This window comes from Dermacentor albipictus, chromosome 8 (assembly GCF_038994185.2).
Source record: "Dermacentor albipictus isolate Rhodes 1998 colony chromosome 8, USDA_Dalb.pri_finalv2, whole genome shotgun sequence".
In the NCBI taxonomy this organism is placed as follows: Eukaryota; Metazoa; Arthropoda; class Arachnida; order Ixodida; family Ixodidae; genus Dermacentor; species Dermacentor albipictus.
The window spans coordinates 128,105,489-128,207,844 of NC_091828.1; the positions used below are offsets into that span (position 1 = coordinate 128,105,489).

The 102,356-nt window shown below is 43.9% G+C and overlaps 4 protein-coding genes across 5 annotated transcripts; 2 read left to right on the top strand and 2 right to left on the bottom strand.

Annotated features, from left to right (window-relative positions):
* Window positions 1-8,295: 8,295 nt before the first annotated feature.
* LOC135918967 (uncharacterized) lies at window positions 8,296-14,567 on the bottom strand. Of its 2 annotated transcripts, XM_065452683.1 has the most exons (4): window positions 14,433-14,567; window positions 14,102-14,255; window positions 10,714-11,008; window positions 8,296-9,736 (listed from the first exon to the last, which is right to left on the bottom strand). In XM_065452683.1, the coding sequence occupies exons 1-4, from the start codon at window positions 14,502-14,504 to the stop codon at window positions 9,433-9,435; spliced, it is 825 nt and encodes a 274-aa protein (XP_065308755.1). In that variant the 5' UTR covers window positions 14,505-14,567; the 3' UTR covers window positions 8,296-9,432. The 2 variants fall into 2 exon arrangements, with proteins under 2 accessions (XP_065308755.1, XP_065308756.1); XM_065452684.1 differs by lacking the exon at window positions 14,433-14,567 and having other exon boundaries at window positions 14,102-14,389.
* Window positions 14,568-14,929: 362 nt separating this feature from the next.
* Dph1 (diphthamide biosynthesis 1) lies at window positions 14,930-17,333 on the top strand. Its single transcript, XM_065452682.1, has 2 exons — window positions 14,930-15,672; window positions 16,361-17,333. The coding sequence occupies exons 1-2, from the start codon at window positions 14,930-14,932 to the stop codon at window positions 16,851-16,853; spliced, it is 1,236 nt and encodes a 411-aa protein (XP_065308754.1). The 3' UTR covers window positions 16,854-17,333.
* A 3,046-nt stretch (window positions 17,334-20,379) lies between these two features.
* On the bottom strand, window positions 20,380-62,104 carry retm (real-time). Its single transcript, XM_065452685.1, has 12 exons — window positions 61,582-62,104; window positions 46,921-47,070; window positions 44,442-44,573; window positions 41,545-41,673; window positions 40,686-40,884; window positions 39,421-39,539; window positions 38,647-38,871; window positions 36,579-37,010; window positions 34,085-34,228; window positions 33,233-33,541; window positions 31,152-31,300; window positions 20,380-28,880 (listed from the first exon to the last, which is right to left on the bottom strand). The coding sequence occupies exons 1-12, from the start codon at window positions 61,642-61,644 to the stop codon at window positions 28,784-28,786; spliced, it is 2,148 nt and encodes a 715-aa protein (XP_065308757.1). The 5' UTR covers window positions 61,645-62,104; the 3' UTR covers window positions 20,380-28,783.
* Window positions 62,105-62,298: 194 nt separating this feature from the next.
* Trm1 (tRNA methyltransferase 1) lies at window positions 62,299-92,947 on the top strand. The gene is made up of 15 exons (XM_065452686.1): window positions 62,299-62,609; window positions 66,233-66,323; window positions 69,813-69,994; window positions 72,405-72,514; window positions 73,916-74,028; window positions 76,320-76,468; window positions 76,544-76,627; window positions 77,737-77,809; window positions 79,211-79,345; window positions 81,077-81,159; window positions 81,224-81,332; window positions 82,111-82,184; window positions 84,899-85,018; window positions 90,500-90,605; window positions 92,312-92,947. Exons 1-15 carry the CDS (start codon window positions 62,311-62,313, stop codon window positions 92,408-92,410), a joined length of 1,827 nt encoding a protein of 608 aa, XP_065308758.1. The 5' UTR covers window positions 62,299-62,310; the 3' UTR covers window positions 92,411-92,947.
* The last annotated feature ends 9,409 nt before the right edge of the window (window positions 92,948-102,356 follow it).

The following is a 102,356-nucleotide window of genomic DNA, read 5'->3' on the forward strand; positions in this document are numbered from 1 at the left end:
TTAAATCAACTTCTAAAATTTAATTACATGGAAAGTGTCGATGAGAAAATTGTAGAGCAACATGAAAAACTCCAGATACAGCTCTCTGCTTCTCGATACGTGTACGTAAAAGTCTTTTTTTTCGAGCGTGAAAGAAGCCCGCGAATACCCGCGAAGTGCCTCGAGCGGCCAGCATCGCGGTACACACAGCGTGTCTTCGTTTGCTAGACCACCTCCGCGAGCGTCTGTAGATGCCATGGACCTCTCTTTCACCGTGGAAGAACTTTCAGCGGCTATAGCTGGTACCAACAAAGAGTCTCCTCCCGGCCTCAACGAAGTCAGCTACCAAGCTGTAGCGCACCTTTCCCGCCACTGCCGTCTCCGACTGCTGGAAATGTGGACAAGTGGTACAGTGCCTGCAGAATGGAAACTCGCTAAAATAGTACCTGTTATCAAGTCTGGGAAACAGCCGACCAGCTACGCAACTTTCCAACCTATCGCCCCGCTCAGCTGTGTTGGGAAACTAACGGAAAAAAATTATTCGTAAGCGAATGACATGGTTCTTTGAAACGGGAGGAATCTATCCCAACGAAATGAATGGCTTTCGGCAGAATAGATCAGCTCTGAACAATATAATATCCCCGATTTCCTCCGTAGAAGAGCATCTAACTACTGGACATATTCCAATCGTCATCTTCCTTGACATCAAAGCCGCCTTTGATTCTGTTTTAGATCATTTAGTTCTTGAAGTCCTTGAAGCTGTACGCCTTGGAGGATGACTTTATACATGGCTATCCAACTATCTCGAAGGACGGCAGGTTTGTACGGTAACTCCAGAAGGTCTGACATCTTGCTATGCTGTTGAAAAAAGAGTTCCACAAGGGGCGCAGTCTTTAGTCCTTTACTATTCAACATAATTCTCGTTCACTTGAAAAAGAGTCTACCAACTGGGGTACAAATCATGCTGTGTGCTGATGACATCTGTATAAGGAGTGCGTCAAGATCTCGTCGAGCTACTCAGCAGCGACTACAGCGAGCGCTTTTCAACATGTCATCGTATCTTACATCGCGGGGGCTACGTCTATCACCAGAGGAGAGCGTTGCTATGGCCTTCACTCGCAAGCGCATGGTTTGCTACCCACTGATACTCGGTGGTCGAGCCCTTCCCTATACACCGACACATGGCTTTCTCAGTGTCTTGATCGATCGTAACCTCTCCTGGACACTGGAAGTGAAAATCTCCGGCGCATCCTAAATTATTAGTGTTCTTGCTGGACCTCAGTGGGGTAGCGACAGCCGGGCGATGGTGATGCTTCAGAATGCTTATATTGATGTCCTCCTGCGCTATGGCCTTCCTATCCTGCAGATTGTCCCCAACTGATAATAAAAGCTTGGAAGCGACACGTAACAATAGCCCGCGTGTTTGTCTCGTCTGGTGAAGGGGTCGATCTTGCATAGAGATAGCAGCCGAGGCCCACTGTTGACCTGCTACGAATTCGGGAAACCACCCGCACACATATAAGGCACGTGGTCCAAAACAGAAATCATTTCTTGAGTAATGTCAAAATACAAAACAATTCCGGATTCGAGCAAGCTGTTAACGAAATTCGACTCACTATCTCTAAACAGGCACCACAATTAGATCATGCCACTACAGTTCCCCCGTAGATGCTGTCTCCTCTACACATTCAATCGAAAGTACATCCTTGAAATAGAGTCCAAGAAGAACATGCCTCAAGCCACTATCTTACAGACAACACTGGCCTTATTAGATTCGTCGGACGATCCTACCGCTGTCAACCAGATGTAGGAGTCGTCGGACTATCTCGCCGCTGCCACCATTTGAAGGAATTGAAAGTCGTAGAGAGGAACTCGGTGAACAGGATTCATTTACATATTTTACATTTTAAGCAAGATACATTGGCAGTCTAGCGCGACTCCCATATGGAGCCCGCAAGACTAACATACAGCAAATAGCTTACGAGCACACAGCTCACGAGTACATTTCGAGCATGACAACGAGCACTCAGCTCCCGACGACGAGCACACTCTAGCAGCCGGCAACCGCTGCTTATAAGCTCTTGATTCCAAGCGAACGGAAACGTTCGTCCAGTCATCGTTCGACGTCACCGAAGATGACCCGCCCTTTTTGGAGGAGGCGGGCTCACATATTCGTGTTGCGCACACACACAGGTGTCAAGGTCCGGAGCCGACGTCAGAGGGCTTCGTAGAACTCTGCCCGGGTGGTGCGGCCGATTACCACGGTCCTGAGCTGACACCGCGCCACGTGGCTGCCGGTCATCCGCAGTTCTCTGAAGTGCGCCCCGTCTGGTGGGATTGGAACACGTGCAGCGGGCTGAAAGCTGGCACGTTGCCACCCCGTACGGCCATTCCTAACAGCCTACATGAGCGAGAAGCACTCCTCTACGAAGCACATATTTACTGACGGTTCCTCTAGGCAACATAGTTCTTCCTATGTATTTTCGTTCCTTCCACAGACCAGACATTTTCATGGCGTTTAGAGCGATGAAACAAGCAGTAAAGTACGTACCACACTCTTAAGCAAAATTACACCCTTTGGGTCATATCCTGCCGCACAACGATAATCGTCATCTGTCTTGTCCGCATTTCCTTTCCTTAACGCTGAGAGCCCGGTACTTCCAAGTCACTAACGACATGCACGTTAAAAGCATGACAGTGCATTCTCGACCGGAAAGTAGCGAGCGCAGCGTTTTCAAGAAAGGAAATGCAAGCAAGACAGATGACGATTATCGTTGTGTGACAAGATACGACCCAAAGGGTGTACATTTGTTTAAGAGTGTACGGCAAGTTCAACAACAATGGACAATATTCACGGACTCGAAAACACCATTACAATGCCTTTGCAGGAAAAGCACTAAATCGAGCAATTACATTTTGGTCCAGGACATTGCATACCTACACCACTTGGCATCTAACGCTGGACATGCGATAGCGTTAGATGGACATGATCGCATTAAATTTATAAACGTGTTTTTCACTAAAAGTGAAGCTGCAGCTTTGGTGAAGCGATATGTACTCAGTGAACGGCGTAGAAGATGGTCTTCACCTTCAGGCAATTAGAAGTTTTTATTTAATATCGACCCAGAACTCCAACCAAGGCTACCACAATGTCTACCACGGCATCTGGAGACCCTCTATCACCAGCTTCGACTAAACGTTGCATACACGAACAATCTTTTCCGCAGTGACCAGACCCCAGATCCATGTTGTGACAACTGTGGCGCGGTAAAATCTCTATAGGGCACATCTTGCTCGAGTGCCCAGATTACAGAGACAAGCGACGTCAACATAAGATGAACATGGAAAAGCTCAACGAAGTCCTATTGACATTGACACGAATGCTGGGTCTTTGGCCTTGCCCATCAAAACAGCGCAAAGCCCTGGACTCTCATATACTGAGTCAATTGGTTTGCTTTAAAATCACGCACGTCGTCTCTTCAAGACTGTGATTTTATCTTATTTTGCATTTACACGCGTCGCACTGGACACTCGTCCTATACTACTGATAACATTACCCGACCTGCATTTTTTTTTCATTTTTTCTTCTGCCCACCTTCTCCCGGTCTTTTTTTCTCCTTCGTAGTAGCATGTAGGCGAAAATACGCTGGCTAAAGACTCTGCATTTTCAATAAAGATCTTTCTCTCTCTCTGAAGTTACGTAGGACAGCCTGCATACAGGCGATGTGTTGAACTTAAAATTACAAGTGAATGGATAACAGTGCGTTTTAAGTGTAATCAATTGAATCACACGCCGTCTGTTCCCCCGCGCCTCTGCTTTGTCATTGGCTGTTCGCGGCCATCCTGTGGCCAAACAGAAGGCCGCTCATGCCAACGCGAGCCCACGTTATACAATATACAAGGACGTACTTATTTCGCTAAAAATGTTCTAAAAACGATATTGCGCTTACTGATGCACTGTCCTTCCTCAAATTTCGCAAGAAGATTAGAAACGTTCTTAAGAGCCCGTTCCTAATTACGCCTCTACTCCCTCAAAACTGGTAAAGAGAGCGATTGTTTTGTCCGCCATTAGCGCCCCGTTAACAAAATATTGTTTACACATGCTGGAGAACAGCGTAAAAGTACAGGTAGACAGGCTACTTTCAGTGACGATTCCCGAGGTTTGCATGCATTTCGTCCAGTTTTCGAAAAATTTATTGCAAGAAAGTAAAAAATAAGCGGGACCAGGAAATACCAGAAGGTCAAAGAAAAAAGAAACGAGCACCAGTTATCCCGTATGTGCACAAAGTTTCTCATGGGCTTTTTTTTAAAGAATAGGGTCGCGATATGGTGTCGAGGCAGTCCATATCAGCCCCTCCGATAGAATGGACGTATTTGCAGGACGCACGCTTTAGTGGAAAAAATACAGATGGTCGTGGGCGGTAAAACCCGAAAAAAAAAAATTGTGAATTGTATCGTTGGGGTCGTCTATCGAATACCCTTATCATGCGGCCGCAGTTATATTGGGCAAACTGCGCGTACCACGAACCAAACACTAGGGGAACATGAAAATGACTTAAAGGAATAACTTTTAACCTACAGTGCTGGACTGCAATAGCTACGGAAGTACGCCTCAGTTTAAAGATGAATGTGTGGTGGATTGCCACCACGATAAGGGAAAGCGAGAAATATCAGAGGCGCATTCCATTAAGAAATTTGTAAACATAGTCAATCAGTGGTTTTACACGATAAGGAGTCTGCGCTTTTGTGCCTATGCCAACCCTAATCTTGTCTTGCTTTACTGCTGGTTGACCTTGCGATGCGACTAGCGCCTCTGACGCTATGTTTGATAACTATATAATATAATCTTGTGTATATATGTGTGCGTTTTGTGATCAATAAATTCAGTTGGTAGTCAGCGTTCACGTTGTCTGTTTGCAATCCTCCTTCCTTCGTCCGCTTTTGTTCTTTTTTTCGCACTTCAGTGCTTCGCGCTGCAGAAAGTTTACAACATGTATTTTTCCTCAACTGCGAGGCATTTTTTCTGAGGAACCCGTGCCGCTCTCCTTGCAGATTTGTGCTACATTCGGGCTGATGACAATTTTGCCTTTCATGAACCTTCCTCTACTTTGCGGAATTCCGAGAAAAATTTTCCATGACAAGTTCTGATATATATATATATGTGGTGTTTAACGTAACTTGAACTAATGATTTTAAGAAAATGGTTAACCGCAGCTGAATGAAACCGACGACATATGGTTTGCCGTCATGCTGTACTCTTGCAAGTGCTTTTTTATATTCTGCCTAATTAATTAAGATCAATTATGAAAAAAAATTACATTCACTTTAAGGCCAAATACGTTTCGTTGCGTTGTGGGGGAAGTTCAGAAACGACCGATACAATTTTCTTGTGGCAGCGTGCGTGCCGCGTGGCGGTATCTTTCAGCGTTTAAGGAAAGAGCGCGAAATACGAAATAAAACCACGTGACCGCGCTCACGCGCTATGAAAAATGCGCCATCGTATCGCATCGCCCTAAAACGTGCGTCGCGCCTCAGGGGCGACGGCGGTTCCTTTCCGTGTGCCACCACCATAAATGCTGACGCACTGTTGAGCTGACCCCTATACGAGCCGCGGCCACTTCACCACGGTCCGCGCACACGGTTCTTTCGAGCGAAGCACGGTTGGAAACGCTGCATTACCATAGCGCATGAGCGAAGTCACGTGGTTGTATTTCATATTTCGCACCCGCCGTGGTTGCTCAGTGGCTGTGGTGTTGGGCTACTGAGCACGAGGTCGCGGGATCGAATCCCAGCCATGGCGGCGGCATTTCGATGGGGGCTAAATGCGAAAACACCCGTGTACTTAGATTTAGGTGCACGTTAAAGAACCCCAGGTGGTCTAAATTTCCGGAGTCTCCCACTACGGAGTGCCTCATAATCAGAAAGTGGTTTTGGCACGTAAAGCCCCATAATTTAATTTTTTTATTTCATATTTCGCGGTCTTTCTTTAAACGCGAAAAAAAAAAATCACCACGCAGCATGTACGTTGCCCCAAAATAATTGGATCGGTTCTGAACTCCCTCTACAACGGAACGCACTTAGCCCTAAAGTGAGTATTAAAAATCTTGCATAATTGATCTTCGTTAATTAACTAATTAGGCGGAATATAAAAGAACGCTCTAAGGGGCGCCACATGACGGCAAACGACATGTCGTTAGTCTCATTCAGCTGCGGCTAACCACCACTTTTTTTTTATCATTGGTTCAAGTTACGTGAATCCGGTCAAACAGGCCGATGCATCAATCTAAGAACAAAGGGTACGGGCGCTCGTATGTGTCGTTTGCGTCTCACCTCGTCCGCTTCGAGCGGAACCTCTTCACGAACCAACCGGCTGAGCGACAAGTTTTGGCTATATCAATGATCACCTGCGAGAACACGCAAACAACTTCGAAGCTAAAGTCGCGCAACTGTGGCCTTGCACTGTCCCACGTGTGGGACAGTGCCTCTTCAATACCAGACTGCTATAATCAACAGGAGTTGCATGGATCGGAGCGACCGATAAATTTTTGAAACCTCATGTATTGAACCGTGCGACTCTAGTTGCGTCAGCGCTCCTTCCGTGTCGCGCTCGCGGAAAGAGCTAGATTATCTGCAACACAGTGATGACGGTGCACAAATTTTTCCGATTATTGTTTTATGCTGCGTTTACCATGCTTCAACCTTTAATTCACCGAGGAAGCGTTCCACGCGCGGGATTCTTTTTATACCATTTTTACATGGTGAAATAGTTATATATCTATATTTTATCGTTTCTAGCGATCTCCTTTTTTCGAGCTATAATCTTTTTTTGTTTTATACTTTGTTAAGGCGCGTTTTCCATGAGGGCGCGTTCTTTATCGGCGAGTGTTGCGGCTCGGGCGTCGCCTCTCGATCGGCAATGGTGCATTGGTCAGTAATCCAGATATTAATGCGATAGCATTATATGGCTCATGAGGTGGAAACGCCGGCGTAGTTGCCGGCGTGACCACCGACGGTGCAAAAAAGAATAAAACCCTCGCCCTTTGGTGTTAACTAAGGCAGAGTTAAGGCACAGTGAATTATGCCAGAGTCAACACACTCCAGCCCACAACATTGCATTGTGGCATAATGCCCTGGCATTGTACGGTGGTTGCAATGCTTTCGCATTCATCCACATAGGGATAATTAATTGCCCCTCGAGTTTAGAATGTTTCCTGACGCATGCGCTGTCTGTGCTACGAATGGTGAATGCGTATATATATATATATATATATATATATATATATATATATATATATATATATATATTGTGTAATAAATTTAGTTGCAAGTAGTGCTCTGTGTTGGCTCATCCTTTCGTTTCCTCTGACAGCACCCCCCTCCCTTCAATGCAGGCACTTGGCCTGCAGAAATTTTCTGCAAGTTCAATGTGTGTCCCATGTGGCAAACTTCTGCCATCTGGCTGTTTCCACCAAAAATATGATTGCCTAAAAAAGCCTTGCTTATCTGATGTCATCCAGAGATAGTGTGCACAAGCCACCATCTCCAAAATGCAATCCCATGTTGGTTTCAGAGAGCACAGAGAGACACCAGCAAGACACTGCCATCTCCATGCAGTAGTACACTTTATTTGTTCAGAACACTGCCATGGCATTTGTAATGTACAATAGCATAGACAACAAGTAGGTTAAACCAGGCAAAATTGTGTGACCTTATACATTTGTATACACAGACTAGCACTATAAAATGATCGTAAAAAAATTGCAATTGGTCTCCATCATGGAAACAGGCAAGAGTATTGATGCAGCACCACAACTGCACATATGACCCTGACTCCATCTAAAATGTATTGTGGTCCTGTTAAAAGTGGAAGACTCGTCAACACCATTGAACTGAAACAAGCAGTAGCAAGTTATGTCAACACAAGCACGAAGTAATGTCCATCACATGCACATCTTTGAGCAAGTCTTTAACGCTCAAGAGAGCAGTAGCAATAGTCAGTTTCAAGGCACCATAATCGCCACAACTAACTGCATATGCTCCGTCATATTTATAATTTTCAATGGCCTGACTATGACTGGTCAACATACCAATAGCACAGGTCACTGCCACGTGCACGCACAATGCTGTCAACCTCCATTGTTAAAGAAGCACTGACATATTTTCCAAGTTTTAGATACTCTGCCACAAGTTTCTCACATGTAGAACTTAGCATACACAGCCAATATGAAGATTGTAAAATGCTTATAAAATAGTATTTTATCATCATCATTAGCCTATTTTATGTCCACTGCAGGACAAAGGCCTCTCCCTGCGATCTCCAGTTACCCCTGTCCTGTGCCAGCTGATTTCAGCTTTTATATTTATATTTCTATTTTATGTTTGATACTAAAGCTGCCCTCAAAATGCCACGCCTGCGGTGACGTCATGATAAAGAAAAATTTGCACACTTCATAGGCAATCAATCAATCAGCCAAAACTTTTTATAAGGCTTACAGCATTTGCTCCTTCACATAACACACACACACACACACACACACAAACCAAGTTGAATATGCAATGTCAGTGCTTCTTTAATAACAGTCAATGCTGTTAAAATGGAGATACCTAACCACCACCAACACTTGGTTTAATACAAGTAATCACATCTGTCAAGGAAACGGTTGCAAACTTCCTTGGCCAATGGTGTTGAATAAGTAAATACTATAACATTAAATATGTTTTCTAACCATTTACTAATGAGCTAAATTTGCTGATTTCAAAAAGCACAATTTATAATGCAGTGGCTACAAGGATAAAAATAGGTAGCATAAGCATAAACTCAAATACAACAATTCCTAAGCTACCCCAATGTGTTGTTTTGTTTTCGGGTTCACCTGCATTTGTAACAGGGACCTAATTCAGACTGCACAATGTGCATTTGGGACTACTCCATGCATAGAAAGCCAGATATGGAGCATGTACACATGTGATCAGCAATTTCATGTTGGAATTTCAATGGGTGCTGATGATACAAATACAAGATGTTTGTGAACCATCTGATCTCATGCTTTAGCAACAGCACTAAAGGTTTGAGGCACTGACATTGCTCAAGTAATGTCAATGGCGCAATTGTTTCACCGCAATGTCACGCACAGTAAGGTAACCCTACAGTCGAACTCCTATATTCCTGCAAATATGCGCACACTTCAAACTGTGCTGTAACATTTTTCACAAATGAATGGCTTGGACAGCGAACATGGACACTAATTGCATGTGAAGGATAAAAAATTGACAGAGAAATTAAAACTGAGCACACACAATTCAATCTCATAATCAGCTGCATTACCTGCACAGACTACCTTGTCAGGCATTTTTTTTTTTTTTCGCAATCAAGGAGACAGTTGCAAGCTGAAAGCAGGCGCAGAACAACAGTCCGGCATGATGTCCATCGTCCTGCCACTTATGTGTTATCACCTACAAGGGTTCCTTGTCAAGGGTCTTTTGGATAGAGGCGCGAAGGTTTTCTTGGAGGAACTTTTTCAGATTTTTGCGGTTGATCATTGTGCCCAAGTTTCCTATTTGCGAAGCCACCCAGCTCACCACGGGGACACTGGGAACCTTGACCCAGATCTGACTGAGTTCAGTGACCTTGAGCGACTTGATGGAAGCCTTTGCATTAGGAGAGTCAAGGGGCGCCTGAAGAAAGATGTCTACAGTGGCACGATCAGCATGTGCAATGAACTGCCCAGTGACGCCAGGAATCGGTGTGAAGTTCCACCTGAATGTATATGAAAAGAAGTGCTTCACCAGAAAGCCCAGCATACATAGATATCTAAATGACAAGCACTTTAACTGCATGCAGCAATGGCAACTGCCCAACTTTGTGTCCTTTTTATAGACAGTATCTATTTCCTGTGAATGGTTAGAAAGAGACAAGCTGCACTTGCGTGACAATTTGTATTTGCTGCTGCTGCTGAAAATGAATAATTGTAAGCATTTTCTCATTATTTCACATCGACGAATAATTTGTGTGGGAATCCACCATAATGGAAGAAGTTGCTGCACATATCAAAGTAGCACAGAGCTACAATGGAATCCCACACAGGTGCCATCGATTTTATGATTTATTAGCTCACTTGGTAAACCTAATAGAAAAGCAAAGGCGGTGTTGTCGGGCTGTGCGCACTTTAACAATGCAAGCTCACACTAGTTTTCCTGTTGAAAGAGCTGTGAACACTGTTCTTTGACATCAGATGTTGGACAGTGTGCTTTGACATCACGCACAACACATGCACAAAGCTGTCAGCACCTGTTAAAGGAATAAACAGAAATGACTTTCTGACACTTGCAGAACACTACACTTGAGCTTACCCCAATATATTTAAACACAAGTTACACACACACATAAGTTATGCACACACAAGTTATACACTCCCACAGTTATAGATAACTATGCAGACTGCAAAATAAACCGCTGAAAGACCAGCATCACACCCAAAGCCATAGGCATGCGCACATGACAGTACCCACAAGGTGGAGTACTTAAACGGTGCAGAAAAACCCAAAGTCTAGCAATTGCTGTCTAATGTGCTGTGCACTGTTATGATATGGGTTAATGTGCTCAGAGCCACAATGCATCAGAGAGCCGTGAAGACACTGGGTTTTCCTGGGGCATTCAAGTGCTCAAGCTTAGATGACTTGGATTCCTTGGAAGGAATCTGCAGGATATTAACAGTCGCTGACACTAGACCTCACCTGTATCGGACATGTGGTTGCACCAAACCAATGAGCATGGTGAGGTTGGCATAGCCATTTCCACAAACCAACTGTGGTGGATGCCGCAGTTCAAAGTTGCTCAGCCCCCACAGCACGCCGTCATGCAGCCGAAGGGGAGCAATGTCAGCGGGCAATGCGAATGGCTCCTCGTCCCGCAGCCTGCTACGAATCCGGTCCACAAGCCGATCAAGTCGAGCATGCTGGTCAATGTTGTTGTCGCAGAGGGGGGCAATTTCATGCTTCACGCGGTGGCGAGTTGCAAGGGCTGTCACACCTGACCAAGAGAGGACCACCAGCACAGGCAGAAGTAAGTGCAACTGACTTTACACAACACATTGGCTCAAAAGAAAAACCACACGCATGAACCACATTCAAAAAGTTCAATGGTCTAATGATTGTCATAGTAAAGTGTTTTCAGTGGTAAACCATTTTAGCTAGGAGGAGGAAATGCACCTCAAGTAAGGCAACTGCAGCATATTTCATTGCAGTTTGCCTTTAATGTGCAAGAAGCTGAGCCAAGGCTGGTCGCAGTGGTGGGATAAACAAGACTGCTCAGTCAATGTGCTGTATGGGCCATTTATGAAATCCCATTGTTCTAGGAGTGCGTGTATGTAGGGAAAATAGGATGCTGTTGCCTCAGTGACCACCTCTGTAATGATGATTAATGGGGTTTTATGGCACAAGGACCAGGGAAGGCCAATGAGCACCAAGATATGGTGTGGTGTAGTTGGAGTGGTCAATGACAAAGGGTACAAGTGACGCGACTGTATAGTGGCCTGAAAACATTCCCTGTAAAGTGCGTAAAATACATACCTAAATAATATTGTGGTAATGATGCATAGAGTGCACAATGATATTTCGGATGTAAAATAAAAGATATGCTACGAAGAGGTGGTATACTAAAATGTGTGAACAGTCAGTAGCACTAATGCCTCATCAGAGCCCTTCAAAAATAAGGGCCTGAAAGCATGTGCTGTACAAAATGCCACCATCACAACAGTGGCCTCAGAAGAGAAGTCGCAGCACCACAACTCAGAGGTTCATCACCTGACAACAAGTAGTTGTTTCCTGCATCTTCCTGCGATTTCGTGATCACCTATGTAAATGTGCCTGCCCACTCGCACCAATTCAAGGAAGTAACCTAGAATTGCATCACTGACCTTGCCAGGGGCGCTGGGGGGAGGCGGTTCTGTGTGTTTATGCACATGGAAGGAGCCACAGAGAAGAAAATTAGCGATGTTGCGGTTGCGCTCGAACGTAAAATCAGCACTTCTGCCCAGCTTCACATATTTTCATGGCGTTTATTTTTCAGAAATCTGTACTTAAGATTACCGAGCAACCCCCCCCCCCCCCCCCATTGTATAGTAGTAGGGTTTGCTTGCCTTCTGACAGCATCCCCCCACCCCTGCCTCCTATGGTAACTGTCTCTGCTCTCTACAGATCTCCCTCCCCTCTGGACTCCCACCTTAGCAGAAAGGGAAGCGCTGCAGCTTCTGCAATGCTTCTGAGGGGAGTCACGGATAATTACAGCTGTCCAGAGGATAATATGGCGACGGCCGGGGAGCTCCAGAAGGCATTGTGCACATTCGACGGGGTGCGGTGAAAACGAGTTTCTAGAGGCACCTGTAACTCGCTCCTGTCACGTATGCACCGGCTGTGACCCCCCCCCCCCCCGTCTCCCCCTACACTTCCCCGACGCGGTGTGCCTGACAGCAGCAGCCACAGCAGCAGTGGGAAAGTCCAAGGAAAAGGCCAAGAAAGCTTAGCTTTAAAAGATACGGCTGGAACTCGTTTGGACCGCACCGCTTCGACTGTGCACAATGCCCTCTAGTGCTCCCGGGTCGTAGCCACGTTAGTCTCCCGACAGCTCCGTGACCCCGCAAGCGCTTACCTTTCTACCAACGTGCAAGTTCAGAGGGAAGATAGGTAGAATAGAAGAGAGGAGGGCAGAGGGGGCAGGGAATGGGTAGCGCAGTCGCGAAATGGGTGCGTTGCCGCTGTTCGCTGGAAGTTCCCATACAAATATAGGCGGGGAAAAAGGGGGGGGGGGGGGGGGGAGTGACGTGAGAAGGCAAAGAAACGCTGGATAAACTTAGGTTCAAGGTACGGTACGGTGCGTTTCTGCTATTTCTGAAAAATAAAAATATGCAAATATGTCTAGTGGACAAGGGACGGGGTCGCACGTCAAATAAACATTTCTGTGCCCGCGCGATAGCTTTGCTCGAGGTCGCGGATTTGACTGCGGCTGCCGCATTTTGACGGGGGCGAAATAGAAAATGCATGTGCACTTAGATTCTGGGACATGTTAAAGAGCATCACGGCGTCAAAATTAATCCGGAGTCCGAAAGCAGGCCTCATAATCCGATTGTAGTTTTGGCACGCACAGCCCCATAATCAAATTTTAAGTTTAATACTTCTGCCATTATGCGATGTGCCATGTGAGGCAGTGACTATAGACTATAGTGCTCAAATCTCTCAGAGGTTATGAAATATGGCGCACTATAACGCCTTAGGCAAACACCTCTCCCTTTGTGTTTTGTGTACTTACGCAGACAAACAGGCAAGGTAACGTTTAACATCAACTCACCACTCTTATGTTGGACAAAACGTTGAAGAAATTAAACACTCGTCGTCAACAGTCACAGCAAACAGCACAGAAAGCTTCGCTCACATCGATTCCCACCGTGCGTGGGATCTGCATAATTTTTCTGACATGCGAAAAATATGATGCTCATACTGCCCATAAGAGGGGCATCACAGCTGTCAGTACTCCTAATCTGATCAATACGAAACAGCCTACTTTGCTCAATATACATACATTCAATTTTTACTCTGTTAAACCTCAGCTGCTATTTGGCTGCTGCTGACCACTTGAAGACGCTGGTGTTCAACCGATTTCCTATTGCATAATCCTCGATATGAATCAATAATTCCGGCGCGTCATGTCAGGTCTGTCATCAAGTGGTTTGGCCAAGAAACAAACGCCTGGCTTTACTATAAGGTAAATTTAAAGTGTGCCTTCTTGAATGTCAAGTACTGCCTAAAAAAAAAAGGGGGAAAGTTTTTGCTGCCGCTGCTGCTGCTGGAGCAGCAGCGGCGCGCTGGCAGTTACGTAGTATGTATGGATATAAATGCAATGTGCTAAACGCGCGGTCCTGCGCATAGTTGTGAATTCGTACAACGGTACCGTCTAGCTGAAGCTGTGTCAATTGGAAAATTTCACGACATTCCTTTATAGTAAGCACAACAATTTCTCAAACACAACAAAGTACAAAAGAGCCTTCAAGGTAAACTGGGTAACGTTTTGGCTAGCACTCCGACAGCCCTCGCTCGAGTACCCACAAGAAATAACAGAAAAAGGGCCTACCGGCAACAGCACAAGTCGCCAGGAGAAGGGCCGCCAGGACTCGCATGGCTGTTTTGAGAGCGCTGTGTCGACCACGATGGCCCTGCAACCTGTCGCTGTCGGCAAGAGGCGAAGGTCTCCAGGCGTCAAGTGTTGACCGAGTTAGCTGCCGCAGCTGGCTCGTCCGGTCACGCGAGCGGGAAAAAACGCATGATTAAATCTCATACAGGCAGCGAAAAAGAGAAGAGGGCACGGAGAGAGGGACTGTCCGTTTAGTCAAGGAAGGCAAGGAAACACGATGCCTGTCAGCGGAAAGAATTTTAAAAAGAGAGAGAGAGAGCGTGGGTCAAACCTGATTACGGACGTTGTCAGCGACTCCGTGCAATCCGTCGCTTTTGGTGGCGCAAACCTCGTCGAATGTCATAGGCGACAACTTCCGCCTCGCATGGCGTGTACAAAGTGACCGCGCTTCTTCACCCTTCGGTCTTCGTCCCACGACGGACTTGAGAGAAAAGCCAAAACAGCTGTTGCAAACAAAACTTTACGCTGACGGTTATTTTGCCGGTTACCCGCAGAACGAGTTTGAAGAGTAGCAACGCATGCAAACCATTGGATCCTCTTGTCACGTGAAATAAATACGTCACTGGCTATTTCGACGTCCACCGTCGTCTCGCAGGCAGGAAGCACGCTGGAATTTTAAGGTGGAAAACGTGGAAACACTCCCAGTAATTCTTACCAGTATGTGTTGTTACGATGTCGCCAGAAGCTCCCTGGAAACTCACTGAGCACATTATTGCGGATCGTGCATGCATCGTAGTGCATTGGACCGATTGAACTGGTACATGCGCGATGGGGGAGAGCGACGCTGTAGCCGTCTTTGCCAACCCGGCCCGCAAAGTCTTTTCAGCTCGCAGGACAGCGCCAAGAATCACAAGCCAGTTACCGGCTGAAATCGCTGAAGACCCAGAAATCGCGGATGCCCTCCGCTGTCTACCGCCAAACTACAACTTTGAAATTCCGAAAACGATCTGGAGGATCCGGCAGCTAGGAGCTCGGACAGTCGCGCTGCAGTTTCCCGAGGGATTGTTAATATTCGCGCTTCCAATCGCAGACATACTGGAGAGATTCACCGGTTGCGAAGTCGTGATTCTCGGTGATGTGACATATGGTGCCTGCTGCGTCGACGATTACGCTGCTCGCGCCTTGGGCTGCGAGCTCATGGTCCACTACGGCCACAGCTGTCTCGTGCCCGTGGACCAAATGAGCGGTTTGAAGATGCTGTACGTGTTTGTCGACATCAAGATCGACGTGTTGCATCTCGTAGAGAGCATCAAGCGTAACTGGAGCGCCGACATTCGTCTGGCGTTCGTCAGCACGATTCAGTTTGTATCCACCATACAGTCTGTCGCCGCCGAACTGAGGAATGACGGCTACAACGCCAGGACGCCGCAGGTTCGACCACTGAGTCCCGGCGAGATCCTGGGCTGCACCGCACCAAGTGTCGGCGACGCTCAAGTGGCCATCTACGTCGGCGATGGCAGGTTCCACATGGAGGCTCTGATGATCGCCAACCCTGGCATCAAGATGTACAGGCAAGCCTCCTTTTCGTCGTTAGCTTTCAGAGGAAAAAGCAGGCTAAACCTCTTTATAACGAAGTACCCAGAGCAAGCTGAACCGTACTCGGGGTCAGTGTAAACATAACGGCAACACTGCGACCGCTATCCTTTCATCGACCGCTGTTCCTGCCCGATGTTTGGCTTTTGCGTCGATCAAAGTCGTGTAGGTGCGTGCTTGAGTCATGCTAAAGAAACGACACGAATGTACTGTTTCCTAAAGGATCTGAAGTCGACAAGAGCCTGTTATTGTAGAGCTGCACACAGTAGGAACGTTGCAGATTTCAGCCTCATTAATAGTTTTTCCAGTCCCCTCAGTCTCTTTTGGTTTATGAAAAGCGGCCGACAGTGCCTGTGTTACATTCTTATTGTTTGTTAATTTTTTAATCCTCTGTACAGTACACCTAATTTTTTCTGTACTATCATGTTTGGCCTTGTTGGCATCATTTTGTGTCATTATTCCTCTAGTAACCATGTTATTTTGTATTGCTTACCATTTCACATACAAGTGTCTTTTATTTTTTGTTAAATTTCTGCATAGTAATGTTAGTTTGCATATTTTGAGAGATGAGACAATCATAGTGGTATATGTGAGAAAAAAAGAAAGAAAGAAATGCTAATTTAAAAATAAATTAATGAAATCCAAGTGATTTTACTCAAAATGCAGGTACAATGCTTATGACAAGACGCTGACAGAGGAAGGGTACGACCACTCCACCATGCTGAAGGTCCGTCAACAAGCCATAGAGAAGGCAGCCTTGGCCGGTACCTTTGGTGTTATTGTGGGCACCCTCGGCCGTCAGGGCAACCCAAAGGTTGTTGATGGCTTGAAGAAGACCCTGCTGTCTGCGGGATATCCACCAAGGAATGTTGTCTTTGTCTTGCTCTCCGAGATATTTCCCAAAAAGTTGGAACTCTTCAGCGGTGTGGATGCTTGGGTCCAGACGTCATGCCCCCGCTTGTCAATCGACTGGGGTCTCGCATTTGCCAAGCCTGTGCTGACACCGTATGAGGCCAATGTGGCTGTGAGGACTGTAGCTTGGAAGGACTGTTATCCCATGGACTTTTATGCCAGAGATAGTCTGGGACCTTGGACACCAAATCACAAGCCACCTGTGTCAAAGACTGATGAGAAATGCCAGTGCAAACCTGCTACTTGATGGCAGCACTAGTGGAAACCTGCAAACCGATCCCTCCACTCACACTGTGTGGTGTGGTCATGCCAAAGCTTGATGATAAATATAATGTGCTTTTCATATCTCAGCACGCGATAAGAGCATAGCAACTGCTGTTGCTGCTGTCTGTAAATTGTGTGCTATAGTAGGAGCAAATGCAATTTGTGGGAACTGCTCTTAAAATTATTTTTGTATCAGTATTTGAGGCGAGACCTTTTTTTCCTACAGGTTCAAGATCAAGTCATGGCAGGACTTGCTTAACCTGTTAAATGACATGGAAGCTGAGGAGAGTCGCTAGAAACAGCTACACTACATAAACAACTGAAAAGCAAGAGACTGTCAGTGTTACTTTTGTGTCAGTGAAGTTGAAAGCTGTACAATGAGCAGAGCCAGCAGTGTGCTGTGGAGGAATGCTTAAGATTGGTACTAACAATGAAAGAGAACTCACTGCTTTGTGGCCTTTGAGTCTTTGTCTTTCCTGATCATGAAGCACCAGAGGGTGCTGAAATACTACAGTACTGCTTTCTTTTTGTTACTGTGTTTTCAAATTTTCACTACAGCACCAAAAGCTCAGTGTGTGTCTGTCATCACATCACTTCCCTTTTCTGTTGTTCGCATTCCGAGTGATTACATGAGCCTCGCTGCCATCCTGTGCATGTGGCGGCATAGTCACATATCATTATTTGCATTTTTCTGGCTTTCTCGGTGCTAGAAAAAAATACTATATGTGCACCTTGCTGGAAGCAGCTCATTTTGATGGCTCTTGCAGTTCTCTACAAATCCCTTATTGACATATTCACAATCAAAAAACAATTATAGATCTAGATGATTAACATAAGTTAACTAATTGGATGTCAGATACTAAGATATTACTCACAGTTTCTCAACAAGGCTTCAAGCAACATGCACTTGGTTTTATTCGTGTAGACTCGGGTACAATCTCGAGTGCTCCCATCTGAATACATGTAAAAGGAGAATTCGTTTTTCTCGGCAACCACTGCACCAAATTTGATGAGGTCTGTTGCATTTAAACGAAAAACTTAAAATCTAGTGACTGTTCATTTTGAATTTTTGATTTAGGCAGTAAATTTTTTATAAGAGTGGCGAAAATCGAAAACGTTCAGAAAGCGAAACTATGAAGTTTAAAGCTCTGTAACTCGGCAATGAAGAATGATATCACAATTTTGTGAATTGCATCTGATAGTACATCTAAAGCAGACAAAATTGTATGTTACACATGAATCTAAACAAATTCAGTAATATGGACATACAGCTTTTGCAGAACCTTTGTACATAACGTAACAAATTCATGCAAGATATAAATTGACATATCGAATTTGTCTGCTTTGAATGATATAATAGATGCCGTTTACAGAGCCGTAATATCTGTTCTTGATACAGAGCTATTAATTTGTAAACTTTGTGCTTCTGAAGCATAACTGCGAGTCGGCCTAGTTTGAACAGATTCATTCTTTAAAAACTTTTTGTCCGCAAACAAACAGGGACAAAGAGGAGCAACACAAGGATTACATTTTTTTTTTCGAACTTTTGAATTCTTAAAAAATTATTTTCGCCCTAAAATCCCGCTTCCAACAGTCACTAGAATTTAACTTTCTCTCTCAAATCTAACAAATTTCAATAAAATCGGTCCAGGAGTCATCTCAGAAAAGCGTTTCTGCGTCTTTTATGTGTTTAAATATGCCACATCGGAGCTGGGCTTGAGCTAAAGCTTCCTCTTGAAGCTTCATGCACAATAGCTGGAACACCCTGTATATAACTGAAATGTGTCTGACAACAATGCCAAAGAAGTGAGATATTTTTGTTTTGTTTTCTCAACCGTACTAATACATTCACTGCCGCACGCACTTAATGTGACTCAAGTTACAAACCTTGATATGATGAACATGGATTTAACGAAGTAAATAAAAGCTTAAAAATTTATTGATTTTATTTAACCATGAAGCTTGCAGATTGCAGTGTGAAGCTGAATTAATCGAAAAACTTGAACACAGGCACAGTAAATATAGCAAATTAGCTCTGATGGTGGAGCATCTGCCCAGAAAGACGTTGGTCCCAGGTCTAGTGCAGGTCTAACGTAGGACAAGGCCGAATTTTTTCTTCAACTGCAAGGCTCTCTTTCCGAGAAAATTGTACGGGTCGCTTTTGTACTTTTGTGTTACTGTCGACTGGATGACAAATTTTTTTTATGCTTTGAAGAGCTGAATTGTAAATGTCTTAGCTGTATGTCCAAATTCAAGGTGTTCCGGTTCCATTATCACATCCCTGTGCTGTCTACAACATTTGGCCTGTAATCTCCCAGAAGAAAATTCCCTAAATGGTGTAGAAAACATTGTAAATATCACATCACTGTGTGAACTGTGAGGTGTACCACCACTTGGCCTTATTTCGCACCACATATGCACACATACAGCTTTTGTCAAAGATACACAGGCTACTCGATGCCTTCACCATGTATGTCATTAGGCTATGTGGTACAGTTCCTGTGGTGGTCTCGACACTCGAGACCATTGCACTCCGAGTACGAAAACTATTTTCAATCCCTAGGGTGTTGGATCATATGGTATGTCCTAAAAACTCACATAAATAGCCTGTCGTTAGCCTGGTGGCAGCAGGCAGCATAACCTGGATATATTCGACAAAGTCTGTACATTCGCTGCACTAGATTGGCCAACTAGCATCAAGAAACTGCAAACCTTTTGGCTCAGAGGAGTAGTGTCTGAAAAAAAAAAAGAGGACGTTGCTGGCAGCAAGTTATACTAGAACTAAGCCTATTGCTGTTTCTAAACATGCACGTTTTATATATAAAGGCACCTTCTGCTGGTCACTTCAAAGTACTCCTGCAGTGCACGGAGGCCGTGTAAGGCAGCAGCTCCCGTTATTTCGACCCTGATGGGATCAACGAAACTGATTTATTTATCCAGAAACAAATTTTTAAAAAATGCGGAGAAAACGTCAAAATTGCCGATTCATTTGACAACATTTGACCAAGTAGAAAATTAATGTAGAGATAACATTAAAACTCTTAAACAACATAGGAGTCTAACGCTTATCAGATATTTTAAGCAAGAAAAATGGGCAAGGGTCAAATCTGTGTTGCACAGTGGTGGCTGATTTCCTAAAGTCAGCTTTTCCGCGTGGTGTTTTAAAATCCACTTAGCCATGTTGTGCAGTAAAGCACACAAACGCTGCGAACATAGTGTTGTGGCATGCAAAACATGCAAATTCTGTTGTTACTGTAAGTGTTTACTGTGGTAAACGTTTTTCAGAGGTCACTGAATCAGAGTTCAGTTGTATAATGTATTCATGCACTCGTTTTCTTCATTTTAATATAGACTATTCTTGTTGTGCTTATGTATATCACTAACAGCATGTGACAAATGACCAACCAGCATGTTGAAAGCAAAGCCTGTGAGTTTTACCAAACATTACTTGTACTGGTTATTATGGCATGCAACCAGATCAGATCAACACAAATAAGCGCAACACAAACTGCTTTTAAAAATACGCTGAATACTTTATTTTGGGTGTACTTCACTTATAACACATCTGGAAAACGCACCCCACTTCCAACAAAAATGATGCACTCAGTTCACAACTTTTTCGCACTCTGATCATGCTGTTTTTCTTTCTTTTTTTTTTTATACACAACAAGAAGCAAATGACTTGTTAGAGAAAGCTTTTTAAGTACACAGGTAAAAATAAACACTACTTCTTTAGAGTAAGCAAAGACTGAATCTGCAATAAGCAGACACAAGCAAGAAGACCTTACATCAAACTGGCCAAGTTCAGCAGTTACAGCAGAGATGAGCTATAAAAGGAAGTCCGAAAGCTAAACGCAGGCTAATGTCGGAAGCATATCTGAGCCACCTGTAACAGAGCAATACCAACATCACAATTGGCTGTGTGTCGTTAGCGCTGCTTTAGGGTGTGCAGCAACATGTTAGTCGCCTTCTGTGTTCACATTCACAGTAACACTGTCCAAAACATGTACTACATAAGTGTTACATGTTCAGCAGCTCAACAGGCAACAACAGGAGAGCTAAATTGGCATTGCCACAGTTGCTGCTCAAAGACCAGACAAATAGCTAAATATGTTAGCACTGAATGACGCAAACAATAAAGGAAGCAATAATGACAGCAAATCTTCAATCACCATGATACAAGTACTGTGCAACATTTTACTACTCTCAGATGATATCTATCAGCTGAAAAGTAGTGAGCACCTTTCTGCACCATACCTTTTTTTGCTAGGCTGCTTTCTATGCCTTGCAGTTCAATCTAACATGTGCCTGCCTGCATGCACAAATCGAAAAAGTTCTTACGTAGTTCCACTGGGGGAACAGACACCCTCTTCTGTTAATGTGATTGCCTAATACACTACCATCAGACGCATGACACGCCCTCGAGAAAATGTGGAGGAAGCACCAAGAACACACCACAATTTTCAGTGCTGTAGATGCTACGGGCAGGAATCTATGGACAACAAGAGATATGTACTGCACAATGCTACTCTCAAAGGCTTTCTAATGTAACATGCATGGACGTAGCTTAAGATGCCTGGAACCTTGTGACTTTCTGGCTGGTCTCAACAATAGCACCAGTGGAAGACTTACATAATGAAGCACACCAAAGTCACAAACGAGGGGCAACAATTCGTGTTTGGAAGCATCTGGTAAGCACAAGCCTAACGGGGGTCGTATTTCGCAAGAGCGAGTTGTCAAAGCAGCCACATCTACTCATTTGGCATACAGCGGGATGAGAGAGATAAAGGGAGGCTCTATCACAAGGGGTACAGTTTAAGCTACGGCAGGAGTGGGCTAGCTAGAAGACACAAAGCTTTGCAGGGCACAGAAATGCTTCACCATTCCATTGCACAGTATAGTGACACTGCACGGCAATGGCCAAACAAGGTGCACGCCATGCTTCACCCAAACAATCGGACAGTGCCATCGTTCCATTCCTGTAAATTTTGTTTTCTGTCTGCCATCACCACAGCTGAAGCAAACTCGGGACACATTCTGGAGGCGAAACAGGCAAGTAATGCACCCAAATGTTGTATTAAACTGCATCACCTCCCTGTGAAATTTCGAGTGCGACAGAGCCAGTGGTTTATCCGAGAAAATACCCAATGGGGCACTCGTAGCATTCGTTCCGTGGGATAAGCTGCTCAGGAATAAGTGAGCAGGAACGAAAGTTTGGTATGAGACATTCCAGCAAGTGCGGAGCACAGCATCACGCCCTAAAACACACACACACACACACACAAAGAAAGAAAGAAAGATCTTTTAAAGGTTAAATGTGACAGAAAGTAGCATGCAGCCACTCAGTGCACCTCATGGAGAAAGCCTGTATTTGTGGCATCGTTCCTGGATCTGAAGAATTACCCCTTCCTACAATTGCCAGATCTCTTGTGGCAATCCTTTTGTGGCCCTAGCCTAGCGTCTTTTCTTCCACTGTTCATAAAGAAGGACAAGCAAAATGGAAAACAGAAGGGATATCTTTAAAAGAAATAGGAAGCACAATTACGTATCTTGAAATTAAAGAGGTTTTGTTCGCTTCTCGAAATGGGAGCGCAACGGACTGTGAGGACTTGTACGCTTGCAGAATCACTTTTCCTGTTAGGCTACAATGTGCAAAACACAATTCTTTAACTACTTTTGGTTGTTTGTTTACACTAGCGCAAACTACTTTGTCCATTGAATCACTCCATACCCAGTAGTAATACGCTGGGGCAAAACAGGCAGACTTTCACGGCCCTAAACTAACGACGAATAAAATCCTCATCAATGCTATGGTCATTTACAGTTCAAGTAAAACAACAATTAGGCATATCTCCAAGTATATTTAGTGCTTTACTGGGTAGCATATGTCAAATTTTGGGCTTTGTCACGAACTTTGGCTTTAGTGCCAAGCTACAGGCTGCCACTCGCAGCGTCTACAATTTCACACATTTTAGTGTTTACACAGATGCATTCATGCTCAAGATTTTTTCAGCAATGACAATGTCTTATTGCTTCACTACCAGGCAATAAAATCTACATAAGGGGACATGCTGCACGGAGAGCTCCGTACTTCCCTATACACATGAATTCTAGCAGCGTTGTGATCATCTCATCATTCGCCATGCTGGACTGCTGTCGTGCCACCTATGAGCAACTAGCGCTGGAACTCTGCGTGCCAACAGCACCACAGTAACAAACAGCCTTGTGGGCAAAGGGACAGTATTTAGTAGGACATGCCATGATATTGAGTCAGCAAATTCGTCGCTCATCTTGAGGCACATGTGCTAGAACATGTGCTCGTATTGAGGCCAGTGTGCTACAACATAGGAGTGCATGCACTCACGGAATGCATATGCATATGAACAGAGCTTGGCTTGATGCCTCAGGCATTAGCAAATGTTGATACAGGTGTGTTTGTTATCACTGGAAACATCTGTTCTTTCTGTGGTGCACCTGCCGGATGGTGTCAGCATATTTAAGTTGCACACTCCAACCACCGTAGTGCATCCTGGCCAATACTGGTTCCCCTATAGGCTGTGAAATGGCACGCAAAATTGTACGCGCTCCAAATAACGATTGCACATGCTGCAGACAACTACTTCTCTTTGTGGGCACTAGCTTTGACCATCCAGTCTGTCTTGGTGGCGGTGCAAGTGTAATGACTACGCGAAATACAAAGCCTGTCACTTGCTTGACAAGGTGCTGCTCAGAGTACAGAGACATGTGCTTTGGCACTCATTACATCGCTGTAGAATTGCATGGCAGCTCATCAAAGGTATGCACTTACTAGAAATTCAGCACATTAGCTAGCTTTCTCATTCTACAGGGCTATGCCACTACCGTAACTTCCAACATTATACAAATGGCTTTAGCATGCCACTGCCAACCACCAGATGGGAGTGCAGAGAATTTCGTATCTGCAATTGCAACCATGTGCTATCAACATAAGGTGAGACGCAAATGGCAGCACAGTGTGTGGCCAAAGGTACAGTCTGCGTTATCTGACAGTCGTCATCGAAGACAGCCGCACATTTCTGGTTTGGCTGCCGGAAGCTCAACAGGGAATGTTGATGCTGCTTGTCCTCTCGCTTTGCCGCCAAAATGCCACATCATGCAACGTTTTCATCGGTCGCTACTGATATCACCGGGTGCCAACTATGTTTAACCTAAACATGGCAACCCTATGTTTATAACCTAAACATGACAGAGTAACTTACCTTCTAGTAAAGCATGTGCATACACACTGCCTTTTGCTACTGATCTGGCACTGAAAATGTGCAAGTTCTAGCTGTTTTTCTTTTTGAATGCTGCAGATGTACTACATACTGAAATTAGAGCCAGATAACAGTTATTACAAGTGTCACTTAGATCAGCAAGTGCCAGCATGCGCATATTACTTGCAAGAGGTGCTAGCAGATGACAGGAAGCTTGACCTCAGACGTAGACTTCATGACAAGGCAGAAATGGTCTGCTCAATGAAGGAAGTACACACTTTCAGGCTCTTGGACTCCTCTATGGCCAAATGGCATAGATATTAATATTTTCTAGTGACAATTTCTGATAGACAAACAGCGAATAAATCTTGACCGTCAAAATTACCTGTGTAATGAACCTCACAACACGGGGAAGGCCAAGTCATGGTATCCTCTTTAAATTTAATATGTTCGTGATAAACGGAGTGATAAAAACCAGTCTGGTTCGTCCCTGTCTGCTGCCATGAAAGGAAGCAGACACCACAGAGATTCAACTGCAGTTGTGCTGCCTGCTTCGAGTCAGTGGACCAAGCAAGGGGTGCCCACAGAACAATGGTTAGAGATATCCATCACAAACACCATATATGTTCATGATGCAAACAATGGTTGGCTACTATTTATACCGTTTATGAACGGGTCCTCAGGAGTCTCACACTAATAGTTGTGTCTGCTGCGAATGCTTTGCTCTCAGTATTACAGGTGATAACATTTTCAAGCAATAATTTATCACTTGAAAGATATACAAATACAAATTTTATCTCACTTCAACTTTATAGTAGAATTCTGTTAATTTGACTTTAGCTAATTTATTTTTCATTTAATCCTTTATTGACGAGTGTTCCCGAAAGGTAACATACCAGAACATTTTTTTTGTTGCCGAATTACGGTACTGAGTACAAACTTTCTGGCTGAATGCCTTCAGCCAACACTGAATGATAGGCAGCAAGTGTCATTTGTTGACTTAGAGCAAGAACACAAGACGAGAAAGGAGAAGTTTGGCACGCGACCTGGTTTTTTAGAGTGGTGTCACACATGTGATGTAAAGCAAATGGAATGTACCCTCATGGCTCACATATAACAAGAGCTGCCTGTACAAACTTGAAACGAAGCCACAAGTGTCTTGGGGTCAAAGCCCACTTCCAGTTTTCCCTCTTGTTAACCTCTTATGCTGAAAAAAGTTTCCGCAAAATATTTTTTCTTTTAGTTGACTGTGCTTACTTACTCTATATGTGTCTTGCACATTTAAGTAGAAAATGTAAAAGAATTATTGGTATTTGCATGTGCCATCAATAAAGGGTTAATTTGACTCTGACCAAAGTCTTGGCAAGTGCCCCTGAATTTTTGCAGGCCAAAACTTTCGTTATTTCAATCCTGAAATTGGCCCTCACAGGACAGGATAATTCAAACTTGACTGGTAAGCAGGCGCACTCCCTGCCCCAATACTGACCCATTTGTAACACCTTGCCAATTACTGCAACATCTGTCTTGGTGGCGCTATGGGACAGTGAAGGCACTGAAAACACATTATCTCCTGCCAGAAATAACAATTTTCAGCCTGCCTTCAGCAGATTTCAAAGCAAGAATGGCTGCCTACAATTGATGATTACCGTACTCGTGCAATTCTAATGTGCAACTTTTTTTAAAGAAAATTCCTCTAAAAATAGCCAGTGCATTACGATCAAATAAAAAACTGAAACCATGTTTATGGAATTAGCAACAGCCTACTGTCAAGAGCCAGTGCCTTTGCCACTGTCATCACAAGATGCCGGCAGAACAAATCCTAGCATAGGAGTGCGAGAATGATGCACTCTTTTCAGGCTTTCATTACAAGACGCACCCAAAAAGGTTATTCTGCATTAGGCTAGCGCCAACAGTCATGCAACTTGCTTTTGGACCTACACAGGCTTGTGTGCATCACAGGACATACTGGAAGCAGTTAGCCAGTCTAGGCTCTGTTCACCATTTTGTTTGAAACAATTACAGTGAAGTGGTTCGAGAAACATGGAACATCAATTGCAATAGACTGTGAGGATGGTGGCATTTTGTTGTCTGTAGAAAGCGATAGAAGGCTGTCTGAAATCGAGGAAGTTTAATAAAGTTTCTGATTGCCAGAATCATTACATTTTTGTTTTTTTAAGACTGGATGCTCATTGACTATGAACCGATAAAAAACTGGGTGTGCGTTAGATTTAGGGAAATATTGTAAAATGAAGCATTCGCGTGTGAACTTTTTTTTTATATATAATACGACCCACTAGATAATTCCGTCAGTCTTCTTAAGGTCAAATTAATAGAAGTCAACTGTATTCAATAAAGAACTGCCAACTTCCCAAATAAAAGATAGTACATGTATAACTCATGATTCTTTGCATGGTTGAAGATTTGAGGCATTGTATGATGTACTATCATTACAGAGCTTGCAGTTACCTATATAAGCAAACAAAGAAATAAAAAGAAAGACAAAAATTTTGTGTCATTTCCCTTCAAGGGCACATGCACTTGTGAGACCCATGTTCATTACCTCTTATGCAAGCGTTATCATACTTGAGATTATTATATGACAGAGCTTAATTTATTTTTTCAAAAGTGCCATTATTTTTTATCTTTGTACATTCCGTAATTTTCCATGAACACTTCGCCTAGTAAAATATAGCCTTTTATAGGATTTTGCAAATACTAGCCTTTAGCCAATTCCATAGCTCATTTTTAAAATTTACCATGCAGTGCAATTAGTAAGTTATAATGTGCCCACAATGCTTTTTTTTTTTTGTAATTCGGAATGCACATATTTCAAGGACCATTTTGTGATAAATGTTTGTTCTTTTTCATAAAACATTCTAAAGATATACAGATAACCTTGTACATTGAATTGCATATGCTTTGCTGAATGTCATTAGAACATGACACAGGTGAACTGCTGGACACAAAGCTTGTAAAGAAGCAATTATTGTTGAATGCAGAGATAACAGCAGGCCTGCCTGTCATGCTGGGCGCTGAAGCACAACCAATTTGTGGAGACATTTTTTTGAGTGGCCTTATCTTGAGTTGTGTTGCCATTTATTTCAGCGGAATGTCCAAGCGTAATAGTTTAACGAAATACCACCATAAATGATGGCTTTTAAGGATAACGCAGACTTTAAACTTGCACCTCCACTTTAGACCATAGTTTAATAGAGGTGCCACGCAGTACACTTTCGATTGTGATCAAGCCCAATCAGGATAGAATTCCTCGGTTGCAATTGGCTCCCTCTCCATAGCTTGCAAAGAGGAACCAATTGCAACCAAGAAATTTGATGCCGCTGGGACTCGATAGCATTCGAAACTGTGCCGTGTGACACGGGTATTATATAACAGTTGGAGCCTTTCTATTGGCCATACTGTATGTTTTCTCACAGAAGTGCCAGTCATTTAAGGATAGCACTTGATACAGCAAATCTGATAGGCCAAATTGAGCTCAATGAAACAAGTGTATATGATTTTTTATATTAAATATTATGAGTGACACATAAATCTTTAAGCCAATTTATGGAACTCTCAAGTTATGTTAATGGTTTAAATTGGACTGGTGCTACCACATTGCACTACACTTTAGTTGTTACGTATTTCATCCACGTTCTATCAGCCGCTCGCTGTCACACTTTGGATAGGAGTGCCTGAGGTAGAGCTTCCCCATCTTAGGTAGCTGGCACATTGTGTTCTTTAGATACAATGTTGGCTAAGCAAGTTGTTTACAGCACAGCATATAAAATACTTTGATAGACAACAACATTGTCACGGCATCTCTGCTAAGGACAATGCAAAGATTTTACGATAAATCTTGATACCCCCTTCACATCCATACAATGAAAAAAATATTTGGCCCTTTCTCTTTTTTAAACTCTACTCTTGGAATGTGCCTCGCACGAATTGGGCCTTAACAACACCAAACAACAGTACCAAGGATTACAAGGCATGGTCAAGGCGCATAAGCCAGGCGCATAGGCCAGGTGATGCTGATAACACCGAGAAACAATCTCCCGGTTGGTGATATCAATGTCAGCATCATCGAATGCAGCTCGGTGCATCATGCCACTTTCTATGAGCCTATCCCAGAATTTTTGAAGTGCTGGTTCACTCGGGCTGTAAAAGAACGTCTTGACAAGGATTATGCTTTAAAATGGCGATCGCCATGTCACCGATTTAATGAAATGTATACAGGTACGTTAGACAAAACTGGCCAAGACGAATCATGAATACAGGTAAAATACGACTGTGGCTACAGCTTGGGTGTGTGCCACAGCTAGCGTGACGTAAAAATCTAGAGGCTCTGCTCGGGGGGAAAGACTCTAAATGGACACGCTAGAAAAATAGGGTGGGTCACTCCTACACAAGCCTGTGCGCTTTAACAATGCAGGATTTATCATACTGCCCTAGGCAGGTGTACCACAAAGTAATTCGTGGCCTCAATTCACGTAAAACAGCACCAGGCACGTCCCGTGCACAAACTACGCATCGGTTGTTGCAGTCATTTCAAGCGCAGCTGCTTGCCCTTTCCTCGTACGAAGGCAAGGGTCACAATGTCCTTCGGTGAGGCCAACTGTCATCTTCCCTTAGACGGTGCCAGGACTTGCATGAGCAGGTGGTCCCGACATCACTGGCATCACCTGGACGGGCACGAGCTTAGCGCGGACGAGTGGTCGCTTGACGAGTTGCACGTGTTACCACTGTGCGACGACTGCAGGCTGGTCACGGATCCCCTGCAGATAGGATGTGACAGGGACAAGATATCACCCAGAGCCAGGATGCTTCACTATCAGTTAAAGAGGCGAGAAAAAAAGGCAACAACCAAGCAATACGACCAGCTAGTGTTACATACACAACAAGAACAACAGCTGAATCGCAAGTGCTAGACACACGGAGTACCGTGTCTCTCCTGGCAAGCAAAGTACAGCCTGCACATGCAAAGATGCATGCTGGTAAAAGCAGAAAGGAAACAAGAAAGGACAGCTAACATACGCACAATGCAGCCCTACAACATTTTCGCTTCCCGCAACCAGAGTAAGTACCAATAAAACTATTTTTCGGATCAGCAAAGGAAATGACAGCAACAAACGAAGGTGTCCTTCCTTTTTGTGTTGCCGTTATTTTCTGCAGATCCAAGGAGTGCATCAGTCCAAACTCGCCCAGTTTTCCACATTACTGCAACAAACCCAACACTGGCATAGCGACTACTAGGCACTGTAGAGATGCTCAACCCTGTCACATCTCCTGGCGCCTTTGTAGCATGTCTTGCATCTCCTCGTCCATCCGGCTTCAAGATACACACACAGTGGAAGACGTCAGTGTAGTAGATCCACAATAGTGTGAGAAATGGCACAAATACTTGGGAACAAGAGGAACTACCTTCCTTTTCTATGGGTAGGGGGTGGCGTTGCACACAGACCAACTGCGTGCTTGTCTGTGTGCTCCATGGGTCCGACCCACGGAGGGTTCCTCAAATGCTCGAACGCGCTTCAATTTGTGGAATCACAGCCGCAAGTAACTCGGGCATCGGTGTTGGACATGGGTAAACATCACTCACTTGGTATACGAGCGTGGCGAGTCGAACCAATTCAACTACTCTACGTGTTCCACTTCGTGTGCACTTCGGCTAGCTGACATTCTTGTACGAAGGTGAAATAAATGCCATTTTTTGCAGTTTTACTATTGTGTGTTGCTGTTCCTTTGTTTCCAGAGCACTTGAGAGCCTTACAACACTGACATCATCATCACTCAGGCTTTATGAAAGCACTAGACATGATAATCCTCCTGGCACCTGCTCCTGCTAAGTAAATTGATTAGGTACCAATCAGATGGGAGCCTGACTTGGCAGGGTGGTCAGTGAAATATTTTTCTGTTTATTTAAATGGCAACGCATTTGGTACCCATTGATGCTCTAATTGAACAAAGAAAGCCCATCCCTGGAGCCAATATTTCAATCACATATTTTAGGTCACCTAGTCGAAATATAGTCTTCAATTTGAGGCATTGCTTGTCGACTGCTGATCAATTTAAGCCTTCCTGTGACCCCTTTGAGGCTTTGACACAGAGCCTCAACCTGCTGAGCAACTATTAATGTAGTTAAGTCTACATATATTGACACATGCAGTCATTTATAGTTTTTCCAGAGACTGCATTTCACCCACTAACAAGTTATCACTCAGCGCAAGACACACCTGGATGATTTAGAACTTACTTGAATGTTGTCATTGATTCTATCTGTTGTGTATGTTCTCGCTGAATGTTGTGTAATCAGATTGTATGTGCAACTCGGATAGTGTTGTACTTTCTAGGGGTATGCAAGCACTAGCGATTGCTGGAACCTTCGACAAGTCATGTATAAAAGCCGATGCGCTTGAACCGCAGACCAGATTTTCAATGATCACCAACTGTGCTCCTTGTTATTATTGTGCTATGAGTGGCATTTGCTTTTAGGTGCACAAGGTTGCCCAATAAAAAGCTAGTCTCGTGATACAACGTACTTGCTATGGTGTTCTTCACCATCATCTGATGGAAAGCAATATTCACAGGGGCAGCGTGGCAGCAGGTTCAGTATATCAACTATTCTTGAAAGCAAACATTGATTCATGCCACAGTGCTTCTAAACTTGAAGTAATATACATGAGCATAATAAAGTATTGGACATACAAAGTAAATCTCAATTTCACTAATTTATTTTGCTGGCATCAGCTTGTACGCTTATGATGAATATCAGATTAATGAACGTATTTCAATGCAAAATGTAATTTTGTTGTAATAAAGGTTTGACTAATATTTTTATGTGATATCTTCAAGAAAATTTTGTCATTGCTCTATATAGACTCTAGTGTACGACAGCTATTGCTGCTCAAAGCAAGCCAGCATGCAGACAACTGCTGTTACAGAGCCTCTGCGTGCTGCACACACGGCCTTTTGCAAGTGGTTGCTCCCCTGTATGAGCTACACTCTTATAAGTCACAGATCAGCATAAAAACAAAGGCTCCACTCACTTGTAGTCCTGCGACTTGAGGACCTCATAGTAGTACATCACCTTGGCCTTGTGTGGTGCCAAGGGAAACTCGAATGGGTGGTGCTGAGGTCCCTCCATGTGTCGCCACTGAAGGATGTACGTGCCTGATGCATTGGTCACATGGGAGCCCTGCACAGAGGCACAGCTGTTGCACGTCTCACGTGGCTCAAACGTGGCACCCTCTGACACCCAACTGTTCCTCCTAAGCTTTGCCTGTGGCAATGCTTTCGAAACACAAGGGTTTGTGGCTAGAGTGGCACTCACTCTTGGACGAGAAGCAAAGGCCTCCCTTTGCACTTTGAGAGCCTAATTGAAGCAGCTGGTTGTCCATGCATTTTGAACTGAAGGCATCATAATGACCTGGAGCATCTCCTTCACATCCACGGTTGCAGATGGCTTACACACATGGGTCTGCACAGTTTTTGTTGTCTTACGGTTGGTTTCCCTTGCATGCACCCAGATGCTTTCATATATTGTTGACTGCATGCACCTGCTATAACAAAGGCTCTGTGGTAAAAGCAAATGCTGACAAGGAGTGATAATTGTGTGCACTTGAACAGTAACTGCATGGAGTTGCCTTTGTAGCATGCTAGCCACTGCAACATAATAGTCAAGGCATTATTAAGGTAGTCTCAAGGTTTTATGCAAACTCCAAAACTATTCGCTTAGAGATTGTTCAACACTACAGCCGATCCTGGATATATTGAACTTGAAGGGGATCGTGAAATAGTTCAATACCCTTCATCAATAATTCGAAAGTGGAGGTTGGTGTCGGATTCGTTGTGGCTGCTCATGGAAAGCCCTTGTCTACAAGAAGACAAATTTAGTGGTGCAGCATCTGTAGAACGGCAGAAAGCTGAGCTAGTTGGTAAGGATTCATTATGCAAAAAAAAAAAAAAAAAAGAAGTGAGGTGTGCAGATGTGTTCGTGTTCACCACTTCTCTACTCTTGTGTCCTGTCTGCACGCCTCACTTCCTTTTTTTTTTTTTTTTTGCATAATGAAGCATCTGTAGTTCGACATCCGATGACCTGCGCCACTCAGTGAAAAGATCCGAGTGTTAGTCACGCTTTTTTGTGGAGTGCATATTGGACTGGGAGGCCTTCCGCTTTTTTGAAGCAGAGTGGTGATATGCTCTTGCTGATAACAAATGGGCGTAGTTTGCAAGAGCCATTTATATGCACAGCGAGCAAAACTGAGAATGCCTTTCTCATTTTTCCTCCACGGCATGTAATGCCCTTCAGATTCAATCTATTGTTTGACAGCATCTGCCAAAAACAGAGCTGTTTCAAATTTGTTGGCATTAAATATTTCCGATGGCGCAAGAAGTGAAGAGTCAGTGTTAGGAGAAGCGCACTTGCAGGAGGGCGGCGCATCATTCAATATATAGAATGTGGCGGTGAACGGGAGTTCGATGTGCACATAGTGCATTGCTATATTTTCTCCTGGGGTTCTCAAGGGGATGTTACAACTGCTCAATATAGAAAATAATTCAATATATCTGAGTTTGATATGTACTTTGAATCAGCTGTATTACTATTCACTTCAACTTCACTTCAAACCAAAAAATTTGTTTGCACAGGCCTGAATTCAAAATAGTTGGTGCAAACGAGCAAAGACGGTACATTAAGCCTCTTTATTCTCAGTTTTACCAGCTCTATCTTCTGAACTTCATTTTTTTATACTTGGAAAAGCTGATGCCTTCATCTGTTTTCTTTTCATTTTTTCTATTTTCTTCAGCCACACAATGTACATTGACGAATTGAGCAGTAGGTGACCATGGCAGGATTACTGAATATGGAAAGAACCTTTTGGATGAACATCAAACTATCTGCAAACTGTCGACTTACATCATTTAACGCAAGCGCTAAAGCTTGCTGAATGAGCAATCAATGAGAATCATTACACCAAAACCGCAATATGATGTCATGCAAGCAGTGCTAGCAGCATCACCACCGTTTGCACTCAATACTAATATTTATATGGCTAAGTCTTAAGACTAGCCTATGTCCAAGATAAGCCAAACCAACAAGAAGTTCCTATAGACGTAACATAGTCCTCACCTGCACACTCTCACCATCGTGGCACGTGAGGCATGGCTCAACTGTCTTGTAGTCCACTCCAGCCACCCAGCTCTTCGGCAGCAATGACGGCGGCGTGTCGAGCGTCAGCATGTTCAGCGGCAGGGGTGAATGGGTGCACCCTACGGTTTCCTCCTCAGCGTCAGTGTCACCTTCCGCGGACTCAATAGACGCCGTCTTGGGTGGGGGAAGCTCCCGTGTCGTGTGCAACACGGTGAATGACACATCTTCCTTCATTATGTCGAAGTCCCAGCAAATGACGCTGCCTTGATCCGCCACATTTATAACCACCTGAACAAGATTTTGCACACAGTCGGCACACAAACACCCAAGTTTCTGCACTGACATGGAAAACACAAAATGATGTGGTATCTTTTCTTGTTCTTGACACATTGAAGAATACATTATCAGCCATAAACTGCACTTGCAAATACTCGCAGACCTTTAGGGTTTCACTCTCAGCTGGTTCTCCCTCCTTGGTCATGACAGAACATGTTGGGTGTGGAGTAACAAGATAGACTGCAAACAATGGACTAGCATTTTCATCCTTTTATTTTGTCCACACACAACATGTTTCATTATGTAACAATATAACTAGACCAGGAATGGCAAGAGGGCCAACCTGACAGTGGCTGCAAAGATGCCGTGATCAATCAGGCACATGCAACACATAGGAAAAAATACATGCACTGTTACTTGTTTCGAGCATTGCCCAAGCAAGGGTCCTTTGCAGACTTGCAAGAACTAAATGCACCACCGTTCTTGTAAAATTCAACTTTATTCTGACACTTAAGACGAAAGTAAAAGAAAAATAAATGTTCACAAGCCACCTACCTCGTGTACCTGTCCTCGTGCCAGGCTGACTGAGTGGTACATGGTGTCGTCAAAGAGGTGCATGCCGTCCGCCTTCTCTCGTTCATAGTCCTCTTCGGACATATAAAACGTCTTGGGGATGAGCCCTCCATCAGGGATTGACGTCTGCAGACAAAGGAATGCCAGTGCTCATCTTTCACACAGCAGAGGACGATTGCTCTGTTGGCTACGCTTGGGCATCTATACTTTCTTTGGGTTTCTTGCAGGAGTAAATCATGTTTTCATCTTGTGCGTAAGAGAAACCAGGATGGAAACTTAAGACTAACTTGTTTGACATTAGGAATTGTACAGCAGCGTAAGAGTCATGGATGAAAGGTACATTCAAGATGCACACAGGCACTGTTGTCTGTACACAGCATGCATGTATGTTTGTCATATGTCTTCCTTTTATATCATGTCTTTCACACTGTTACTTCGTTCCATAGCAGAACTTGTTCCTTGGTTGGTTAGTTCTTGCTTCAAGCATTAACGGTGTGACCAGCACAATGGACACAAGAAAGGTGGCACAACCAAATGTTTTAAATGTAGTGAATGCAGGATGTAACATTATAGTCCTGTCACTTTTCCTGTGTCCATCGTGTTGATACAACAATTACTGCTTTAGGCATGAATCGTTCCTAAAACTAGGGAAAGCTTCTTGCTGGAGACAGCATGCAAGAAGGTGTCTATGACTGCCCAAGACACAACAGTAAGAAGGCATTGGTGCTCTGCCTTATATGAACACAAGGCAAGCTCTGAAATCTACAACCTGAATGTGTGCACTGCACCATATTCTGAACAGTGCTGTGAATTCTGTGGAAGGAAGTTGACCCTTCAGTAAGTGGACTTCACCACTAAGGAAGCAAACAACACAGTCTGAGAACTTGAATGTAAGGAACCTATGCTCACTGGAAAACACTGCTACTCTTACAGTGCTACCCTGGCCTATAAGCTACCAGGCACTTTGGTCTCTTGGCAGCAGTGAGACACAGGGAAAGAAGTGTCTCACAGTATTACAGCGCCGATCTGGGTGCAGCCAAATTGACACTATGAAGGAATTCCCTTTTTTAGGCAGCTTCATAGAGCTCAATTTTAGTCGAGTAAATCCATAAGAAAATCAGGAGAAAAAACATTCTTTCATTGACACTGCCAAGCTGTGTCAAGCAGCTTGGATGTTAATAATACCATGGAGCATTGGAGAAAATATCTCCTGAAAGGGAAGACCGTCATGAGGTAGAATGACATTACAGAGGAAATCCATACAGGTTCTTCAGCAAAAAATTTTCACAGTTGAGCAGAAATTCAAATTTGACTTAGACTCATGTCACCACTTTTCTGGGGCAGTAGCCCCACCAACTGAGCTAACCAGAAGGTAGAGTGACAACAAAAATATTCAACAGCTTAGCACTGAAACTTGCTCCAATTTGCAGATTTCCAGACAACTTATTTCCATACAGAAAAGATGCACAAATATAGTAGGTGTTGTGGTAGCTTGGCATATTCAGCAAACTATACCGTGTACACTTATACATAGTGCATGTTTACTGTACCCAAGTCTTCCACTCCATGCAGCTGCTGCTGGGCTGGGTATACTGCACATCTGCTTTTGCGCAAATGCTCCAGTGAGCACGGAAAGCTGCTTTCTCAAGTGGTGGCACTGCTACAGCTTAGGTACGAATTGGAGCGACACAAATGGTGGCCTCAAGGACAGCACGGTACAGTTTGTTAATAACAGAAGAGATGGCTAACAAGATATTGAAGCGAGCCACCTACTAAACGCAACTGATAGCTTGCGCACCTTGTATTCGCAGCCTATATTTCATTTCTTCCTAATCTCTTTCTTGAGTGCAACGTTGGAGCATCATTATTACATTTTTGCATTTTATTTATTAGGCAGTGCATTGGTGTGTATTGCCTGGAAGACCGGTCAAAAGGATGTGGTTAGCTGCCCGAGTGGGTCCTGACCCCGCCAAGCATGGCAGCAACAGTGACAATGCACAGCCCAAGTCAAAATTTGAACTGTCTAACTAGGAATAGTAGCCAAGTAGTAAATTCAATAAGTGTCATGCAAACACTAATTGTACAAACACAATAAGCAATAATGATGTAACTCATGCTATGCAAGATACAAAGGAAAATGACGATGATCAAAACGAGAACAATCTGTCTCCTACGAGCCAACGTTTCAAGAAGACAATGAGGTGATAACAAGATTTCTTTACAAAAAGCATTCAAGAAAATGAGAGAACACAACACGTGTGTATGAAAGATCAATTACATTCAAAATCATTCTTGGACCTGTGAGGAGCAGTGCCATATGTCATCCAGGAACACCAGTATACTGTCAGATGAACAGCCACATTTTTTGTTTGAAACAGCAGTGTATATAGATTTTTTCCACACGGATTATACAACGGTACTGGTTACACAAAAGCAAAGCAAATTAGGCTCGCTGAAGTCGTGACTGTTCACTCACTTGACATGAGCCCCCCAGGAAGTCGGGCAGATATGACGGGTCAACGAATTCAGCCAGCCCCGGCGGAGCGGTGGTTCCAGTATCGGCAAAGAAGGTGAACTTGGAGCGGGTGTTGTCATTGATGAACGTCCCCACCAGGGCCCAGAGGATGGGAAATACTCGTGGTGCACGCACCACCAGACAGCGGCCCATGGTCTCCGGGTAGTTGGACTCCACCATCTCGATGATGTGGAGCAGAGCGCGCATGCCGGGACGCCACAGGTGGCGCATGTTGAGGCCTTCAAGGTCGAGCAAGCAGGTCCAGGCACTTATTGGCTTGCCAGCCTTGTGGGTAGCCTCCTCTGTGCGCTTGAGGCCTTCCTCGCAGAGGTGAAGCGTGAGTTTGACCAGACCCTGCTCACCGATGGATTTGATGAAGCCCTTCATGTCGACCTAAGTGCAAAAGAGGCAGGCAACTCATGTTTCATGTTTCATCTCATGCATATAAATGTGCTCTTGACAGAATCTTGAATGGCATTAGTATACGTGCACTGTGAGGCCTTCAATAGTGGCCAATACACAACAATCAATGCTGTGGTCTTAATTTGCACATGAAGTGACCTAACAAAATTTGTCCGTGGCAAGAATGCAATATGTGATGACGAAATGAACCAAAACAGTGATGCACTGCTCTATACTTTGTCTCAGTAGTTGTGTGCAGCTGGGCCAAGGCTGCGAGACCTGCAAATGCAGATGCTTGTGCGGGCAGCAAAGCACAGAACGGCAACAGAAGACGACGTCAAATGTCCTTGACAATGCCTGTGTGTTCGAAGACACAACTGTATAAAAATTGTGGCTTATGAATTAATACTGCCATGTGTAAACAAATACATGTAGTATTGAACAAATGGGACAATGCCTAAATGGCTGACAAGGAGTACGCAGTCCGCAAGTAAAAAATTACTGCAATGGTCATCTCTCAGATCACTGTAAGGAATGGAGCTGTATACCTTTGCTTAAAGAATACAAAATTCTAGCTGGACGCAAACATAATTTCAGAGGAATCACAGAGGCACAAGCTATTAGAAGGTGTGGTGAAATGTGAATCTGCCCACTTGTTATACAGTAGACTTCCATTTATTCTACTGCAGTTGATTTGATTGTTTGGTTAATTCAATTCCGACTGAAGGCCCTGGCCAGCGCCCATGTATTCCTATTAGCCCAAACTTTCATTATTTCAATTCTAAAATTGGCCTTCGCAGGATAATTCAAACTCTGCCAGTCAGCATGCCCGCACCTGACTTCTATACTGGCCCCGATAGTGGCGTCTTAAGTGGCAGTGTCTGTCTCAGCGGAGCATAGAGGACAGTGAATACAATGAACACACATAATCTCCTGTTGAAAATGCCTATTCTTGGCCTACCCTAGAAAGATTTTCAAACAATAACAGTAGCCCACAATGTCTTATTATGGTATTTACCCAATTCTAGTGGGTGCCTTAATTTATTTTTTTGTTGACGGAAAATGGGCTGAAAACTGCCTATGGAGAGCAGTCAAATGCAAAACTAAAACAGCCTCTACGGCATCCATATGCTTTACTGCATAATACAAATGTACTGCGACGAAGCTGGCTTTAGGAAACAAACCACCACTGCACAACACATCTTTATTGCTAAAAATCAGGTGCATGTTAGATTTTTACTTTATTTAGGAATTTTGATGCCATGTCTATGGCAGTATTTTATTTGAACACAAAAACAAGTGGGCATGTGATTGATTCGGGGGCAAGTTTGCCTCTCGCACATACTCCCAAAGGCATCGGCAGCGTGTTTTTACATTTTTTATGCGTCTTGTTTCATTTGACCTGCCAGATGATCCAATCAATTATGTCAGTCCAGTGAGGGTCTTATTAGCGAATGTTGACTGTACTTTTCTTGATAATAATATGGCCTTCATATTATTATCAAGTTGGATGATTGGCTTCATTCAATATTCACCACAGTCACACAATGACAATTCCCTGTTTGCCCGAGCTTGGCTTCCAGTCCTGACAGTTGAACAACATGGTTTGCTGTGTTGTAGGACGTACCTGCCCGAGGCGGAGGATGTACATGGGGCGGCCGTCCTTGTCGTGGTGGTGCCAGCCACCAGGAAAATACTCGCGCACCACAGTTGGCAGGTCGTAGGTGCTGAGAATGCGATCCACCTGGTACTTCTTGCGCCACACAAGGGACTGGCAGAGCATCTCCCGAGCCTTTTCCAGATTGAAGTCTTGAGCCTGAAGGAATCTCACCAGCATCTGGTCACTTGGAACCTGGGGTGCAACAATACAACAAAATAACTGCACAGCACAAGTGTCTGCTGGTATATGGCAAAACAGCATTGCTGGCTCAGATATAATGATGCAGAGCTGATTCCCTTTTCTGTGCCTTTAGCAGACATTTAGCACTGCATACTGAACTTTAACAGTGTGGCAGTGCTTAGAATGTACAGGGAGCACCAAATGCATAAGTTTTTTTTGTGTGTGTGTGTTTAAGGCGTACTGACATTACATTTTCAACTCTATATTTTCTTTTGTGAAATGAAGATCTGGGTGCTCTAAACATTAGAAATACTCCAAGCCTCAGAGTACTCTAAATGATTTGATATAGTAGCTTTTCTGAAGCCAATTTCAGTTTCGTTTCTACTGTGTCTTGCTGTCATGGTGCAGAAGGTGGTCACATGGGAGCAGGCTAGTTCCGTCTTCTTTCACAATTGTCATGGGCTCATCCCCCCCCCCCTTTTTTTATGCCTACATTCAGCAATCATCTAACTTTATTTGCAGGCCAGCACTGGTATTTTGTTTAAACGGAACGGTGCATACTTTTCCTTGGTGTGCCTCAGTGATCCACTTCTTGAGCATGACCAGACAGGATTCCTGGTACGGAGTGAGTGAACCCAGGCACCGCTCAATGTACTCAGACTCCAGCTTGAAGTTTGCGTCTGGTAGAAAAGAATGAAACACAGATCAGTCAGCCAAGCCAAGAGGCGATTCCTGCACTGGATCAACTGTCTCCTACGAGACATAGTTATCTTGTTGCTAGGCCACATGTGAGAGTCAAACACATTTCCCACACTTCAATGTTTGCACCTTCTGAGGGAAACCATTCAAAAAGCCAACAAGGATTCTGGCCTCACAATGACCCCATCATTGTTTACAGATTCTAGCAGCAGGAGATACCCATCAGACTTGCCTTGAACATAATGTTTCACACAAGGGGAAACATAGTAATATAATACATACACAAATAATTGTGGAAATAGATAAAATCTATTTATCAGAACATACAGAAACATATCTATAATAATAATGAGAACTGTTTTACCATGAACATAGATGCCTAGAAATCACAATTTTCTTTGAATTGTGAGATACGAATAAAGATATGTTAGGTTATATATATATATATATATATATATATATATATATATATATATATATATATATATATATATATATATATATATATATATATATATATATATATATATATATATATATATATATATATATATATAACCTAACATGTTGTATATATATATGTTATTAATATGTTAGGCACATGAGGACTTAAAACATTTTAGTTATAGCCCTCATAAAGAACTCGTAGTCATGAATTTCAGTCGTTGGAGGAGGAAGACTATTCTACTCTTTTGATGTGCATGGTAGGCATGTGTTCAAGAAGGTACGAGTTCTGCATGACTTAATGCCCAATTTGTAAATGTTGTCCAGTCAGCTTGAAACTTACTGGGATGGAATAATTAGTTGGTTATACAGGTGTGGATGGTAATATAAGTTATCAAAAATTACATCATCTGCCATCCTACTAGTCGCCATATGTTGACCAAGAGTTTCATTTCTCGTCACTATTTGCAGACATCTCTTTCCCAGACACACATTTCCTTCATCGTTTCATTGTTACCATGACTCAAGCTCCCTCTGCAGTTTTGTCAAAACGTCTTTCAAGATTCTGCACAGTGTAATTGCTGTATCGGCAAAGCATTTCCTCTGTGCCTTTTGAGTACCTACATTTACTAATGCAAAGTGCCACATGAGATGCAAGGTAAATGCAGGGCTGCCAGTCTGACCTTGTGTGGCAAGGGACTCGGAGGTGCCAGATGGTGAAGTAACCTTCTCGCCAAGTGACTTTTTTCGCATGCTGTCACGCAGGGCAGGAGCTTTGGCGTCACCGCTGCCTTCAGTGCCGGGTTTGTCTTCGAACGGGGGAATGTATGTGACGTTCTCCTTCAAAAGCTCATTGATGTAGTACTCAATCACCTCTTTTCCCTGCAAGAAACAAAGAAAACAAATGTGGTGTTGTCAAGCAGAGGTCTATTTCGGCCATGTGACGTGCTTGACGACACAGCAAAGATACACACAAGCTGAGCCATTGACAGGTAAAATAACTATGGGGCGAGGTGTGAAAACTAAACTACTACTCCTTCTTGCTTGCTCTCTTTAAGTAACCTGGCAGGTATGTGTATACCGTATTTTACGGTGTCTAAGTCGAGTTTTCTTCCGAAATTTTCATCTGTGTGTCCTATACACGTGGTTGAACACTATACCAGATTAATTCAGTTTACGTTCTTTTGCGCTTTTGCCGGCGTGACTTACATACGGCTTTTTATATTTTCAAAGAACTACCGTCAAAATCGGTTTCGTTGACATGGCCACGCGAAACATGCTGGGTTGACCTCCTCTGGCAGTTGCTACAGGTTGTGTGTGCGCTATAGAGGTACCAGGTTCTCGTGATCGAGTTGCGGAGCGCAGTGCGAGAAGGACAGAGCAGCAACGCAAGCGGCGGCAGGCCGACCATGAGTGGACCGACTCTGAAGACGTCGTATCTGCAGATCGCTTTCAAGACACAGCGTGCACCGCTGCGCAAACTACGCAGTTGCTACTAGACTATTCCGACACACCAGCAATAGCACATGAGAACACAGATACCTTGGAGATGTTCTGGGAGTACTGCTTCATGGCCAGCTTCTCAACCGCACTCTCGAAACCAAAGAAGGACTTGACATCGAGAGAGGCACTCTGCTCAAAGCAGGTCCAGTCTGGGTTTTCTGGGTGCACCTGGTGAGAGACAACAAGAGTTGCTGCGTGTCAAAGCAGAGAGGCCTCGCTGAAGTACAGGACACTAGCACATTGCAGCATTGGTGTATACTATGTTGCCATGACAGTGTGGGAGCCACTGTACACTACGCAATGCCATTCCAGAATATGCTGCACAATAGAAAATGCGATGGCTTTGAAAGTCATCCTTGAAAGCCAGACACTTCGCTCGTCAAGAGCAATTGTCACTTTCTGGCTTATGACAAGCCCACTTCATAACTTAGATGGTGGTAGACATTATATCATCATCACTATTATTGGATTAGGTTTTCCACACTATTCGAAGATATAGGTCTGTGTTCTAAATATGCGCTTAAAGCCTATCACATAAAAAATGAACCCTTAGGTGGTTAGAAATTTACCATACTGTTCCATGCTTTTACAAGTGCATTCTGACAAGCCCCAGGTTCATGAATACTATTCTTAAAAAGTCTGAATGTGCTCTTATATCCCAGACTTTTAATGGGATAAGAATGAACACAACATCAGTACAAACTATCAAGAGTTTGCAGACTGTTTTGATCCTGCATGCCCCACAATATGTGTGACCGCCTATCTCAAACCAAGCTTGTTTAAATAAATCTGCTTTATTCAAAGAAATTACAGCACACCATTCATTCGTTAATTTATTTATTACTCCCTTCAGTTAAAATCAAGAAGGAAAGTCACAGAAATTACACCTGTAATCTTACCACACAACTGGTCTGCTCAGAGAGAAATGTAACTACTCCTCATGCTGGCAATAGTTCAATCACCAATATTCCGTATTTTCAGTTATTTGACATCTAGTCTAAAGCATCTGTTTTGTTGACATTTTGTATTTTCACAAGTCTCTTGATTGATGTGTTTTACTTTCCTGTAAACTAAAATATGTTCATTTGCTCAACAGTATTGTCATAAGGAAACACTCCCAGTCACAGGCTGCTGTAAACGTGCTGAAAGCAAGTAAAGCAAAGGGGACCCTAAATTAACAAACTAAAAGCATAGACAATAATTAAACCCCAAACAAAACTAGAATGTCCTAAGCAAATTAATATGAACACAGTGATTTAATTAAGAAAGCATTCTTTAGATTAGAGCTAACTATACGTCATTTCATAGATAGCCGGCTAAATTGTAACTTTTCTCACTGCTCACGTGGCAGCCAAGTAGTGCATCACATATATGAAAAAAAAAACAAAAAAAACAAGTGCATAGGTGTGTGTCATATAATTCAATGTAACATTAAGTGTCATACCTTTATATCGCAAAACACGACTTTCATATTACAAGAATAACATCGCAGATCTGAACCTATTTACCGCTGAACAAACAATGTGACACGTTTCAGCAACCAGGAACCACAGCGGACTGCATGTGCTTGTAACCAAACATAGTTTTTCTTGATTTTAACAGAATAGACCTTTTGATCAAGTGGTGAGGCAGCACTTCCTCTGTGGATTGTAGCGCACGAGTTCAAGGAGCAAATGTTCACATCTGCCACTTCTGTGGGGCTTCTCAGGGGGGCTCAGGCACGTTCACACAGGCCAGAGAGCATCATGACGATGCCCAGGGAGCTTTAGTTGAAGAGGTCTATGCAGTAAGACGAGCTAAATGAGTTTTGGTCATTTATTTACTATTCTCAATTAAGAGTTGTGTATACCTTCACCACCCACATAAGTGAGGCAAGACAGATCTCATACTGGCGATAGAGTTGGCCTTAAATTCTGTAAAATACACCACTGCTCACCAGGTCAGTCAATGCCACTTAGAGTATGGCTATATATACTAGTAAAGTTCATGTTTGGTATGTGTCATGGTATGTGCTGGGCGTGTTGAGGAAAATTTTCTAATTTCTCGTATACTCCATACGGCATGGTTATCTATGGTCTGTTCAACAGCATTGCAGCATTTGATGTATTCTCAGACTCCAAAAGCAGTGTAGCGACTTGCAAGCATGTCTAAATTTGACTCGTGCCATAGTGCATGAAAGGCGCAAGAGAGTCCCATGTATGTCTTTCTTTTTCTGCAAGAAGGTAGACTGTGAGCATGATTTTTTACTGCTATATCGATAACAATTATGCAATGTCCTTGTCCATGAAGCTGGCACAATGCCTTGCTTGCTCAAGAGCAACGTATATAGCTCAAATAGATACAAATAGCTACTATATAGCTCTCCATAGATCTATGTCAAAAATTTCCTTTGCTCACAGATTAAATTACGGCTCTTTTGTACTCTCTAAATACTCCGGTCAGAAGGGTAGTAAAATTTTTTAACCCCATATGAGTGACCTATGCTGTAACAAAAAGTTTGTGAAAAACCAATTTAAAAAGGCATCAATCAATTGTTCTGGTGAAACTACAGAGAAATCAGTGAAAAGGAAACAGGAAAGGTATGCCACTAAATTTGGCATACTTCTTTTTTGTTTCTTTCACAAAACAAATTTTTTTTAAGTGACCATAAAATGAGCCATTGTGCATCTGGCATAACGAAGTATGATGCACATAATGTATTACAGGTCATGGTACAGACACCTTTGCTATGCATCTAGTCTATTGAAGACTCAATTAGCACATGCATCATTTCCAGTACTTGTGTTCCAGCTGAATGAACAAAATGTGCTAACTTCCAGAAAATAGCATTCAATGCAAGTGAAGAGTAGAAAAAGTAGTTGTTTACCTGAAACACAATCTCAAATGAACAATAAATAAATAAATAAAAGGAAAGAACACTCAAGAGCAACACTTACCGAGTAAGTGCAGTTTTCTTTGATGCCAACTCGTGTCGAAAAGCTCTCATTGTAGGCTTCAATTTTAAGTGTTCGCTGCCGCCGATCTAAAGAGTTCTTCTGTATAAAGTACACAAAATCCACTCCTATGATCTGTGAGAGAAAAACAAAAGGAAGAAAAATCCAGGTCTAAACACATTCCCCCAAACACCAAGCACTAATTTCCAAGCAAGAAAAGACACACCTATTATCTACTGCAGATGCTCACTTAGCACTGAATATTTCTGGTATTGTAAGTTCCAAGCAGTTTTAATATTGCTTTACAGTGCATACTTTGTCTCAACAATTTTTCAATATGCTGCTCTATGATGATCTGAAGGTAACCAGACTACAAAGGCCAGTATATTAAGCAATACATGAATGACTACCATTATGTAGTCTAACCAGCTACCGTTTCTGGAAAATAAAGTTATCAAAGGACACTGTTACAAGCCACATGCCACTGCAAAATGTAAATAAATAAATGTGTGAATAAATAAATAAACAAACAAATAAGAATAAAAAACTGCCCCGCCTGTACGAAGAAGTTGAGGCAAGCATAACATGTATATTGTACTATTTAGATGGCTTTTCGTCTGTGTTATGCAGCATCAATTAGGCATTCAAAACTGAGGTCTATGGTACTTCTGCCATGACAGTAGATCCTGCTCCTTGACACCTGTATGTGAAATTTTTTCATGCTATGGGTCCCTTTGATATGGCTAAAATTTCCACACCAGTCACTGATGGCGACAATCCACATCATACGAGTTTACCTCGTGGCACACACCAATTGAGGACAGTTCAGTGCATGGCAGTCTAGTGGCAGACAAAACTGCATAATTTGTTGCAGATGGCTAAGCCTTTACAGAAAATGTGCAGTCTATTTTCTTTTCTGTATCACTGAGAATATGAATCGTGGTACAGTGCAGACTGTTAAAGGAAATACTCTAATGTGTGGCTTTCACTTTGCTGGTGCCCTAGGTGCAAGTGCTGGCTGAAGCTATGTCAATGTGCTGCACAGGGGCCATTAGCAGAACAGGTCACCAACCATCATCAAAAATTAAAAAAAAAAAACAGTAGAAACATGACTGCTTACGTGTGGGAATGCAAAAGCATTAGAGTCCCTTTGGTGAAATGTTTTAGATTTATGTTTTCAACACGCATTAAAGTTCCTCCTGCTGATTTGGTGTGTGTTTGCGTATATATTGACCATAGACCGGGCTCACTTTATACACTCATGATGTGGCATCGAGAGTCCATCGCAGTAGACACAGCAACGATGAAATCCGAAGAGAAAGTGATGAGCGGGAGGCAGGGTGCTCATTTTATACACTCAAGACGTGGCACTACCTCCTCCCCATCAGCTGGGCCATAATGTGCCCAATGACGCATGCATTAGGCACACCTTTAGTCAGCCATAACCGTGGAGCTGCCGTGGTGTCAGGGAAACGTGCTCATCTCGCACCCTGGAGGCCCGGGTTCAATTCCCACCCAGTACGAAATTCACTATTTTTTTTAAATTTAATTTACTTGTTTACTTTAATTTACTTTGTTTACAGGAACCTCCCTGAGAAATTTGAGATCAATTCGAGCATTTCTGATGTGTTTTATTCTTTGCACTGTCGGACATTTTTGGTGCCATCAATCGGACACACTGCTGGCCCCTATGGATTTCGACCTAATGGAGCGTATAATGCTTTCGCATTAAAAGGAAAAACTTGGCATTTTGTGACACCTACATAGGTATGAAGAAAGTTGTCAGAACAGCAAACCACAAATCATCTACTGCTAAAAGGACTGTTTGCACACTTTCCAGAGGGAAAAATTTGTGTACACTCTACACACACGTGTTCCCTGTAACGGTGGAAGGCACTGCACACTGGAAGAGCAACTGAATGAAAGGAATGCTCCATAAGCTCCTGACAAGCATCTTGCCTCTGAATTGACAGCCTGCCTCCTCTCAACAGCTAGACTGACTCGTTCTGCTAAAAAAAAAATAAGAACCACTAATCAAGAAGCACGTAGTGCCCTGCAGCCTGAATTGCTTACACAACCCAGCATGTGCTGGAGTTCCTGCACAATGCCAAGCAGGGTAGGGAACTGCAGTGTAGTGCATGCTGCAGTGTCAAATACAGGATGAAAGTGGTGCAGCCTCGTCCTTTCTTCACACCAACTTTCCAGGTTCTCAGCCCTTTCTTTGGCTCATGCTTTGCAAGCAGGTGCACCCTCGCTAAGTGCACACTGGTATGCTTGTGACCCAGTGTGTGCAGCAGTATCTAGAAATCAAGAGCATGCTTGACCAACACTACAGATGAGACTGCTTTTACTATTGATAGGCCAAGCCTACAAGAGCTTCGCTGGAACCTGGCTGCCAATAAACACTTCGTGCTTAATGGAGATTAGAATTAAGCCCAACTTTGTCATAAAGGATGTTGCACAGTATAAGTCATTTCCAAACCTTCTTCAATAGATATGGCGCATCAACGTTGAGGCGGCACCGGCGTTCAATAACGTGCTCTGCGCCATCTTCGCTCTTGTACTCCGAAACCGTGTCACTGCCCAAGAACACGGGAATCAATGGGCATGTTGGGAATCGCCGTTCATAAGCCTGCATAGAAGGTGTCAACTCATGAAGCAATGCAATATCTTGATGGCCACCATGCAATGAAAAGAAATATCAAAGAGGAGGGCAGCAAGCTGCATAAATGCAAAAAGTTAATGCATGTACTAGCACAGTAGTATGTTCTGGTAAAAAGTGCTAGAAATCTTAAGAGCAGAATCACGATTTTCTTTTTTTTTTTACGTTCAATTCAATATATTCTTTCTTTCTGCATCACAGACAAAATACACAAAAACAGTCTCCTTGTTGAACTGTGAAGTGTGAACTCCTTGCTTAAATTAATTGACAATTTAATTTTGCTCTACCTGTCTGTCTGATATAATGCAAAGCACAGTTCTGCTGTAGCAAGCCATCAGCTGTGCCAACAACTTCACCGAACTAGTGGTCCTTGAAGCAGACAGGCCAATTAACAACTGGCTGTCGATATTTCAGCTCTGACTTTCCAGTGCTACTATGTCCAAACCAGTTGCTTTGCCAGTTAAGCACTGTTTAGGATACGACTGCTTTATTATAAGCAGTCTTTTTTTTTTAGTTAACACATACACTGCAGGCTAAATGCAACAAGTGCATATCATCACACGTTGTGCATTGACTAGATGACGGATTTGCGGTGTAAACACTCAGTGCCAATTTTATAGCAGTAAGTTGCATGTGCACATACAAGGAAGTGACACGAGCCACGTTACATGGAATGCAAACTTCTTGCGCGTCTAAAGTGCTCAAGCTTTCATTAATACAAAGGTGGATACTAGGCAGCTAATTCATTTGATAGTAAATATTTGAGTTAGAAATTTGTAACTCTTACTTCATTACTGACATGTTTAAACTGATCCTGATTATTTATTTGACTAAATTTCCATTTATTCAGCACCGGCAGGTGGTCTCCCCTTAGCAACCATACAATAGGTCATTAAATAAATAGAAAATGACATGCATATACATAACGAAGTTCACAATTCAGAATAAATTTAATCACACTGATAGTAAGAACCAAAAAATCAAACCACAGCAGCTCTATGTGTATACGCACATGTGCAACACATACCTTGAGACAATGTATTACACTACAATTGCATCACACAGTTTTTTACTATGGAAAAAACAAAAGATTGCATTATGAAGGTTAGATTACTGCTGGAACATTTGCACCAGTGGATAAGCTGAACACCATAGCTCGTAGAAATACACACTTTGTTTAAAAAGACAGCTTGAAAAGCGGTTGGCAACAGAACTGCTGCTCCTGTGCTTGCATCACAAGTAGCAAGCACAGGGTGGCTAGTAGAAATCATCCACTGAAGGGCACGGGTTGGGTGTTTGCATGACAATCTTTAAAGTTATCTTTCAGTTATGCTGGGATATGGAATGTCACTCCTTGCATGATTGAAGTCAATGTATACCCACTTTTGCTTGTTGAGTACAGCAAAGATGTCATTACTGGTGCGACTACCTCCGTGCAAGCAACATCGTACTTATGGATAAGAGTAATTTTATATCTTTCTGCTGATAACAACACAATGCGTTAAACGAGTATCACAGCTGGAGACAGCCTGACAGATAAAGTAAACTTGGACCAAGTGGAATAGATATGTGTGCACATCCTGCCTTGGCAACTGTGTCTATATGTGGCAGCAACACTGTCTGCCATTTCAAGTGTGTGCATTTGAGAGTCCAACCATGATAAGACTCTTAACAAAGAACGTACCCTTTGAGCTAATCCTGTTAACTGTTTCTTATAATATATGAGGACGTTAAATGCAATTTACAAAATTAATGCCATTATGAGAAACAGTGCTAGTAGCTAAAGGGCAACAGACAACACAGTTGCTGACTATCAAGTAGTGGTATATTTACAGCAAAGAAATGGTATACAGATTGAAAAACGGCACTAATAATGTTACAACCATCAGCCAAAAAAATGAAAAAGCAAGGAAACAGCCAGTAAACAACAATAGAAAAGTGCAGTTAAGTTGACACATTTCTGATAAGCAAACCAATATAAAAGTAACAAAGTGCATAACTCCTGTGAATATAAAAAAAGAGTTGACAGTCACCCTAGCCTATGCTAAAAAGGATTAAGGTAAAAGCCTAGATGCTAACGATACATTCATTAAACTAGTTGACATTCTCATTCGAATCTGTTGTCAGTTCCTATTGTTTTCTCCCACCAAAGGTCTTAGGTACGAGTTCCCAAATAAACTCTATCTTAATTAACTGTGCCCTAATTAACACCAAAGTCGTGGGTTCGACTCCCACCAATGGTCATAGGTGGCATCATCAATTTTGGTGCCACTGAATGTTGGTGCCATAACGCTGGACAGTCAACTTTTCAGTAATGCCGGACAACGGATTTTTGAACCCGTGAGCCACTTAAGGCTTGCGCATTAACAAGTGAAGGTGGCAGTGGAACAAAAAAGATGTGCGACAGACTGCACGAAAACCAAACAAATTCTAGTTGCAGAGCTGTGTATTCTCTTTGTCATGTAGGAAATCTAATCGCATGCTGGCTTATGTGTATTTTCTCTTTATATTGATGTATACCTCTCACAACTCACATGCTTGCTGCCCTGGATATTTCTTTATTGCTGTATTTCTGTATTTTTCATGAAACAACGTCTGACACCAACACCAGATTTTTGCCACACAAGGCCTTTAACACTATCATGTTAACATAAAATATTTAAAACATATCCTGCAGCAACTAGCACAATATGTTCTCGGGCTATCACGCTAAACATTTCAACACCCTTAAGTGTGTTAATTAGTTTGCCGCCAGACAAGCACCCTTCATTAACACCCTTAAGAAAGGGTGTTTGGCTGAAATGGAAGCGAAATGAAAGAAAAATGTCACCCTAAGCTAATTACACTCTTTAATTTTTGCAAGTTGCTTATTACGATTACTATACAAATGGCGCCAAAAGACAAACAATCCCACCGTGGCTGCTTAGTGGCTTTGGTGTTCTGCTCCTAAGCACAAGGGCATGGGGTCAAATCCCGACCACGGCGGCCACATTTCAATGGGGGCAAAATGCAAAAACACCTGTGTGCTTAGATTTAGGTGCATGTTAAAGAACTCCAGGTGGTCAAAACTAATCCGGAGTCCTTCATTACGACGTGCCTCATAATCAGATCATGGTTCTGGCATGTAAAAACCACAAATCTAATTTTTTTTAAAAAGACAAACAATCCATCCTTAAATAGGTTACGAAACAAATGCATGAAGGTGGATTTGAACCCAAGAAATTCACGCAGAAACCCTAACCACTGCGCCATAAGGGATCCACGCCTCAGCTCTTCAAATATTGGTATCTATATATAGATTGTACAGAACCCACTGCTTCATTTCAGAGAAACCACGCATAAGGTCACATCATACATTGAAGAAAATGCATTTGTTAAGCTTGAAACATAACATTCCTACTCTAGCAAACATGTGAACATCTTTCATATAGGGTGTTAATCCTTTTCTTAGGGTGTCAATTTTTTTTATTGTGTTTTGATTTTTTTTTCTCACGCACACTTAATATAACACGTTTGGATTGTAGAGTGCAGACAGAACGACCAAAGAAAAAGGAAGGACAAGACGACACAGAGCTTGGTGTTGTATTATCCTATTTTAGTGCTTGCCCCGTTCAAGCTACACAAACTGAACATCATGAACCAATAAGCCTAAATTTACACTGTTTTGAAGTTCATTACTATAGGGCATTCTGAGTAAAATGGCTGCTAAATGGGTACATTGTTAAAAAAGTTTACACCCTTTGGGTCATACCTTGTCCCACAACAATAATCATGATCTGCGTTGCCCGCTTGCTTTAATGCTACGAGCCCGGTACTTCCAATTCATGAACGGCTTGAGCGTTATCAGCATGATACAGCATTCTCGACAGGAAAGTAGCGAGCACAGAGTTTTCAAGAAAGGAAACGCAAGCAAGGCAGAGGACGATTGCTGTTGTGGGACAAGATAAAGCGCCAAAGGGTGTAAAATTTTCAGGAGTGTATAATATATTATAGGGTGTAAAGTGAGGAAATAGCACTTTGACATTCTTAAGAGTGTTAAAGTGTTTAGAGCGCATAAACACTTCACTGAGCTAGTTTATCACACCAGAAACCACAAATGTGCAATTAACTGAAAATTGCTATTTGGGTTTGCAAGGCATATAGATTTGGAACAATATCCAAAAATTTTATGAAACCAGGGCCACTATCTTGTACATGTTAGAAAAGCCGACGTTCGTTTTCACCTAACTTGATTGGTATAGACTGGATTAGGCCACAATATTGATGCGGGCTTGGACAACTGCGTGACATGAAACCGAATGTTGGCTTTTTGAAAGCACAAAAAATAGCGGCCAAAGCTTCGAGACATGCATTCCAACCTCCTGCACTGCATATGAAGGTGCTTTGTTAGAACAGTGTTTGAAAAGCACTTGCGCTCTTTCCTGCCAGTTTCTTTTCATTCGTTTTCCTGCCTGGCGCGCCCTATTTCTTGTTCTGGTAACGCACAAACAACAGCATAAACACATATGAATGCCATCTACTCTTGAAGTCAGGGTTTCACGCTAACAGCTATTTTTTACAGCTAGCACTAAAATTTAGCAAAATATACTAAAAATTGTTTCATTTGTAAAGCAATTTTATATTAAAGATTTGCCGACTTTATTGTTCAGGCACCTTGCTCTATAGTTTAAGCTAGAATAATCTGCTTCACAGACACAACAATGTTTTACAAAGTTTGTTCACAAGATATTCCCATAATGGTGACCCGTAATGACGGCTGCCATTATGTGCATTGGTTCTACGAAGTGGTGTCACTGCTGTGCGGTTAAGTTAGTATAATAGACAGGTACGAAAAGTCAAGCTCCGAGAAATCGGCCAGCTATGTATTTGTATTCTACTGAAATCCAATTTTTCTGCAAGCCAGACGCAAACAAAAGATAATTAAATTATTGGTGACAATACAACAATCATAGAAGTTAGCAGGTGTGCTTTTAGTTAATGAAATAGAAATAAAAGAGATGTGATCACCTTAATAATAGTGACAGCTACTCCTTTTCACATAGTAGTAATTAAACGAAGTTATATGAAGAAATCCCACAAGTTTAGGAAATCAGGCGCAAGGAGAGTAAATAAGTCACCCATGCATACACGCTGAAGCATAGGCGTACAATATGTGAGGATATAGGCTTCACCACAGGAGGTCACTACATGCTCCGAGGTGTAGAGGTGCATGGAGACAACAGGCGAAAACAATCACACAAGACACAAACACGGACAATGATGACAACCTTGATCCATGTCATTCTGTTCAGCTGCATCTGGTCGTATGCAGAGGAAGACAGAACAGACTTTATTTATATGAATAGACTCAGCATGTGCACTATACATAAGGCGCATAAATTTCTTGTAGCTAGCGCTGAAGCTTCAGAAAGCCTAAGCTCAACTGACTATCACTATCATAGAAGTGGTGTGATATCAGCAAACTCCACATTTAGTTAATCGTAGTCGAACCCCGTGTATGAAGCGCTCAAAAGAAAACAGTGAAACAGGTGGTGTCCAAATGCACACCCTCATGACAATATCTCTGAGTAACAGAAACAGAAGGCTATGCTTTTGCAGGCTGCATACGTCGCAAGTAATTGTGCAGCCGGGATCATGTCATGGCCACTATGTCCCGGACACTACCTGTAAGGGAAACTGAGGGACTCAATTTCTTTCTTTTTTTTTCATTTAGAGCTACATGAGGCCATCAGATAATGCAGCCGAGGAAAGCATAGAGAAAATTAACTGCTGTTTTTAATGAAGATGTAAAAGTTATAAGGGAAATTAAGGGAAATGAAAGTGGACGAAAAGGCAACTTGCCACTCGTAGAATCCAGGCCCACATATCTGCATACTGGATTAGACCTTTTTCCAAATTCGCAAGTGTGCTTTCCTGCATTGCTTATATATGTTGTCCAACTAATGGTCGCACCGGTCAAGGTTCAAACTGAGACAAAGTGCTAGCTCCACATGCTGGGGCTAGCGTCTTGCACATGTTTTATCAAAGTACCCCGCCTGAATTTTCCATGTCATAGACAAGCAAACTGTGCACGTATGTGCGGATCGCAAAAATGACTGCGTCGCCATTAGCTGGGGAAACTGCATTGCGGTATAGCTAGCTTTATATAATTATGCAAACGATTTTCTCTCCCTGGGAGTGTTAGCCAGGGCTACTGATGACCGCGGCAGCGGGCGGGTACCATCCCGAGGCGTGACGTGGTACGTGAAGTTATAAGCAGCCAAGTGATCAATAAAGCCCCTTCTCGCTGGTAGAGAGCACAATGATTCGCAGCATCGCACGAAAGGCATTAGCAATAAAGCCCCGATTGCCATGTGAATGTGTGTCGCGGCTGTCCCGGCAACGATGCCTCGCCATCTGCTTTCAGTCAGTGTCGCGTGCACGGAGGGGCGCCGCGCGGGCGACTACGGTGGTCACGCGCTCGACGATCGATGCTGGGCGCGCCCTTGCGCGCCCAGCGATCACGAAAGTGCAGCCGGCCATGCGTTCAGCCGGAAATGTCAGCTAGCAGTGCCCTTCTGCGTGCCCGCAAAAAGGCGTCCGCTGATAGCGGTTACGCACGCGTCCGCTGGATAATCGGGGGCGATATCCTTTCTCTATAGCGATATTCCGGAGGAAGGAAAGAAAGCTTATTTCCTTGCTCTACGAATTCGCCGTACCGTCAGTTCAATTTGGCTCACGGTGCTGCTGCGGCCTCTCTGATTGACTCAAAACGCCGACGTGACGGGAACTTGACGGTGCCCGTGCATAGCGAGTGGACGACACTGCAGTCACTGGGAAGCTACTCACCCAGTGAGAGAACCCAAGTGAAAACTAGCTCTGTCACATTTGCAAGGAACGGGAGAATTTATCGCCACAGGTGATCCCATAGGACACGTTGGCACGTTGAAGGAACATCGTTTTACAGTGACGTCCGTTTGCCCAACAAAGGATAAGACACTGAGCACGACCTCGCGAAATCAAGGGATCACAGGCCATGGAAAGCAAGGCCGTGACAAAGCCCCAAATAACATGTGGTCAAAGGGACATTAAATGGAAACTGAATTAGACCAGTTGATAAAGTGCTATTATAAAAATATACTTTATTTAATTTCACGATAAGATTTAGGGTTATCAGGAAAAGAGAAAACGGGGGTCAAACTAAAACTTCCATTTCTTCAATCTTCTGTGTCCTGTTGTTCTCTCGGCTGCCAACCGTGTGCGCTGTTAACCCTTTAAAATGGCTGCATTGTCACGGCTTCCTACGTATACTTTCGTATTTGGGTCACTGCTGGCTCGGTAAAAGCACTTAAAATATTTTTTTCAAGTTCAGTCATCGGCTACACTCTCAAAAAACCTTGCGCCCTTTGAGGTGTATGTTTGCCACATAATAATAATCATCTGTCTTGCGCGCAGTTGCTTTCTTGAAAGCGCCGCGCTCGTTACTTTCCTGTCTGTCAAGAATGCCGTGTCATGCTGACATAGCATGACATAGCATTCCCGTCAGGAAAGTAACGAGCGCGGCACTTTCAAGAAAGCAATTATCGTTGTGTGGCAAATATACACTCCAAAGGGTGTAAACTTAAAGCGTACACTCTTAGAAAAATTTATACCCTTTGTGGTTTATCTTGTCCCACAACGATAATCGTCATCTGTCTTGCCCGTGTTTCCTTCCTTTAACGCTGCGAGCCCGGTACTTCCCAGTCACGAACGGCATGCGCGTTATCAGCGTGACGCATCATTCTCGACAGGAAAGTAGCGAGCGCCGGGTTTTCAGGAAAGGAAACGCAAGCAAGCCAGATGACGATTAATGTTGTGGGACAAATATACACCCCAAAGGGTGCAACCGTTTTAAGAGTGTAAGCAAAATTACAAACTTTTGCCACAACAATAATCGTGATCTGTCTTGTCTGCATTTCCTTTCTCTAAAGCTGCGAGCCCAGTACTTCCCAGTAAAAAACGGCATGCGCGTTATCAGCATGGCATAGCATTGCCGACAGGAAAGTAACGGGCGCGGCGTTTTCAAGAAAGGAAGCACAAGCAAGGCAGATGACGATTGATTATTGTTGTGTGGCAGAGAGACACCTCAAAGCGTGTAACTTTGTCTAAGAGTGTACGCTCTTACACTAAAGAAACGTTTGCACCCGTTGGGGCGTATATCTGCCACAACGACAATCGTCATCTGCCTTGATGCGTTTCCTTTAACGCGGAGAGCCCGGTACTTTCCAGTAACGAACGGCATGCGCGTTATCAGCATGGGATAGCATGTAGCGGGCGCGGCGTTTTCAAGGAAAACGCATCAAGGCAGATGACGATTATTGTTGCGCGGCAGATATACACCCCAAAGGGTGCAAACTTTTTTAGGGTGTAGGCAAAGTTACACCCTTTAGGGCGTATCTCTGCCACACAACAATAATCGTCATCTGCCTTGCTTGCGCTTCCTTTCTTGAAAACGCCGCGCCCGTTACTTTCATGTCGGCAATGCTATGCCATGCTAATAACGCGCATGCCGTTCGTTACTGGGAAGTACTGGGCTCGCAGCGTTAAAGAAAGGAAATGCGGACAAGACAGATGACGTTTATCGTTGTGTGGCAAGATACGGCTCGAAGGGCGTAAACTTTTCTTAAGAGTTTAATATTGTCATCTGCCTTAATTTGCACTCTAAAAACAGTTGCACCCTTTGGGGTGTCCGCAGTTCCTTTCTTAACGCTGCGAGCACAGTACTTCCAAGCCACAAACGGCACGCGCGTTATCAGCATGACAGAGCGTTCTCGAACAGGAAAGTAACGAGCGCAGCGTTTTCAAGAAAGGAACCGCATGCAAGCAAGACAAATGACGATTACTGTTGTGTGGCAAATATACATCCCAAAGGGTGCAACTGTTTTTGGGAGTGTGCTTGCGTTTCCTTTCTTGAAAACTCGGCGCTCGCTATTTTCCTGTTGAGAATGCTGTGTCACGCTGATAACGCGCAAGCCGTTCGTGATTGGGAAGTACCGGGCTCGCAGCGTTAAAGAAATGAAATGCGGGCAAGACAGATGACTATTATTGTTGCAGGACAAGATAAGGCCCAAATGATGTAATATTTTTTTAAGAGTGCAAAGTATACATCAATTTATTACCCATGCACCCGCCGTGGTTGCTTATAGTGGCTTTTGTTGTTGCGCTGCTAAGCACGAGGTCATGGGATCTAATCGCGGCCACGGCAGCCGCATTTCAATGGGGGCGAAATGCAAAAATACCCGTGTACTTAACTTAGGTGCACGTTGAAGAACCCCCGTTGGTATAAATTAATCCGGAGTCCTCCACCACGGCGTGCCTCATAATTATATCGTGGTTCTGGCACGTAAATTTCCAGAATTTAATTTGCTATTAACTGTTCATATAAGAAAGCAAGCCTGCAATACTTTCTTGGCTTCAAAAGTGCACAATGGTGGGTTCGGTCGTCAGAACACAGTGGCGCATTTACGAGTGCCTCGAGGGATCCACGCTGAAACGAGGGATTTTCTTGCGTCGCAGTTATTGACATCGCCCTTCCTCGAGTTTCTTTATCGCTCAGAACCGATGCGCAGACGACGCGCGACGATCACCAACAACGAGGCGCCCGTATTGCTCCATCGGTTCAATCAAGCTACCATCATGCTACTGCGCAGAAGAGAAGGAAGCAGGAAACGGCGCCGCTGCACAAATAGGCACCCTTCCAGCGTCGGCAGTTTTCCTCGCCCCTACCCGACCTTCGAACACCGGCCATTGCGCAGGGATGAGCCCCGAACGAATGCAGTATAGCATTATGGATGGGGGGATTGGATGTATTTGATCCTGAATGACACCCCAATAAAAAATAAAATTTTAAAAATGCCGGAAGCTTGCTCTTGTTACAGTTCTATCTGCGTCCCTTAACTTTGCGTACGCAAAATCTAAAACTCCCTAATATCGGCAACGCGAATGGCACAGGGTTTCCTGTGAAACGCAGAGCGCGCAAAACCGCCGTCAGGTGTACAAGGCGCCGCGAAAGAGAGAAAAGAAAGCGGGTTTTCCGAAATGGGAGAAGGTAGGGAAGGAGTGCATGGACCGAGAAAAGTCTTTGCTGTAGCTACGGGGAGAGGGCAGCCCGCCTCCTCGCACCGTTACCTCGAAGAATTTAATTTGCACCTACCTCAGCTACGAATAAGCATTTTAAAAAAACTTCTCGAGGTAGAACGCTCCCTCAACGGCGCTTTACCTCACGGAGAACAACAAAAACTTCCAACAGGGCCCAGTATGTAATTCCCATAGAACAGACACTGTTAGTACTTTCCTACTGCTTTTCTTGCCATTACGTCATGAAACTAGTATCCTGACTCCCACTCCAACAACCCTCCCCTTTACGTTTCATTCATCCTCCCCCAACTATCCCTCCGTCGCAAAAGCGGCTCTCTTTTTAGAAGGCTTGATTACTTCTTGTTGTAGGCACATCATCAATATCTACTCCATTTTCATGCAAGCGTACCTTGGTCTAACTTTAGAGGGCTCCGTCACCAGGGTCCCTTACAAATTTCGGTTATACACTGGAAGTTGTAAAACGGCGTTTAACCGAAATAATTTTTTCCCCCGAATCGGTTCGTTATCGGATGAGATAGAAAAAAGTCGCAGTTTCGCTCGAAAGACGAAGCACCGACTGCGATTGCAAATTAGTAGGCAACTATATGAAGTAAATATAGTTATATCGGCACTATAAACTTGCAAACATTCACTTGCTAACTAAATTAACAAGCATGGCGTCACGCGCGTACAAGCAAACATGATCACATCTCGATGACCGCACAACCTCGCCGTCAAAACACTGGAGGAAGCGTGGCAAGCTGTCTTTTCGTTCTCTTTCATTTCCCTTGAACTTCGTGCTGCCTCTCGCTTCAACGCAAACAAAGTGGCGAAAACACGGTACACACGAAGCTATGCTTCTTGGCTGGACGGTCGCTTTTGATCATACGGTACGTAAACTGGAGTAGATGCTGCAGAAATGACGTTTTGTCTTGGTGTGTGCTTCTACAATGTTTCTCTTTTCTTTTCCTTTTTAGAGCGCAGCTCTTTGGCGTCCGTTCCTGGGTTTCGCGTCGTCGTCGGCGTTGTCGTCGGCCTCGTAACCAGCTCCGCCCCCCTTTCATCCCCCCAGCGCTAGCAGCGACCGACTGATACCGCTGGATGCCGCTGACGCCGCTAGAGAGTCAAGATAACGTGACTGCATAGAACACCGTCGCCGCCATGCAGAAAGAGGAGGAAAGGGTTCCCCCCCCCCCTGTTCTTGTGTGGCGGATAGGGTGCTCTTCAGTTGCCGACGCGCCGGTTATTTCACGTAGGCCCCGGCACGTCGACGAATACGTGACCACCTTCCCACGGCTAGACCTGGTTCTTAGCGCTGCGGAAGCGAGGGTATCATATTGTTTGTGTCGGCATCGGCGGCGTTGTCCCTGAAACCAACTCCGCAGCTGGGGTTGACTCACTATCGGCGTCAGCGGCATCAGTCAGTCGCTGCTATCTCTTCCCTCCTCCCTTTATCGTGTTGTCCACTTGCTGCGCGCGCTTCTGCCCCCATCGTTTGCCGCTGGGTGTACACGCCGCCCCCTCCCCCCTCTTCCTGCGAGTCTCCGGTTGTCAAAGCGCCGGCTCGAACTTAATTCCTTTCTTCGCTCCTCCTCCAATGCAACCCCTGTGCGGTGGCAATCAGAGAGCCAGATCGGTGGCGGCGGATCTGTATATGTGCACCGCCCGAGCCGAAATTGCCGCTGCCGTTCGCCCTGTGCGGTGGCAATCAGAGAGCCAGATCGGTGGCGGCGGATCTGTATATGTGCACCGCCCGAGCCGAAATTGCCGCTGCCGTTCGCCACTGCGAAATTATCTGCCAGTTCTTTCTGAGCCATGAGCGAGACGACCGATGGAAGTCCTCCGTCTGCTGCTGCTGCTGCTAAACGAGCTGCCAGAGCAGAGGCCCAGCGCCGTCGCCGTCAGAATCCAGAGGTGCGTGCCGCCGAAGCAGAAGCTTACCGTCGCCACCGTCGAGATGATCCAGGAGTACGCGTCGCCGAAGCAGAGGCTAAGCGCCGCCGCCGAGAAGACCCTGCCGTTCGCCGTTCGCTGCTGGTAGTAGCTGCCTACTTCGCCCCTACCGCACTCACGAAAGACGTCGTGCACTTCCTGCAACTCGCATTAACCGTCCATCGATCCACACCGATGTTAGTAGTGGGGTACTTTAATGTTGACATAAAGACAAACAGCAATTTCCTAACACTTATGCGGGAGAACATCCCGTTCCTCTCGCTCGTAACGCGTCCCACGGCTGTGACAACCTCGCGAGGCACTTGTATAGATCTCGTCTTTGAGAATCAAGCATTGGTGTACCAAGTCGAACATATATCAGACTATTTCTCCGACCACAAAGCTTCCTTCATGACTGTCAAGAACTGTTAGTGGAGTCTTTGTTAAAGGAATACGTGTGAAAAAAAAAAAAATTCTGTGATAGCGCATACATGTGTTGCTCGATTTCTTTGCCTCAATCTATCGAAAAGGTGAAACAGCTTATTTGCTGCGCTCAAATTTCGCATTAGGAAGTAACGTAATCGTCGGTAATTTTTTTTTTTTTTGTAACTGTATTGCAGCCCGATCAAAGAGAAGCACGCGTATCTTTTGTAAATACTTCCCGCGCAGCTCAGCCGCACCGTCGAGCTTCTATACAAAATAAATTTGCACCGTTTATTATGTTATGCAAACGAACATGGACCGGTCGAACCATATCTTCTTTTTTTGTGGACTGCGAACTTGAGCCGGAACTTAATTGTTTTCGGTGAACCGAAACGAAAGATGTTTCGGTTCGAAACTCTGGAGTCGCTCAGCAAAGCGAGATACAATAATTTCCTTCAAAATAATTTTATTTTCCAGCGTGTATGCTTGCTCCTTACTTAATATATCATATTGTGCGCGTGTCTGTAGTAGCAGTAATGGTTTGTTTATTAAACATAAATAGATAAACGGAAGGAGACTCCTGCTGGCCGCGCACAGTAAACGCTGTCTGCTGACACGCACAGCTGTCATCAGTGGGTAAAAGGAGTGGGAGAGGGGATAACAGAAAGGAACAAGTAAAAGAAGGCAAATATTTACATATATAGGACAGAGCGACTCGGAAGACGTATCAGTTTGTTTGTCAAACTGTCAAAAAAAAAAAAAAGACGGTACACGTCACATGCCTCTTCGGCCATCTGAGCGACGTGCACTGCTGCAAGGAGAACGGGCACTGCAGCCCAGCATATAAATTTGACGCCCAGTATCAGCGCTAGAATTCTTAACGCGCATCCGTCGAACCTGTCGAGCCAGTTTCGCAGGAACGGTCCTCTCCTACAGTTGTGTGGAGCACGCAGTGGCAAGCTTCAGATTGTCCGCAATTGATCGAGTGATCCACGTCACAAATACGCAGCCATACATACATACATAACCCCATTAGCAGCCCCTGCCCACAACCAAAGGAGGCACTAGCACACACACACATTATATATATATATATATATATATATATATATATATATATATATATATATATATATATATATATATAAGGGAGAGCGAAACGTGCTTCTAATACAATCAAATGTCACAGGAACAAGAATGTCGAATTAGAAAACTTGGCGCCTGCAGAAAGAAATACGAGGTAGCGAGAGTTCCGTCTGTTCCTTTAGAATGAGCACAGGATAAACTTATGTGGTTTACAATGAAAAAAAAAGAAGAAGAAGAAGAAAAATCTAACCGAAACCGTTACCATGCTCGCTGAAACGTGGCGCATAGCGACATAGCAAGCACAAGCACCACGTTCCTTCCCTGGGTCCTGTATTTAACGATATAGGTCAATTCAACAGGGAGATGACTGACAACGCGCACTCGAGCTACGCAACAAAGCGCCGATCTGGAAAGGAAATCGCCACAACGAAAAAGGCGAAGGTCTGCCGAAAGCATTAACCGAGATTTTTTTTATTGGTTTATTTTTTCGCAAAGGGCGTTGCGAAAACGAGAGCGCACAAACACGCAAACCGAAACGCGAGCGCGGCGGCTCATTCAAGGCAGGAAATGAAAGTCGCAACCCGGCAGTGTGAATGTCGTTGGCACGGATCATTAACCGATTCGGCTCAGCTAGATAAGAGGGCCGAGCCTAGTGGTCTTCGCTCGCGCAAACGCACCACAATCTAGACTTAAATGTGGCTGTGATATTCGAGTCAGATAAAGCAAAAGTCGAGTGACAGTGATGTGCGCAGAATTCGACGTTCCACTCTCGCCACAGCAAGAAAGCCCCTCAAGGCGAACGGGCTCGAGCGCAAGCCTGATAATCTCGTTAGCTGAAGCGATAGGCCGCGACGACGACCTGAGAGCAGCGCTAAGCAGCAGCACTACAGCGGCGGCGAAAACACGGGCAAAACAAGCAACCAAAGAAAGATCAACACCACTTACCGCCATTACAAGCTCGAACGGGTACTTGTAGACGCGCACGGGCGACTGGTACTTTTGCACCATCTTCGCACGGAGCAGAAGTGAAAACACCGGCTTGGGAAGAACGAACCGAAAACACTTAGGCCAGATGATCGCAGATCAAATCCGTGGCGTCATCGGAGAAGGCTCGTTGCTCTGGACGACCGACGACGGGTTGCTGTCGGTGTAGTCCTAAACGACGCTCGTCGTCGACTGGCCATCGTGCGACGTTCTCGCCGATAGATGGGCTCTGGAAGCGACGGAAGCCGCACAACGGATGCCTAACATGTCACGGCGATCGAGAGCACACGTAAAAGCACAGCAGAGGAATCCTCACAGGCGGCGGTAGACGGCGGATCGTCAAGACCTTCGACTTTCACTCGTCCAACGAGCAGAACACATCACGGACACAGCAGCGGATCAGAAAATTAAATGCTAAAGAACGCAGCCTACGGCTAAAAAACACCCTACACAGCTGGTCAGTTCCGACTGGAACGCCGATTATGTTCAAAAGTGAAATCTCGTAATGTGGTAATCTCGTAATAAGGTTACCAAAGTTAAAGATTAATCTCGAAATTGTAAAAAAAGTGATTTATACTTACTGAAACTAATTGATATCATACATTAACAACATAAGAATTTTCTTTCTTGTTCTCTAATTCAGATGACAAAAATTCGTCATGACCGCCATGTTTTAAGTTTGTTTACCTGATGATGATGATAAATAAGAGGCAGCTGAAAAACGTGTTTCTGCTCAGCAGCATCGTTGGCCGGCGGTTCTTTAGCAGTTTAATGGGCTCTGGCCCTCGTATCACAGCAATGTCGTACCTGGCGACTACTGGAAATGGCGATACAGTTGACACAACTGGGAGTCAACTTCCCTTGGACCTTGTCGCCAGAATCGATAAGGTGCCGCAGACGTCGGTAACTGAAGGCAAAGCGGAGGTGTTTTTCCCGAGTTCACATGATGTGTTTTACAATCCTGTACAAGAATTTAATAGGGACATGAGGTAAGATTTACTGTGCTCCTGGCAGTGTAGCTGTAGGTGTTACACCGCAGTTACACGGGTGTCACATAGCAGCACTTTCGATCGCGATTGACTCATTTGCACAAGCTGTGGAAGGGAGCCAATCGCGGTCGAGAAAATTGATCCCGATCGGGCTTGATTACGATCGGAACTCACTGCTTGACACCAGTATTACTTATGCCATGTGAAGAGACGCTAAACGTTGTTGTCGTGGGAAGTGGTGCATGGTGCTTGACGTGCGTTACCGAACTATTTGAACGATCCCGTAAACCATTCCGAATTTATTTCTCAACAGCGGTCGAGAGCCGCCCCCTTACTTGAAATAAAGGCGTTATTAATTAATTTATTTGTGGTGGAGTAAGCAAAAAAAAAAAAGATAGCCCTTTGTGTGGAAACAGTCATAGAACAAAAGTTCCAAGGAAGTGTTGCATAAAGAGAAGCTCCGGCACGGAGGCAGCATTTTCCAATGGGCAAAGTTTAACACCACGTTTTCGAGTATTACTTGCCTGTTTCGTTCACAGTATAAATAACGATACATCTGGATGAACGTCCCGTCAGGGAGGTGAAAATACTGCGCATTCTGGGAATGTGGGTACAACAGAATGGAGGCACCACACACACCATCCAAAAGTTGAGAGCAACAGCAGGGAACGTAGCCCGTATGATACGAAGGATATCCAGCAGTAAAGACGGGCTAACTGAAGTAGAAACGATCAGGCTGGTAACTCCTTTATAATTAGCAGGGTCACGTACGCACTCCCGTACCAAGCACTAACAAACCAGGAGGTGAAACAAGCTAATACAGAAGGAAAGCCTTCAAGGCAGCGCTTAGCCTCCCCGAAAATGCTAACAATGATAAAGATGAGAAACTAGGCATCTACAACACCTTTGAGGAATATATGAGCGCAGTCCTCATAGCTCAAAGAGAGCGGCTTTGCTCAACGAGCCAGGGACGTGCACTTCTAAAAAAGCTGGGCTTCACGCCACAACCGCTGTACTGCGACGAGGATACAGTGTTGCTGGACAGGGACACGAGATCTCGTATCACAGTGGCACTGATACCAAAGAATATGCCCCTACTTATCATGCAGGTAAATGCTGAGCACGAGCTGCCACCCTGTGGAATCGTTTTGGGAGGGGTTCTACTGCATACTACGCAGATGCTAGCAGAGCCAGTAGAGAGACTCACACACTAGCAGTCACTCAAAAACAACGTGTCATAACGGCCACAGTCGTAACTCGATCCACGTGTGCAGCCGAAGCGGCTGCAATAGCCATGGCCATTGCAGACGCTGAACACAGAAATGAATCGGCAGTCATACTCTCCGACTCACAGACAGCGTGTTGCCTGTTTCTCAAAGGGACAGTACCCAAAATAGTATGTAGAGTTCTGGGACAAACCTTGACAGAACACCACGACAATATTTGGTGTCCGGCTCACGAGAGCTTGGAGGGTAACGTTGCGGCAGACCGTATAACTCGAGGATTCAACAACCGATCTGCGGTCGAGCCGAGCACAGGACATCTTCCAAGCACTCGTGACCTTCTTCTACAACAGCGGGAGGAACGCAGAGAGTATGGTCATCCACACAAGGCCCTTAACAGACAGCAGAGTATGGACTAGCGACGCATTCAAACAAACAGTTTCCCCAACCTGCATCAACTCAGTAAAATAAACCCAACTAGATTTCTGGACATCTGTCCATGGTGTTCTAACAAACCCACACTACAACATATCACATGGGAGTGCCTGGAAGGGCCTTCACATATTACATCCACTTATGTTAAATACTCAGTGGGAGGCATGGCTTGCACACGAGGGAAAGCAGAGCCAAGTGGCTCTCCTGGACCAAGCCCAGCAATCCGCTCGTGCCAGTGAAGCCCTGGACTAAGGGTCCAACTACGCTCACCGACTTTTCTTTTTGAAAAATAAAGTTTCTTTCCTTTCTTCCTTCACAGTATAGCCAAAGTGCACATCGTACGTCACAGACGACGTGACATGAGAAACTTCGTTTTTTGCGACGGAACGGTGGCGCCATCTGCCACCACTATGGTGAAAGGCACATTTTTACTCTAGCGGTGTCAGATGGTGGCACGGTTCCGTTGCAGCATAATTGACATTCTTTGGGTGGCATCGACACATAATCCTTAGCTGCAGCCATAATCCGAAAATGAACTGTGTTCATTTTACTACCGTTACTTCCTTTTGCTACCGTACTTCCTCACTACATTGACAAACCAGATTAACACTTGAAATGAGCAAGCAGCGAAGTGAAGAATAAACATTCTGCAGTAGGACCAAGGTTGAAGTGATACATGTCCCTCTAATTACTTGCAGGCAAAATCTGCCTTGGCATTTTCCTCAGCAGCAGAAAAACATGTAAGACAATTAGCGAGACATCGAAATTATCACACGTGCCTTGCAATGCCCTTGAGTTGAGGAGAGATGCCCCTTTTCAAACGTTAAGCTTCCATATAATGGCCAAACACCTGGCTGAGAGCGCCACTTGTACCTATTTTACCGGTAGGTACCCTGCAGCAGCTCTAGTCAGCCGTAGCGGATGCTCTATAACAATACCATCTGTGGTTCCTAGAAATCGCTATAGGGCCCCCTTTCACCATGAGAACGCACACGAGTAGCCAAGCACCAGGCCAGGGGACACATCTACCTGTTCAACATGTTTGAAAAACCGCTAGGTTTCCAGTGGCACCTGAACATTGAGGCAATCATAAGCACTTTGTAATCATGTTGGTGTCTCCCTATTTGTCTTTCATGTTATCTAGTGCCATTTGTAAATCATGACAAACCAACTAGCCCTGCAATGCGCTTCGACCCAGTATAGTGGAACATGGAATCTACTAGAAGCACTCACAGGGCAGGTGCACATGTGCTGTGAATGGGGTGAGATGGATCTACCAGGGAGGGATGTAGAAAATCAGACTATTAGTATCGGCATTGTCACACAGTCTGTCAAGTCACCACATAGTCACGCAGAGTGTCAGTGTCACTTACACAGACATACAGCATCACACAAACCTGTGCGGCACTAGTGTATATATAGGTTACTTGCATGTCACTGTGTATAACTCTGGGATACGGTGCTGCCATTACCAAGCACATTGCAGCAGACAATGAACTATTGACATCCTCAAAGGATTGAGCTTTGTGACCTTCCCACTCCCCATTGATGCCATTGCAATGGGGATTTGTGTGGCATTTGGATGCTAAACACATAAAGGTATAACTGCTCGCAGTAAGCTCATGTTCATATGGGTCAACACTGATATTTCCTGTACCGAGCCCGTACCAGTCTCACAAGTTTATCAAAGTGTGTGGTACACTGTCCTAAAAAATTCTCCTTCGCCATGTCATCAACATGCGACCATAAGGCAGCGTACACAGTGTGTACGATTTGCCCCATGGTTGCAAATATGCACTGGCAGTGCAATGAATGTGCTTGGCAATAGTGGATGCATGACCGTAACTTGCCTCATGTGCAACCTATGTTTACTGACATCTTGTAGGCACTTGCTTCTAATTTCTTCAGCCACAGCTACTGTTTCTTGTGAGCACTGATTGCTGTGTTTATTTCTGCCCTGCCCAGCATTGCAGTCATCCAAGAATTCATTGCCACCAGAAGGGAAGAGCTGGCCAATGAGAAGACAGCTCAGAATGTAGACCCGCAGGCATATAAAGCAAGTCTGTCTTTTTTTTTTACGTTCCTTCTGTCGCAATCTTCAGAACTTTTTGCCTTGTCGGTGAAGTCATTCACTGCCCCCTTTCATGCATAAGGTAATTTAGTTTTTTATAATAATGCAGAAATAACTTTAACTAAGTCATAAGCTGAAACAAGACTGAGCAGCTGAGACAGCTGTGACATCAGCATGCCTGGTAACCAGGGCTCCTCGAAATTCAAGAGATTTGCCAAGGAGGGGTGACGACAAAAAAAAAAAAACAAAACAAAACAAAAAAAAACAAATTTCACTCTCTTTTTTCTTGGCCTCAGCCAGGTCAGAAACGGCAACCTGTGAATGGCTGCCAGTAAAGTTATTAGACGTACGTATTGGTGACTGTACTGTGATCGGAGAAGGGTCGTGTGCACATATATAGTTAAGGAACTAATACTGTATCTTGTGACAGAGGCCCCTTTCCACTCTTAACCCTTTCAGTGTCTGTTTTTTTCTGAGGTGACAAACGTCCAGCGTCGCGTTTATTTCCTCGGATATTATAAAACGAACACAACGGTTTATTTTTGGTTATGCAGAAGGGAAAAAAAATGACACAGATAATGGCAAATGTTCTCTTGGTATGGTCCTCACATTCCTATCTGTCATCAGTGACACTGAAGGGGGCAATATTTTTCATCGCATAACACCGCTGTACAGAGGTGAAGCTGACTTTAGAACTGGCTACTATGCACCACATATTAGATCTTTGCTGTACGTGCACTCCTCAACACATGTCTCGGCCTTAAGCAAACTGAGTTAGGCCTGCATTGCCTACAAACAAATAACTTGGGTTTAAATCTGACTTCGGCTAGCTGCCTGACTCATTTGTTATATTATTTTTTTCGAGATGGATTTGAGGCTGTTTATCGATAAATTTATGGCAGTGTCCATACAATCGGGAGGAGTTATCAGAATTCTGGAGTTTCTTAGACAAATTAGGAGAGTTGGCAGTTATGCATCAATGTTAGTATTAGGACAGGCATGGAGCCCTGGTAGTTGCATCTGAAGGCAGCGTGTCAACATATTATATACACTATGGTGTTGCGCAGCTCTATTTAACAGAAAAACTGCTTAAAATCATACTGTGAAGTTACTGAACACATTTGTTGAAGGGGCCCTGACACATTCGTTCAACTATTCTCAGTTTATCGTTGTAACTGGGAGTAGAGGGCTAACTATGGATTTATACATAAAAGAATTGCTCTCAATGCACATTTTAACCAAAAATTTCAATTACAAATTGTTGCCTCTTAATCCCTCCCACCAGCAGCTGCCAATATTTTGCATGGACTGTGTGATTTCAGGAAATGAAGGGCCACCGCTGTGTTGTCAGCATTAAAACATCTTTAGACCACGTCAGATGTTTTGTTCTGCATGATCTGGTACCCAACGGAGCAGCAAGGGCGAGGCCACTGAGTTTTGCCCTCAATTCCTTCACTCGCACTGTAAAAATCAGCAGCAAACTGCCAAGACTCACATGCCAAAACGAAACTTTGCATGACAGTTATGACGTATTTCCAGCTCCCGCAATCACTTCTGGTGTTTATAGTACACAAAAGCATGGCTTTCAAGATCGGACGGTTATGACGTATTTCCAGCTCCCGCAATCACTTCTGGGTTTGTAGTACACAAAAACGCAAAAACATGGCTTTCAAGATCGGCTCCTGTTACCCCAGGGAGCTGATTGTAGTGGTGCCAATTTATTTCGTCATCACTCAGTGTTGCCAGAGTGATGTACAATTCAACTGCGACATGAAAGAACTCAAATATAAATTTTCTGCCTTGCCAAATGAACTCAAATTTTGCTAGCTTGCCATGGTATGTGTGTGGATTAACATGCAATGCATAATTGAAGCTCAAAAATTTTCCGTCATGGTTGATGTGACCAGACACCCCGATTTAGTTGGGACATGTCCTGTTGTAACTTCCGTAGTCCCGCTATCCTGCGGCTTACCTGTGGGACAGTGTTTTGTCCCTCTTTTGCCTATCCGGACCATGTCAAAGTGGCATTCTGAAGTTAATTTGCTACGATTGTTTTGTGTTCTGATTGTGCTTGTGCTTGTTTCGACACATAGCAGCACTCAATGTATAGCATTTTTCTTGTAACCACTGTACACGTCATGTGGTGATCTGTCTCCTATCGTGGTCCTGTAAGGGACCTATAGTGTCTTGAATAAATTAATTCATTTCTCTCTATGAGAATGTCGCAATATGATGCACATGATGCATTACCAGTAGTCCGATGTGCTGTCATTGGCGTGATACAAATGTCCACACACTGTAGTGGGTGGTTTCCAACTCTCCTGCGTTACGCAGACTGACAGGATGAAAGTGATGGAAAATGAGTGTAGGAAGACTTGCGCAGAGGAGTGTATTTCCAGGATTCAGCTTCCAAGACTCAGAACTCTTGTTCTAGGGTAAACAGAGCAATAAGGCTGGTCTTGCAGTATTTTTTTTATCATGCAGAAGCCTTGATACCCTGTTTTGCAAAATCAGAGGAACTGATATATGTCAAATTTTACCAGAAAATTAGGCTACAGAAGCTTGCATAAAATTGAAACCAAATAAGAAAAAAGAAAATTGACTTACAAGTGTGGTGAGTTAGTAACTGCATAATGAGTAGTGCAAGAAAGACAGGGTCTAAGAAAAAAAATGAACGTAACAGGTGCTGTTGACCTGATATTGTCCTCATATTTGAATTAAGCACATAAAATCACATATATTCCCAAATTTTCAGCACCATAACTCCAAGAATAAAGATTTTTAAAGATGCTTGGTCTAAGACCCAATTGCCGCTTAATCAGTAGAGATTTTGCTTGTGCTTCTTAGTCTGCCAAGTATAATTGTCCAAGCTAACTATAGCAAAAGCCTCCAGCACTTGATTACCTGATCAGGCTCCAAGCAGTTCTGAACTTCCCTTTAGTGTTAGCGTTTTGTCAGTGCAGCTCATTGATTTGAACTGTGGTCATGACTTTTCTCAATACTCCCAGTGTATACCGTGTGCATGGTTTTTTTTTTTTTTTTAGTTCAAACAATTTTTTTTTAATCACCTGTAGCACTTAGCATGATTTCGCCAATTGAGGTGGATTACCAGAAAAAGTAAATGTTACTGTCACGTTAAATTGCAATGTCCAGATGGTTAGTTAAGAGGATACACTAATTAACTTACTCATAATTCACATTAGCGAGAAGTAACCCCGCCATTAGGTGGTGTTAACACTCACAACACTCACGCCATGTCTCGTAGTATGCTTCAATTACGTAAACATGTTCCAGTTGCGAATTTGAAGCCAAGCAGTAGCAAAGTCATGTCTGCCTAGGCACTGTTAGCTATACACTGTCAAAGATTATTATTCTCTTTTTTCAATTTTGTCTGAACTAAAAAAAGAATGCAGGTGGTATAGCATTGCAAGGCAATGGCGAATGTCAATAGATGACTGTGACTTGGCCTTGCAGGTTAACATCCTCGAGGCACTGGCAGCATCTGGGCTGCGCTCTATACGTTATGCACTGGAGATCAGCGGTGTTGGAAAGATCCTGGCCAACGACTACTCCACACAGGCTGTGGAAAGCATGAGGGCTAACATTGAACATAACAAGGTTGGCCACATTGTTGTGCCAAACCGTGATGAAGCAGCGTGAGTGCTGTTTTACTTTTGGACACTTGTTACAGCATCCCGAAAGCTTGTTGTGTACACCTTAGTATGATACAGATCGGGTTAGCACAGTGGCGTACACAGGCAAACGTTACCTCATGTTGACCTTATTGAACCTTATGATTTGCATCCCATCTCACTAGTGAGGCCCATGAACTCATGTCCCTGTGTTTCTTACCTGCACCTTTACATGTGGTTCCATCACACCAGAGGGCACAACACTATCAAACAGATAAAAGCTTATCCACCATGGTGGCTTAGTGACTGTGGTGTTGCGGTGCTAAGCATGAGGCCACAGGATCAAATCCTGGTCGCAAAAGCGCTTATGTCCTGATCATTGGGGACACACTAAAGATCCCCTGGTGGTCAAAATTAATCTGAAGTCCCCTACTACGGCATGCCTCATAATCAAATCGTGGTTTTGGCAAGTGAAACCCCAGAATTCATTGTATAAAAACTTCACTGGGACAGTCTTTAAAGGACCTCGAGAAACTTCACTCAAATGGAAGTTCATGGATGCAAAAGAGGCTTATGAGGCTTCTGCTGACATGGGGATGTTCTGATTGTGCCTTGATCTGGTTGGTAGCTGTGAGAGGGCATCACTGAGATGCAACAGCATACCTGCCAACTGGTACGATCTGATCGTAAAATGCCCAATTTTTAGAGCTTCTTTACGATTGCTGTGCTGTCATCTATAGTTTTAAAATTTGTCATTTGTGTCCAATTTAGAGAAAAGCTCATTTTAAAGATATGCAAATACAGTTGCCCACCAATTTTTGATGGGCCAATTGTTTTGGACCTCATCGTTTATATGGACCTACCAGCGGAAGTGCCACCATCTCTTAGAGCCAACAAATAGAGGCAACCAAAATTTGGGCTGTCATTCTGTAAATATTATATGAAAAAGTTAACAAACATTTTTTTTTTTGTACATTGCACAAATCATTCTTGCGGTTTCTGTAGGGTAAAGTGCTTGTTCACAGCATAGCTGCAGCATAAAACCTGCAATTGTTAAGTACACAGTCAGCATTTTAGGCATTAAAAAGAATGTTAAGTTCAGGCTTTGACTACGGAATTTTTCTACTTTTAGGGTTGGCACATCTACAAAAAAATTCCACTCTTTCCCATAACACACAGCATTTTCTGTATTTGTTAACTTAAGATTCTCAGGTTGGCAGGCATGCTTATGCACAAGTGGGGTGATTTCTGGCGAAGAGTGTAAATACATAAGCAAACTAACGAACAAAAAATTTGCTGTGCTGCAGTTATGTTGTGTAGGATCAAAACGCACTGCTAATCGTGTGCCTCTATAGCACTTGTACTGCAGTGACCGTGACCAGTACTACACACACTTGAGCACTGATTAACCTTATGTTTATGAAAGCTATGCACCACATTGCATGTGTCATGTGCCAATGTGTTTCATGGACCTCTGCTTAGTTTCATCTGAAATTGATGCTGCTGTTGTTTTTTAAGCAGTTCCTAATTATGTAAGGTTGTGTGCAGTACTTTTATGTGCATATGATCTCACTTCTGATGGTCACTGGTTCGTAAGTTCATTGAAGGTCTTAAGAAGTGGTCGCAGGTGACATCCATAAGATCTTAAAATCCATAGAGTAAAGGGAACTGAGGTCAATGGACCTCATAAACATGTGCTAACTTAGTTTATCATAATACATCCAAATTTTGGAGATTGATTACTGCTGTTGTAATGACACCAGTGACTTTGAAATTTTCTTTTTGCATCCTTCTTAGGGCGAAACTTATTTCAAGAGAATATGAATACAATCGATACTTGAATGTGGAGAGCCCCATTCCTTAGACCTGCTTATTTATTTTGACATATCCGTAGAACTAACGTATAATGGCAGTATAAGAAGTTTCGATTGCCATTGACACAAATATTTCATGGATAAACGTAATAAATATTTGCATTTGTCTACATTGCAGATCATACCAGCTGTGACTGTAAAGCAGAGTGCCTGATCACAGCAACTCTAAAGAACAGTCTGGATATTTTATTTATAAACAGTCAACATCTGAAGTAATAAAAATGATCAGTATTTTTCAGTAGTATTTTTCAGCTTTGACTGTAACAATTTTTAAATCTTAAGGTTGACAGATTTTGATAATAGCATCCAAAATGACACTAGTCTCGTTGCTGCTGTCATTAATTCATCATAAAATGATCTGCTACTATATGCTAACACCTAGTGGATTGCCTTCAGCTTGAAAGTGCTTATTACTTTGTGTAATGTAATCCAATCAACATGCAAACAAAACTGTTGATGTCTTATTTCTGAGCTTGCAAAAATCTTGCTTGCATGTGGGCCTGACTTGAAGGTCTGGCAGAATCCTAATAACACTTATTGTTTGCATTGTCACGTGACAGGCTGCTAATGCATATGCACAAAACTAATCGATTTGACATCATCGACCTTGATCCATATGGAAGCCCGGCTCCATTTCTGGACGCAGCTGTGCAGGCTGTGCAAGACAAAGGTACGTCCATACTCTGCACCATTTAGGTGGTGAGGGCAAAAGGCAAGTCCACAAGTACTTTACTTGTCAGGCTTACTTCTTTACATCATGCACCAATCGTGCAGTTTACAAAGAGAAAAGTTGGCAAAAATAATACTAGCTAGCTTAAATGACGCAGTAAACAAGGCCATTGGCTTTTAGAATGGCCCTCGAAAGAATTTGCATGCATGCCCACTTCCCTTTTTGTACCATGAATAAGTGTTTCTCGTCCAGGCATTTTCTTTTGTCCATTATGCACCACAGACAAGTACCACTTATCATTTTGGTAGGAATGCTATGCCACTATACGGCCCAAGCTTTCCAAATTGGCGATAACACAGCACAGGCTTGCCGGGGTATTAAAAATTGTAGCGCATAGTTGGACAGCTACGGTTATGACTACGGCTCTTTTCAACCCCTCAAAATGTGGCGTTTCTTTAATGTTTATTCATCTCAGGTAAGGACGTCGGTATGGAAAGCTCTAGGTCAAGCTGCAACGTATTTTTTTTTTTGCGATTGTGAGAAATAGTTTGAGTCTCTGGCAGCCCCTCTCATGCAGATGCAATTCGAAGAAAACACTTGGCCTCCTGTGCCTCTGTGATTTCTTTTCCTCTCAGCACCAGGAATTATGCAGCCTTTTGTTGTTCTGAGTGGCAGACTTTAAAACATGTTTTCAACAGTAGCATCAAAGTAATGCTTCCATTCATACATCTGTATGCATACATTAAGTGAAAAGAATCAGGGGAACTGAGTGGCATGATTTTTTATATCAACCATATGAAAGCAAGAAAACAATAAGGGGAAAATTAAAAATGTACAATTAGTTATATGTGAGGGATAAATTTGTGACTGATTTCACTTTTTTAAGGCAATTGAAATAAAAAAACAACTCGCTGTCAGTTCGAGCTGAGCCCTTAACATCTGCATGACAGATACACTGCTCTACCAACTGAAAGATTTACGATGCACTTTATTGGTTACTTTAGTACTACTTGTTTAAATGTACTGAACCCAACCTCGACCAGTTGCGTGTTCCTGAGGTCACCTGCTATGTGACACCTGCGGTTGAAAGGATGTTCCACATCTACCACAATGGTCAGCATTTGCCGTGGTTAACGCTCCCATGTCTATGTTTAGTACATCTGCTGCAACACCTCCCCCCAAAAAAATGGGCGAGAGGGGAGGGAACAGCCACCACAGTATCTCAGCTGGTGAAGTATCACATGCATAACGCAGAGGTTGTGCTTGCCTCATGTTTAGGCATACAACAAACTTCTCTAATACTTGCCTTAGACGTTTTATCAAAGTTACTAGTACTGTTTTTAACTAGCAGGTGCACCTGGTGCCAGCTCTTGTTTAATGAGGATTTGTGTCTGCCCACAGGACTGCTTTTGGTGACGTGCACAGACATGGCCATCCTGTGTGGGAACAGCAGTGAGACCTGCCGTGCAAAGTATGGCGCTGTCTCACTCAAGACCAAATGCTGCCATGAAATGGTACGTCAAGTGTCATGTCAGCTTTCTGCTAGAAATAAGGCAAGCTTGTTATTTGGACAACCCAGTACAGTCAAACCTTGTTATAACAAAATGGGATACAACAAAATAATAGATACGTATAACGAAGTAAGTGAAATTCCCTTTTGAACTACCCATAGGTTCGTATTGCAGTACATGCAGTAGTAGATATGACGAAGTAATGGACATAAGAAAATAATTCTGACTCCCCCTTCAACTTAGATATAACGAGATATTACTGTAAGCCAGTTTCACTGCATTTAGAGTGCATATGCAGCAGCGCTGTCAGCACCCTGGTGACAGTAGTCCTCGGGGCCTTCTCGCTAAACTTACATTTAAAGCAACATTAACAAACAATGAACATTGGATCTTAAGCATACTTCTTGTCTTTTTCTAAGTTCTGTGTTAGTTTTTTGCACTACACTATAAATATGACAGCTCAACGGTTGATGTTTTTGTGGGCACCAAACTTTTCCAATGCATTTCTGCCTCGTTAGTACTGAAACTCGCTGTCTGGACAATGGACAGGACACAAAAGCACAAAACCTGCAGAGACCCTTGTATTTATGTTTCCTTAATATGGACAATGCCACTATGGATAGGACCTATTCTAAATGAAAGGCGAAAGCTTCATGCATACTGGCAGTAAAATGTGTGCGACAAACCAGTGGCGGTGAGACTTGCTGCTCTTGGCATGGCACACCGGCTGATGTCCTTTCCATCGTGGCACTCATGATAGGTTCAGTACCCGTATGCTCTCTTAAAGTACGTGTTTTTGGAGGTGAAGGCTGGGCCTTCTATGTTGTTAAGTTGTTGACATACTGGCATCCTGTACTTGGAAGCCCACGAAGATAGTGCAGCCTTTTTTCGTTCAAGATGCCGTATTTACTCGAGTCTAGGCTAACCCCAATTCTAAGCCGACCCCCTAAAGCCCAAAGCCAACAAAAAAATATATATATTACCTCGAATGTAGGCTGAACAAAGAAAGCGAGGACAGCGTTCACAAAATGCAAACAGCATTTATTGAATCTGAACGTGCAGAGCTCATTCAACGTCGTCGTCACTGCTAGACTCGTCGCTGTGTTCCTTGTCACTGTCACCTTCAAACAGTGCGTTATCTTCGGTACCGTCAAGTGCATTAGATATGCTGCACTCTTTAAAGGCACACACGATCAAAGTACCTGGGATGTCGACCCACGCTGCAGCTACCCAGCCCGCCAGCTGCGATAGCGAAGTTTCAACGATGCCTCTGCGGCTATGACAGCTTTTCGCTTGAAAGTGGCACCGTAGTGGCATCTCCTGCTTGGTGCCATCGCGATAACACCACGCCGCACATCGATACGGCCGACACGTCACAGGTCAAAATGGCAACCTCGCTTGTGTACAGTTGTCTACTGGCACGGCTAGTAGCGGCTGCGATACTGACTTTTCTAGATGGCGCTAGCTAAGCACCATATTTTGCAGTTTCAGTGAAAAACTGGCGTGTTTTTTAAAATCCTCGAATCTAAGCTGACCCTAGAGTTTGGAATATGATTATTTGAAAATAAACTATCGGTCTAGATTCGAATAAATATGGTAACTTTGTCAGCAAGCCATAGTTGTCCCTACTGCACTACCTTTCTGTTGGATTTGCTTTCTTTGAATGAAGGCACTTGTAGGACGTTCATAATTACGTCAATGCAAAGCCTGCTGTCGTAGCCCTCATAGCCTACTAGGTGTTTCACGCTGCAATGTGACTTTCCTGCACATAGCAGTGACAAAAATAGTGCACTTCAAGAGTCAGATTTTCTCATATTTTTTTTTTTCACTTATATATCCTTAGTTTTTTTCAGCAAAGCTTATTTTAACTAACAAATTACTTCATGGTAAATATCGTTAAGGAACCGAAGTGTTCATGTTAATGAGACTTTATTTCCATTTCTCTGTCCTGTGTGTTAGCACTACTTTATGCTTGACATTGCTAACTTCCTTGACTCCTTGACATCCTTGACTTCGGATATATAATACTCTTGAGAACATAGTAAGAATCTGTAATGTGGGGCCCAGTGTCTTGTTGGGTAATTATATACTCTCTCCATGTATTAAAATGTACTGTTGATGTTCAACACTGCATGCGCCAGTGTGTTACATGTTTGAACACATAGGGTTTTGTTCTAAATTCTTCTTATTGGCACTTTGTTTTTTTGAGGCAAATGCAGTGAAAAAAAGTTTCTTTTAGCAAATGCTTCCTTCTGCACGAAGTATTTTCACTTCTGGCTGTGTTGTGTATGCAGGCACTGCGTATAGTTCTGCAGAGCATCGAATCCCATGCCAACCGCTACGGCCGTTACACCGTGCCACTCCTGGCCATCAGTGTTGACTTTTATGTCAGGGTGTTTGTGCGGGTGTATACTGGGCCTGCCATCGTCAAGCGCTCTACAAGGTGTGACTTTTTCCACCAGATGTCTTTTGCAAAGCGAGGCAGCTGATGAGCTGACGATGTGCCGTTCCCTTGCAGCAAGCTCGGCCTGGTGTACCAGTGCAGTGGCTGTGAGACGTTTTCCCTCCAGCAATTGGGGCGCTGTACAGAGAGGGAAAACAGGCAAGCCTGCGTGTGGTTGTGTTGAGGAGAGCATAATATTTATCCCCTTCTGGCAGTCTGTGCACAATGTGCTGAAAATAGTGGTATGTGTGTTGCAAACATCTAGAAACACTTATTGGGCATGCGCTGCAAATTTGATTACCATGTGTAAGATGTTTTATTAATAAGGTGCCTGGGTGTCACTCTCAGTGTCAATGTCTTCATGTTGCGAATTCACTACTTTTCTTCTTTTATTGTTTTTCACAATGTTTTACATTCAGTATATAATTCAAGTGGCTAGGCGGGTGCTTTCAAAGTATGCTGTAAGCATGAAATAGTTGAGATGCTCCCATATCTGACATTCCTGTTGAGAGTTATTGTATTGAGTCAACATTCTGTAAACTTGACAAAACATGCTGCGGAATTGAAAATTCATAATCTGATTTGCGGCAATATGCTTATGATTTTGAAGATGCAAAAAATGGGATAAATCTAAATTTTCAACATACAAGCCTTATTCGTGCCTGAAGGGGTTATGAACGTAAAGCAGCCTCATCTTACGGAAAAAAACTTTGAAGTCCTGAGGATGGGCTGCAGTTATCTCAGTTAAAAGGTCAGTAATTTGACAGCCAAGCTCAACATTTTGACCAGGCCTCGAACACCAGTGTAATTTGAAGATGGCTGGTGCAATTGTTTTTCTTGTGGAGGTACTTGAGCGGGGTCGCATGGATTATAGCGATACTATCAAGTCCTTACTGGAAAACTCCTTTAATGACACGTATATCAGGCCATCATTTAGCCCCTGTAAGCTCGAGACGCAAAACTTGCAAAGCTCACTTGGGGTCTCTGTTTCAGCTCTGTTACGCACTGTGCTGAAAAATGACTTGTGGTTGACAACTCTTGCTGACAGCTTTGTTAGTGACAAAAGGCAGCACTGCGACCACATAGACTGTTTGAATGTTTGTGCTTATACAGTAAAGCCTCACTGTTACAAAACAGATATAATGAAATATTGGATATATTGAACTACCTATACCTAAAATTTTTTCATCGACATCAGCATGTAACAAATGCTGGATATAATTACGGCTCAGAATATTTAGTTCTTATGCTTTTCTCCTTTCCGACAGGAGCTTCAAGTTCAGTCCAGCTGTCGGTCCACCCGTCGGTCTTACCTGCTCACATTGTGGCCACAAGCACCATGTGAGTCCCTTCTTTTTGTCTCGAGAGGTTGCAACCAATGGACAAGCCACTGTTGTGTGCTTGCACAATGCACTCAAGTCATGATACGACAAAAATATATAACGAAGTAAATCTAAAAATTTTCTTGCTGATATTAGCGTGCAATGAATATATGCTTATAACAAATATCAGATATCCCCTTGAAGCACTGCATGTACAATTGTCTGTGCCAAGATACTGCTTCAAAAGTGAAAGCACTGATTTAAACAATGTTGAAATCATCATCTTGAAACACTTCTAAATGGATCAGCACCGCAGCCGTGGCCTTGTGGTTGAGCATACACCTCGGCTGTGGATGTGGGTTCATAACCACGCTGCTACAGTCACCCACTGGTTACCCAAATGGACACGGACATCCCCCACCCGACACTTGGCTTTCTTTAGAAGTGAACTGTCTTGCAGAAAGAGTCCACACCATGCAAATCTTGCCAATTCCATTGAATAATATATGCAACATGTTTTAGAAAAATAAGTTGAAAGATAGACGACTGCGTGTTTGCTTTCGGTATCACTATGTTATTGTATGGTAATTTCACTTCATTCGTTGCTTTTCACTATGCTTTACATCAGGCATATTTTTGAAGTCTTTGAATAGGTGCTTTTCAGGTATGTGAAGCTTGAAAGTGTTGATGTTCTCATATCTGGTGTTTCTGCTGAGAGCTCTCACTTAGAGTCCACATTCTGTATAACTGACAAAACTCACTGAATAGCTGAAAATTCTTAATCTGCCCCGAAGCTGTGCACTTTTTGTGATTCTGAAGATGCAAGAAATGTAGTTAAACTGAATTTTCAATGGACAGCATTAATTGTCATCTGAAGGGAATGTGAATCTTGTATGAGGGATCAACGTTGAGCTGAATTCACGGACAACTTTCTTTTATAAATAAGTAAACTTCTACATTCACTTCTGTGTTTTGTGTTACTTGACTGTTGCTTTAATAAAATGTGTATGTTTTCTCTTCCCCAGCTTAAATTAACGTGGATGAGAACGCAGGACTCTTTTCAGAAGCCCTCCCACTTCTACGTGCTTTGCCTCCATAGCTTTCTCTTCATAGCCTCAGAATGTTGTCTGCAAGTATAGTTGGTGTTGCATATTTGGACGAGGTAAACAGCGCTTAAGACGAGGACAAGTGTGTTGTCATTCTTTTACTTGCCCTTGTCTTATGCGCTGTTTACCCTGTCTAAATATTTCTTGTGTCAGGTGCGACTTTGTTATAACGAGATTTAACTACATCTAGAAAGAGCTAACCATTCGTGTCTGATCGCATTGCTGGTTGTTGGCAAACAACGGGTGCGCTTCAGGCAGTGCTCTTCTATAAGAAGAATTGCACCCTTGTGGTTTCTCTTCTCCCATTGTTTCAGATTGGTGGACCTGTTTGGATCAATCCGCTGCATAATCTCAACTTCGTCCAGCAGCTGATTCGCCGTGTCACTGCAAGTCCTGAGCTTTATGGAACATCCAAGAGGATGCTGGGCATCCTGCACATGCTAGCCGAGGTGAGGGTGTCCTCTTTGACTTAAGAGCTGTTGGGACATATCCTTTGAAAAGAAATGCTTACTGACACCAAATTTACGTGCATGTCTGTATGATGGCGATGAAAGGGAAATGTTATTGTCGACCCAACAGTAGCATGAAACTACAAATAAAATCTGTGCAGATTTTGCAAGAAGGCTTTGCTATTAGTAAATAAAAGTCCATTTTGATCTCGGTATCGAACCTGGGACTAAGGACTTTCCCAGGCAGTTACAGTGACCTAACCAGGAGTCTGGCAGATCGCTGAGTGAGGCCGAAATAATCAACAGTCCGAAGCGGAGGACCACTCCGTATGGCAGTTGTATTCAGTCCTCAGACCAGGACGAATTTTTCTTGAAACTTTGCTTTTTTTTTCCTCTCTGAAACTCGTAAATGTTTCCTTTGTAGCTTCATTCTGCTGTTGCGTGGATCACAATATTATTTCCTTTTCAAGAAGTGTTTTCTGTAATTGCAAATCAGTCAGCCTGATCATGGTTCTCTTTGATTTTCTACTTCTTGATACCCACGGGCTGTCGGAGCGCGCGAGTGGAGACTTTGCACGCTGGAAAGGACATCAGAATAAAATATAGACAGTCACACGAGCGTGCACTTTCTGCAGGCATTCCTCTATGACGCCATATATTTTGACAGCCTTTGTCTGAGGCTACTTAATTGTGCATTAATAAAAAATATGTGTGTTGTGTTTTCAAAGACTCAGTCAGGCAACCTTTGTAGACGTTCCCTGCAAAAGAGCAACAGAAATGCAAAATTGTTGTGAAACGCATGATGCCAAAATTACGTCGTTGATGCGAGTTTAGAACTTATGGCACAAAACTGAGAAAAGGAAGGTTAACAGCTCTACTTTTATAAACAGACGAAATAGAGTCTAGCCTCTTTTGGTATTTCTATTCAGCATCCCATTTAGAAAGAACAGTGTGATTCCTTTGCTACCAGTCATGAGCACTAAAAAAACTCACTAAGTATAAATGGCAGCTGGTGTTCTTTAGAAAGTCTGTTAACGTAGCACTCATACCAGTGACCGACAGAGGTCGCAAGACTGACCGTGACTGGTGACCAAGGAGCTACTCACGGCAACCAGTGTTCACACTGCCAAGCGCTACCTTTCCATTGTTGTACCGATAGATCTCGCAATTGGTCCCATTCATCTCTGCTCGCACAGCTATCATCACTTGAAATAACCGCCACAAAATACATCCAAAAAAGCCACTTTCCTCGAGGACTCATATTATCTGCTGACCCAGATGGCCTCCATAAGGGGGTTCATGGTCCCCATTTTAATTTGCTCCTTTCCTATAGTATCATGGATATGGATATCTTATATCATGGACTGGGGTCTAAATTTCTTGATGTAGGAGATGTGAGACGAGCCTAGGCCTGGAGGCCAGCATTCAAGTTTTAAATAAAGACGTGCCTGCGCATACCGATGGCCTAGTCCTGCACTGCTGATTGGTTCAGTTCTACACTACTTGCTGAGCTGAAGAATCAATAAGTGAGCGACTTCGCAAAATTTGTCGCTTGTTGACCAAAGCAACCATTTGCAACCAACTTGGTTGAGCAACCTTCTGTGACTTGACAGTGTGAACGCTGCCTATGTGATACTTTGGTTAGGAGTTCTTACTGTAATGGCATTTTTATGGCTTTGTTCAAGGAATGATCTCTCATGAGTGCCTGTGGGTATTCTTGACCATCTGCAGGAGCTTGAGGTTCCCCTGTACTTTCTGCTGGACAGACTGGCATCCACATTGCGTGTCTCAACACCAAGCATGCTTCACTTCAGGTATGTGGGGGTTCAGCATAAGGTTTGCATCACAGTGACTGCCCCTTATTCTGTGCTTGTGCAGGTCAGCACTGCTTAATGCCGGCCACCGCGTGTCTTTGTCACACGCATGCAAAAACTCAATCAAGACAGACGCGCCTATGGATTTCGTGTGGGACATCATTCGAACTTGGGTACGTGCTTTTAGTGCAGGCATTGTGCCCATGTGGAAATGCTACTTTCATTCCAGAGGGGTGGAAGAAATGTTTGTTCACTGTACTTCTGGACCCACCTTACTATGGCTTTGAAACTTGTGCAGATGAAAGGCATGTTTATGTAACTTTTACAAATTTGGGAGAGATGCTTGATATGTCTGTGCTTGTTGTCTACTTTGAAAATTGTGTCCCATAGTTCATCCATCATGTGCTCATTCCCACATTATTGTTTTTGAGCTTGTTCTGTAGCATCGCTCGAAATTGGTGCATTTGGCTGATTTCTAGCGCACTTTGACTTGGATTGCAACAATGCGAAGCCCGCTCACGTCAGAAAACGTGCATGAGCCAGATGTTTTGGTGCTCACCAGAGCAAGTGGAGACCTGAAGGGAAAGCACGCCAGTTCTTCTGTTGTAAACAAACAAGGTGTACAGGCACAGATGCACCCACCTGCTGCCGCAGTGGTAGGCGCTACGCCAGCAGCAGGAGCTGCAAAAGCCACATGGCAGGAATTCCACCAGATCTCGGTCGCAATCCCAGATTGAAGGCGAGAGTACCTCCAAGTGATCTGAGCTGCAGGATCGGGCTCTGAAAGGATCAGGCTTGTGTGTTCTGAGCACTCATTTCGGCCAGTCAAATGTAACGCACACTGCCAGAGTGTTCTGCAATGCTCGAAAATGACCTGCTGAATGTACCATGTGTTTAGTTGTTCTTAGAACAATAAAATGTGAGCAGGCATGACTTTTCTGAATGATGCAGAAACTGCAGAACCCATCTAACAAGCCACTAGAACAAGGGTCACCTGGAGAATACATCATGAGGACGAAGCCCAGGTATGTCGTTTGTTGCAAACGGCTTTTGTGATAGCTGTAATAAACAAAACCCAGGCAAATTTGCTTGTCATTTACCACTAAAGGCCAATGCAAAGTAAGGGACCGGTCTACATGTGTGGCTGTTGTAAGTCAAGGCAAAGACAATAATGATGTCAGTACCTTTGCACAGCATTTCCTACTAGACTGTGAAGGATGCAGTCAAAGACCAATTTTCCGGACGCCCCATTTTTCGGATATGGCCAATAATTCGGACGCCTTCGCGGCAACGCCACGGTACCCCATAAAGTCAATGTATAAGAACGTCTGAAATTTCTGACGAAAAGACCCTTCGCCGTCGATTTTCCGGACTTTTTGCCATGAATGCAGGTCCAAAACACCACCTCCGCCATTTTATTTATCTCGCCGTCTTGAACCGGCGCTCTCGCACGCAGATCTGCTGGCAGCCGTAGCCACCACCGCGGCAACGTTAAGCCTAGCTAATTCGACGTTCGCTACCAAGCTTGCTGTTCGGTACCGTGTTTTTCATTAAAACAATTCGCCGCTGTTACCAGTGGCGCCGACTCCGTCTTTGTAATCCTCGCCAATGGCTTCGGAGCTCAAAAAGCACGCGTCATAATGTCGGCTCCCGAAAGTCAGCTTCGCCTCAATAAAGCAGTGTTACGCGGGGAAGCATACGCGAAGTATTGCCGGGAAGCATACCAAGAATGAGAAGAGGCAATTGTCACGGGACACGATATGTATTCCTTACTTATGCACGCGTTCACTCACCGTCTCCTGTCGCAGTACGAGCACAGATACGCCTAATAAGTACTGGCAAGCCTTCGGAGCTATTTCGGACGTGTTTGTGGCGATTTGAGCCATTGGGGGGCAGTAAAAGGCATGCATCAGTTTTTTCAGACTGCCCGATTTTTCGGACGTTTTCGTGGCCCCAAGGGAGTTCGAAAAATCGGAAGTTGGCTGTATATAGGTTCTGTCGGTATAGTTTGGAGTTGTAACTTATCGTAGCTTGCCACCTGCATAAAAATAGAGTATGTTTTCATTAATTTACCGTTCTCTTCTTAAAATGAGGAGTGTGAGCTGCGCAAGTTGGTACTGATTCATGTAGGAAAATTAGTGCTGAAACCAAACGGACGAAGGGAGAGAACAAAGCATAAGCTGGTTTCATCTTTTTGTTAATTCTATCGCAACCAAAGATCTCTGCTATCGCCTGTACATTCACATTTCTGTGGGCCTGAAATGTAGCTTTTTCAACCCTGGAATTGGCTCTCGGTGGATAATTGTAACTTGACTGGTTAGCCTGAATGCAACTTACCTTGGTGGTGACCCCCAATGCTGCAGCATGTCTTGGCGGTGATTGGAGGGAGACAGTGCGTCGAAAGGATGTTACCGTATGTTACCTACATTTAAAATACCTATTTTTAGCCTGTTCTAGGAAGATTTTCAAAGTGAAAACAGCTGCAACCGACGCATGATTACTGTATTCACTTGGTTCCAACACGTGCCCTTAATACCTAGAAAATTGTTGAGAAAGTTGCCAACACAGCACAGTCAGATAAGAAGCTGTAATCACATTTGCTGTGTTGCAACAGCTTTACATCATAGGAAGTTTGACCACCATTGTCGTTACAAAATGGCTACAAGCCCAAATAGCCACCTTAGTAAAAAGCCAAGTTTTTGTGTAAGATGGCAAAATGACTTTCATTATTTAGTTATGATAGCCCATTTAAGAAATAAACTATTTTACATGCTAAGCTGACTGCAACAATGTTGCATCACATATTTTTCTCGGAACTTGCATGCATCATAAGATAAATTATCGAAGTGTTTATTTCAGGCGTGAACTACCATCCTGTTTGCAATTGTTGCATAATCATACAATAAATGTAGAACATCAAATGCAGTCGACCACACTAAGAATGACACATTGTACTAGTCCATAGACAGCAATAAAGAGCTGTCTGAAGGACGACAGCAGACATTAAGTGTCTTCCACTTAATGTCTGCTTAATTTCCACTCCGTGAAGGTAGACTACTGATTCTACTTTTTCTGATTGCCTGAATCGGAGGCATGCTATATTTATCCTGTTAAAGATTTGGTGCATGTTAGATTCAAGGGTACGCTGAATCAGGTAAATGCTGCCGATTGATGAAACACTTACACACATTATGTGTGTCTGCCCATGCTATAGTGGTGCGGGGCAAGTGTTGTGCAGAGTCATGTACCAATAGGACAATCATCCACTGTCAGGACTGAAATCTCTAGGCCAGTACTCCCAAAGAATATCCACGCAAAAGATCTTATTCACACTACTGAGATTCCTGCGGTCGATGGGGCTTCACGATAGACTTTAAGAATGCTGCCCCCTACTGCTCTGTAGTGTATGCGGTGTATTTGTTGTCGTCTCTCTTTATCTCTCCCTCTCCCCCTTCTGCTCTGTTTCTCTTTTTATCCCCGTACTTCCCCCCCGGGAACTACCTCTGGTTAACCTCCCTGCCTTTCTTTGCATCTTTTCTCTCTCTCTGCCAAATGAAACTACAGTGTGTTTGGGCATTTTTTCTCCCATTTCTTTCATTCAACCTCCCGCGTATTTCAGCGAATTGTGTCGGTCCCCTCAAGGTTGACTTAATGGAAGTCGACCATGCTAAGAGAGAAATCAGGAGCTGAGAGGACAAGCAATCAGTCTCATAAGCCAGGGGTGATGGGGCTTGTGCAGTTCACCAGTGAATTTTTCAATCCATCCCGATGCCAATCCTTCGTCACGGGAGCAGCAGCTGCTGAGGTACCAGGTGAATCCCGAACCCTGCTGGGGCCCCAAGGCCAGGGCCAAGACCAGGTGAGGAGGGCTCGTGGCCTGCAGCAAGCTACCATGGTGCCACAGACACTAGTATTGCTTAAGCTTTAGTCTTCTTGATAACTGTTTGACAGCAATGTGTGCACCTTTCTAAACCAATCAATGATACCAACTATTGGTTGATGACATGGGAATGCTTTGCCAGCCGGGGGCTTGGAGGTGAATTTACATAGATTTGCTGACTGTATTTTGAGAAATTTTGAGGACCATGAAAGAATGCCTTGAATATAATTGAGCAGCCCAAAGAACGAGCTTTTAGGGGGAAAAGAATAGTTTAATTGTTTACAACACCGATACTACAAAAACCTGTTTTCACACCTTTGCACAAAAATTAGTTCCATTGTTTACAACACTGACAGTATGGACAGCTTTTTTCTTTTTTAGAGAGATTTTTGCATAAGAATGTTGCTTACAATACTGGCAGTATGGAAAGCAGTCTATGCGTGGTGTTGTGCTTGAAATTTTGCAATGGTTGAGGCCACAAAGGTGCATTGCATTTGCCTGCCACGCATCGTCACAATGCTGCTAAATGGAGATGCCTCATATGGCCTTCAGAGCACAACACTGGCAGATTAGGCTGTGTTGCATTAATTCAGTTTTATGGCTGGTCTTGAGCTTTCACTGTTGCATCCAGTAATAGGCACTCGCATGGCTGGTCACCTGCAAACCCAAACCCCAATTCTATGGCAGACAGTCTAGTCCACGCACATGTTCTCAGGCCGGATAGTTGATGATGAGCACTAGTACATTTATACTGTCAGTCTACAATGGCTTGTCACATGCAACCCACGCTTGTCAGAGGCAAAGATATTTTATGTCCTCATGTTAATTGGTTCACTTGGCTGAATATTTACTGGGTGTGAGCCCTGAGGTGACAAAAAGCCCTTGGCAGAGATAGAGAGGCACTCAAAAGGCCAAGAAATCTATTCACCAACAATCTCATGGTGCTTGCATTATGCTGTGAGTACAGTCTAACCTTGATATAAGAAAATCACATTTGACACGAAAACAACTCTATTACATCCAAATATTTGTTATAAGCATCTACATCAATATTGGCAAGAAAGAAATAGGAAATTATATATTTAATTTCTTAATTGTGATAATTCATGATATCCATGTTCGTTATAAAGAGGTATAACTGTATGTGTGTCTGAGCTTTTTGTGATGAAAGTTGAGTTGAAACGTGGCACCTACTGCAGCTACCACATTAGTCTGTTTTTCCTCAGCAGAGATTGCCTAAATCTCATTGTGCCCTGTGTCTCATGGTCACGTAGGCATGTGTGTGCCGTGATGCATTGTGCATATTGTATTCAACTGTTTCCCAATCTGCTTGCCTATGCTCTGTCTCATTCTATTTAACTTGACCCAGCATACATACTTGTGCAGCTTAAGTGCTTTCCACTGACTTCTTCACTATCATAGACCTTAGTAATTGTCCTGTGCTACATTATGGAAATACAGTTTGAAGCGCTGGGACTTGTGTAATACTTTTGAGCTTCACTTTCAGAGCTATATTACATATATATATATTTTTAAATTTATATACAATACTGCCAGTCTCTGCTGAGACCATAGCAACATATATAGACTAAACTGTGCTCATGAATGCTAGAAGGCTCTAGCAGGTAATTGGTTGACAAAATGTGATTAAACAAGGCTTGGATGGTAATTAGATGACATAGTAAGTTTGCACATTACGAGGTACCATCTTCTGCTTCATGTGCTATTTTTTCATAGTAATGTGTAGCCATTCTGTTACACACTTGTTGACTGTCCTCAATGGCTGCTGGTGAAAATTATTCACAAAAGAATAGAAAGCTCAAAATCGGCATTGCTGAAATCACAAAGGAGGCAGAAAACTATGCCCTAGAATTGGCTGAAAGTAATTGGAAGAAACTCTGCGGCAGTCTGTATGGAACGCTGAGTATGAGTAAAACCTGGCGAAACTAAGAGTGAAAACAATAAGGCGCTAGAATGCTTGCTCCATACATATGCAGGCGCGGAGGAGGAATTGCTAGCCGAGGTGGAGGCGAAATGCTTTGGAGGAGACATATCACCCCTTCCCTATGATGCAGAATATCAAGGGAAACCCAACCATACATTGCACGCCCTCATTAGCAAATTCAAGGTACGCGCAGCTATCGGGTGCATGACAAAGAATACGGCAGTGGGAGTGGACGAACTCAACACAATGATGAGAAATATGAGCGACTGCTCGATCACAGCCTCTACAAAATTAATCAACGTGCACTAGTCACAAGGCACCATCCCACAACAGTGGAAACATGCCCAGGTAGTCCTAATCCCGAAGCCCAGCAAGAAATTGGAAGTAGCAAACAAGCAGCCCGTCTCCCTCACGTCATGTCTAGGCAAATTATACAAGAAGGTGATAAGCAAACGGCTACAGGACCATCTCAAAAACAATGACCTATTGCCACACAACACCTTTGGCTTCAGGCCCCACCTCTCGGCTCAGGACGTCTTCCTCCAGCTGAAAGAGGAGGTGCTGATACAACCCCCAGCAGGATGTGACACATTGTCGTGGCAGTCGACATAAGAGGTGTCTTTGACAATGTGAGCCATCAGGGGATCTTGGACGGCCTCACCGACACAAAATGCAGGGAAAGAATCTACAAATACATTAGGGCCTTCCTGAATCATTGCTCGGCTGAAATCAACATCAGCACCCTAGAGTCACGATTAATACAAGTGCCACATCGAGGAAGGTAATAATCTCTGCGACCCTCTTCAACGCAGCCATGCTAAGCCTAGCTAACACACTCCAGAACCAGCCGCGTATACGGTCCACCATGTATGCGGATGACGTCATGGTCTGGACGACCATAGGCTCGCTGGGGCAAAAGAAGGAGAGACTGCAGGAAACCGCATAGCTCATCGAGGTATACGTAACGGAATGCGGCCTGCAGTGCACCCCATAGAAATCAGAGCTAATCAGGATATGCAAAGGCAAGGCCAGCCGATCGGTCCCAAGCAACACAAATTATGTTGAATTCCAATGGCGCAGTCGGAGCAGTGGACAGATTCCGCGAGCGAGCACTCGACTCTGGCGTAGAGCAACGCCTCCAGACCCGCGAGTGGAACACAACCTGCGCCGCTGGAGCAAGGCGGAAGCAGAAGTTCTATCACCGAGTTACCAAGGATACCTTGCGTGTTGTCATTTCCTTCCGCTGTTTGCTCCCAGCACCACCGCACCGGTCACTTGTCTCTTCTGCGCCGTTCACCTGTTGTTTCTTTAAAAGTGTGGAATGGATATCTTGCCAAGCGTGCAGCAGCTTTTGCTTCCTCGCGAGTCGTGACCGGTGGCGCCTTCCAGCAGACAAACGTGGTAAAGGAAATATGTCATGCAGAGTTCCGGTCCACTCCGCCCATTTTGGCGGAGCATCATTTTCTGCTCCACGGAGTGACTGCAGCTCTGAATCCCCTCAGACTCTCTCATTGGAACACCCTACTTCCGCCTTCACTCTGTCATTGAAACAAACTTGCTCCAATACGAGCAAAAAAACTTGCTCCGACTCCACCATTGGAATTCAACATTAGAGGTCTACATGGCTGGGACAAAGATAGAGGAGAAAACCATCGTCCGCATCCTGGGCATGCGGCTTCACTCTAACCAAAGATGCACCTTAAACATCAACCGCATTCAGACATCCGTAAAACAGGTGTCTAGAATGATCAGAAGGGTCACCAGTGCAAAGATTGGCATGAGAGAAAACAACACAATAAGGCTTGTCAGAAGTCTGGTCAAAAGTAGAATTTTATAGTCTTCTGTACAACAACTTGCTAAAGATGGAGACTGACTACAATGAAACCTGTCTGCGGGGAGCTTACAGAACGGCCCTGCAGCTCCCCCAAACGGCCTCAACAGAACTCCTTATGGCCCTTGGGGTCTCGAATACATTTGATGAACTCATGGAGGCACAGCTCAATGTGCAAAAGCTAAGGTTCACAGTCAACAACAGGACGAGACATTCTACACAGACTGGGTTTCCGAGATAGAGCAGAACTTCAGAACAGGCAGGCAGACCTGAAAACTGCCCAGAGGGACAAAGTCATTGTTGCTCCAATCCCAAAAGGGATGGACCCCGTCCTAAACCCGGGACGCAGAGAGGCTAGGACCAAACACTACAAGAAAACATACGAGGGCAGGAGTAACACTTACTACACTGACACCACCATACACAGAGCATGTACACCATGGTTTATAATTACAGTGATAGATGGCATTTACAGAGAAGTAACGCGCACCACAGCACTAGCCTGCAATATCTGCGAGGCCGAGGAGATAGCCATCATTACGGCTATTGTGGCGCACACAAACACAAGTGAGGAAGCCCACATCCTGACGGACTCCATGCAGGCATATAGAAACTACCGAAACGGTAGGATCTGCATGGCAGCTGCCAAGGTAATAAATAAAACCAAGAACCTTGGTGCAATCAAACTCATCTGGATACCAGGTCACACTGGCATCGGGGGGAATTGAACTTGCCCACGTGGTGGCCGCTGCTGCACATATGAATGGTGCCCCGACATAACATACGAGTGGCGTCTTGACAGTGAGGTGAGCATCGAATCCGAACCGTTATACTGGAGCCAATCAGCAATCCTTGAATATTACAAAAGGACTCTAATTAAATTTGCCCCGCCCCATCTGAAACTAAGCAAAGCGGAGCAAGTCACTTGGAGGAAGTTGCAAACCAAAACTTACCCATACTTACATCTCTTACACAAAATAGATAAACAGTGATATCGAGATGAGTGCCCATGGTGTAGGGCCGAGCCCACGTTGAACCACATCACATAGGAATGCGCTAAGGCTCCTCAAGACAACACTCATAAAACCACAATGTGAGAGGGCAGGGAGGCCCTGCTCTCCAGCTCGGAGGAGGCAGCCCGGAGGGCCGCCACAGTCTAGGCAAGCCGTACAGCACAAGCCAGTGGAGCCCTGAATTGGAGCCCCGATCAGCCTGAAGACCGCTCGTCCTATTTTCTATAATAAATGCTTTCTGCTACTACTCACTAAAAGTTGATTTCAAACAGTACTGTGTTGTTTTCTTCCTTTAACATGAAGTTAAAAATTCCCAAACTATAGCATTTCTGAGAATTATTCACAAGAGAATGGTCATATTAAAAGAACTATAGCTGGGAGTGATTGTGGTTAACTTGTATGCCTTTGCCCCTTTTCATTCCTTTGTACAATAATGTAAAGAGTTTTGTAAGTTGGTGTGGAGTCATTTTGCTTGAAGGGACAGCACAAAGAGGGGTGGAAAGCAAACAAAAAGTTCAAGTTTTATAGCTTTCACAATGTTCTTACTAGCCTTCACCACCACACCATAGTGTGTCAAATATTTTATGTTGCGGGATGTTGAAAGGAGTCCTTGTACTACTCCAGTGCATGATCAGAGTGTAGAACTAACATGGAAGCATTGCCACTTGCAGTTTATGGGCAGACAAGGAAGTTGAGAAGAGCCGGAGGTTACAGGGGAAGCGCAAGTTGAAAGAGGCGTCAGCCGATGAGACATCCACGGCCAAATTGCCATCAGTGGTGAGCCTCTCAGACTTTGTTCAGAGCTGATTTATACTATGCTTCATACATAGCACTGCAGGCAACACTACAGAAGTTTGAGAGCCTTTGTCTCACTATTTCAATTCAGGACAAAAAATAATGTGTTGCATATGAAAGAAAGATAAAGGTGTGTATCATGTGAATCAATGTTACAATAAGTCTCATAGTGTTATGTTACCAAACATCACATTTATTACATGGAAGGTGTCGCTAAGCACCAAGACATTGCATTCCCTCTGGTATTTTCCGTACTTACAAATTCTTTGTTCTTGTGATTTTAGACTATAACTTTATTTCACTAAAATTTATAATAATGAGCTTGCAGATAAGTAGAAAAATACTGCTCAAATTTATTTAACAACTATGGGTGTATCAGAGTGACCTCTCAAAGAAAGCAAATTTGCCTCCTTTAAATTATTGGAGCCATTTGCATCACCCTAAGTTTCCTTAACAGCTAGTAACAGGACACTGCCAGGTTGACACCACAACTTGGATTTCTTTCTCGTCTGGGTATACCAAGTGGCAGCTACATGACCTGATGGTAGCACCCCTTAGCACCCTGTCATTGTTCTGTTTTCATTATTTTCCAGAACAGCGACTGAATGAAACAGTCCCAGCAGTAATGTAGTTTTAGAAAATAAACCGAAATCTCTTGCCATTACCTCAGTCAACTTCTTTTGCCTTTAACACTATTTTGATATGCATTCCTTTTGATACATTGTGTTGGTTGGATATGTTTAAATTAAATTAAATTCTGCTCTTTTACATGCCAAAACCACCATCTGATTATGAGGCATGCCATAGTGGGGAAGTCCAGAAATTTTGACCACCTGGGGTTCTTTAATGGGCACCTAAATCTAAGTACAAGGTTATTTTCGCATTTCACCCCCATCAAAATGCGCATGCTGTGGCCAGGATTTGATCCCGTGACCTCGTGATTAGCAGCCCAACACCATAGCCACTAAGCAACCACAGGGGGTGGTTGGATATGTTGCTATCTGTAACCTGTACTTGCACAATTTTTTCAACTTGTCCTGCTTTGCAAATACTTTTTAAGATTTTTTCTCTTCTTTCTTTCTTTAGCTATATTGCTGCTATGCTGCTGCTATGCTTCTATGCTATGCATAGAAAAATAAATTTAGCTGTATGTATTAGCAAATTGTGCTAACAATACGAAAGAAGCCACTGTCACCTTGAAAGGAGGTTTGACAAGCTAGAAAAGATGCAAAATTGAAATGCGGGCGGCAACGCAAGCACGAAGTTCCTGCACCAGCTTGCAGTGGCATAAAGAATTTTGACAGCATATCTACAGGCCTAGTTAATTATTGATGATGCATACGTAGCAGGTTTCAAGAACTTCTACTGTGCCAACATGCTGCATATAAAACAAAATAGTTTGATGTCTGTGACATCACTGGCACTGAGGTTTCAGTGCAAACTTCATAAAATGCAACTTTGACCTTGATCTTCTCCTCTAATAGTTAAACCATTACAGCGACGTTAACAAAAATATAGTTTTCAAACAAGCCTTGTCTAACTGGTTTAGTGTTTCACTTTAATGTCCCATTAAAGTGTTGTTTTCAATGTTTTTGCTAATTCCCATTCTGTTGTTCCTAACCTGCCAAAATCCTCAGTAAGAGAGCAGCAGTATTTAAGATCAAGTGCATTCATATTCTTGCCCACAGGCTGCAGGAGACCCCTCTGATCAAGAAGAGCAAGAGAAGACCACAGAGTGCACTGATGTCCTTGAATCTGAAGATATACAGGATGCAAGTAAAAGCTAGACCACAATCTCTGGCTCTTGCATCTTCTGGGGCCTTTTGTTGCATAACTTTACTTGTAGAGGTAGCGACAAGCTGATGAACTTTATGTTGGCTTCTGCATGGGCTTCCAACTTTTGGCAACTATATCCTGGTACACTGAGCCACTTTGTTGTGTGCTTTGCGCATACAGGCATTACAGTTGTATCTGTAAACGTGTAGAGTTCGAGCAGATACATCTTCCCTGGTGCAGTGGGGTGTGGAACCTGTATCTTTGCGAAAAATTACCGCAGGTGAAGAAATACTACCAAATCTCAATTGCTGCTGGTACAGTGTGTCTCTAAGTGCACAGAAAGAAAAGGGGAAGTTATTAATGCAATTAACATATTTACAATACTTAACACACTTTCATTCATATGTGACAACAGTGCGCTTCGACTGAAGGGGGCCCTCTTTCCAGCCCCGGTGTAATGTGACATCCACCACCTGCATGGTCACAGTGGACCTGCTCTCATGCAATATGCTGGTGCCATTCTTTTTTTACATTGACATTTTAACATGGTCACAACAATGCGGTGGTTTGCTTGCTTGTGAAGTTACAACAGTGGAATCTCGATAAATGGAAATCGCTTAGATGGAACTGCCTCTTAAACAGAAATACCATCCTCATGATTGGTTGGTTTTTTTTCATGCAATTGTATTCAGCTTTGTCTTTCAGCAAGTGGAACTTCTGATAAACAAAACCAATTTCTCTGGTCCCTTGAGGTTCCGTTTAAAGAAAGTCCACTGTATATCTGGATATGCATATATGAATGATATGACATGACATTCTATGACATGAATTTTGGATGCGATTTGACATGCAGCACAAAACACGAAGGGTTGGCTTTTCTGCAGCGATTTGTAGTTTTATGTGACTGCGCTCGGCGAATGGCAGTGGAGCATCGCTACATTGCTTCAATGCTAATCACATTAGCATCGATAGTCATCATGAGATGGGTTCTGCCGTAATTTTTCATTTATAACATTGTGCAAGCCCTCTAAGGCACCAGGCAGGAGGTCATAAGCTACATACAAAAAACGAAATGGAAAAGATGCCTAAATGCAAAACCTAAAGGACGATAAGTTTTAGCAACGAAACAATTCAATAAGAGTATAAGACACGGCCAAGCAAGTAAATATTCAACGAAAGAAAGAATTCGGCAAATGCACATATAAAGAACACAAAACATGTTTAGCCACTTATTTCTCAATGTCATCAGTGCTATTTAAGTATGTTGCAGGTAAGTTGTTCCAATCTGTTATTGTACACAGAAAAAAAGAATATTAAGAAAGGTTACTGCTGGTAATATGAGGTGTTAAAAGGTTCAACATGTGGATGCCTTGTTCGCCAGGCTACTATTGGTTTCAGGTAAGGTTGCGGAGCAAGAGAAACTATGGAATGGTCCGGTTTGCTGTCCTGTACAGGTGAAAGAAAAAGGTAATCAAAACAGGGGAAAGAAGAAAAGATGCACACAAAAATATGAAGTGGCACACATTTCTGTTGGTCTACCTCACAGAGCCATAGACTGCAGTACCCAAACCGGTACTTGTGAGGTTTCTTGTGAGCGAGCTAAGGTCTAAAGTGAGATGCATAACTTGTCCCCCCCGCTCCATGTCACACAGAAAGCGGTGCCACTGCTGGTTCATTTGACTCATTCCCACCTGTAGTGGCCACATTTCTGTGCGGGCGAGATGCAGCGGAGTCACTTGGCTTGCTGGCATCCGGTACGGCTGCTCAGCATGTCACCCCCCTCTTTGTTTCTGGCTACTCCCTCCTATTTCTTAACGCACATTTTGTATAGTGAATGTGAAATAGCTTCAGAGGGCAGCGCTCCTGTTTTTGCCTAAAATATAACATTTATTTTTGTTTAAAGAAAAACATGCAGTATGATGGCAGTTTGACATGTCACATTTTGTAAGCACCCGACCTTGCCTTCGTCAGGAACGTTGAGGACGTGGGCTGGGAGAACACTGACATGGAGTTCAGCAACAACCACTACATTCTCGAGACCACCTTCAAGGTGTCTCGGAGTAGGGTCAGGGAATTCACGTTCATCGATTGGGACCATTTTCGCAAGATTCGCGAAGAACCTGGCAGAGCCAGGACACCTGCCACTCTCGAAGAATGGTGCGAAGGCGTCCGGAACGACGCTTCCGCAGCCACTAAGAAAGCGGAAACCGATCTCGACATCGAGCAGATAGACAGCAGACTCGCCCACCTGATCCAGGCCAAAAATGCCCTGCTTCGCTGATGGTAGGGTCAAAGGCTCAATCGCAGACTCCGAAGCAAGATCTCGGAGCTCAACAAGGTCATCGATGACCACTGCAAGGCGCTATGCCAGCAGCAGTGGGACTAGCTCTGTGAATCCATCGACGGACAGATTTGCAATGGAAAATCCTGGAGTATGCTGAAGCACCTTCTCGATGAAAGCAGCTCGAAGTCAAATCAGAGGCATACGTTGGCCCATGCCCTTCACGAAGCCACCAGGTCTCACACGGTCGATGAACTCATCTCAAAACTCATACAGAAGTACCTGCCCATCCGTCGCGATGGAGATCTGGCGACCCAACTCCCGGACAACCGAGGCCCTCCATGCCCCGAGCTGGATGAACACTTCTCTGTTGCCAAGGTCAGACAGGCCATCTTCGCGCTCAACCACAAGTCTGCGCCGAGTCCGGATGGAGTCACCAACAGAATGTTGAGAAACCTCGATGACATGTCAATCGTCTTTCTGACCGACAAGATCAACGAGTCCTGGAAGAGCAGTGTTGTTCCTGCAGAATGGAAGATGGCCTGCACAGTGCTCATTCCGAAGCCTGGCAAGGCCCCAAACATCGAGAACCTTAAGCCAATTTCTCTAACCTCCTGCGTCGGCAAGGTCATGGAGCGGGTCGTCCTCAACAGGCTCAACGGGTACCTCGAAGACAACGAGGTTTACACGTACAACATGATCGGCTTCCATGCTGGACTTTCTCAACACAGGATACCATGAAACTAATCAAGCATCATATTGTGGATGGCCGTTCCAGAGACGTCAAGGCTCTGCTCAGTCTGGACCTCGAGAAGGCTTTCGACAACGTGCTCCACATCTTCATCGTAAAGACAATTTCAAGCCTGGGTCTCAGTTCCAGATTCCACAGCTATGTCAGCTCTTTTCAACAGACAGGAAGGCCAAGCTTCGCATTGGGGACTTCCGCTCCGACGATGTGCCCCCTCGGAGGGCGGGGCACTCCTCAGGGCACCGTCATCTCCCCACACTGTTTAACAGCTGTATGATTGGTCTTCCTGAGGGGTCGTCGGACGTCAAGCACACCATCTACGCCAACGACATCACCTTATGGTGCTCCGGCAGCTGCAAGGGCAGAGTCGAAAAAGCTATGTAGGAGGCGATCGACATGATCGAGGAGTATCTCCGCCCCACTGGACTTCGATGCTCTGCCGCCAAGTCGGAGCTTCTGCTTTACAGAAAAGAAAAAGGAGGCAGGCCCAAAGATTGGAAGCCAGTATACGAAAGCAGCATCAGTCTTCGCACTTGTGACGGGTGGGGGAGTGATACCGACGACGTTATTCAGGTCTTGGGAATGTTGAATTCAACAGCGAGAACGAAACGGCTCTCCGCAAGATCATCGCAAAGACGGACAACGCTTTCCGCCTCGTTCGCAGAATTGCAAATCGGCGCCGAGGCATGAAGGAAAACAATCTCCTCAGGCTGATCAATGTCTTCGTACTATGCCACTTCACGTACACGATTTCTATGCACAACTGGCTCAAAGCGAACGAGACAAGCTCAGTGCTCTCATCTGCAAAGTAGTCAAGAGAGCTCTCGGGCTACCAAACAGGACCCGTACCGAAGATCTCAAGCTGGGGGTGCGTAACACCGCCGAGGAGATTGCCGAAGCCCAAAAACACACGCAACTCACTCGCCTGAGCACCACGGCGGCAGGTAAACGCATCCTCGAAGAGCTGGATTACCACCCTGCGGGATTCCCGATGGTCTGTACCCCAATCCCTAGGTGCATTCGAGACAAGTTCTGGCCCCTGTGCCCCGAAACATCCAACTCATCCACAACGAAGGCAGACGCAAGGCCTGAGCAGCAGCCATCCTCAAACAGATCAAGCAACGAGACATTAGAGCAAGCTTTGTTGACGCCGCGGAGTACAGCGATGGGAAGACCTTTGATGTCATTGTGGTCGACTCCAGCGGCAAGATTTCCAATAGCACCTCCATACGCACTTCAGACCATGGAGTTGCCGAGAAAGCCGCCATCACCCTCGCCCTGCTGGACGGTCATGGGTCCAAGATCTTTAGCGATTCCAAAACGGCAGTTAGGGCTTTTCGGAAGGGTTGCTATGCCGAGCAAGCTGCTCGTCTTCTTAACAGCTCAAGTCCATATGCTCTCACGCATCATTCAATCCACTGGTTTCCCACTCATGTAGAGTCGGTCGAGCGTGCTCCCCCGAACCTCAATAAGTCGGCTCACGAGGCTGCGCGTGACCTCACCGACCTCGCTTCCTCTGCAAGAAGCACTGACTCCCCTCCTCCCTACGGCCACAGGGACGCTCCCACTACTCACAATGAGATTATTAAATTCTTCTACATGTCTAGAAAGCTCTTTCCACCCCCTCACCCCAAGTTGAATAGGGCGCAAGTCGTTTTGCTTAGACTTCTACAGACAAGCACATATCCGTGTCTGTCCGTTCTCCATGAGGCTTGCCCCGATGTGTATCGCGACGACGCCTGCCCGTCCTGCGGGCAGACCTCCACTCTAGCGCACATGCACTGGGAGTGCGGGTCGACATACCCCAACTTCATCAAGGTGGAGTGGGACTCTCTTCTGCGTAGCCCCGCTCTAGAAAAGCAAATCCTGGCTGTCCGGCGTGCCCACGACCGGGCCGGTGGGCTAGACCTGCCGGTCCCAACATGGGACTAGTCGGGTGCACGACGAGTTCGTGTCCTCACCGGGCCTGCAATAAGCTTTCTTCACTCACTCACTCACTAGAAAATGCACTGGTGGACACTGGAAACCTTCAGCACACAGTTAGCAGCTAAAATATACATCAAAGTGACATGAAGTAAACAATGCCCTGCATGATACAAACAATGGTTATAGCAAGATATACGAGGGTAAGTAAAAAAATTATCCGCCGTGTTGCTATAAGTTTTATTGCAATAGAAATAGGAAACTCGCATTAATATCATTTTTCAATATAGTTCCCCTGCTTTTCAATGCACTTGTTCCATCGAAGCTTCCTGATGCCCTCAGAAAAGAAGGTTTTCGGCTGAGCAGTAAGCCACACATGCACCGCATCCTTCACTTCTTGGTCCAAGGTGAATCGACGGCCCCTTAATGCCTCTTTGAGTGGATCAAGCAAGTGGTAGTCGGAAGGGGCAAGATCAGGACTATACGGAGGCTGGTCGAGCCAACACTTCAAACTTGAATTTCCCATGCGTTTCAGCAGTGTGGGCAGCAATATGTGGATAGGCATTTTTGTGCAACAACACACCTTTCAACAGTAGTTCTCGCGTTTGCTTCAAATTGCAGGAGCCTGTCAGTAAGCATCTCAGTGTAATGTGTGCTGTTTATTGTCGTGCCACTCTCCTGATAATGTTCCAATGCTGGGCCTTGTGCGTCCCAAAATACGGTAAGCATAAGTTTTCCTGTGGATGGTTGGGTTTTTAACTTTTTCTTGCTGGGAAATTGTGGATGTTTCGATTCCATACACTGCCATTTACTCTCTGGCTCGTAATGATGGATCCATGATTCGTCACCAGTGATGATTCTGTCTAAAAAGCCATGACCTTCCTGACCAGCGATCCAAACATTTTTGGCATATGTCCAAACGCATTTGTTCATGCAACACTGCAAGTTGTTTTGGGACCCATCCTGCACAGTCTTTATAAAACCCAAGTCTATTTTGGATAATACTGTAGGCAGAACCATGACTAATTTGCAGACAATGTGTCACTTTATCAATACTCACTCGTCTGTCTAGCATGCCACGTGCACACTCAATGTTGTCATAATTTGTGGCAGTAAATGGCCATCCAGCTCCTTCATGCAAAACACTTGTGTGATCATATTTGAATTTTTCAATCCATTCGTAGACATTCTGTTGCTGCAAAACACTGTTCCCGTACTATGCCGAAAGTCTGCGATGGATTGTGACCCCTGATACACCTTCCTACCACAAAAACCAGATCATTGCTCATTGTTCCTCTTTAGTGCAAACTTGGAATGGAGCGGTCATAATCTATCTGCAACAAAACGAAGACAAATGGAGGAATTAGGCTCAAACTTTCTTAGCATGACCACAACAGCATAACAATAAAATAAACAGGTTCAGAGGTCTGTATGAACAACGTAAGAAGAGTTTGTCAAAATTGCGGCCGGATAATTCTTGAATTTTACTGTGGGGATGTCGCGGCTAGCGAAGGACGAATCCCAACATAAAAACGTAACGCTTCTTTATTCGGCGAACGATGTCAGCAGACGGGCATACCAACGCTACGTTCGTCACGGTAGCGGATGGTAGAAGGCGGCTTTTCTCAGCCAGGCAACCTGTTTTTATAGCCACCCTCGGTGACGCATACCTCGGGTGACATGGCGGTGGCGCTATGCTTTATCGACCATGCAATCCAGCGTGCAGCTGTGGTATGCTTGGCCAGATGATAAGATGGAAGGTGCGCAGAAATATGCGCAGTGTGTGTCGCCACATTACTATTCCTATCAGTGGAAACAGTTACTCATCATAAATGATCAGGAAAAAAAAGAAAATATTGAGCAAACATCTTGAATGAACGTAAGTACACCTTGGATGTGTTTAAGGTATAAAGAACACAACTAATCTCACACAAAAACACATTGACATCATATTGACTCCTAAGTTTGTATGTTCAAATAAAAATATCCAACAAATATGCATTGCGAATAGATTCAGACTATTTTGCACACACACACACACATGAAAATAGCTGGAAAAAAGAACACAGAAAATGTCGCTGCGAACCCAACGGTGTTCTGTGAATGCGATTACTGATAATATGTGTGATTACAAACAAAGCCACAAGAGGTGACTGCATCACAGACGCCGCTCAGCAGGCCGCACCCGGGAAGGTCCGATCTTCCCCCTCTCCCCACCCAAATGATGCTACTGGCGAAACGCTCATGCACTTAGATTTAGGTGTACATTGAAGAACCCCTGGTGATTAAAATTAATCCAAAGCCCTCCGCTTCGGCATCCCTGATAAATTGAGTGTCGAGTTTGGACATTAAACACCATGATTTGATTTGATTCCAGCGCTTAAATAAATGAAGAGATTTATTTTCTGATGCAGTTGACTTCTGTTAATTCGATCATGATGGGACCGACGAAAGTGGCCAAATTATGCGGTGGGTCGAGTTAAGCAAAAGGCATAAGAAAACGCCAAAACACGTCATTGGCTGTATTTGCCTTTGAAGTTAGCTTCGCCGCAACACATTTTTGTTGTGCGGTGATGCATACTAAGCGAGAGAAAAAAGTGCCAATGTGTTCTTAAATTTACACATGCACATGCGCCGCCTCCGGTCACAATACACCTAATAAGTTGACTGGCAGGCCTTCGAAATAGAAGCCCGCTTTTTGTCAGCGTCCCCTCGACTTTCAAAGTTTTTTTTTTTTTTTTTTTTTTTCAGTGCGAAGCATTTCTTGGCGAACATTTGCCACTTTGACAGTATCTATCTAGCCGCCTACGTCTTGTTGCTCTCATGGTCGTTTCGTTAACTTGGCATGTACCAAAATTGGCGTAGCATGACAAGAGTGCATGACGAACATAACTAATAGGTCCTGACATGAATGTCATGACATATGTAGGTCATGAAACAGCCGCCTACGCCTTGATGCTCTCGTGGTCGTTTCGTTAACTTGGTATGCACGCATAGTATGACAAGAGTGCATGACGAACATAACTGATAGGTCCTAACGTGAATATCACGACACGTTTGTCAGGTCATGAAACAGCTGCCCATGTCTTGGCATGTACCAACATTGGCATATGACAAGAGAATATGATGAACATAAATGACAGTTCATAACATGAATGTCATGGCATGCATGTCATGTAGGTCATGAAACAGCCGCCTACACCTTGGTGCTCTCATGGTAATTTTGTTAACGTGGTAGGTTCCCCGCATACTGCCTCGCATAACATCAATTCCCACAGGGCGTGGTATCTGCTGGATTTTTTTTTATTTTTTTCATCTTACTGTCTTCCTTTTCACTAGCTTTTCCGTAACACAGATGGCTTTTCTCCACTTCTCTGCGCACTGCGCGTGAGGCAGGTACAAGCAAGGGCATAGGAACTGTGGTGTCAATGACAGCCTACAAATGAAAGCTCTTGGGACGTCCACTGAGCCACGCAAGGCTATGGTGGGCTGGGTTCGCCACATACTACCTTGCTTAGTAGGAAGGAGTGGGGGTGTGGAGTCGGGTGGGTCCCTCCTTACAATAGCCAAGAGCACCAAGGTTAAACTTATTGGGCAGAACCATCCGCACATCAGTCAATCACAGGTTGTGAATGGATGCTTGCCAATACCACTGAAATGAGAAGTATGCAATTATCACTGTATTCTACCTGTACTAAATTGTGGGGCTAAAACTTGGAGGCCAACAGAGTTTGAAGAAAGCTAAGGATCACACTGCCAGCTATGGAAAGAAATTGCAAGCATAACATTGAGACCAAAAGTGCAGATAGATATGATCCAGTTGAGTTTGAGAGGAAAAGGTGGTGTTGGATAGGTCGTGTAATGGCATAGAACAGATAACCAGTAGAGCGAGAATTTTCCTTTCTACATTGACACCAAGCAAGCTATCACAGAAAGACGGAGAGACAAAATATGCGACACATTTGCCTTTATTTTTTCTTCAAATGTATAACGTAGCATAACAACACTAAAGTGAATATCTTCTGTTTGTGTGTGCCAGTTATCATTGTTGTTTCTGCATTTAACTGCCTAAGTGAGAATAGAAGCAAAGCAAAAATGGTCGCTTTAGCAATATGTGACTCATTTAAATACAAGAAGTTCCTTTTTACAAATGTGAGCATGCAAACAATTTGTGAGCGAGAGGAAATGACTAAAGTACTCTTGAAAAATGTCCAGGAATCTCTCTCGGTCATTTTTTGCCTGGCTTGTCGCTAGTTCAGGATGCACAGCCTTGGCCCACGGAAGGTCTTGTGGTGCTGAAAAGCATTTCATAAGTGCCTATAGTTCGAGCACAGGGAGTGCTGCAGGAGAGCTTCTTTTGGGATGTTGGTAGTCGCTGGCAATGCTGTGCAGAACTTCACTGCCAAATGGAGATTGGGCACTTGCTGCCACTGAATGAACATTTTCCTGTCAGCAGGCTTCCCTGAAGTTATCATTGCATGTATATTGTTTCATACATCACATGGGACATTGTAGAGTCTAGCAAGACTTTTTGCAGCGACTGCGTTCGCACCAAGAAATAATTCAAGGAGTAGTATTCAAATAGTTCAGCGTTTCTTGCAAGAAATTATCTAAATATACTTTATTTAGGAAGTGTTAATTCTTAAAAGTGAACAAACTGTATTAGACTGCTGTTAGTTTGTTGTTTCAGATCATTTTGCTCTTAGTTACCTTTTTGGGCTTATCATTTGTGGCATGTTGTGGCATCCTCATGCACATCAACTGGCGAATAGCAGCACCTGCTTTGCAGTGTTGTGTGTAATCTCACAAAACTGATACGATGCTTAAATGATGCCACAAAAATCTCACGCCAGGCAAATTTTCAAGAGTTCATAAAAAATAAACAATTTTCCAGGCAATGTGTCAAACCAAAGCCTTTTTAATTCGTATCTAAACCATTTGACCACGAAACGTGCGGCGATACATTTTGACGACTAAACTTCTTGCATGGCTTCGACGGTGCTGC

Excerpts from the sequence above, each read along its gene's own strand:
- LOC135918967 (XM_065452683.1), bottom strand. The coding sequence starts at position 14,504 with ATGACATTCGACGAGGTTTGCGCCACCAAAAGCGACGGATTGCACGGA. Across the intron at positions 14,256-14,432 it reads CTGACAACGTCCGTAATCAG|CTGCGGCAGCTAACTCGGTC; the intron begins GTTTGACCCACG and ends CGGACGAGCCAG. Across the intron at positions 9,737-10,713 it reads CAACCACATGTCCGATACAG|GTGGAACTTCACACCGATTC; the intron begins GTGAGGTCTAGT and ends ATATACATTCAG.
- Dph1 (XM_065452682.1), top strand. The coding sequence starts at position 14,930 with ATGGGGGAGAGCGACGCTGTAGCCGTCTTTGCCAACCCGGCCCGCAAA. Across the intron at positions 15,673-16,360 it reads CCTGGCATCAAGATGTACAG|GTACAATGCTTATGACAAGA; the intron begins GCAAGCCTCCTT and ends CTCAAAATGCAG.
- retm (XM_065452685.1), bottom strand. The coding sequence starts at position 61,644 with ATGGTGCAAAAGTACCAGTCGCCCGTGCGCGTCTACAAGTACCCGTTC. Across the intron at positions 44,574-46,920 it reads CGCCATATCTATTGAAGAAG|ATCATAGGAGTGGATTTTGT; the intron begins GTTTGGAAATGA and ends TTTCTCTCACAG. Across the intron at positions 33,542-34,084 it reads CACGAGGACAGGTACACGAG|GTGGTTATAAATGTGGCGGA; the intron begins GTAGGTGGCTTG and ends AATCTTGTTCAG.
- Trm1 (XM_065452686.1), top strand. The coding sequence starts at position 62,311 with ATGATGATGATAAATAAGAGGCAGCTGAAAAACGTGTTTCTGCTCAGC. Across the intron at positions 76,628-77,736 it reads TGTACAGAGAGGGAAAACAG|GAGCTTCAAGTTCAGTCCAG; the intron begins GCAAGCCTGCGT and ends CCTTTCCGACAG. Across the intron at positions 82,185-84,898 it reads ATCATGAGGACGAAGCCCAG|TTCACCAGTGAATTTTTCAA; the intron begins GTATGTCGTTTG and ends GGGCTTGTGCAG.